This window comes from Python bivittatus, unplaced genomic scaffold (assembly GCF_059951505.1).
Source record: "Python bivittatus isolate LINGU-HERP-01145 unplaced genomic scaffold, Pbiv_v1 ctg000780_np1212, whole genome shotgun sequence".
In the NCBI taxonomy this organism is placed as follows: Eukaryota; Metazoa; Chordata; class Lepidosauria; order Squamata; family Pythonidae; genus Python; species Python bivittatus.
In genome coordinates, this window is record NW_028277108.1 from 4,250,269 (window position 1) to 4,394,447 (window position 144,179).

General features: G+C 38.8%; 5 protein-coding genes and 1 pseudogene across 6 annotated transcripts; 2 read left to right on the top strand and 4 right to left on the bottom strand.

Moving 5' to 3' along the window:
- The first annotated feature begins 1,381 nt into the window (after nt 1–1,381).
- On the top strand, nt 1,382–17,987 carry ANKRD22 (ankyrin repeat domain 22). The gene is made up of 6 exons (XM_088128985.1): nt 1,382–1,573; nt 8,062–8,253; nt 11,641–11,748; nt 14,176–14,253; nt 16,206–16,304; nt 17,453–17,987. The coding sequence occupies exons 1-6, from the start codon at nt 1,553–1,555 to the stop codon at nt 17,528–17,530; spliced, it is 576 nt and encodes a 191-aa protein (XP_087985111.1). The 5' UTR covers nt 1,382–1,552; the 3' UTR covers nt 17,531–17,987.
- Nucleotides 17,988–22,136: 4,149 nt separating this feature from the next.
- On the bottom strand, nt 22,137–32,885 carry LOC148214010 (lipase member M-like; annotated as a pseudogene). The gene is made up of 8 exons (XR_015793547.1): nt 32,766–32,885; nt 31,017–31,134; nt 29,385–29,583; nt 27,582–27,704; nt 26,944–27,166; nt 25,579–25,650; nt 23,319–23,390; nt 22,137–22,724 (listed from the first exon to the last, which is right to left on the bottom strand). The product of XR_015793547.1 is annotated as a lipase member M-like (transcript).
- A 14,190-nt stretch (nt 32,886–47,075) lies between these two features.
- LOC148214011 (ankyrin repeat domain-containing protein 22-like) lies at nt 47,076–57,485 on the top strand. The gene is made up of 4 exons (XM_088128964.1): nt 47,076–47,117; nt 53,528–53,635; nt 55,291–55,368; nt 57,345–57,485. Exons 1-4 carry the CDS (start codon nt 47,076–47,078, stop codon nt 57,483–57,485), a joined length of 369 nt encoding a protein of 122 aa, XP_087985090.1.
- Nucleotides 57,486–57,848: 363 nt separating this feature from the next.
- On the bottom strand, nt 57,849–70,308 carry LOC103064421 (lysosomal acid lipase/cholesteryl ester hydrolase-like). The gene is made up of 9 exons (XM_088128951.1): nt 70,189–70,308; nt 68,441–68,558; nt 65,747–65,945; nt 64,469–64,578; nt 63,741–63,874; nt 62,983–63,123; nt 60,946–61,017; nt 58,676–58,747; nt 57,849–58,082 (listed from the first exon to the last, which is right to left on the bottom strand). Exons 1-9 carry the CDS (start codon nt 70,306–70,308, stop codon nt 57,849–57,851), a joined length of 1,200 nt encoding a protein of 399 aa, XP_087985077.1.
- A 19,609-nt stretch (nt 70,309–89,917) lies between these two features.
- LOC148214012 (lysosomal acid lipase/cholesteryl ester hydrolase-like) lies at nt 89,918–101,339 on the bottom strand. The gene is made up of 9 exons (XM_088128976.1): nt 101,220–101,339; nt 99,483–99,600; nt 97,175–97,373; nt 95,905–96,014; nt 95,177–95,310; nt 94,398–94,538; nt 93,034–93,105; nt 90,834–90,905; nt 89,918–90,239 (listed from the first exon to the last, which is right to left on the bottom strand). Exons 1-9 carry the CDS (start codon nt 101,337–101,339, stop codon nt 90,006–90,008), a joined length of 1,200 nt encoding a protein of 399 aa, XP_087985102.1. The 3' UTR covers nt 89,918–90,005.
- Nucleotides 101,340–124,419: 23,080 nt separating this feature from the next.
- Nucleotides 124,420–138,960, bottom strand: LOC103060577 (lipase member M-like). Its single transcript, XM_007441226.3, has 9 exons — nt 138,853–138,960; nt 137,444–137,561; nt 135,430–135,628; nt 134,935–135,044; nt 132,731–132,867; nt 130,523–130,669; nt 128,954–129,025; nt 127,548–127,619; nt 124,420–124,689 (listed from the first exon to the last, which is right to left on the bottom strand). The coding sequence occupies exons 1-9, from the start codon at nt 138,955–138,957 to the stop codon at nt 124,456–124,458; spliced, it is 1,194 nt and encodes a 397-aa protein (XP_007441288.2). The 5' UTR covers nt 138,958–138,960; the 3' UTR covers nt 124,420–124,455.
- Nucleotides 138,961–144,179: the final 5,219 nt, after the last annotated feature.

Below are 144,179 nucleotides of genomic sequence, written 5' to 3' on the forward strand. Positions count from 1 at the left end.
GAGTGTAGGTCACTTGACTCATCAGAACTATTGCAGCTACTTTTGATTTAGTACTAATAGCTTATCCTAATTTTTCTTAAAGCAAACAGTGCCTAGCACTTTCTTATTTACTTATGCATTCAGTATTCATCACTGGCTATGTAGTATTATTCAGACCTTTTTGTGGCAGGAGTGGGGAGTCTGTGTCTGTTCCCACAGACATTGCTTAACTACATTCTCTCTCACCATTGGCCCTAGCTCTTAGCATCGGAAGTAAGGTCTTTGAGTTAAACCCAGTTCCCGATGACTGTGTTCCTTTTTAAAAAAGCAACTCTGTAGACATTGTTTGCCGTTGCCTTTCCCCAGTATGTTTCTTCAACTTCTCAGCTAGGCTTTTTGAGATCAGCCAAAGTTGATTAGATGCACTAAGAAAGTAAAAAATGTTTGCAAGCTTTTCCCAACTGGAATACAGCTTAATACAGTGGGGGTGGGTGGGGGGCTGTAATTCCAAGCATTTTGAAAAAAACATAGTCTTGGAAAATAAAATAATGCTTTAGAAGGACCTACATTTAGGATCTGTCATTGGGATATCTTAAAGTTGGAATGAATATTTAAATAATGTGTTGGCTTTAATGACTTGATTTTTTGGTACTGTTAATCTCTCTCTCTCTCTCTCTCTCTCTGTTCTTACGGTTCCTGTTTTATTGTATACCACCATGAATCCTTGTGGAGTGAGGTGATATAAACATATTGAAATAAATAAATCCATAAATCCATAAATAAGAGCTCAGGTTCAAGAGAGAACAATGCTACTACTCTTCTTTACAAAGAGATTTACTAAAGGCCCATGAGTTAGCACATGGATTAAGCTTGGGGCCAGAGTATTGAACTAGTGCTGCAAATTCTATCAGCCCCTTTGACCTGTTGCTAATATGTTATCACTTCATTTTCATCCCTCCATAAAACCAAGCAGATTTACCATGGGACTCACACAGAGAAGGGTTAGGTTGAGATTATTTACAATGTTTACTGAATATAAGCGGGCTAAGAACAAATCACTTCTGGTTAACAGAGGCACTGGCCCCTAGACACACTTCTGAGCAAGTCACAATCAAGTAGGAAGTGAGAGATTTTTAAAGTTCCCAACCCCCATATTCTTGTATACTGTTTCAGCATTTCTGAAGTTTAATTCCAAAAGCTTCTCCTTAAAGATAGATTTAAACAAACTGTATGGATATTAGTTTATCTTTGCTGTTGTTTCCAAACCTTCTTAACGTAACCACTCATTTATGTTGCTTCACGGACAAAGTGTGCCAATGCCTTCTCTGTTGTAACTTGTACAAAGTTGTGGGAGCTTGCAGGAAGTGGGCACACACCTCTGCTTCACTGGGTGGGGCCTCTTGTTCTCACTGTGCCTGATTAAGAAAGTACTTACAGCGAGCATAGGAAGAATGTAGGGAAAATGCAGTCTTTGGGCTAGCTTGCTTTTCGCTATGCTCAGCTAAAAGGCTTTGCAGATCACATTTTAAAGAAATTTAACAAAAGGATTCCAAGTGGAATAAAAAGGAAAAACATGGGGATACTATATTCACAGGTAAGTACTGTGTAGCTATTTACTACTATTTAAATGTCTTACAAGAGCAGCTGTAGCCAGTTTGATATGTTTCAAAGGGGTTGGTTTTGCTTTTACAAAATCCACGCAACTCTAACAAGTCTGAGAAATTGCATCTTTATGTGAAACCAGATGCTAGTGGAATAAGCAACAGTTTTCCACTAAGAGATGAATCGTACTGAAATTGTAAGAGAGAAATGTTTGAAACAGGGTCGTGTGGCGTATGGAAGTTGGAAAATGTGTCCTGTGCGACCTCTTGATCATAAAGTCTGCAGCTGGTGGTTAATGTACATTCTATCAAGTGTTTGCTACTATTGAACTATTGAAAGGAAAGGCAGCTTAATCTCTTCTGTATCTGCATAAATTAGTAAATGTTCTAACAACAAATCCAGCCCTTTTGAGTACAAGAACTGGAATTAAAATAGAGCTAGATATTTAAAGCATATGCTAGTCCCTAAAACAGTCCAGTAAGAGCAGAATGTGCTCAAAGCCCTCTACCAGGAACAGCAAGTTGAATATCAGTTGGCACAGAAAAATGTATGTGCATATACAGTACATAACTGTGTGTTAACATAATAATGAATTGCCCTGCTTCAGTCCACTCATTAAAACTTCCAGTTTTCATAAGGAAGTATGACTGGTATCTGGAACAGGAACTTTCAGTAGGGGTTGTGGATATACTGCAAAACCTCTAGGTTCCTATGTCTACATTTAATTCCAAACTTGATTATGTGCCATCAAGTAGATGTTCACTCTTATCAACCACAATGATTTATTCTCATCCTGGTCCTTCAAGTCTTCCAATGGTGCACCCATGATTGCTGTAGCTGAGTCTCTCCCCACCCCTTGTGGCTAGTTGTCCTCTTCTCTTTTCCCGAATTATACACTTATCCAGCTAGGTCTTTGCATAATGCATTCAAAATATGATAATTTGAACCTTGAGTCATTTATGTTTTATGTGAGACTCTGGGCAGATTTGTTTTAGGATTCAGTTTTTGTTTTCTTGGCTATCCATGGCATTCTCAGGAGTCTTCTCCAACAATAAAGTTCAAAAGCATCAATACCCTTTCTATCCTACCTCTTCAAAGTCCACTCTTCACTTCCATAGAACCTTTAATGACTACATCAAACTGGCTTACAATTCCAAGCTTAAAGAATAATTAATTGGTATTTGTATTTTGGAATTTTGCATTTGGGAATCACCTTGGGAGACAGGAAGAAGAGCCACAGCCTAGACAATAGTCTGATAAATGAAATTTGAGTTTGAAGGGGGAGGGGTGGCAAAAGCATCTCAGAAGGAACTCTCTGTCATTTTTGGGAGAATAAAAGTAAGGGACAGGGGAGGTACTTTCAGACTTGCAAGATTTTGTTAATGTAACCTTACAATAAAGATAGAGGTAGTACTCTTGGTTGTGCTTCCAGTTCTGTCTGGACTACCTCACAAGGCTAACAGGTATAATACTCTGGCATTGCTCAAGAAAAATCAACTTAACATTTAAAAGTTTCTTATCAACATTGTATAGCTAGGGGAAAAGGTCAATATTTGTTAAAAGCATATAGAGAGGAAGTGATTCAGATTCCACACCCACTTATCTATAAGCATACGGGCTTACCAAAATATCCAGTTGGACTGCATTCCATTCAGAAATGATTTGGATTTCTGAATCCTTCACCTGGGTTACCACGGCTTTTGTTCATCCGCTGTGTTGAAGTGCAACATGGAGAAATCTGGGGTGTATACTGGAAGCATGATAAGACTCCTGTATAGAAAATATTCTTGTTCTGAAGCAAAAGAGAAAGTCAGGGTAATATACATGACCAGCCAATCAGAGGTGACCACACCTCGCCATGAAGATGCCAGAATTATGAAACATGGGTTGTGTCATCATAGTGCAAGTTCCAGCATTTCAAATTAGCTTCGTGACAAGGCACACTAGTACACAAGGAGTGAAGTTTATGTTGCAGCATCAGGCACATGCTTTGTCCCTTTGACGCTTTGCCATTCCCTCCCACTGCTCCTGATGCCCACACCGCCAAAGTATCTTCATATTATGGCATAAGGATACACGTTCCCTCTCCCTTTTTCTTTCTGCAAGAGCACGCCATTGAAAAATGTTTCCCCTAAGCAGTGTCATCTATTCATTTAAAGTATTTGCAGTTAGATTTATATTTATATTTAGATGTATAGTTCAACAGGAGATAACTCTATACCAAGAGGATGGGGAAGGAAACAGGAAAACTGGGGCACAGGTTCTTAATACTTGGTTGGGTCTTATAATGGCCTACACTATGGCTGGGCTGGAAGTTCTTAATGGTCTTACGGCAATTGGCTTGAATCGAAATAACTGATAGAGTCAAGCTCTTCTGGTCTCTGCAGCTGCCATTACGTAGCTTCCTCTTCTCTTTTTTTTACACAGATGGATAGTCCATTTTAGACTGAAATTATGTAATTTCTGAAGCCTAAGTATTATAGGGTGAGGGGGAAGGAGGCATGGGCATTTACCTATTTCTGGTTATGATAAAACAACAGCTCTAACCTAGCCTACAGCCTTTTTTTACTAGCCTTTTGTTATATGTTTTACCTTCCATAGAGGGCTGCCAATTTTTAGTCACTAACGTTAGGAGTCAGTACTCTTATGCATCACACAGCCTGCTACACTTAGGTGTCCTTAAAGCAACCAATCTTGTTAGTTTATGTGTATGAATTGGGGAGTTCGCCAGCTTATGACTTGTGGGAATGGCAGCCATCTCCTAGCACTGAGAGTTCATATGCCGAGCTTGTTACATACAGGTAGTTGTCAAGTCTACAATGTCCAAATCTCAGTCCAGAAGAATTCTCATGAAACCAGACCTGGTTCAGATAAAATCTCCTTTATTGGATGGTACATGCAGCTCTAAGCAAAGTATTGCTAAAACTAAAGCCCACGTAATTTTTCCTCTACTTTTAACCCTCTGCTCCCCCTTCTTCTTTGGCACCAGATTTCTTTCTCACCGAGTCATGGCCTTATGAATTCCTCACCCTGATAACACCTCTTCTTCCTGGCCTTCGAGATGGCACCAGCTCTGTCTTCTTTCATCCCCCCCCACCCTTATTACAAATGGCAGAATCAAAGCAAGCAGACCCAGCATTTACTATCCCTAATAAATCAGTCCTCCTTTGGCTATTCATTCGATTCCTGCAGGTTCTGACAGTAGTCCTCAACTTCTGATCATTCGTTTAGCGACCAAAGTTACAATGGTGCTGAAAAAAGTGGCTTATGACCAGTTCTCACACTTATGACTGTCACAGCGTCCCTGCGGTCACATGATCAAAATTCGGGTGCTTGGCAACCAGCATATATTTATGATGATTATAGCATCCTGGGGTCATGTGATCACCATTTGCAACCTTTCTAGCCGGCTTCTGACAAGCAAAATCAATGGGAAACTGCATGATACACTTAACAGCTGCCGCAAAAAATGTAAAATTGGGTGTGGTCACGTGATGCCTCACGTAATGACTATACCGCTAATTGATGAATTTTCCGGTCCCTATTGTGGTCATAAGTCAAGGACTGCCTGTACTTTAAAAGAATAGTTATTCTTAAGTTAAGCTTGATTCCTGATGACTATGTGCCTGTGTTACAGAAATAGTTTGCCGTTGTCTTATTCCAGGGTATATCTTTGGCCTCCCAGTCCAGCCTATAGCCTGGGTGATTTCTTGATGGACTCCTGTCCAATTACTAACCAGGTCCAACCTTGCTTAGTTTTTTCTTCAAGGGCATCTAAGTGTTGCCATTTGCTGTGGCATTAGTTAACGATGAGGGACCTCATATCAGGATTTGCGGTACGGTTTGCAATAGCAATTGTGCACCGAATAAATCAAGAATTCTTGTTGGGACAAGGAATGCTAAAGCATGGGGATCTCACTGTATCTTGCATATTGGGCATTACAGCTGGAAAAAGAGTTCAGGGAAAAGCAAAAATGACTCATAACTCAGCAGCCATTGAATCTGTCACACCAGTGTAGTTTTGGATTAACATAATTACAGTCTACGAGCACCACTTTGTGGATTTAATCTGGAACTGCAGTCTTAAATGCAATACCTCTTGTTCTAGTTTTTCCTGAACTGCACACACTTTTTCCTGGTTTATCTCATTGTATTTAGACATGTATATGAATTGATTATTCACTGCAAATTTGTATTAATGCCTATATCTGTTAATTCTCCTGTGATGCTCCCAATAGTGCTTACCAAGCGCTGTGCTCCACCTGATTTAATTTAATTTTAGATTCTTTTAAATAAAACAAATAATGACATGGAAGATGGCACGTTGATAGCATATTATCTTTATTTCCAAGAGAGCTTTTGGATCCTGCAAAGACCCCAGAGGCATTCTTTGGAAATAAAAATGGTGGATGTTTGCAGCTTATTTAGTTTAAAAAAAGATTTGGTGCAAGGTGCAATCCTTTTCCCCCTCTCCTTAGTTTCTTTGTCTACCTCTAAAAGTTTAGGATGACCCTAGGTTCTGCTCCATGCTGTGCATAATTATGATGCCAGTAGTCTTAAAGTGAGACAGAGCATCTCGTAGGAACTTTTGGCTCAATACATCTGTTTTGCCCATCACCAGTACAAGTCACCTACTCCTCTTGAGTGCATGAACAGATGAAGCAGTCTTCCACCCATTCCCAGCTCATTGCAAATGTACCTGCCCTGCCCATATTCTAAACCTCTGCTCCAGAACTACTGTTTTCTGTCCTAAGCCATCTTTTTCTGAGCAGATATTCTGCAGTGCTTTGTTCTGATCTAGCTCCAATGGGTTACATTTCGTACTGGACTGCCAGACTCCTACAGTATGTTCTCTGCTGGACAGTAGCTGCCTTTTCTATTATCTTGTAGTTAAGCCAACAATGACCTGTTAAGTCAATAAACTTTTCTTGCCTTGTGCTTTCCCACCTCCTGTAGGAGTGCATCATTCCCTTGAACCCTTACATCTTCACTGGACACCCTGTTGGTTTCCGCCGAGGCTGGATGAAGCATGCTCCCCTTATGTTCCCACCCGCTCCCCACTGTACTGTGAAACTTCCTTTTGTTTGTGTGTTTTTTCCTAAAGTTTTTAATTTGCAACCTAGGCATGTTGGAGGGAAGCTACAAAGTTTCAGTGACTACTACTTTGTTTTTATGAAACTGAACGATCATTTTTCCAAACATCATATGGATATTCTGGATTTTAAAATGTTTTAACCCTTCCCCTTTTGGACTTTTTGTGTGAAACAGAAAAAAAATGAAACTATAATATATGGGTTTGATGATTAGAAAAAATAGTAGATGATAGAAAACATAAAAGTTATGTTGTAACCATAGAGTAAGAGTTCAATTTAATTTTGCACCTATAACTGTTGTAAAAGAAAAGCAGAAGTCGTTTCTTTATATTTCTTTTTCCTTTCTTTTTTTTTCTGTACTTTTGGCTTCTTTCCCTCCCTCCCTCCCTCCCTCCCTCCCTCCCTCCCTCCCTCCCTCCCTCCCTCCCTTCCTTCCTTCCTTCCTTCCTTCCTTCCTTCCTTCCTTCCTTCCTTTTCTTCATCTTAAATATTAGTTTCTTTTAGTTTTTATCTTTGTTGCTTAACAATTTAATAAGGTTATTACAAAAAAAAATGTTTTAACCCTTGCCTCCTTGGCCATGGAGGTTGCATGTCTCCGTCAAGGTCATCTTCCTTTATCTCTACATACCATGCAATCCTGAAGCCATTTTTAATTTATAGATAAATTATAGGTGATTGAAAAATATTTACAAATATCTTCATCACACTTATATATTAAAGAACAGGAAGATAAGACAATTTTCACAAACATGGTATATTCTGATAGCAAGAGAAAGCTTCTTATGTGTTCTTAAGTGAGTTTTCATTTGAATACCATCTAGATTTATGGCAGGACCAATAGTGAAGTGCTTGTGGTCCTGAAGATACTGCTGAACTATAGTTCCATTACCATTGGCCTTGATAACTGATGTTGTTAGGAGTTGTACTTCAGCAACATCTAGAGGGCCACAAGTTCTCCACATCTGCATTAGACATAGTGAGGAAATCATCCGAGACGGAAAATGTTGGTGGTAGGGTTTTGAAGGTGGAAAGCTCTTAGAAGACAGAACTGTATATGTACAACAGAGCCCCAAGTTTATTGTTGATTTATGTGTATGAACTGGAGACACCAGTTTGTTCTTTGTCTCATGTAAGAGACCTCAGGCTGCCTCCAACTTATAGTAATCATCTGGCAGTGAGAGTTCATATGCCTAGCCTGCTGTGTACCAGAAGTATATAAGTATGTACGTAGTTATCTTGAAAAAAGGTTGCACAGCTACATTCACAAGGTTGAATGAGTGTGATGAAGAAACAGCTCAAAATAAATCTCTCAGTTTGTGCCATAAATCAAAGGCTGTTGAAAAAACTTACTGAGGTTCTCTTGCCTTTCTCTCCTTCTCTCCCTCAGCCCATTTGCCAGGCAGCTTATAATAATGACTTCAATGAACTTCAGCTCCTATTGGAAGAAGACAGCAATAATCTGAATATCCAGGACCATTTTGGTGGAGACACACCATTAATCTGTGCATGTAAAAAGGGGCACAACAGAATTGTCAGTTACCTTCTGAAAATGAATGCTGATGTGAACATAAAAAATAAGGTGAGCAGCAGCAACTGCAACAGGACCTTTTCTTAGATTGCTAAAATCAGGATTGATGTACAAAGGGGATAGTGAAGGGATATGCTGGCTGGGGAATTCTGGGAGTTGAAGTCCACACATTTTACAGTTGCCAGGTTTGAAAAGCACTGCTTTAAAGTCAGCTCAAAGCTTTGGGGCATGTAGGTTTCTCTTCTGATTTCTGCAGGATGAGGCAGGAAATCCACACATTCAGGCAAAATGAAGGTGAGGACATCTGACAGACCCAAAACAGTATTTGCAGATTCCTAGATTAATTTTTTAAAATGGCCCCAAACTTGTGAGATAACTGATGAACAGCTGCAAAATGTAAGTTTTTGATGTTCTTAATGTGAGACCACTGAAATGTCATGAGATTTGGCAATTTGTTAAGGTTTCTGCTATGTTTTTAATTAGAAACTTGGTGAAGGGATCTACATCATCATACAGCACAATTGTTTGCTGACTGGAAATTTTTGGACTAATGAAATTTTGGGGCTAACGCATCAGAGTTGTCTAAATTCCAAGGGGGAAGGGGAAGGAGAGTATATTGAGTTCAATAATTGATAGACCTGACTTCATATCAGAGTTACTGTTTGGGATCAGCCAACTGCCAAAGCAAAGCAAAGATTAATGAATTAATCCCATGTGCTTCTGATTATCCCCCAACAATTCAGAAGAAGGGGCATTAGCATTCATTATTAACAACCTTTCCCTTTACATGTCCCTCAACTTACTTGCCTAAAATTTGCTGTAATTTGTCGTTTTCATATAAAGAAAAGTGCAACACCCATAAAAAATGGGTGAAGCTACAATTGTGACTTTTTTTTTACCATACCCTTCCCCTCCCTACCCACACTAAAATTAGAAGCCATTGAATATGCTGTGTATTTTGCCTACAGAACTTTTATGAAGCACTCACTTTTTATTTTAGTCCCCATGCTGTAGTTTCAGCAGTTTGATTTTTTATAGTTAGGGCCTATGTACATTTTGTGTTGAAAAATAGTGAAATGTGGTTAATGGGTGCCATGCACCAATAAGTTTTTTTCTCTACTGTGTGTTTCTGGAATGTCCCTGCATGTTTTTAGTTCTTGTATTGTGGCGGGAGAAGCATTATAAAAACAAATACAAGTTAATAAGCAAGCAAAAACTGTGCATTTCTACTTCATTTTTAACAGGTAGTGCTCTCTTTTCCCTCAGCCTGATGAAAGCAGGTTAACAGCAGATGGTGGGGGATCAAAAATGTCAAAATTGGACTCAGGATCCATAGGGATTTGAAATAAGGTTTTGGAATGAATTATAAGGATCCTTCCCATGGGAAAATGTTTTTGTTTTGAGTTCTTAAAAAAAGAAAACATGATAGGATGGGACTTTGAAGATTGGACAACAGAGGGAACTAGAAGGAACTAAAAATTACAATTAAAGAAGAAGAATACTTAAATCTGATTTACTCATACAGAATGGAGCAAATTATTTTAACATTGGACAGAGTGAAAGATATTTTTGAACAATGGATCCAGAAGTTCATTTTAAGAGTCTCTGCCTCTATAGATAGACTGTGTTTAAGAGATGTTACAGAAGAGAAAGAAGTTTTACCGGACAAGACTGAGACTAATCTAAAAGTGGGTTTAAAAATGACAGGCTACGAGAATGATATGGAAAAAGATGCTACACTGGACATACAAAAGAAAATGGCTGACGTCTTAATAATTAAAAGGGATATACAAATTAACAAACCAAGAGAGTGATCTGGATAATTTTCCTATATCGGATTTACAAAAGAGGCTTGTTAAAGCTTTGAAGAATTTTATGAGAAGAGACAAAGAAAAAATGAAAAGAATCAAGTTCTAGGACATTATTTGAAGGAATTCAAGATTGTTAAAAGTAAAGGGAAGGAAGATAAACTGGTTTATTTCATCAGAGTCAAAATAGTTATATTGTTATTTCTGGTAACCCTTAATAAGCTTTTGCTGATCAGGACTGAAATGACGAGGTGTTAAGGATTTGTTTATAGATAAGAGATGGGTTATAGGAAGAAGAGACCATTTGTTGTATTTTAAGAGAAGGTGATAAGTTACTAAAATTGTTCAGACTTGTTGTGATGAAAGGGGAAGTTATTTCTTTATATATTTCTTTTTCTTTACTATGTTCTTATTTTTCTTTCTTTTCCATTTTTTTCCATTTTCTTTTTCTTTTCTGCACCTTCTATTTTTTTTAGATTGTATTATTTTTTTATAATTGTAATTATATTTTTTAACACAATTACTATTAAAAAAATCAACATCTGTGCATATCACATATATGAATCTTGCAAAAAAGGGGTTGGACATCAATAATCCAATTGTGGCTGCCACCTTGATTAATTATTAAATAATGTATTACTAAATAATACTGTATGTCTGCCTGATGATGCTGGTACAGAGACATTGTTCTGAATGTCATCATAACACTCAGCTCAAATCTCTGATGATATCTCCTAGCAGTTTCACACGTCTATTTCAAAATATCAGGGAGAAATAGCCTCCTCCTCGCAAGTGACACCACGTGGATCCTTTTTGAAAGACTGGAGCAGAACCATTGGAGAGGAGTGCCCCAGTTCCAAAAAGTGCCAAGTGGATACCATGGTCAATGGTACTGAAAGCTGTTAGGAGAGCCAACATAGTCACATTCTCCCCAAATGAGGATCATACGTCAAGCTGACTAAGGCAGTCTGAACCCCATTGCCTGCCCTAAAGCCAGTTTGAAATATAATTTGTTTCATCAAACTGCCTGAAACTAAGGAGCTACCACCTTTGATTACTTTGCCAAGCATGGATAATTGACCTGTAATTACATTGTCTGCGCAATCAAGTGAGGACTTCTCGGAGAAGGTTTACTAAACGCCTTCTTTGAAAAGGGGTGAAACTTCCCCTCCCTCAGGGAGGTATTAATAATGTTTACCAGGTCAGCTCCCAGAGTTTCTTGGTCAGTAGATCCAAGCCACGTTGGGCAAGGATTGCAGTGCCCTAAACAGATTACCCATGTCCTCAGCTATGTGCAAATTATAATGTATACATTATTCATGTGCGAATTAGGAAAAAAGGAGAAGTCTGCAGGACGGTAACAATTCAGATAGGTACTAGTTTTTCCTAGATTCTTTGTCACTTGCTTATCCCAGGATGGTAGACTTTCTCAACAGCTAGACCTAGGTACTCCTTTCTTTTTAACTGAGTGAAACTCTACTGGAACCAAGAAAACCCCCAGGGCAATTTCTGTTATGGGAAGGCATTGAAAACCTTTTCAGACTAACACAGCATTTATGGTAGATTGAATGATGAACGGCATCAACCCCCCCCCCCCTAATTTTAATGATAACTCTTCCTTTTCTCTTAGAAAGAAAGAACCTGTCTGCACTATGCTGTCAAAAAACGGTTCGGTTTCCTTGATTATTTACTCATCATCCTTTTAATGCCTGTTATGCTGCTAGGATACCTCCTGATGGTAAGTTCCACGTCAAGCTAGTATCAAAATGGTGCTAACAATTATATTCCGACCCCCTGTTTTTTCTCTCGTCTGATCACCTTTGTGGTAGTTACATGTTTTATAAGGCTGGTGGGAGACATCATGGATTAATCTCAATGCAGAGCTTTGGGTTCTAGAGGGTCTCTTATCTCTCATTCTGTCACTGGCCAAAACCCAAAGAGGCTTCTTGCTGGAGCTGAATACTTTCAAAGGCTTCTTCCAGCTTAAGATTTAGAATTTCCTCAGAGCGTCTTCTTAGCATTATCTAGCTCTCTCTAAGAATAGAAGAGGCTCCTGGGCACGCACAGAAGTCTCTTCCAACTGGAGAGGATCCTGAGGAGGCAAAACAAAGAAAGTGAGGGGCCTTATTGCCATACAAAGCAGACTCACGAGGATGTTTTGCTCAGACCTTCTTTGAAGCAATACACACCCTCAGAGGTTTACACATATTTTCTGTATCCACTGATTACAGGAGCACTTTTTATTCTAATTTGTTCAGGAGCTCTTTTAATGTTATCTGTAAGGTCATGCTAGCTTTTCCTGGAAGAGGGTTTTCTGCATTAGTATTTAAATATATGATTCTCTACCATTGCCTTTCAGCCTGGTGTGTTCTAGATGTGCTGGTGGTTACAGCTTCTAGAATTTCTAGCTAGATAGGAAGTTACAACATCCAGAAGCTAGAAAAAGCTGTTTCGGGCAATATGACTGGGAGGTTGGCTCATCTGCATAATTCCTATGGCAGGAAATCTTTGGCCTTCTGGACAGAATTTAATTGAATCTTTGTTGTTGGAAGGTAAAGATTACACCTTTCAATTTATGCCAATGGAATGGAATCTTGCTCTTTTTTAAAATCTCTGTCAAAAAGGTGTACTCCTTTCTCTTCTCAAGATTCTAATTGGTATTTCTTTTAGTACAATTATATCTGTATTAGCAATTTTTAGTCTAGAATCACAATGAGTCTGTAATACTTGTTCTCTTGTTGACTGTCTCAAAAGTAAACCATTACATCTCTAGGGAGTTTTCTGACAGCTGCATAATGTGAATTTATACGATACGCCTTGTCGACTTCTTGATCCATCCTGACTTCCTCCCAACTTAATAAATTGGAGAGAGTAGTCACAACTAGATGTCTGACATTCTCTTGAGCACTTTCAGAAATTGTTCTTATCTGAAACAGAATCCGTTCTCTTTAAGTTCAAGTAGAACAGAATTATCCAATCCTTTTTCCATTTCAGTGTCTTTAGCATCCATTCTATTTTCCACTATTTGTACTGTCAGTAACTTGTTTTACAACAGTGTCCATCTTCTCTATTTTTTTATCCAATTTTTGTTCTCTCATTTCAAATCTAGCATCTATAGTCTGTATAACTTTAGCTGAAAAGTCATCAAACATCTGCCTCAAAAAGCCAAAATCTGCAGAGGCACTTCTATAGGGTCTTTCGGAAGCCATTTTAAAATTAATATAACCATAAAATTGCCAGTGAGAAAGAAATCCAGCAAAAGAAACTTTCAGGTAGTGGATTAGTTAGGCAATATCACACTCTAGCAGTACAAAATAAGATCGCTGGAAAGAGAAAAAAAAAAACTCTGGAGATTTTCCATTAGCTTGTTTATAGGAACTGCCCCAATCAGTGCAGAGTAGATTATAAAAGGACAACTTTCTCATGTTTTCTTCTCTATTGTGTGTTTCTGGACATACAAAAGAAAATGGCTGATCTCTTAATAATTAAAAGGGATATACAAATTAACAAACCAAGAGAGTGATCTGGATAATTTTCCTATATCGGATTTACAAAAGAGGCTTGTTAAAGCTTTGAAGAATTTTGTGAGAAGAGACAAAGAAAAAATGAGAGAGACTCCCTAAGACTAAAAGAGGCTCCTGGGCATGCAGAGAAGCCTCTTCCAACCGGAGACGATCCTGAGGGTTTTTGAGTTCCTAAAAAAAGATTAGCCAACACTCAAACGCTGCTTCTCAGCCACTGTTCAATTACCTAACTGTTAAAATGTATCCCTTGGCTAATTGGCACATATAACCACAATGGTTATGCACGCTCACCATGTACCCAACTGCAATTTCCTAGTATGTAGTCACAATGAGCTATCCCATGAAGACTATGATCCCGCAACACATTATGAAAGGGTGTAACACACTTAGCGCAACACACAATTTCTTGGGACCTAGAACTCGTGAGGCAGTTAATCAGATTTTCTCATTATAATTTTTTTTTTTTTGATAATGCTTAGTGTTGGGAAGCTTAAGAGTACACACACCTTCTCAGAAGGTTTTTATTTGGATAAATGTGTAAGAAAAGGTCTTCATTAGCGGACTGCTTCGTATGATGATGTTACCCATTTTTCCAATAATCTTCTGTTCTTCCTTTCTTACTCATAAAATCTGCGAAACAGATATCTAAAAGTAAGCAGAATGAAAACCTCATCAAGATGCTACTTAGAGCTGGTGCAGATGTTAATGCTACAGATGATGTAAGTGCATCTACTCCTATATTCTAGAACTATTTCACAGTTGGGGTGGTAGGTGGATGTGATACAGAAAATCTCTTCCTTTTCCTAAGGGCCCATGAAGGACGAGGCAGCACATGACCATTTTTATTCCTGTGGTTTTGAGAAATGCACTCTTTCCCTTATATGGAGAGAAGATGGTAGCAATTGGTTCTTTCCTCCTCCTGTGTGGGACTAAGCCAGCCAAAGTAGATGAGATCTATTGAGGTCAAATAGTTTTAGGCTGAAATATTACCTCTGGCTTGGGGCAGCATGCCTCCAGTCAAGCTCTGAGAGGCCCAAGAAATCTTATCTACAATGCTCCAATTCCTTCCTGTAATGGTTTTGCTTCCTCCTCCATGTCCCTGGACTATCACAGCGGAAGCTGATGGCAAAGCAGTATGTCTCCATCTTCTTAAAAGCACCCCAAAGGCTTCCAGCTGGCCATTGTCACAAACAAAATACTGGCTAAGATGGATCTTAGCCAGATCCATTATGACTGTTCTGATGTTCTTATACTCAAGGAGCAGGGATTAATGGAAGGAGGAAAGTCTTTCACAACCCAGGCTTCCCCCAGCCTACTGCAATCTGGCAGGATTTCCTCTGGAACTGTGAGATAGCTGATCTCCCACTAGTGAAAATGTCCACCCTGCCCCAGCTCCTGAGATTTTCCCAGGAGGGAAAAGGCAATAGAGCCTCTTGCCACCTTTCCCTGACTCTCCACAACTTCGCCATTCCCTATGCCCGTTGTTCAGCTGTTGTCTTTTGCTTCACCAAGCAAAGCAAAGCAGCAAGGGAAGAGTGAGGGTGAGATGGGATGTTAGCTGGCCGCCATTTATTGTGCTATTCTACTTATCAACTGAATGGCTCAGTGTCAGAAAGAAGAACATCAATCAGGGTGCTTATGCAGCAGTGCAAAATTCCTGCAGAAGGTTTGAGGTATGAGGCTGATAGCTGTGTGGAAGTGCTATTAGATTTATATTTTAACTGTTGCATATTTAAATTTAACATATATTGTCCAGAGCAATTAGGCAGGAAGAGGATGTCTTCCAAATGCACCAGGAAACCTATTACATGGCCATATAGTTGGGTTGCAGGTATTATTCTTGAAAAAAATGCAATAGCTTGTCCATCATTAAAACCGAAAAACAAAACAAACAGAAAAGGCCATGAAGAATTCAGCCCTTTATCAAATACTAGTGTCTCTGGCACAAATATCATTTATTTCCTCCAGAACTTTGGGGTTTCACCTGTCCCAACTCACTAATTAAGACCACACAATAGGCACAGAAAGGTTGTTCAAATCAGGATCAGACCTTATTTTTATTTCAGTGAGCTAATGTAAGTACGGAAAAATATAAGACTAGACCTATTAGTCTGTCTCTTCTGTCCTGAAGCAAGTAATCTTGTACTTGCTTCAGGACCATGATGGAATAAGATGAGTTTCCAAATCTCAAGGCAATCAGGAGAACTCCAGAGTATTTCTGAAAACTGTTGCAGAAAGTAATACAAAGTGAACTAACTCACTGACTCAAAAACAGTTCGCAGGCCATGTGAATTCATCCTTGGTTACAATTTACTGTATAATTCAAAGAAGATGCTTAATTCTATTTTCACTCTGGCGAGCCAAAGTAGACTGCATATATTCTGTAATATGTATTAATTGTCACTAATTTGTTCTGATATTTTTAACTTCAATTTTGTTGTACAGTGCTTGGAGCCATTTTGGAGTAGAATAGCATAGATATACCAGCAATAAATCAATAGTTAATCTAGAGGTGGATGAAACCATAGACCAAGGGTATAAATAGATGATAATTCAAGAGCTTGCATGAAAGAGTTTACAGTGTTCTTTTTAAATTTTGTGCTTAGTGAGAAGCATATTAGGGTAAGAATGCAACTTATTCCTGAAGGATATGTATTATGGTTTTCTCCAGTCAGGACGGACTGCCCTCCACTATGCTTGTGAAATGAAGAACCAGTCCATCATTCCATTACTAGCTGAAGCGGGTGCTGACCTTTCCATAAAGGACAAGGTATGGAAATTCAAACCTAGTCTTGTTATAATTTTGATTTCTGGCTCATCCTGTGATTTGGAGAATCCCTCTATTATGACAAGGAATCTAATCTCATTTTAGGAAAGAAATAAATGAGCGAGATTCTTTCCTGCCATTTTCCAAGATTTTTCTCTTCCGTTGCAAATAATCACATTTGGAGATTTTGATCCAGGTTAGGTTGCCCAGAAACTGCTGATGTTTAAAAGCATGTGGAAAAGGCAACATGCATAGTAACAAGAAAAAACAAGCAAAAAAGAGAAAAGAAATGATTAAAAAAGGGATTAAAACTAGCTATACATATTCAATATCCATTAATATTTTAAAATTTAAAGTTATCTCCTTACTGTAGATCAGGTGTAGGCAATGTAGCAATCCCACTGAAGCTTTTTGTCTAGAACACTCAGAATCTTTTGCCATAATGGCTAAAGTTAGCAACCCTAGCTATTTATGCCTGTCATAGGGAATTTTAAATTTCCCATAAGGAGAATAATATCGCTTAGCAGTGGCTTAGCAGAATTAACTAATATTTTACACACACACACAAATAAAATATCATAAAATAATATTCAGTTGTTTCCCCTGTGTGAAAGTCCATCATTATAAAAGAAGCTTTATTCGTCTGTGATAAGGCATGGTCATTTTTTATCATACCAGTAGAGACCATCACTCACTGTTTGGTCAAAATTCTTTTATTCTGACCTAGCACTGAAGAGATTAGCTTCAAGCAATGATCCTAAGTGAACTACCATTTGCCACTGATTTCAGACTATCTGGACTATTTCCAAGATTTTTCAAATAAAGGTTTCTGTGAGATTCTGAAATTTGCACTTGGAGAGATTCATCAGACCTTTGAAGCAAATTGAGGAAAGTTCCAGTGGTAGATTAACACAATTATGTACAGTAGATATAACTCTACTTCCTCCCAGAACTTGTAAAACTTGGTTCAAAAGCCATGACTGGGTACAGTCTAAAATGAAACCATCCTGCACAGGTTCCAGTGAAATATCTGTCTTCTTGACAATAGTATTCTTTCAAAAATCTAAAGTTGGCCAAGTTGGATTTTACATACGTTGGTCTTTCCCTCATTAGTTATTTTCACCTTTGTTTATTTTATCTCTTTATTTCAGGATGAAGAGACTCCATTGGACATAGCAAGAAGATTAAAGTTCCTCAACATAGAACACACATTAAAAAAGGACTCCTAGATCATTACACTGCAGACCTTGTTGGAAAAGCTCCAACCTGTGGGGTCAATACATTGTGGTAAATGTAACTCCATTTACAGTTCAGGTAACCTCATGATTACAGCATCTGGCAAGTTTATGCAAAGAATAGATTGCATTAAATCCTGTGGTTGAGGTTTGATGGTTGATGAAATGAGAACAGTCAATTCTGTGAGCATTAAATTGGTATTACTAATTTTCATTTTCATGATTGTTTTCTTGCAACGTTTCTAAGAGTATAAGCAAGTGTTTTTCAAACTTGGCAACGTTGGAAATGTGTGGACTTCAACTCCCAGAATTCCCCAGGTAGTTAAAGTCCACACATCTTAAAGTTGCCAAGTTTGAAAAACACTGGTATAAGCCATACTATTTATTTCATTGGTACTAAATGTGTGCTATTTATATGTGTTGTAATCCAAAAACAGATTTAGCAATAAAGACCTGTTTTGAATTTATTTTTAGTCTGTCTGTCTATTTTGTTTTGAATATATAGAATAATAATAGAACAAGAAGGAGATAAAGTACTTTCACTCCTGGGAATTGCCAACTTCACATGAGAATGGAGTCACAACAGCCGCACCACTCCTTTCCTTTTACCTTCAGTATTTATAATCTGAACAGAATGACATAATCTCTTTAAATGTTGCAGAATTCTGTTTTATTGTATGTCAAGGTTTGAATATTGTTGAGATTTGACTACTTTGTCTTAGTTCTATTCGTTTATTGTCAGTTTCTCTCCTGTTTCATTCCCACATTGTTAGCTTTTGATTTTCCAGTTGTAGAGACTGTTTTTCTGAGACTTTCTGGTTGTAGATCATAATAAAGAAATTCACTCATTACATTAGGATAGGGGAAGATCCCAAGAAGTACACCTGTTAGGCAGTGAGGCTATATGGCAACATTTTTTGCAGTTTATAATTCCTTTTTTTCATAAATAGTTCTTCATGGTGGATTGCATTAAAAATGAAAGCCTTAAGCATTAAACAAAACAGTTAAAATCATAATAAAACTCAGATTAAAACCATTCAAAACTAATAAATTAGTTTTATTAAAAACCAGGCTGAAAATATGGAGTTTTATGATTCTTTCAAAGGCCTCAAAAGAAGCTAGACCTTTATTTTCTGTTGTTTTCTATTTCTAATGTAAGTTGCCCAGAGCTATTTTGGAATTAGGGCCTTCTAAATCTCATCGGTCCATCAGGGAAATCTACAAGAAACCTCTTCCTGAATTTAGGGATAACAACATCAGAAGGCTTGTTCCCAAGTTGTTGTCAGATGTCTAGGTGACACCCAAAGATGAGACTCTTCTGACTATTTTAATGAACATAGAGGTAACACACAAAAAAGGGAATTGCCTCAGTATTTTACATTTCACCCAGAAGCATACAGGCCAACTGGGCAGCTGCTTAAGAACAAACATAATATAGTCTCTTTTAACAGCCTGAGAGACCAATCTAGCTGCTGCATCTTGAATTAACTGAAATGTCCAAGCTGTGGATGTCCAAATTAACAGTCATTCTAGCAGATTTTCTGAATTGGACTAGGCGGTTCACGTTGGGTCTGGACTGCTTTGGTTTGCAGTTCTTATACATCCCGAGTTGGCTTCAAATCACATGGTTGGAATGAGTTCTTTTAGTTTCAAGTCTAGTAGTTCATGCAGCCGTGCAAGCTTGTTTGTTTATTTAAAGCAATTGTACCAAACTCTGGGCAGCTCACAACCAAGAGATAAAATCACATCTAGGTACAATTAAATGTTAAACCAAAAGACGGGGAACCATAGCTAAACTTTCTCATGCAGCCCACAGCAGGTTCATCTCACAAAGCCAAATTCCTGCCAGAAGAAGACAGGACTACAGTGTTTTCTTTCTTCTTGCACAAGATGATCGGCATGCCTCCACAGAAGAATAGAATCCTGTAGTTTGCGGTTATTAGTTACAGGCAGTGGTGCATTAAAGTCTCTAGTTCTTTTTAAGTATGTGCCCAGCCTTTTTACTGCTGTCCAGTCTTGCGCTGGCTCACCGATCTTTCCACTTAGCAGCTCAACTGCATTAGTTGTGTCAGGTCAACTCACAGTTGGGATGTGCTATAGCTATCCCACAGCTGTCCAATACTGTTCATTACTTGCCAACTTGAATTGGTTTCCTTTGCCTCTTGACTCCTTTGCCTCCCTGAGAAACTTTTTTGCTCTATTATATTTTGGTTTTGAGTAGAAAAGAAGCCACTACGTTTGTCCTTTTTAAAATTTCATTTCCAAGATAGTGGCTAATATCTCCAAGATGCTTTACCTCTCTGTCTTCATTTAAGTTGCTCCCTCCCTCCCACCTGTCTCTTTTGTCCTCTGCAGGTACAATTAGGTCCTCAATAAAACCAAGAATGTATGTGCATCTTCCATTTTTAACTCTTGTCTATAAGTGTCAGCCTCGACAGGTGGTCCAGACAAGAAGCACACCCAGAAGTACTCCTTCTAACTTCATTATAAGGTTACATTCACAGAATCTTGCAATTCTGAAAGGATACCTCTTACCCCTCTCATTTACAGTCCAAGAAACTAGGAAGGGCCCCTTCTGAGACATTTGCCACACCTATAATTCCTTCTGCAGACTCAGCTGCTGTTTGTCTGACCGTTCTCTAGTCTGTGGCTCTTCCACCTGTCTCCCAAGGTCATTCCCACATACAATTCCCACATACAAACAGCATGAAGCAGCATTTTCATGTTCAGAGTCCATGTTTTATAATATTTGATTTAGTGTATCAGAGCATGCTTTGGCTGCTTGCTTTAACCCATACAGTTTATGGTGGGCTTTTTGTCTGTTTGTCTGTTTTTGTTTGCAATTGATAGACCAGTTTTTCTTTCCCTGGTTCTTCCAGGGACTGGTGGCAGTCCCATGTAAATCTCCTCTCTCAGATCACCATGAGGAAAGGCTGTCTTAATATCTACTGTAAATACTCCACCTGCAGTTTTCTGAATGGTGCTACACTATTCTGATGCTTGCATGCTTAACTGCAAGTGCAAAAACTGTCATAATCCTCTCCATGAATTTGGGAGTAGCATTTTATGGCCACCCATCTTTATGGCATTGCATATATCCATGAGCACCATGATGCAGCCTATGGCTTTCTTGCCCTTTGGTGGCTTTATGAGATCAGGCACATCCTTTGCTGTAGCGGTGCTGCACATTACCTCAGGTGGGCTTCCTTTATTAGATCTCAGGGATCTTTTAAATTTTAATTGTGGGTCTGGTTCTTACTGTATGACAGCAGCCCCTTTTGAGTCCTACATCCAGATGCCATTAGTAAAACTAAGCTGGTTTGGAGTAGCATTTAAATCCTGCATCTCATCTAGGGTTATCATTTCTTCATTAAAATGAACAACGCTGCCTATGTCTACTTCTCCAGTATTTGAATCCCAAAGCTAGTAGGCTTTTTTCCCCGACTTGACAGTCCAGCATTATTCCTAACTGGATTGTGCCTTGTAATTTATTCCTTTTTTTTTTAAGGGTTATATGCATAAGCTTTGCATCCAAATGCCTTTAATTGTGACAGAGTAGGCTGGCTCCCCTTCCATATGGGGTTTGGCCTTGTGTTGGTAAATGGTTTTGCAGGTAAATAGCTGTGTGAAGTCCTTCTCCCCAGAATCCATCCAGCAACCTTGGATCAAGCAGAAGGCATGCTATCATGTTTAGCGGGCTTTGATTCTTTTCTGCTGCAACCCTATTTTACTTAGGGTATAATTTAATGCTGCCCCTCCCACCTGCCCACCACCCACATTTTATGTCTTTATGGTTCAAATGAAGGCTTGGGGGGAAAACGCTCAGTCAGGATGTTTTAAGTTAGTATCCACAGTGGGTGCACTCTGAGTGCTGGTTCAGCTGTGTGCTTGATCAAGTGCCTGGAATTAGATCTGGGTGATTTTGTGACTGGGGTACTTTGGGGTGCTCAGAGTTCCCTTCTGGCTTGGTGTGTGTCCAAAACCTTTCTACTGGAAAACTGCTCTGGATAATTTCCAGTTTGTACCCAGGGCATTCCTGGTTCGTCTCTAAATCCAGATCAGAGAAAGGCCGTCCAGTTCCGCTAGCAAAAGCATAGCTTCATCTTTCTTATTAAACTGGCAAAAGAGGATAAAAGGTAGGCAAAAACAGGGAGAGACATGAGCAATAAGCAGGAATTTACATTACCTATATACAGTAGTTATATCGAAATGCATAGGACATTCCAGAGCCACTGGAAACTCTACTATGGGTAATTTGCATGAAGGGAGTAGCCTTTGGTTATTTGAGCAGTAATGCTTTCATGTACATTACAGTAGAAGAATAGAGATGGAAAGTAAGACACCAGGTGATCCCTCTTCTATTGTGCACCATGAATGAAGCAATATGATAGATAGGATGATGTATCAACAATTACAATGCTAGTAATGTTGCAGATTTGAAAGATAAAAATGCCTTTTTATTTGAAAAGTACAATGGAAAAATTGTTCTCTGTCTGGTGTGACAGGTCATATATTTCCTTGTAGAAATGAAAAAGAATTCAGCAGTTCTTGATTTGTTTGTGATCAGCATATGAACATAAAGCTAGAAAGAAATCCCAAGATTAGTGGTACGAGGTTTAAACTGATGGATTACTAAAACATAGCCATTCATCTAACTAAAAGCTTTGCCCAACTATCATATATTTTTATTAAATGCCAGCAAAGTTGAAGGCAGGACTATTGTCAAATGTGAAGCAAAAACATAGCAAGGGATGGATTAATTTTTTTAATCCCAAAGCAAAAGCACATTTCTTCAGAATCCCAATAACCTCCACCAAAGAAATAACACGAAGTGAGATTGCAAATGTTTCTTCATCATGTAATTCATCGGCTCATCTGCATTAAGACGTCAAAGCAGCCTCAGGGTGTGTTCTCAAATTGTCATCATGCAGCATACTTTCTGTCTGAGAAGGAATTATTGATATCTTTTCATTATCTTAATGATATCCATGTACATACATTCAGTTGCATCGAGTCCCCAAATGTAGTCTAGATGTTGCCATTCAGGAATATGTTGATGATAAATGAGGTTACTAATTCGCAGTTTTAATGCCTTGAAATCTCTTGGGCTCACAAATAAGTCTTCCCCACCAGTCCAGAGAGCAATGGGTATTTTTATATCTTCTATCTTGTATATAGGAGGAGTCACCTGGGAAGAAAAGCAGCAAAACTGAATAATCAGCCCAAAAGTGCTGAGGGAGACATAGAGCAATATATAAAACATTTCAAACTACCACTTTAAAAAAGTCAATGAGCAAGTAAAGTAATAGGACTTCCTATTCAGTGCAAACACTAAACCAGAGATTTGTGGTGGTTTTTAACTCAGCCAAGGAATTTCTGATGATTCCCATGGATGTTTGCCTCCAACGTATAGCTGATCAACTCAGATCCCCAGAAAGGGTAGGACATTCTGCCACTGGCCCAGAAGAGAACATATGGCTTAAATTAGTCACTGGAAGCAGTTGCTGATGTAAATGGCTTGGCTCGGAGGGAAAGGCAGTCAGACGTAGGGTCAGGTGTCAACTGTCTTCAGAGCAGGGAGGGCAAGAAAGATGTCTCTACATTTACTATCACTTTAATTAAGCTTTTCTTACTCTGCTCCACCTCAGCCTGCCAAATTTGGAACAAGAATACAGAAAAATCCAATATCTCTACACATCTGTCAGGGAAACCATTCTGATCTCAAAGTTACAAATGGGGAACAGTGTAAGTATTTTACAGGAAAACTGTTTTATTCTCATACCTGGTTGTACTTCTCCATATTCTTTTCCTTGGTGCCATAGTCATATGCTTGAAACCGGTTTTTATGATAGACCTATAATTAATAGTTGTCATTACAGAACTGAGCAAAAGTATTACCAGTCATATTGATATCAATGTGACACCACTGCTCTGCAAGCTGCATTGGCTTCCGGTGTGCTTCCGGGGTCAATTGAAGGTACTGGTTGTCACCTTTAAAGCCCTCCATAGCTCGGGACAGGATACTTATGGGACCATCTCTCCCCAGTTGTCTCTACCTGTCCTACCTGATCCAGCAGGAGGGGCATGCTCCAGGTACCATCAGCCAAGAAGCGTTGGCTGGAGGAGGCTGAAAAGGAGAACCTTTTCTGCCTTGGCGCCCGCCCTTTGGAACATCATCCCCCCAGAGGTAAGATCGGCCCATCCTGCTGGCCTTCTGTGAGACTTTGAAAACTTGGTTTGGTGTTCCAGCCTGTGGCCCTGGGTGTGAGACACAGCCCATCTCCTGGCTGTGTTGATAATTATTTGGATGATGCCTAGATGCTATGTGTTTTATTCTTTATATTTTGTTTATTTTACTGTAAGCCCCCTAGAGACACATATGTGAGATGGGCGGCTATATCAATCAATTAATCAATCAATCAAAGAAGCAAAGATGTATCAAAGCAACATTACCCATGCTTCAACCTCACCCACGCCCCCAAGGACAATTTATTCGAATGCAACTAAAGTATTCAAGAGCTTAGCTCAGAGATAAACCACAGTGTAATTCAGGTAGTTCCAGTACCTACTTCAGCAATTGTAACAGGCCTGTAACAGATCGCGTGATTATCTCAGTCTTTCCAATTTATTGCTACAATTATTTCAATAGAAATATTAGATTTAGTTTTTTATAACTTTCCAAAAGAAAATTTAGAAAGTTTTCTTTTAAAAAAACCTTTAGATACGCTTTTTGTAGAAAGCGCTGTATTTCAGTATAACCAACAAAGATCGCAGCATAGGCAGAAAAGCTGTACGCTAAAACCATACACTGCATGAGCTAAATGTAGTTCTAGATATTAGAAGTTGCAGATTATTATCCAAAACTTTGGAGGCAGTTTTGTGTAACTGTGGCTTAGGTATCTCCAAAGTCTAAGATTGCCTTCTCTGTGTCAGATTCAGCTGGTGCGGCATGGCTAGGGACTTGCCCAGCCACGCTTAGTCAGTTTCACCGCCCGAGCGCTAGCAGAGGAAAAGGGGAAGTGAGAAATCACGAACTGCTTAATGGGCCAGCTGGCGCCGCTTAACTAAACCACAAGCAGATATTTTGTGTCAACGGCAATTTGCCCTGGGTGCTGCAGACAAAGGGGAGCGCAGCAGCTCGGAGGCAAAGTAATCAGTGCGTGATTGAGAACTCCGGGCTTTGCGTGCAACAGAAAGACCCAGCGAAGACAACACCATGCCATCGATAAAAACCAGTCAAGAACACAAAAGAACTGGACTGAATCTGCCATTTGAGTGAGGGGGGGGATTACTGCGGGTAATCTGTAACCAAGCTACAGGGCTAAGCGCGGGAATGGGGGAACTATAAATTGTGCCGTAAGATGTGCCAAGCCAATCCTGGCTTTGTCTGTACTTACCATGTTACGCTTGAGTAAACGTCTTTGCTGAACACACATGTCACAAGAGTTTCTCTGAGACGAGCGGGGTAAACCTTACACTTTGATCCAGTGCCCTTGTTCTTAGCCAGATGTTTTGCTTTAAATGAGTCAGTAATATTTCTAACTGTTTTATCAGATTTTTTAAAACCTACAATCTTAAATGCCTCTGTGGATCGTATAGTTTCAGACATTCAATTTGTTTTCTCTTTCTGTCACTTGATGATCATGAATGGTTCACCTTGGGTATAATTTTAATATAATAAGGCAATTTATAAGTTATATACATACAGTAAATATATTTGTTTGGTGGGTTTTTTAAGTAAGTCTAACTGGTTCTATTTGTATATAGTACTGCTTGTATAATGGTGTGTGTGTGTGTGTGTGTGTGTGTGTGTACATGCATATATTTCATTAGGTTCTATTTTAATTATGATTATCAGCAACTAGTGGTAGAAATATTTAATAAATTCACACATAGCTCCTCTGGATCTAGAGTGAGTCATAATTAGAAGAAGCCCATATCCAGTAAATCACTGACTAACAGATCTCTTCGAAGTATGGTTAGATCTGGATCCAATCCATAATGACCAAATACAATAATCTTTTAAAAAAACAATAACATACCTGAGACCAATGAACAAGATTTTTTACAGATGTTCCAGCAGGAGAATGTGCTACATAAACGTCCATGCGGCTCTGAAATAAGACAATTATTCATCATAATTCCCTGATGAATTGCATCTGCTGTATAGCAAGATTTCAGAAAGGACTTATTGTATGAGCCCTCCTACGTGGACTGGACAGGAAGCGTGATTAGATGAGCTACTTCTACTTTATTGGACGACTACATTAACAGAATCTTGCAAGTCTCCCACCCTCCCTATTTATCCCCTGAGTAGTTAGGGTGGGTCCTTCCTAAGTTTCTTTTTCTGGCCATTACTCTGCTGCGGACTCCTTTCTCTTTTACCTGATCGTTCCCCAGGTGGCATCTCTTGCCCCGTCTTCCAAGGTCTCCTTCGCAGCCCATCACATATTGCAAATTGGTGGGTCTATCATGTTCCTGAATAGACCTAATACAACTGATAGACACCCCCAATCCAGCGTATTCTATGGTAACGTGCAGTGCCTGCCAGATGTAATTTTCATAATTCAGTTGGAATTACTATATTCATTTGTTATATAGTGTAACCTCTTATGTTGGAGCTGAGCGCACATACATGAATAGATAGTTGCTGACGTCTATAGCCCCTTAGTTATCCTAAAACTAGCCAGACAGACACAGGGGCAGCTCAGGGTGCAGCCTACGTGTTTGCAGTTTTAGTTTTCAAACTCTTCTTATTCCTGCTTGCTGATTTTTAGATACAAGCCATTACTTTTTGGAAGAACAATGATGTTTGACTCTTCAGTCCTCTTGGAATGACATTTGGTGAAAATGAATTGGACAGCGCTCAGTTGCGATGTAATAAGTGCAATTGTGCCTTCTATTTTAAAGCTTTTGCACAAACCAAGTTCTTTCTTCCAGGAAATCTTGAAATGCAAAGGTTAATAGTAAAGCTCAACTTTATCTTACCTAAAATTTGAGAGAGGCCTTAATCGAGGGGTTTTTTGTAAAGGGCCAGATTCCATCCCTTCCCCCCTGTCTCCGTGGGAGCGGCTGGCAGGTCTGCAGGCTAAGGAGTGCATCAGGCCTTGGACGATGCTGGCCCAGCAAGGACTCCACTGATTGGCCACTGCTGCTCAGGATTCCCAACCCCCATCCCTTGGCCCCACTCCTCACCCCAGAAGCTCAGCTGAGGCTGGCCCTGGCGATCTGCTGCCCATTCACCCATCCATTCTTAACTTGCAAGCCGTATAAAAACAGGTGGCAGGCCAGATTTGGCTGATGGGCCATAGTTTGCCTTAATCCAAGAAAAAGTGTTATTTTTCAACTGGCATTGCAAGCATACTTAGTGTAAACCCACATCTGACCCAGTTGTTCTTTATACATACCATGTTGAAACTCGGAGTGCTACAACCAACTATAAAAGACATAACACATTCACAGAATTCAGGTTGAAAATTGCATAACTCAACCTTTGCCTTTCTCAGAATACAACAAGGCTGGAAAACTCCTTTGTAGCCATATAACAGCTGAAATATATTAATTAATTTATTCATTAATTAATTGCAATTGATTGCAACTAAGCCAAATCACATATCATCCCAATCCCACCTCTGCTGTAAATGCCTATGGTGTTTCTTTACCATAAATGTAATAAATGTACTGCTTTTCCCCTCTTTTGGACCATCCGCTCCTTCTGAAGGAAAAACACCTTCCTTCGTCTGGCTGCTGTACTCTGTTTGCTGGTGGCTGCCCGGCTCCAAAACACCCATCTCCTCCCACACCTGTATCAAGGTGGTAGCTCTATTGGCAACTCTGCCGTGCTGATGCTGGGGGACAGGCTTAAATGGGAGGAAAGAAGGCATCACAGGTGCCTGAGTTTTGCCAAGCAGCCTGCTCTTCCACAGCTGCCTAAAGTATTTGCCAGGAGAGATGCCATCTGAGCGTGTACACCGCACGTTGCACAATTGCAATGTGCGGACTGTAGTTAATAGTTTCCCTCACTCATCGCTGCTCATGGTTTTGCTCATGAAACTTACCAATGCTCGTGCCTTGTGAATGGGCCACATAATATAGCTGCTGCTGTTTGGTCTTGTTCAAGATAAAGTATAAAACTGCTGGAATATCATAGTATCCCATCTCATGAAAACTAGGAAGAAACAAAACAAGCACGTTGCTTTATAAATGTCAACCTAGGCCATCTCCCTGAGAAATTAGCTCGGTTCATCACATGGAAAGGACGGCAGAGGGAAAAACATAAAGACATTGGTGTAAGTGTGAGAATGCTTCCAACAGGCTCTTAGAAGAGGGTAACTGAGGTAAGCTTGTTGGCAAATCTTAGGAGAAATTAAATATGATACAAGATTACGGACTTTGTTAAACTAGTCCTACCAGGTTGATACCCTCTGCGCAGCACCTAATGTAGACTAATCTTGGAACCACCCAGTTCACTGAATGTTGCTAGATTTAATATACCATATTTTTCCGACTATAAGATGATACTTTTTTCTAAAATCCTTACGCTAAAAATTGAAGGGCGTCTTATTCAAGGAAGTCAACCGAGGAGAGAACTGCACGGTGGCAAAACTGCCCATACTTTGTCTCTGCAGGCAGGCTTCCTCCTATTTCTAGCCTCCAATCACGAGTGAAATAGCTTAGTCTGTAAACAGACTTCCTCCAATCACAAGCCTTATGTAACTGAGGTCAGCTGATGCTGAACAAACCAATCGGAGGACGTTTGTTTACAGAGACAAGCTATCGGCAGTTTCACTCGTGATTGAATGTAATCAGTTATGCAAAAGAGCATGGAAATAGAGCTGCAGAGAGACAGTTTGGACCTCCTCCCACTGAGTGTATCATGTGAATGTTACCTAATTACTAAATAAAAATGTGTTCTGCACTATCTTTAAAATATTGATTTAATTTTGTTTGGAAAAGTGGGGGTCGTCTTGTACATGGGGGCGTCTTATTGAAGGAAAAATACGATAATTAAAGTGCTTGCTGGCGAGGTTGAAAAACCTACCCAAGACTTGCTGAATAGACATGGGCGTCCTGGCAGCTAGAGCAGGCTTAGCAAGTAAACTGCGATGTTTAAGAGTTCCTTTTAAAGCCAGAAAAAGCCAAACAACAGAAAATGTTCTTCCTGCCCAATGGAAAGTCATCAGCGTTGGTCCCATTGGAAATGACTTCCATCATGATATCTGCCACAGATAATGCTCCACAAAGAATGTAAAATATTGAAAAATTGTAAATGATCTGAATGTGCGCAAACATGCACAGATGAATTGTATAATTTAGCAAATACATTAACATTATTCAGGCCCCTCACCACTACATACTGCAGTATCAAAAGACCTTTCTCTACACGTCCTCTTCTGAACCTCTTCTTAGCCTTCTCTGCAAGCGAATGGTCAGCAACCACTCTCTGCATGATAAGGGGGTTTATATGTTGTTTTGAGGGAGGAATTGGGAAGAGCTTAGAAGAATGAAACCCCAGAGATCAGCTTTCACCCCTAGTTCTACCTTTTTTTCTTTTTTGGTGCCTTCAAGTCAGTGTTGACTCCTGGCGACTGCCTGGACCGGTTCCTGCAGTTTTCTTGGCAAGACTTCAGAAGTGGTTTGCCACTGCCTGTGATGTTTTGAGCCATCGCATGTGATTAAGGGTTAATGGCCAAGTTCACCCAGCTGGCTTCATGCCTAAGGCAGGACTAGAACTCATAGTCTCACGGTTTCTAGCCTGATGCCTTAACCACTACACCAAACTGGCTCCTGATTCTATCTTACCTAAGCTCATAATTACGTATCGGCTATCCCTCTTAGGTTTTCTTACCTAAATCTCCAGAATTCTTGCTGCCATGGCTTCAGTGTCTTATGATTTGAAGACCAGGTGTTTCCTCTGCTATTTCCAAGCCAAACATCATAACCATTATCTGCTAAAATGAAACCCAAACTGTTGTTGGGCAGGTTAGAGATCCAGTGGGAACCATCTCCAAGGGCACCATGTTGCAAAAGAACAACAGGCCGTGCCACTGTAAAATAAGAAGAGATGCTTTGTCAATGAGCCAGATCGCTGGAGACTGCAAAACAGTTGAAGCGTTAGTTACAAATCTATTTTGCAAAGAAACAAAATTTATGGCATAATGCCAATAAAATCTTATTACAAATATGTCAAGCTGGGTAGAATGAAAACATGATCATATGAGATTAAATCCATAGAACTCAGGAACTGAAGTTTTATTGATTCAATGGATCTACTCTAAACATGTCCAAATCTATTCCATTGTCCCCAACAACATTATGATAAATTCTCAACAGCACCATGATACATTCTCCAACTCTAGACCATTATATACAGAAATTGTAGAACTTTTTAAAAAAGATTGCCTAGACTGCTTATCCTATTGGGTTATCAATTCTCTTTTAAAAAATATCATGATCTACAATAATTCAAGATTTCTCGGGATACCTTCAAATTGAGGATATATTTCCCTTAATCTTTCAAGACTCAACCTATTTATATTTTGTATTGGATAACTAAGCAGGTCTAATAGCTAAGATTTTTTCCCAATGCTTCTTAAAGGGGATTCCTCTTTAAAAGTAAAAAAAGAAATTCTCACTGTTTATTTTGAAACATTTCATGAGAAGTCTCCACTAGATCCTAAAACATTCTTTTAACAGTACAATTCTACACATGTGTTCTTAGGAGACTCTTTTCCTGTATTCAGTGTAGCCTTTTTTCCATTGTAATTGATACAGGATTTCAGATAAAATCAAGGGTAAAAAAGACTTCAGCAATTAGAATTCAAATTAGAGAGATATTAATTTGGTTAAAAGCAGCACCTATACAATTAATAAGGATTTAATTATAAAAGTCTAGTACAGTTCAAGTATCAGTTAAAGTTCTCACTCTGCTTTGTATTTAGGGTTTTTGTTCTTGGTGGCCTTAGCTTCTTTCATACAATTTCTGTTCTGATGATTTCACAGTAATTTGCTATTTTATTATACCGTTCTTGTTTTTTATTTTTTTATTGAAGAAAGGAATGTAAGATTCTCAAAGTCTCAATCAATCAATCAATCAATCAATCAATCAATCAATCAATCATTTCTTAGCTTCTAGGTACTTCAAGACCTTTGGACTATCCCCTTTTCTAGGACATTGAAAGAAGGAGGAGGTTACAATACAGTTCCTTGTAACAAATGTCACTGTTGATTCTTAAATTATCACGTTTCAATCTGAAGAGATATATCATTCCACCTGGATTATTGAAAAGTATTCTCAGCCACGTTCTATACAGAATGTTGCACAAGGTCACCTAGGCTGGATAGGACTAGAATGATACAGCACTTCAGATCTGAAGGCAAAATGGTGCTTTAGCAGGTGTGGAGGGCAAAGGTAGCCCCTGTCTGCCCTTTCTTAAACCAGACTGCCACCGGATGTCATCTGACTTGCCGATGGTCTTACCTTTATTTGCATCATCATATCTTCCATGTGGTATTCTGTAGATGGTAAGTATATATCCATCTTTTGTCTCAACATGATATTCCTCACTGGGATAGTTATGAAAATTGATAATCCCACTCTGTAGGAGAAAAAAACAGAGAAGACTCATTGAGAGTTATGTTTTCTGAACATAAATTGGCAAACAAGAAGATGAATACTGAAGAAAGCTCAGGAATATTCCACTTTCATGGCCGCCAACATCAGTTTAGCTGCCAAAATATAGACCTTCAAAAGGTGGTGCAACATAAGCAAGATCAGATTTATTTGTTGAGGATCTATTCCCAAAGTCATTCGAATGAAAAGCTAGTGTTTTAAGGACACTGATAATCTTTTGAAGTAGTTTGATTTGATCTGACTTGGACAAAAATAATAATGCTAGCTATTTTTTTTTAATTGGGAGAATTGAGAATCCTAAATGTCTTCAATATATTTTGTATGGAATATCTGTCTACTACAAAAAGCAATATACAGTATGTATCATAACAACCTTTATTTTACTTTTTATTTTGCCAGTCCATAACCATTTAATGGATATGTGTGTTTTGACATCTACTGTATGTAGAGAGCAGGGTCTTGCATTTACCCTGTAGACAATTTTCAGATTTGTTTTTTCCTTCTGTGTAGATTGGTGCAGATGGAACAATTCTTTAACATTTGCAAAGCTCTTACTACATGCTTAATGAAAGGGCTATCAGAAATAAGTTTTTAAATATTTAAAATATGAAATAGAAGTAACATGGTTTGCCTATGATATGACTGGCCAGCAATTCAATTTCTAGGGCCCTTCATGAAGATCTAGAACTCCAAATCTGGATTACGGTGCTGCTGGAATTTACCAAATTAATTTTTTCCCCAGAAACAGAAAGAAGTACATTTAGACATCATCACTAACTCCTGCAGGTTTCTGCAAAAGCCATGGTATGTAGTGAAGCTTTCTGGAGAAGCTGTGTCTATTATTACATACCCTGCTCACTGTACATAGAATATTACACTGGTATCTCTAGTGCCAAGACTATGCTAAACCTAGATTGCATTTTTAATTAGATCTTGAGCATGGCAAAGTACCATTACATACCCTCCATACTTTCTACTATCCAAATTTCTCCTATGCCATAGAAAGATTTCCTTCTTTCTCCCTTGCATATTGAAACATCTGGAACTGCTTCTCAGACCATTTTCATGATAAAAGCTTTCTTAAAATCTCTCTTCCAAAGCTATCATTTTCATAAGGCCTTAGGATCATTTTTAGGCTTACTATAAATGAGCAAAACACATCTAAGGGGGGATGAAGAGAAGGAAGGTTGCTAATCTCCATCTGCATCCTAAATTCACGCCAGCTTCGATTGGACTTACAGGGTGGAAGACAGCCAGATCCTCCGTACCATGCTGATTCCACCCGGTTATAAACATCAAGGGGTAAAGATTGTGCAATGAACTTCAGATTGCATGTACTTGAAGCACTGCATGATGTTCCTCTTGACTTTATATTTCTTCTCTTATTATATGATCTGCCCTTTTTATATTGACCATTGACATTAAATAAATATTTCTACATCAGACTGGAGTACTGCAATGAACAATTCTTTGAAAGTTATGGACGAGAAAGTATCTGAAAGAGTCTGGATTGGGCAATGATGCCTCCTTTTGCATCTCCTTTATGTTCATGGCTCTACCTATCAAAATGACAATAGTCAAAATGAATTAACTTACAATATTCAGAAAGCACTCAGGGTCCACTGTATGTTTAGTGTTAAGACTTTGTGAAGTTTTCAGTTCATCCAAGCTGAGTATTCCTTGGCATAAACATGCCATTATTATTAAAATCCTCATCTTCAGTCTGTATGAAGCATTTCAGTCATTGATTAACATTTATAAACATGAGCTTCCTTCAGAATCAAAGCACCGTGAGCCCTGAAATATCTTCTGCTATCTGTTGCCTTAATGAGAAACAGGCAATTGATCAGCTGTAAAACTCTAAAGGGAATGGAAATGATCAGACACTGATTGAAAAGTAGCTTCAATCTGAATGTGTGTTGAAAAATAATTGAACTCACTTCAACAGTGGATCAAAGGAATAAGTAGCCATGGATCTGCATCAAGATTAAGCAACAGAGATACATACTGCCTAAGATATGTATCTCTCTCTCATGTTCCCATGTCATCTGATTTGATCCACCCATTGCACCTCCAATTTGAATTAAACGATATGAAAAAGGACCAAAGGACGACCTTTTCAACCAATCAAAGGTAATGAAGCCATCTGCTCAGCTTCCCTTTTTGATTCGCAACTGTTGAATTTTCACAATGGAAGATTTTGCTGAAGGATATTTGCATTTCCTAATCCTAACCATGGGCTGTGCTGAATGGTGCCTACGCATGTGGTATTTTAAAGCATTTGTAGGACACCAGACCATTATTATTTTAGTTAAGTTTTTTTTACCACTACATGAAGCTGGCTGTTAGCATATACTATTGACACAAAAGATATGGCAACATTTTGTCATGGCCCATTGAACACAAGATCACTTTCCTTAGATTCTATAATTCCATAATCACAGGGGAAAATTTATTTCACTGACATTTTTAATAAATTTCAAATTACAGCAGGATATGGTTCCCTTTAGAGGTTTTGCTGATACCAACCATTGGCCTTTAGTTACACATACGGCAACAGATAATTTATTAGATATATAACCTTACTCCTTTTTAATTCATTTTTTTCCTAAAATGATGTAGCTCTTTCTGTAGTTATATGTTGATGACATGATTATAATTTCACAAACCTTGCTGGGTTACCAAGACATTTATCTTCCCTAGGACGTTAATGTCAAAAGAATAACTTTGTAATCACATATGATAACTCAGTGGTACTGGTTTTGAGGCAACACAACTCCAATGTAAATTGTGTCTGGAATATATCATAGTAGAAGAAATTTCTTTGTTACTGGGGAAGAGCGAAGGGCAATTCCAAGTAGCTCCAGAAAGAGTGAAGCGGCTGGGCCAAAGCTAAAAGGACGTTCAGCTGTGGATGTATCTGGAAGCGAAAAGAAGGTCCGATGCTGTAAAGAACAATATTGTATAGGTACCTGGAATGTAAGATCTATGAACCAAGGCAAGCTGGATGTGGTCAAACATGAGATGACAAGATTGAGCGTTGACATCTTGGGAATCAGCGAACTGAAATGGATGGGAATGGGTGAATTTAATTCAGGTGACCATTATATCTACTACTGTGGGCAAGAAACCCTTAGAAGAAATGGAGTTGCACTCATAGTCAATAAGAGAGTGGGAAAGGCAGTAATGGGGTACAACCTCAAAAACGACAGAATGATCTCAGTGCATATCCAAGGCAAACCGTTCAACATCATAGTAATCCAAGTCTATGCCCCAACCACTGATGCCGAAGAAGCTGAAATTGACCGCTTCTATGAAGACCTACAACACCTTCTAGAACTAGCACCAAAAAAAGATGTCCTTTTCATCATAGGGGATTGGAATGCTAAAGTAGGAAGTCAAGGAGTAATCGGAATAACAGGCAAGTTTGGCCTTGGAGTACAAAATGAAGCAGGGCAAAGGCTAATAGAGTTCTGTCAAGAGAACAAGCTAGTCATAGCAAACACTCTTTTCCAACAACGCAAGAGACGACTCTACACATGGAGATCACCAGATGGACAATACTGAGACCAGATTGATTACATACTTTGCAGCCAAAGATGGAGAAGCTCTATACAGACAGCAGAAACAAGACCAGAAGCTGACTGTGGCTCAGATCATGAGCTTCTTACTGCAAAATTTAGGCTTAAATTGAAGAATGTAGGGAAAACCACTAGATCACTCAGGTATGACTTAGATCATATTCCTTGTGAGTACACAGTGAAGGTGATGAATAGATTTAGAGGATTAGATTTGGTAGACAGAGTGCCTGAAGAACTATGGACGGAGGTCCGTAACATTGTACAGGAGGCAGCAACTAAAACCATCCCAAAGAAAAAGAAATGCAAGAAAGCAAAATGGCTGTCTGATGAGGCTTTACAAATAGCTGTGGAAAGAAGGAATGTGAAAAGCAAAGGTGAAAGGGAAAGATATAGGCAACTGAATGCAGATTTCCAGAGAATAGCAAGGAAAGATAAGAAGGCCTTCTTAAATGAACAATGCAAAGAAATCGAGGAAAACAATAGAATGGGGAAGACTAGAGATCTCTTCAAGAAAATTGGAGATATGAAAGGAATGTTTCATGCAAAGATGGGCATGATAAAGGACAAAAAAGGCAGGGACCTAACAGAAGCAGAAGAGATTAAGAAGAGGTGGCAAGAATACACAGAAGAACTATACAAGAAAGATCTTAATGTCCCTGATGTCCATGCTGGTGTGGTCACTGACCTCGAGCCAGACATCCTAGAGAGTGAAGTCAAGTGGGCCTGAGGAAGCATTGCTAACCACAAAGCTAGTGGAGATGACAGTATTCCAGCTGAGTTATTTAAAATACTAAAAGACGATGCTGTTAAAGTGCTGCACTCAATATGCCAGCAAGTTTGGAAAACACAACAGTGGACACGGGATTGGAAAAGGTCAGTTTACGTTCCAATTCCAAAGAAGGGCAATGCCAAAGAATGTTCAAACTATCGCACAATTGCACTTATTTCACATGCTAGGTCATGCTCAAAATCCTATAAGCTAGGCTTCAGCAGTATGTGAATCAAGAACTACCGGATGTACAAGCTGGGTTTCAAAGAGGCAGAGGAACTAGAGATCAAATTGCCAACATTCGCTGGATCATGGAGAAAGCACGAGAGTTCCAGAAAAACATCTACTTCTGCTTCATTGACTATGCAAAAGCCTTTGATTGTGTGGATCACAACAAACTGTGGCAAATCCTTAAAGAGATGGGGGTACCAGACCATCTTACCTGTCTCTTGAGAAATCTGTATGCGGGCCAAGAAGCAACAGTTAGAACCGGTCATGGAACAACCGATTGGTTCAAAATAGGGAAAGGAGTACGACAAGGCTGTATACTGTCACCCTGCTTATTTAACCTATATGCAGAGTACATCATGAGAAATGCCAGGCTGGAAGAATCACAAGCCAGAATTAAGATTGCAGGGAGAATCATCAATAACCTCAGATATGAAGACAATACCACCCTAATGGCAGAAAGTGAAGATGAACTAAAGAGCCTCTTGATGAGGGTGAAAGAGGAGAGTGCGAAAGCTGGCTTGAAACTCAACATTAAAAAAACTAAGATCATGGCATCTGGACCCATCAATTCCTGGCAAATAGAAGGGGTAGAAATGGAAGCAGTAACAGACTTCATTTATTTGGGCTCCAAGATCACCGCAGACGGAGACTGCAGCCATGAAAGTAAAAGACGCTTGCTCCTTGGGAGGAAAGCTATGGCAAACCTAGATAGCATATTAAAAAGCAGAGACGTCACCTTGCCGGCAAAGATCCGCATAGTCAAAGCTATGGTTTTTCCAGTAGTAATGTATGGCTGTGAGAGCTGGACCATAAAGAAGGCTGAGCGCCGAAGAATTGATGCCTTTGAACTGTGGTGCTGGAGAAGACTCTTAAGAGTCCCCTGGACTGCTAGGAGGTCAAACCAGTCAATCTTAAAGGAAATCAACCCTGATTGCTCATTGAAAGGATTGATAATGAAGTTCAAGCTCAGATACTTTGGTCACCTAATGAGAAGAGAGGACTCTTTGGAAAAGACCCTGATGCTGGGAAAGATTGAAGGCAAAAGGAGAAGAGGACAGCAGAGGATCAAAGGCCCTGGCAGTGTCTTTTCCTCCTGCGTGATGTAGGTTCTGTTTGGCATCTTCTTCCAGAAGAGCCCTGTCTCGTCACAGTTGAACACTTGCTGAGCGACGTATCCTTCCGCCTTCGTGAAGTTCTCAAATTCTTTCTTGTAGGCTTCTGCAGCAGCCTTGTCAGAACTGGAAGCCTCACCATGTCTTGCCACACTGTGGATGCCACTTCTCTTGCGGAATTTCTCAAACCAGCCTCCGCTGGCTTTAAATTCCTCACTTGCTGCGCTGGTAGAGGGGTTTGTCTGCAGTAAATCACTGTGCAGTTTCCTGGCTTTTTCACAGATGATAGCTTCACTCACGCTATCACCTGCCAGCTATTTCTCATTCAGCCACACTAACAACAGCTTTTCCACCTCTTCCAGCACTTGTGTCCTCTGCCTCGTTAAGATCATTACTCCTTTTGCCACATCAGCTCCTCTGATGGCATTTTATTCTTCAAAATAGTTGAGACGGTCGACTTCACCATCTTGTACTCCGAGGCCAGATCAGTCACATGAATACCACAATCGTGCTTTTCTATAATGTCCTTCTTCAGTTCGATCGTCACTTTTTTTTCAAAGCCTTATTCTTGCCAAGCCTCCTCTGCATTTTCTTTGGAGCCATGCTGACAAGCACACCAAAAACCTTCCAAAACGCCACAAAACACACCACAAGCCTCACTGAACATCTCCTTGCTACCATGATCTCACCCACAGGAAGCCGTGACCGCGTGGCAGTAGGGCAAATGGCCGCGGATCGGGTTCGCAACCTGAGGTAAATTTTTGCGGCCAGAGCTGGTCGTAACTCGAAAAATTCATTAACAGAGGTGTTCGTAACCCGAGGTACCACTGTATCTTAGCATTCAGTTTTCCTATAATGAGGCCTGGATATCCCATAATCAATTATTGAGGCTAAAGCCAGACGACATAAGTACCAGCATTTGAGAAAACTGATGTCAAAAGGATGGTTTTCTGGTGCAGCAACACTTTGTTCACTGAAAGCAAAGCTTTTACCATCTCTCCTTCATGGAACCAAGATTTGAGGCTTGCAACTCTCTCCAGAGTTTCCAAACCTAGAAGCCCACCAGAATAAAATCCTGAAAACTATCCTAGGAATGCCTAGGTGAACTCCAACTTCTTTACTCTGGTCGGAGACCCGGAGACCCAGAGACCCTCCAGAAAAGCCTCCCCTGCAAGTTTTTGGAAGAAATGCAGGCTAATATCTCATTAGTACACGGCCTAGATCTGCCAATCAGCAACTGTTAGCTGAGGTCTTTGTCCATTTCTCCCCTTCTGCTGCAAAAAATTAATAAAGAAGTTTGTTTCTGATCATGCAATATGATTAGAGTGCCTTAGCAAATATTCAGGTGTCACTGATTATATTGTTTCCTTTAAAAGTTCCTATAACTATGAAAATATATATCAAATATCAATATCTTTCAAAAGTATGTATCAACAATATTTAGTAACATCAGAATGTTGCAATGAGGAAAGGTTCCCTAAAATATTCCCTATAATTCACATTATGAATTATATCATATTTGTCCATATACTGTACTAACGAATGTTGAGGATTTTCCTGCCTATTCACTTCACTGTCCTATTTCTGCAAAGCCCAGGGAAAAATGCTGTGAATTAATTTTATCTGTTTATTGGCTGGATTATTATACAATCATTTTCCTTCTATCCACTATGTTTGGGACTACAGCCAGATTTGTTTGCTTTGCAGGTATTTCTAGAGAAATTTGCTTCTGCTGATGCTTGCAGACGTGATCTCAAAGAAACATATGTTTATATTGTCTTATCATATTTTGTCCTATTTAATTGCATTATTTGATTCTATTTTGGTAACTTGGTTTGTGATGTACAATGCTATACAAAGGAATTTCCTCCTACTAAAACATAGGCAGCTGGTTGCCAATGTGGAAACCGAATGTTGGTTGAAGCTTTCTGGACCAGTGGGATATTTATGTTATCATCTAAAGTCAGTAGCACTGATATTATCATTGTCCATTGACTTGTGATACACCATTTAACTGTAAAAATAAAGTTTATGATAGTTCATTAAACTTTTTTCTGAACCAGAGATTTTCAGTTCGATTCATGTAAAGTTAGATTTATGATTATTAAATAGTTTCTCCCCTCCTATAATCAGATCTTCCCTCCATAAAATATAATTACATTTTGATATTACATCCTATTCTGCATTAATAAGGTGGATCTGTACATGAGCTGAATTTAGGACAATGTTATATATGTCTTATAGTTGATTAATCCCACTGAATTCAGAGGGCTTTATCCTAAATACAGGATTGCACTCTTAAGTTGTTCTCAGGCATCTAAGACAAAGATCCTCTCAAGCTGAGCTAAGCTCTCAGTAAGTGTCAAAAAAACTGAATAGGTTGGTTGAAGCTTTCTGGACCATATAGTCACTGGGCGTTTAGCTCAGCTCAAGAGTATCTTTATCTTAGATGCCTGAGAATAACTTAGAGTGCAATTTACCCTCTTCCAGAATATTTTTTGACTACTACTACTACTACTAATATTATTGACTAGTCTATAATCCTGGTGTTTCCCCATCCAATTATTAACCTGATCTGATTCTGTATAGCTTTCATGTCCAGATCTTGAAAGCTATACAGCAAGTACTGTCCTTGCTGTATAAACAAATTCATAGTGACTCTTTAAGAAATCAGAAGAAAAGGATGACCAGGTTCTGTTCTGTTTCCTGCGGTTTAGTATGTGCTGACCCAAACGCTTCCCTCTTCAGTAGTAAAACTACAATTTCTGTGTTTTTCCCACCCGTACCCACAAGAAAGAAATACAATATGAGAAAGACTACTCAATTAAAGGAAGGTCCTCAATCTCTGATATGGCTGGTTGTCCTTCTTGTGCTCCTGAAGCTCTTTCAGCCCAAGTTCCCAAAATGGCCAAAAGAATTCGTCAACAAGAGGAAGCTTTTATACAGCACAAGGGTGTTGCAAGTGAATAAATTAAAAGCACAGACCAAGTAGAGCTATAATTATTTGTGGGAAAATCAGGTGGCCAGGATCCAAAGAACTACATGGGCAATGGTCCAGCACATTTAGCAGGCACCAGGTTGGTAAGGCTGTCTAAGAGATATATGGATATATGTTCCTTAAACAGCTGCCTTGCCCTACTCCTATTCCCATAGGCAGATTCTTCCCTCTTAGATCTACACCTGTTCTGGATGGGATTGCATTTCCTCTTACAGATCAGAACCCTAGGCTGAGATTGCACTGATGCTTGATAGCCATATTGCAGCGGTGATGGTGATGGTGATGGTGATGGTGATGGTGATGGTGATGGTGATGGTGATGGTGATGGTGATGGTGATGGTGATGGTGATGGTGATGGTGGGGGTGATGGTGATGGTGATGGTGATGGTGATGGTGGGGGTGATGGTGATGGTGGGGGTGATGGTGGTGATGGTGATGGTGATGGTGGGGGTGATGGTGATGGTGATGGTGATGGTGATGGTGATGGTGATGGTGGGGGTGATGGTGATGGTGATGGTGATGGTGGGGGTGATGGTGATGGTGATGGTGATGGTGGGGGTGATGGTGATGGTGATGGTGATGGTGATGGTGGGGGTGATGGTGATGGTGATGGTGATGGTGATGGTGATGGTGATGGTGGGGGTGATGGTGATGGTGATGGTGATGGTGGGGGTGATGGTGATGGTGATGGTGATGGTGGGGGTGATGGTGATGGTGATGGTGATGGTGATGGTGATGGTGATGGTGGGGGTGATGGTGATGGTGATGGTGATGGTGATGGTGATGATGATGATGATGATGATGATGATGATGATGATGATGATGATGATGGTGATGGTGATGGTGATGGTGATGGTGATGGTGATGGTGATGGTGATGGTGATGGTGATGGTGATGGTGATGGTGATGGTGATGGTGATGGTGGGGGTGATGGTGATGGTGATGGTGATGGTGATGGTGATGGTGATGGTGATGGTGGGGGTGATGGTGATGGTGATGGTGATGGTGATGGTGATGGTGATGGTGATGGTGATGGTGATGGTGATGGTGATGGTGATGGTGATGGTGATGGTGATGGTGATGGTGATGGTGATGGTGATGGTGGGGGTGATGGTGATGGTGATGGTGATGGTGATGGTGATGGTGATGGTGATGGTGATGGTGATGGTGATGGTGATGGTGATGTGATGGTGGGGGTGATGGTGATGGTGATGGTGATGGTGATGGTGATGGTGATGGTGGGGGTGATGGTGATGGTGATGGTGATGGTGATGGTGATGGTGATGGTGGGGGTGATGGTGATGGTGATGGTGATGGTGATGGTGATGGTGATGGTGGGGGTGATGGTGATGGTGATGGTGATGGTGATGGTGATGGTGGGGGTGATGGTGATGGTGATGGTGATGGTGATGGTGATGGTGATGGTGGGGGTGATGGTGATGGTGATGGTGATGGTGATGGTGATGGTGATGGTGATGGTGATGGTGATGGTGGGGGTGATGGTGATGGTGATGGTGATGGTGATGGTGATGGTGATGGTGGGGGTGATGGTGATGGTGATGGTGATGGTGATGGTGGGGGTGATGGTGGGGGTGATGGTGATGGTGATGGTGATGGTGATGGTGATGGTGATGGTGGGGGTGATGGTGATGGTGATGGTGATGGTGATGGTGATGGTGGGGGTGATGGTGATGGTGATGGTGATGGTGATGGTGATGGTGATGGTGGGGGTGATGGTGATGGTGATGGTGATGGTGATGGTGATGGTGATGGTGATGGTGATGGTGGGGGTGATGGTGGGGGTGATGGTGATGGTGATGGTGATGGTGATGGTGATGGTGATGGTGGGGGTGATGGTGATGGTGATGGTGATGGTGATGGTGATGGTGGGGGTGATGGTGATGGTGATGGTGATGGTGATGGTGATGGTGATGGTGGGGGTGATGGTGATGGTGATGGTGATGGTGATGGTGATGGTGATGGTGATGGTGGGGGTGATGGTGATGGTGATGGTGATGGTGATGGTGGGGGTGATGGTGATGGTGATGGTGGGGGTGATGGTGATGGTGATGGTGATGGTGATGGTGATGGTGATGGTGGGGGTAGGGGTGATGGTGATGGTGATGGTGATGGTGATGGTGATGGTGATGGTGATGGTGGGGGTGATGGTGATGGTGATGGTGATGGTGATGGTGATGGTGATGGTGGGGGTGATGGTGATGGTGATGGTGATGGTGATGGTGATGGTGATGGTGGGGGTGTGCTTTTATTAGCTGACTCTATAGTATGAAAAAACATGTTACTGAACTTGAGGCTGCCCTATCACCTTTGTTGCAATTGAGATAGTGGGTTAATTTAGGAATACTATGTGAATATCTGCAATACTATCATGCATTGGATTGAGATGGCTCTGCTTGTTCTTAATTTGTAAGATTGTTTTATTGGTATTGCTGATTACACTGGAAGGCTGTTACTCTAAGGAGGGATAGAAAGATTGTTGGTATGCTGCTGAGAGCATCAAGTCTTCTCTTCATAGCTGGGATTTTCAAATTAAGGGCGTAGCAGGTGAATTATGAAATATACCTTTCCTCCTTTCTTACCTCAAGGAGAAAGAGGGAGGGTGTGGCAAATCCAAAGACAACAAAAAACCCATTATTATCTAAAGATAGAGACAGTCTGTGAATTATATGAAAAAAGTGGGTTAGGGGGAAACTCTAGGAAATCTTAGGTGTCTACCCTAGGAGTTAACATGATGAAATGTATTGTTTCTGAGAACTTCCAGAAAGAGAATTAAAATAAATTCAGAAACAGAACTTTATACCCCCACACATATATGTACATGATGTGATCTATCATCTATCTATTATCTATTATCTATTATCTACCTATTATCTACCTCTACCTATCTCTATTTCTCTATCTATATCATCTATCTCAAAATCTTGATATGCCAAAAACTGTTCCTTGGATACTGTCTAGAATTCAAACAGGCAGCTCATTACCCTTAGACTTGTTTAGAGGGATAATAAAGATCAAAACACATCTCATAGAGTTTTATCCTAAACAAGACACTTCACAGAAAAAGACCAAATGTTAAGAAAAAAAAGGACCAAAATTAACAACCATGCTTATTACCCTGCTTATTTCAAATCAAACTGCCCAATCATATCCCACCAAAGTTCTTAAGAGAGACAAAAGTGGCAGGGAACGGCTTTGAAGACAATTACTTAAGTTACAGGACATGTCCCCGCTTACAGATGTAGCAAGAAATACATCAGGATGTATAGGAGGATCCTGAAATATATCAGGAACTATATCAGCATCACCAGTCTTTGACAATCTGGAAGAAAACTCGAAATCCTGGGGATCAGGTATTATTCTCATCCATCCTTTCACTTTATGGAAGAGGACCAGAAAGGACAAGAAAGAACACTATCTCAAGTGAATGAGTGGCTATACCAATAGTGTCAGTGGGGGAGATTTTTGTTTCTGGGAATATAGTTTGAATTATCAAGATGATGGACCACCAGTACAAGATGGGTTGCAAATGTGTTTGGCCAAAGCTGGGTAAGATCAATGAGAAAGGCTTTAAACTGAATCCTGTAATGGGGGTAAAAGTGAACCTCCGAAAGCAGGGTTCGTCAACCTTGGCGACTAGGAAATGTGTGGACTTCAACCATGCTGGCTGGGGAATTCTGGGAGTTGTAGTCCACACATCTTCAAGTCGCCAAGGTTGAGGAACCCTGTCCTAAAGTAAGGATCTCAGATAATGGCTTGTGTACTGTAGAAAATAGGGAAAGTGTTGCTGAAATGGGGCCCCTTAAATCACTGACATTAAAATAAGCAAGTTCCTGGTGTTCTTTATCTATAGTATAATCTAATGTTAAGAGTAAGGGAAATAAAAACCATGACTTGAGCTCTTGGTGGAGAAAGGCATTTCTGATTGAAAAGGTATAAAAGATACCTGGTGGAATTGTCAGGATTTTCTTTCTCATGGGAAAGGATTCATCCCGTTATCTTTACAACAATAACAAATAATATTTTGGCTACAGAGATCATGTGAAAAACACCTGTTATTGTGTGTTGTGTATTGTGCTATTTACTGCTCCCTATTGGCGTGTGTATGCTAGTTACCCAGTGGGGGTCGCATAGAGCTATAATACAAGGAGAGGAAAATGTGCAGTCTCTCTGAGTAGTTGTTAGTTGTTTTAGTGTTAGCCACTATGTAGGTTTTATGGGCTACGTAGTTGTAACAAAGTACCAAGTAGTGTACCTCTTCTCTAAGAGTTTGTAGCTAGAGATTTTGTTAAGCTTGTGTTGCTAATAAGTCTTGGATGCTACAATTACATGAGAAGATGTGTTTTTCTTTATATTTTGTATGATATTTGCATTTTATGGAATTTTGCATTTTTATCAATAAACACCAGTTAGTATATATTTTCTGACTGGATTTCTTTGGGAAACAAGAAATGGCCATTGCATTGTGTTTGCTTTCATGGCTAATATTTTCCTGGAGTTTTTGCTGCGCTCTGCACAAACAGGAGTGTTTGTGATTATCACTCTGCCCGACAGGAATGTCTCCCGAGATTAGAATGAATGCCACTTGTTCTAAAGAAAAACACCAGTACAAAGTGAGGAGGGGTTTTGGTTGAAAGAATTTGGCAATGCTGCAGAAAGCCTCCAAATTAAAATAAGTGGAGGAACAATTAAAAGCAGTACTTTTATTAGTGTCTACTAATGCCCATCCAATCAAGTAGAAGATTCCTTGCAAAAGTAAACTGCGGATCTTTCAAAGAGGCATGAAATTACAGTGATGTGAAACTTTAATTAATCTGACATCTGTTAGCAGAAAAACTATGCCACATATAACCACTTCAGGAAATCCCTGATTTATTTTGCTGACACCGTTCTCCTTCAGAGGGCAGAGCATGAAAGGATCAGCTACTCTTGCTTGATATAAATCAGGAAGGAAGGCTTGGTTGAGAAGGTAGCAGCAAAAGTAGGAGCTCTTGGTTTTAAGAAGAATTAAATCTGAGCATAATCAAGCATGCACCTTAGATTTCAAAAAAGCTTATTTTAATGAACTCAGAGCAATGATAAATAGAATGTCATTGCAGACATACTTAACGAGAAAAATCGTACTCAAGATGGGTAGGAGTTCCTAAACATGGAGAAACTAAAAGCACAATTTCCAACAATTCCAGTGAAGAGGAAAAATGGAAGACAGTAGAAGGAACCAGTGTTGCTACACAAAAAACCTTAGTGAAGATCTGAAAACAAAGAAGGAGTCATACAGGAAATTGAAAGAGGGTTAGGTTATGAAAAATGAGCAGAATCTCCCTGTAACTTTCTGGCTTAATTCAAACAGGAGAGAGAGGGAAGGAAACCTGTGTAGTGTGGTGGGAAGCAGGGTGGGAAAGCAAGGGGATCACGCTTCACCCAGCGTGGGCAGCAACTGAAAGGGTGCCCACTGGAAGATATAGGGGCTGAGCAGAACTATGAATTTCTGGAAGGGGTGGGAAAACACAGGGCAAGGGAAGTTCCTTGAGGTAACTGGCCATTGTTAGATGAAGTGCCAGATAATAAGAAAACAATCCAGCTACCAATCCTGTGGAGAACATAGGAGCCCATCAGCCCAGGACAAAATGGCTGGACAGGGCAGCAAACAGCCATCGGAAGGGAGGGGACATGCCATGTGATATAGTCAGTCAGAGTCGGGCTGTGACTAGATCAGAAAGAAGGGCGTAAAATAGCAGAGGATCGAAAACAGCCGTTTTGAAGTGGAGCCAATACGGGGAGGGGTAGATAGCAGTTTAACTAGGTGAGAGAAGCCCACCAAGATCTCCTTTCATGCCTTATTTTGTTGAAAGAAGGCACCATTATTTTTTGCTTGGGAAATAAATTCTGTGTGCAGATTCATACAAATGAATTTAGCTAGTAGGGAATTATTTATTAATTTCCTAGCCCAAAGTTTCCTACTCCATTCTTCTTCTACCCCTTTTTTGGCATTACACAGTCAACTTAATCTGTTCTATACATAATCTGGGATAACCATAAGTGGTGCGTAAGATGTTTTTAAAAAAATAATTTTAGTTATTTTCATTTTTTTTGTAGTCACTGTTGCTAAAGATATTGTTTCAGTCACTGATCCAGCTGCTTCTCTTGATCCATCCTTCAATCATCTCTCTAGAAGACTCAGTTGATCAACTTTCAAACTGATTTTTTTTAAGGATCCAGGACATTTGGAAAGAGTCAACACTGCTCTGATGACATCACCCACTCTGAATATCCATCTGTTCAGTATTTCTACCTGCAGGGAGAAAACCTCGCTTATGCAGTTTTGCATATGCAATACCTACAGCTGTTTTCTTTCCGTAGACATTTGAATTGCCTGCATGAATGTTCTCAGAGGGTGAAGCTTTCAAGCAACATCAACAATGGAAGAATGCCTAATGGAATTGCTTGTTCAGCAGTGCTTCCCTTAAAATTAAATTCAGGAAGTGAGGGCTGATAGAAATGAAACCAAAATAAAGTTACTTATGAAGCTGTCCGAATGATCAGGGAAACCTTGAATTTTACAGGGATATGGATCAATGAGGATTGATTATGGATTAATGAGCATTGGTCATTAATTATAGAAAGTTGAACATAGTTGGAAAAAGAAAACTGGAAATTGGGATGACAAATCCATAGCGCTCCATTTCTAGAGTTCCTCACATCCTCCTCACATCCCTCACCAGTAGGAATATTGGCTTCACTTGTGTGGAGTTCTAATTCAGAAATATTTTGAGAACTGTTGCTTACGTTCCCTGGAAATTAGCAGGTTGTCTGACAACTCCTACAATATATTGCATTGTTTCCCAATAATGTCTTTATTATGTTTTCCAAAAAAGTTAAAATACAGAAAAATCAAAAAAGAGAAAAAAAAGGGGAAAGAAGAAAAGGGGGGAAGAAGAGGGGACATAAGAAAGAAAGAGTAGCTTCCAACTTTCCTTGGTACAGGTAGAGATAAAAAATATATTCACCTCTTACTCTAATATCTAAAAATATACATAATAAAAATAGTTTTTAATCTAATATTCGGAAAGATTCCTAAAAATTAATCTGTTTGAATAATACATATGATTTGTACAAGATATTTCTATCAGTATAACATCCCAAAATAAAAGTTGCATTTTTTTGAGTATCAAGCAGAAAGTCTAAGAGTGGTTTCCAATGAGAGAGAAAGTTAGACGGGCCCTGTCTTTGAGCAAAACGGTGAGTTTCATCATCTCTGCCCACTGCAGTAGTTTCAAGATCCATTCTTCAGCAATAGGTATTTGTATATCCTTCAGTTTTTGCGCATATAGGAGTCTTGCCACACTTGTCATATAAAGAAATAAATTTCCGTGTTGTCTTTCCATTTGTTTATCCATCATACGTAAAAGAAAAGTCTCTGGTTTCAACTGTACATGTGTTTTCAAAATCTTTTGAATCAAAGCTCATATCATATTCCAATATTGCTTAGCCTTTTCACAAGTCCATCATAAGTGATAGAATGTACCTTCACATGGATTACATTTCCAACAGACATTTGAGATTCTGTTATACATCTTTGACAATTTATCTGGTGTCAAATACCAACAGTATATCGTGTTATAGAAATTTTCTTTTCACATATAATTAAGAGTAAACTTTAACCCTTTATTCCACATATTTTCCCACTGATCTAACATTATATTTGTGAGGGGAAAAACTGATTTAGTAATACTTAAGGCCTTTGTTAATTGAAACATACTAATAAAACTATTTATAAAGCAATAAATGCTAACACTGAATAAAACAAGCTTATGGAGCAATAAATAAAATTGCTATGTGGACTAAAGTTTTCAGTCATGGACAGGAAGTCGGAAAATAGATGGACAAAGTAAAATGCTGATAAAAGGAGTGTGACACAAGGATGGAACAGGGAAGTGTGGTAAAATTAGCACCAAGGACAGTAGCTCATCCTGGGAGTCACAATTGTGGTTTGTGATTTTGAAGAATAAAAAGGATTGTTGGGAGGGGCTCGGCGCCACATGGCCATAAGCTGTCCAGGTTGACCGCTTGTACATGCTGTACCTCATTGCAATGGGATCTTAAGTAAGTAAGTTATGTTTTGTTGTTTGAACTAAGGTCTATGTATTGAACTATACTTGCTTATTGAATTAACATTTAGTAAATACTTTAGAACTTTGAAGTGGTCTATATTCTGGTGTGTCTGTCTCTTGGGTTTGATGGGGTTTTTCCCCTGACATATTATATCCAAAGTGTTTTGCCCATTTAACCATACAATCTTAATATATTCATTTTCCAAATTAATCTTTCAATTTCTTCATTAAATGTTCCATTTCATTTTGAGGTTCCTGTAAGATCATAACTAAATCATCCGCAAAGACTCTTAATTTAAAGACTTCTTTTTGATTTGTAAACCCTTCATATCCACATCTTGTCTAGTATCTCTATTTAACACTTCCAAGACTAAAATAAAGAGGAAAGGTGACAGGGGACGACCCTGTCTTGTCCCCTTTTGTATCTCACATGGTTTTGTACATTCATCATTAACAATAATACTTGCCTTTTGGAAAGTGTATATCAATTTAATCCTTTGCAGAAAATTCTCGCCGAAGTCCATTTCATTTATTTATTTATACACCGCCCATATCTTCTAAAACTTTAAGCAGGAAAAACCAGTTCAAATTATCAAAAGCTTTCTCTGCATCCAAAAAGATCAGAGCTGTTTGCTTTTCATTATGATGTTGTAAATATGATATCTAGAACAATTCTTACATTGTCTCTCAGTTGTCTTTTAGGTAAGACGCCTGTGATGGAATGGAATTATGAAGGCCAGGCTCAGGGAGAAAAACATTTTCTTTCATCTCCTGAGGGGCGTGGGAAATATAAGAGGATGAGACTGGCACCTCCCTGAGGATCTGTTGCCATGATTCAAATTCCTTCATCTGGAAGGTAGTAAAAGAGTCTTGGAAGATTGATGTCAGGCCTAGCCCAAGGAACTCCAAGAGACCATGTAAATTCAGTCCAGCAATTTTTATTAGCTACAACCTCTTGCAAGAATCTTCCCAGACTGAAACCCCAGCTCCCAAGTAATGCCAGCCACAACATTGTGAATTCCTCAGGGAGGTGCGAGTCTCATCCTCTTAGATTTCCCATGTGCCGCAGAGATGAAAGAAAATGTTTTTCTCCCTGAACCTGGCCTTCATAATTCCATTCCACCACAATGTCACACTGATCTTCATATATAAAGTCTGATAAGTTCTTTTTCAATCTCTCTGCTAATATTGATGTGAACAGCTTATAATCATTATTTAACAAAGAGATCGCTCTGTAGTTTTTAGTCATAGTTGGATCTTGACCCTCTTTTGGCAATAACATTATATTAGCTTCCTTCCAAGTCTCTGGTATTGCTGAGCCCCCTAGAATAGAGTTCATCACCCACTTAAATGGTAATAACAGTTCATCTTCAAAACATTTCTAATAAGAACTCATCAATCCATCTGGTTCAGGGGCTTTCCCTATTTTAGCCTTTTTGATAGCCTCTGATATTTCAAAGGTGGTCAAAGGATTGTTCATAATTTGTTTTTGAGATCGTGAGAGTTTTGGTAAATTTGGGGGGGGTTTTAGATGTGCGTCACTATCATTTAATGAAACTTCTGGTCTTTTGTACAGATTTGAAAAAAAGTTATGAAAAGACTTTTGGATCTTACATTATCTGTAGGTATTTTCTTCTTGTATTTTTATTATCATTTCCTTGTCTCTCTCCTTTCTCAGTTTATATGCAAGCCATCTCCCTGGTTTATTTGCAAATTGAAAGTATTTTTGTTTTGTCTATTTTAACTTTGTCTCTATTTCTTTTATAGTTAAAATATATAGTTGCTGATGTAGAAGCTTAATTTGGTGCAAGATATCAGTATCTGTTGGTATTTTTTGTAAGCTATCTTCTTTTCTCTTTATTTCATTTAGAATAGTTTGAATTTTTTCTTGATGTTTCCTTTTAAATTTCCGGTTATATTGAATGAAGTAGCCCCTCAACACTGCTTTACTGGCATCCCAAACAATTTTTAAATCTGATCCTTTATCCCAATTGTTAGTAAAGTATTCATTTAGCTTTTTTCCACATTCTTTTACTACTAATTCTTTTTGCAATGTCGAATCATTTAATCTCCACTTAAATGTTGTAGGTTTCTTCTTAAATATCAATGTAACTGGATTATGATTTGAAAAAGTTTTTGGTAAAATATCCATATTTTTTATCTTATTTGCCAAAGTCTTTGAAATCCATATCAACTCAATTCTAGAAAAAGATTTGTGTCTTTCTGAAAAAAAGGTGTATTCCTTGGCATTCCCATTTTTTTGTCTCCAAGAGTCTATCAGAGTCAAGTTTTCCATCAAGTCAAAAAAAGACTTAGGTAGCCTCCCTTGGTTAAGTAGTTCCCCTTCATCTGAGGTGAGGTTACTTCATTCCAATCTCCCATCAAGCACCAATTTTCCTATGTGAAAGGTGACAATTGATCCATCAGATGTTTACAAAAGTTACTTTCATCCTTGCAACTCAGTCTCAACTGCAACATATCTACCTCTTTCAGCAGATAATAAAATTGTGGTTTCAAATAGGGCTTAATATGTAAAACAACTCCATTAGATTTTTTAATATTTACTGATATAAATTCTTCACCTAAAGTTCTGTAAATCAAGTATTTTTCATCTTTTTTTCTGATGTGAATTTCCTGCTGACAAATTATATCCTGTTTTAATTTTGTCAAATAATGAAAGATTTTTCATCTTTTTTGGGAATGGTTTGTACCATTAATATTCCACGTTAAGTATTTATAATCCATAATTAAGAAAAGAGTTTATCAAAGTCTTTAACTGTAGCACCCGTCTCAACAACCTGGTCATCAAGCCCTTCCTCCAATTGTTGTTGACTCTGCAAGGCCTTCCCCTCTGTTTCTTGTTGTAATTCTGATCCATATCTTGCCAGGAAATCTTTGGCCTTCTGGCAGAATTTAATTGAATCTTTGTTGTTGGAAGGTAAAGATTACCCCTTTCAATTTATGCCAATGGAATGGAATCTTGCTCTTTTTTAAAATCTCTGTCAAAAAGGTGTACTCCTTTCTCTTCTCAAGATTCTAATTGGTATTTCTTTTAGTACGATTATATCTGTATTAGCAATCCTTACTGTAGAATCACAGTGAGTCTGTAATACTTGTTCTCTTGTTGACTGTCTCAAAAGTAAACCATAACATCTCTAGGAAGTTTTCTGACAGCTGCAAAACGTGAATTGATACGATACGCCTTGTCGACTTCTTGATCCATCCTGACTTCTTCCCAACTTAATAAATTGGAGAGAGTAGTCACAACTAGCTGTCTGATATTCTCTTGAGCACTTTCAGAAATTGTTCTTATCTGAAACAGAATCTGTTCTCTTTAAGTTCAAGTAGAACAAAATTATCCAATCCTTTTTCCATTTCAGCGTCTTTAGCATCCATTCTATTTTCCACTATTTGTACTTTGTCAGTAACTTGTTTTACAACAGTGTCCATCTTCTGTATTTTTTTATCCAATTTTTGTTCTCTCGTTTCAAATCTAGCATCTATAGTCTGTATAACTTTAGCTGAAAAGTCATCAAACATCTGCCTCAAAAAGCCAAAGTCTGCAGAAGCACTTCTATAGGGTCTTTTGGAAGCCATTTTAAAATTAATATAACCATAAAATTGCCAGTGAGAAAGAAATCCAGCAAAAGAAACTTTCAGGTAGTGGATTAGTTAGGCAATATCACACTCTAGCAGTACAAAATAAGATCGCTGGAAAGAGAAAAAAAAAAACTCTGGAGATTTTCCATTAGCTTGTTTACAGGAACTGCCCCAATCAGTGCAGAGTAGATTATAAAAGGACAACTTTCTCATGTTTTCTTCTCTATTGTGTGTTTCTGAACATACAAAAGAAAATGGCTGATCTCTTAATAATTAAAAGGGATATACAAATTAACAAACCAAGAGAGTGATCTGGATAATTTTCCTATATCGGATTTACAAAATAGGCTTGTTAAAGCTTTGAAGAATTTTGTGAGACGAGACAAAGAAAAAATGAAAGGAATCAAGTTCTAGGACATTATTTGAAGGAATTCAAGATTGTTAAAAGTAAAGGGAAGGAAGATAAAGTTGATTTATTTCATGAAAGTTAAAATAGCTATATTGTTATCTCTGGTAACCCTTAATGAGCTTTTGCTGATCAGGACTGAAATGACGAGGTTTTAAGGATTTGTTTATAGATAAGAGATGGGTTATGGGAAGAAGAGACCATTTGCTGTATTTTAAGAGTAGGTGATAAGTTACTAAAATTGTTTAGACTTGTTGTGATGAAAGGGGAAGTCATTTCTTTATATATTTCTTTTTCTTTTCTATGTTCTTATTTTTCTTTCTTTTCCATTTTTTCCCCATTTTCTTTTTCTTTTCTGCACCTTCTATTTTTTTTTACTTTGTATTAGTTTTTTATCATTGTAATTATATTTTTTAACAAATTTACTATTAAATCAAATTAAAATCTGTACATATCACGTATATGAATCTTGCAAAAAGAGGGTTGGACATCAATTATCCAATTGTGGCTGCCACCTTGATTTATTATTAAATAATATATTACTAAATAATACTATATTACTGCCTGATGATGCTGGTACAGAGACGTTGCTTTGAATGTCATCATAACACTCAGCTCAAATCTCTGATGATATCTCCTAGCAGTTTCATATGTATGTTTCAAAATATCAGGGAGAAAAAGCCTCCATCCTCCCAAGTGACACCACGTGGATCCTTTTTGAAAGAGTGGAGCAGAACCATTGCAGAGGAGTGCCCCAGTTCCAAAAAGTGCCAAGTGGATACCATGGTCAATGGTACTGAAAGCTGTTAGGAGAGCCAACATAGTCACATTCTCCCCAAATGAGGATCATACGTCAAGCTGACTAAGGCAGTCTGAACCCCATTGCCTGCCCTAAAAGCCAGTTTGAAATATAATTTGTTTCATCAAACTGCCTGAAACTAAGGAGCTACCACCTTTGACTACTTTGTCAAGCATGGATAATTGACCTGTAATTACACTGTCTGCGGGATCAAGTGAGGACTTCTTGGAGAAGGTTTACTAAACGCCTTCTTTGAAAAAGAGTGAAACTTCCCCTCCCTCAGGGAGGTATTAATAATCTTTACCAGGTCAGCTCCCAGAGTTTCTTGGTCAGTAGATACAAGCTGCGTTGGGCAAGGATTGCACTGCCCTAAACCGATTACCCATGTCCTCAGCTATGTGCAAATTATAATGTATACATTATTCATGTGCGAATTAGGAAAAAAGAAGAAGGCTGCGGGATGGTAACAATTCAGATAGGTACTAGTTTTTCCTAGATTCTTTGTCACTTGCTTATCCCAGGATGGTAGACTTTCTCAACAGCTAGACCTAGGTACTCCTTTCTTTTTAACTGAGTGAAACTCTACTGGAACCAAGAAAACCCCCAGGGCAATTTCTGTTATGGGAAGGCATTGAAAACCTTTTCAAACTAACACAGCATTTATGGTAGATTGAATGATGAACGGCATCAAAACCCCACCTAATTTTAATGATAACTCTTCCTTTTCTCTTAGAAAGAAAGAACCTGTCTGCACTATGCTGTCAAAAAACGGTTCGGTTTCCTTGATTATTTACTCATCATCCTTTTAATGCCTGTTATGCTGCGAGGATACCTCCTGATGGTAAGTTCCATGTCAAGCTAGTATCAAAATGGTGCTAACAATTATATTCCGACCCCCTGTTTTTTCTCTCGTCTGATCACCTTTGTGGTAGTTACATGTTTTTATAAGGCTGGTGGGAGACATCAGAGGTTAATCTCAATGCAGAGCTTTGGGTTCTAGAGGTACCATGGTTCTCTTCCCTGATGCAAAGAGGCAACTGTGATTTGTCTCAATGAAGAGCGTCACATCACCTCCGTGTGTGAGTTGGTCCTCACCCAATCACTGAAAAGGAATACGATAGCACCTCTGACCACTGAACAAACAAAGAAGGGATGGGAAGAAGCCGGTCCACTCAAAAGAAAGAACCAGGTAGTCTGATACGTAGGACTAGAGTGAGAAAGAGGTTCAAAGAAGTTGGGATTTTTCTCTCTCTCTCTCTAGCTTGCTTTTGAAACCCAGCAGTTGCAGGGATTCTTTGATAATGACTTCCTACCTTTTCTTATTGGGATTTCTCGGATTCTTGGGAGCTGGCCAGTTGGTTACAATCTTGTCTGCCGGGACCCCCCTGGGGTCTCTTATCTCTCATTCTGTCACTGGCCAAAACCCAAAGAGGCTTCTTGCTGGAGCTGAATACTTTCAAAGGCTTCTTCCAGCTTAAGATTTAGAATTTCCTCAGAGCGTCTTCTTAGCATTATCCAGCTCTCTCTAAGACTAGAAGAGGCTCCTGGGCACGCACAGAAGCCTCTTCCAACTGGAGAGGATCCTGAGGAGGCAAAACAAAGAAAGTGAGGGGCCGTATTGCCATGCAAAGCAGACTCACGAGGATGTTTTGCTCAGATCTTCTTGGAAGCAAAGCACACCCTCAGAGGTTTACACATATTTTCTGTATCCATTGATTACAGGAGCACTTTTTATTCTAATTTGTTCAGGAGCTCTTTTAATGTTATCTGTAAGGTGATGCTAGCTTTTCCTGGAAGAGGGTTTTCTGCATTAGTATTTAAATATATGATTCTCTACCATTGCCTTTCAGCCTGGTGTGTTCTAGATGTGCTGGTGGTTACAGCTTCTAGAATTTCTAGCTAGATAGGAAGTTACAACATCCAGAAGCTAGAAAAAGCTGTTTCAGGCAATATGACTGGGAGGTTGGCTCATCTGCATAATTCCTATGACGTTCTATTTCCCCCCCCCAATCATTTTTGAGTTCCTAAGAAAAGGATTAGCCAACACTCAAAAGCTGCTTCTCAGGCACTGTTCAATTGCCTAAGTATTAAAATGTATCCCTTGGCTAATTGGCACATATAACCACAATGGATATGCACGCTCACCATGTACCCAACTGCAATTTCCTAGTACGTAGTCACAATGAGCTATCCCATGAAGACTATGATCCCGCAACACATTATGAAAGGGTGTAACACACTTAGCGCAACACACAGGTTCTTGGGACCTAGAACTTGTGAGGCAGTAAATCAGATTTTCTCATTATAATTTTTTTTTTTTTTTATAATGCTTAGTGTTGGGAAGCTTAAGAGTACATATACCTTCTCAGCAGGTTTTTATTTGGATAAATGTGTAAGAAAAGGTCTTCATTAGCGGACTGCTTCGTATGATGATGTTACCCATTTTTCCAATAATCTTCTGTTCTTCCTTTCTTACTCATAAAATCTGCGAAACAGGTATCTAAAAGTAAGCAGAATGAAAACCTCATCAAGATGCTACTTAGAGCTGGTGCAGATGTTAATGCTACAGATGATGTAAGTGCATCTACTCCTATATTCTAGAACTATTTCACAGTTGGGGTGGTAGGTGGATGTGATACAGAAAATCTCTTCCTTTTCCTAAGGGCCCATGAAGGACGAAGCAGCACATGACCATTTTTATTCCTGTGGTTTTAAGAAATGCACTCTTTCCCTTATATGGAGAGAAGATGGGATCAATTGCTTCTTTGCTCCTCCTGTGTGGGACCAAGCCAGCCAAAGTAGATGAGATCTATCGAGGTCAAATAGTTTTAGGCTGAAATATTACCTCCGGGTTGGGGCAGCGTGGCTCCAGTCAAGCTCTGAGAGGCCCAAGGAACCTTATCTACAATGCTCCAATTCCTTCCTGTAGCGGTTTTGCTTCCTCCTCCATGTCCCTGGACATTCCCTCACATTTCCAAAGACTATCACAGCAGAAGCTGATGAGAAAGGGGTATGTCTCCATCTGCTTAAAAGCACCCCAAAGGCTTCTGACTGGCCATTGTCATGAACAAAATACTGGCTAAGATGGTCTTAGCCAGATCCATTATGGCTGTTCTGATGTTCTTATACTCAAGGAGCAGGGATTAATGGAAGGAGGAAAGCCTTTCACAACCCAGGCTTCCCCAGCCTACTGCAATCTGGCAGGATTTCCTCTGGAACTGTGAGATGGCTGACCTCCCACTAGTGAAAATGTCCACCCTGTCCCAGCTCCTGAGATTTTCCCAGGAGGGAAAAGGCAATAGAGCCTCTTGCCACCTTTCCCTGACTCTCCACAACTTTGCCATTCCCTATGCCCGTTGTTCAGCTGTTGTTTTTTGCTTGCTTTGCCTCACCAAGCAAAGCAAAGCAGCAAGGGAAGAGTGAGGGTGAGATGGGATGTTAGCTGGCCGCCATTTATTGTGCCATTCTGCTTATCAACTGAATGGCTCAGGGTTGGAAAGAAGAATATCAGTCAGGACACTTGTGCAGCGGTGCAAAATTCCTGCAGAAGGTTTGAGGTATGAGGCTGATAGCTGTGTGGAAGTGCTATTCGATTTATATTTTAACTGTTGCATATTTAAATTTAACACGTATTGTCCAGAGCAATTAGGCAGGAAGAGAATGTCTTCCAAATGCACCAGGAAGCCTATTACATGGCCATATAGTTGGGTTGCAGGTATTATTCTTGAAAAAAATGCAATAGCTTGTTCATCATTAAAACTGAAAAACAAAACCAACAGAAAAGGCCATGAAGAGTTCAGCCCTTTATCAAATACTAGCGTCTCTGGCACAAATATCATTTATTTCCTCCAGAACTTTGGGGTTTCACCTGTCCCAACTCACTAATTAAGACCACACAATAGGCACAGAAAGGTTGTTCAAATCAGGATCAGACCTTATTTTTATTTCAGTGAGCTAATGTATGTACGGAATAATATAGGACTAGACCTTTTAGTCTGTCTCTTCTGTCCTGAAGCAAGTAATCTTGTACTTGCTTCAGGACCATGATGGAATAAGATGAGTTTCCAAATCTCAAGGCAATCGAGGAACACAGGAGAACTCCAGAGTATTTCTGAAACTGTTGCAGAAAGTAATACAAAGTGAACTAACTCACTAACTCAAAAACAGTTCGCAGGCCATGTGAATTCAACCTTGGTTACAGTTTACTGTATAATTCAAAGAAGATGCTCAATTGTATTTCCACTGTGGACTGCATATATTCTGTAATATGTATTAATTGTCACTATTTTGTTTTGATATTTTTAACTTCTATTTTGTTGTACAGTGCTTGGAGCCATTTTGGAGTAGAATAGCATAGATATACCAGCAATAAATCAATAGTTAATCTAGAGGTGGATGAAACCATAGACCAAGGGTATAAATAGATGATAATTCAAGAGCTTGTATGAAAGAGTTTATAGTGGTCTTTTTAAATTTTGTGCTTAGCGAGAAGCATATTAGGGTAAGAATGCAACTCATTCCTGAAGGATATGTATTATGGTTTTCTCCAGTCAGGACGGACTGCCCTCCACTATGCTTGTGAAATGAAGAACCAGTCCATCATTCCATTACTAGCTGAAGCGGGTGCTGACCTTTCCCTAAGGACAAGGTATGGAAATTCAAACCTAGTCTTGGATAACTGCTCTGGATAATTTCCAGTTTGCACCCAGGGCACTCCTGGTTCATCTCTTTATCCAGATGAGAGAAAGGCCGTCCAGTTCAGCTAGCAAAAGCATTGCTTCATCTTTATTAAATGCCAGCAAAGTTGCAGGCAGGACTATTGTCAAATGTAAAGCAAAAACATAACAGGGGATGGATTAATTTTTTTAATCCCAAAGCAAAAGCACATTTCTTCAGAATCCCAATAACCTCCACCAAAGAAATAACACAAAGTGAGATTGCAAATGTTTCTTCATCATGTAATTCATCAGCTCAGCTGCATTAAGACGTCAAAGCAGCCTCAGGGTGTGTTCTCAAATTGTCATCACACAGCATGCTTTCTGTGTGAGAAGGAATTATTGATATCTTTTCATTATCTTAATGATATCCATGTACATGCGTTCAGTTGCATCGAGTCCCCAAATGTAGTCTAGATGTTGCCATTCAGGAATATGTTGATGATAAATGAGGTTACTAATTTGTAGTTTTAATGCCTTGAAATCTCTTGAGTTCACAAATAAGTCTTCCCCACCAGTCCAGAGAGCAATGGGTATTTTTATATCTTCTATCTTGTATATAGGAGGAGTCACCTGGGAAGAAAAGCAGCAAAACTGAATAATCAGCCCAAAAGTGCTGAGGGAGACATAGAACAATATATAAAACATTTCAAGTTACCACTTTAGAAAACTCAGTGAGCAAGTAAAGTAATAGGACTTCCTATTCAGTGCAAACACTAAACCAGAGATTTGTGGTGGTTTTAACTCGGCCAAGGAATTTCTGATGATTCCCATGGATGTTTGCCTCCAACATATAGCTGATCAACTCAGATCCCCAGAAAGGGTAGGACATTCTGCCACTGGCCCAGAAGAGAACATATGGCTTAAATTAGTCACTGGAAGCAGTTGCTGATGTAAATGGCTTGGCTGGGAGGGAAAGGCAGTCAGACGTAGGGTCAGGTGTCAACTGTCTTCAGAGCAGGGAGGGCAAGAAAGATGTCTCTACATTTACTATCACTTTAATTAAGCTTTTCGTACTCTGCTCCACCTCAGCCTGCAAAATTTGGAACAAGAATACAGAAAAATCCAATATCTCTACACATCTGTCAGGGAAACCATTCTGATCTCTAAGTTACAAATGGGGAATAGTGTAAGTATTTTACAGGAAAACTGTTTTATTCTCATACCTGGTTGTACTTCTCCATATTCTTTTCCTTGGTGCCATAGTCATATGCTTGAAACCGGTTTTTATGATAGACCTATAATTAATAGTGTGTCATTACAGAACTGAGCAAAAGTATTACTAGTCATATTGATATCAATGTGACACCACTGCTCTGCAAGCTGCATTGGCTTCCGGTGTGCTTCCAGGGTCAATTGAACATACTGGTTGTCACCTTTAAATCTCTCCATAGCTCAGGACAGGATACTTATGGGACCATCTCTCCCCAGTTGTCTCTACCTGTCCTACCTGCTCCAGCAGGAGGGGCATGCTCCAGGTACCATCAGCCAAGAAGCGTTGGCTGGAGGAGGCTGAGAAGGAGAAGCTTTTCTGCCTTGGCGCCCACCCTTTGGAACATCATCCCCCCAGAGGTAAGATTGGCCCATCCTGCTGACCTTCCGTGAGACTTTGAAAACTTGGTTTGGTGTTCCAGCCTGTGGCCCTGGGTGTGAGACACAGCCCATCTCCTGGCTGTGTTGATAATTATTTGGATGATGCCCAGATGCTATGTGTTTTATTCTTTATATTTTATTTATTTTACTGTAAGCCCCCTAGAGACACATATGTGAGATGGGCGGCTATATCAATCAATCAATCAATCAATCAATCAAACAAACAAACAAAGATGTATCAAAGCAACATTACTCATGCTTCAACCTCACCCACGCCCCCAAGGACAATTTATTCAAATGTAACTAAAGTATTCAAGAGCTTAGCCCAGAGATAAACCACAGTGTAATTGAAGTAGTGACAGTACCTCTTTCAGCAATTGTAACAGGCCTGTAACATAGATCGCGTGATTATCTCAGTCTTTCCAATTTATTGCTACAATTCGTTCAACAGAAATATTAGATTTAGTTTTTTATAAGTTTCCATTAAAAAATTTAGAAAGTTTTCTTTTAAAAAAACCTTTAGATACGCTTTTTGTAGAAAGTGCTGTATTTCAGTATAACCAACAAAGATCGCAGGATAGGCAGAAAAGCTATACGCTAAAACCATACACTGCATGAGCTAAATGTAGTTCTAGATATTAGAAGCTGCAGATTATTATCCAAAACTTTAGATGCAGTTTTGTGTAACCCTGGCTTAGGTATCTCCAATGTCTAAGATTGCCTTCTCTGTGTCAGATTCAGCCGGTGCGGCATGGCTAGGGACTTGCCCAGCCACGCTTAGTCAGTTTCACCGCCCGAGCGCTAGCAGAGGAAAAGGGGAAGTGAGAAATCACGAACTGCTTAATGGGACAGCTGGCGCCGCTTAACTAAACCCCAAGCGGATATTTTGTCTCAACGGCAATTTGCCCTGGGCGCTGCAGAGAAAGGGGAGCGCAGCAGCTCGGAGGCAAAGTAATCAGTGCGTGATTGAGAACTCCGGGCTTTGCGTGCAACAGAAAGACCCAACGAAGACAACACCACGCCATCGATAAAAACCAATCAAGAACACAAAAGAACTGGACTGAATCTGCCATTTGAGTGAGGGGGGGGATTACTGCGGGTAATCTGTAACCAAGCAACAGGGGCTAAGCGCGGGAATGGGGAAACTATAAATTGTGCCGTAAGATGTGCCAAGCCAATCCTGGCTTTGTCTGTACTTACCACGTTACGCTTGAGTAAACTTCTTTGCTGAACACACGTGTCACAAGAGTTTCTCTGAGACGAGCGGGGTAAACCTTACACTTTGATCCAGTGCCCTTGTTCTTAGCCAGATTTTTTGCTTTAAATGAGTCAGTAATATTTCTAACTGTTTTATCAGATTTTTTAAAACCTACAATCTTAAATGCTTCTGTGGATCGTATAGTTTCAGACATTCAATTTGTTTTCTCTTTCTGTCACTTGATGATCATGAATGGTTCACCTTGGGTATAATTTTAATATAATAAGGCAATTTATAAGTTATATACATACAGTAAATATATTTGTTTGGTGGGTTTTTTAAGTAAGTCTAACTGGTTCTATTTGTATATAGTACTGCTTGTATAATGGTGTGTGTGTGTGTGTGTGTGTGTGTGTACATGCATATATTTCATTAGGTTCTATTTTAGTTATGATTATCAGCCACTAGTGGTAGAAATATTTAATAAATTCACACATAGCTCCTCTGGATCTAGAGTGAGTCATAATTAGAAGAAGCCCATATCCAGTAAATCACTGACTAACAGATCTCTTCGAAGTATGGTTAAATCTGGATCCAATCCATAATGACCAAATATAATAATCTTTTAAAAAAACAATAACATACCTGAGACCAATGAACAAGATTTTTTACAGTTGTTCCAGCAGGGGAATGTGCTGCATACACGTCCATGCGGCTCTGAAATAAGACAATTATTCATCATAATTCCCTGATGAATTGCATCTGCTGTATAGCAAGATTTCAGAAAGGACTTATTGTATGAGCCCTCCTACGTGGACTGGACAGGAAGCGTGATTAGATGAGCTACTTCTACTTTATTGGACGACTACATTAACAGAATCTTGCAAGTCTCCCACCCTCCCTATTTATCCCCTGAGTAGTTAGGGTGGGTCCTTCCTAAGTTTCTTTTTCTGGCCATTACTCTGCTGCGGACTCCTTTCTCTTTTACCTGATCGCTCCCCAGGTGGCATCTCTTGCCCCGTCTTCCAAGGTCTCCTTCGCAGCCCATCACATATTGCAAATTGGTGGGTCTATCATGTTCCTGAATAGACCTAATACAACTGATAGATACCCCCAATCCAGCGTATTCTATGGTAACGTGCAGTGCCTGCCAGATGTAATTTTCATAATTCAGTTGGAATTAATATATTCATTTGTTATATAGTGTAACCTCTTATGTTGGAGCTGAGCGCACATACATGAATAGATAGTTGCTGACGTCTATAGCCCCTTAGTTATCCTAAAACTAGCCAGACAGACACAGGGGCAGCTCAGGATGCAGCCTACGTGTTTGCAGTTTTAGTTTTCAAACTCTTCTTCTTCCTGCTTGCTGATTTTTAGATACAAGCCATTACTTTTTGGAAGAACAATGATGTTTGACTCTTCAGTCCTCTTGGAATGATATTTGGTGAAAATGAATTGGACAGCGCTCAGTTGCGATGTAATAAGTGCAATTGTGCCTTCTATTCTAAAGCTTTTGCACAAACCAAGTTCTTTCTTCCAGGAAATCTTGAAATGCAAAGGTTAATAGTAAAGTGTGAGACTAGGCTGAAGCTGCCATAACCTCAAGATGAAGCAGGTATGTAAGCAGAGAGGACAAAAGCCAGGCATCTTGTCTATGAGATCCCTTCAGGGAGGTTGATAAGAAGGAAGCAAGTCATTAAGGAAAAAACAAAGGACCTGAACCAGAAAGAGGAAGTTGGGCCTGAGCACATGGAAGCCCTCACCCCAATCCCATCAACTTGTACTTTTGGGGATAAAAGGGGTCCCAAAACCCGCCCACTCTGAGTTGTCTTACTCATCTGAGTCCCCTTTGGATCCAGACTTGGCAGCTTCCCTCCCTCTAGCTAGTGCCTGGCAACCTAGTTGGGAAGGACGTGGGTAAGTGCGTGGGTGTGTATGAGGAAGAGCAAATGTACCTTGCAACCAGTAAAGTTTTGCTGTTACTTTAAATTCACTGGGTCTCCGTGTATTACAAAGAACCTCTTGTGCCTCAGTGTTCAGTTGGAAGTGATTTGTGTGTATCCCTAATTATTTCCCCGCTGTTGACCAGGCTGTGTGTCTGTCTGCTCCAGCCGCACCTATCTGGAAAACCCAGGTAGAAAGCAAGGGGGGCTGAAAAGATCCGCGTGCCTCAACAGGCTGTAAGTGTGAGTGAGTGACCATAAGGCGAACCTGGGAGCCACGTGTATAACAAAAGCTCAAGTTGATCTTACTTAAAATTTGAGAGAGGCCTTAATCGAGGGGTTGGCAAAGCTTTTCTGTAAAGGGCCATTCCTTCCCCTCCCCCCTGTCTCTGTGGGAGCGGCTGGCAGGTCTGCAGGCTAAGGAGCGCATCAGGCCTTGGACGATGCTGGCCCAGCAAGGACTCCACTGATTGGCCACTGCTGCTCAGGATTCCCAAGCCCCATCCCTTGGCCCCACTCCTCACCCCAGAAGCTCAGCTGAGGCTGGCCCTGGCGATCTGCTGCACATTCACCCATCCATTCTTAACTGGCAGGCCGTATAAAAACAGATGGCAGGCCAGATTTGGCTTGTGGGCCATAGTTTGCCTTAATCCAAGAAAAAGTGTTATTTTTCAACCAGCATTGCAAGCATACTTAATGTAAACCCACGTCTGACCCAGCTGTTCTTTATACATACCATGTTGAAATTGGGAGTGTTATAACCAGCTATAAAAGACATAACACGTTCACAGAATTCAGGTTGAAAATTACATAACTGAACCATTGGCTTTCTCAGAATAGTAGGATACTGGAAAATTCGTCTGTAGCCATATAACAGCTGAAATATATTAATTAATGTATTCATTAATTAATTGCAACTGATTGCAACTAAGCCAAATCACATATCATCCCAATCCCACCTCTGCTGTAAACGCCTATGGTGTTTCTTTACCATAAATGTAAGAAGAAACTCCTTAGATGAGGGATAGTTAAACTGGATCTTTGCATGGTGTATGTGGGTTGAAATTCCAAAAGGTGGACAAGAAAAAATAAGAATTGATTTACTTTGGGCTATTGAAATTTAAACTAGATTAATGAAACACAGGCAACATGATAATCTTCACATACTGTATAATGACTCTTAATGATCTTTTTTCCTTAAAAAAAAAACTCCTTTGGTCAATCCTGAAATTTTGGGAGGGAGGTGCCATTTGTGCTTAGAGATAAATATTTGTGCTTAGAGATAAATATCCCCAGAGAGGGTAGAGTTAACATCAACAGAGGTCTCAGACATAAATATCAAAGAGATAAATGTCTTGGAAGTAAATATCGAAAGAGGATAGGATCATTGCCCGCCCCTTCAAGCTATGCCCAGGTTTCATTACTCTCCCGTTACTTTCTTTGGGATAATGCACATGACTGGATTATGCATTAACAGAGCCTCAAGGGACTTACATGAAGTATTGGAGGAGAGGTGTTAATTGTCAATGGAGGAGGTGTAGCGTATGTTATTGTGGTTACAGGCCCCAATCCAAAAAAGACCTTGATTCTTTCAGCCAGTTCTGGCCAAGAAGAGAATGAGATGAAACCTGAAGAAATAAAAGATTTTGCAACTAAACGGGGCCTATTCAACTGTACAGGAGAGCCAAGCTTTACTCTAAAGAGCTTATTTTCCTCCTCCCTCCTGTGTTTCTGCAGGGTTGTGTGTCAGTAACTGCATATTCCATACACAATGCATGGAAGAAAATGCATCTTTGCTTTGCAATCAAACAGCTGGGTTGTCCTTTGTCTGGCTGTGCTGCTATACTGCTTTTCCCCTCTTTTGGACCATCCGCTCCTTCTGAAGGAAAAACACCTTCCTTCGTCTGGCTGCTGTACTCTGTTTGCTGGTGGCTGCCCGGCTCCAAAACACCCATCTCCTCCCACACCTGTATCAAGGTGGTAGCTCTATAGGCAACTCTGCCGTGCTGATGCTGGGGGACAGGCTTAAATGGGAGGAAAGAAGGCATCACAGGTGCCTGAGTTTTGCCAAGCAGCCTGCTCTTCCACAGCTGCCTAAAGTATTTGCCAGGAGAGATGCCATCTGAGCGTGTACACCGCACGTTGCACAATTGCAATGTGTGGACTGTAGTTAATAGTTTCCCTCATTCATCGCTGCTCATGGTTTTGCTCATGAAACTTACCAATGCTCGTGCCTTCTGAATGGGCCACATAATATAGCTGCTGCTGTTTGGTCTTGTTCAAGATAAAGTATAAAACTGCTGGAATATCATAGTATCCCATCTCATGAAAACTAGGAAGAAACAAAACAAGCACGTTGCTTTATAAATGTCAACCTAGGCCATCTCCCTGAGAAATTAGCTCGGTTCATCACATGGAAAGGACGGCAGAGTGAAAAACATAAAGACATTGGTGTAAGTGTGAGAATGCTTCCATCAGGCTCTTAGAAGAGGGTAACTGAGGTAAGCTTGTTGGCAAATCTTAGGAGAAATTAAATATGATACAAGTTTACGGACCTTGTTGAACTAGTCCTACCAGGTTGATACCCTCTGCGCAGCAGCTAATGTAGACTAATCTTGGAACCACCCAGTTCACTGAATGTTGCTAGATTTAATATAATTAAAGTGCTTGCTGGCAAGGTTGAAAAACCTACCCAAGACTTGGTGAACACACATGGGCGACCTTGCAGCTACAGCAGGCTTAGCAAGTAAACTGCGATGTTTAAGAGTTCCTTTTAAAGCCAGAAAAAACTAAACAACAGAAAACTGTTCTTCCTGCCCAATGGAAAGTCATCAGCGTTGGTCCCATTGGAAATGACTTCCATCATAGTATCTGCCACAGATAATGCTCCACAAAGAATGTAAAATATTGAAAAATTGTAAATGATTTGAATGTGCACAAACATGCACAGATGAATTGTATAATTCAGCAAATACATTAACATTATTCAGGCCCCTCACCACTACATACTGCAGTATCAAAAGACCTTTCTCTACACGTCCTCTTCTGAACCTCTTCTTAGCCTTCTCTGCAAGCGAATGGTCAGCAACCACTCTCTGCATGATAAGGGGGTTTATATGTTGTTTTGAGGGAGGAATTGGGAAGAGCTTAGAAGAATGAAACCCCAGAGATCAGCTTTCACCCCTAGTTCTACCTTTTTTTCTTTTTTGGTGCCTTCAAGTCAGTGTTGACTCCTGGCGACTGCCTGGACCGGTTCCTGCAGTTTTCTTGGCAAGACTTCCGAAGTGGTTTGCCACTGCCTGTGATGTTTTGGGCCATCGCATGTGATTAAGGGTTAATGGCCAAGTTCACCCAGCTGGCTTCATGCCTAAGGCAGGACTAGAACTCATAGTCTCACGGTTTCTAGCCTGATGCCTTAACCACTACACCAAACTGGCTCCTGATTCTATCTTACCTAAGCTCATAATTACGTATCGGCTATCCCTCTTAGGTTTTCTTACCTAAATCTCCAGAATTCTTGCTGCCATGGCTTCAGTGTCTTATGATTTGAAGACCAGGTGTTTCCTCTGCTATTTCCAAGCCAAACATCATAACCATTATCTGCTAAAATGAAACCCAAACTGTTGTTGGGCAGGTTAGAGATCCAGTGGGAACCATCTCCAAGGGCACCATGTTGGAAAAAAACAACAGGCCGTGCCACTGTAAAATAAGAAGAGATGCTTTGTCAATGAGCCAGATCGCTGGAGACTGCAAAACAGTTGAAGCGTTATGGCTGGTGTGGGTCTTCCGGGCTGTGTGGCCGTGGTCTTGAAGCTTTTTTTCCCTAACGTTTCGCCAGCACCTGTGACCAGCATCTTCAGAGTGCAGGAACACAGACAGGAGCAGTTCTCTATGTGCCCAGGGTGATGTGACCCTGTTGTGGGTATTTATAGAGATTTGAGGGGGGGGAAGGGGGGGAGGATTGGGGTGTGTGTGGGTGGGGTGGGGTTACTGAGTGGCTGCTTGTTTTGGTGTCAGCATCTGTGTGTATTTTCCTGGGGATTAGTCAGGGTTTTTTCTTCTACTGAATTGTTAACGAGGGGCTGCTGGGGGTGATTAGCAAGTTCATTGTGTGGACTGTTCACATGTCCTGGTGGTTGAGCTGAGTTCACTGACCTTTTGCAGGCTGTATTTTTTAGGATTGGTAGCCAGGTTTTGTTGATTTTTAGACTCTCCTCTTTTTTATTGAAGCTATGCTGGTGTTTGTGAATCTCAGTGGCTTCCCGGTATAGCAGTATCTGGGCAGAGATACTGGACAACACCAACAGCCACTATACCAGGCTATACCGGGAAGCCATTGAGATTCACAAACACCAGCACAGTTTCAATCCTGAAAAATACAGCCTGCAAAAGGTCAACGAACTCAGCTCAACCACCAGGACATGTGAACAGTTCATACAATGAACTTGCTAATCACCCCCAGCAGCCCCTCGTTAACAATTCAATAGAAGAAAAAACCTGCCTAATCCCCAGGAAGATACACACAGATTCTGACACCAAAACAAGCAGCCACTCAGTAACCCCACCCCACGCACACACACCCCAATCCTCCCCCCCTTCCCCCCCCCTCAAATCTCTATAAATACCCACAAAAGGGTCACATCACCCTGGGCACAGAGAGAACTGTTCCTGTCTGTGCTCCTGCACTCTGAAGATGCTGGTCACAGGTGCTGGCGAAATGTTAGGGAAAAAAAGCTTCAAGACCACGGCCACACAGCCGGAAGACCCACACCAGCCATCGTATGCCGGCCGTGAAAGCCTTTGACAATAAATTGAAGTATTAGTTACAAATCTATTTTGCAAAGAAACAAAATTTATGGCATAATGCCAATAAAATCTTATTACAAATATGTCAAGCTGGGTAGAATGAAAACATGATCATATGAGATTAAATCCATAGAACTCAGGAACTGAAGTTTTATTGATTCAATGGATCTACTCTAAACATGTCCAAGTCTATTCCATTGCCCCCAACAACATTATGATATATTCTCAACAGCAGCATGATACATTCTCCAACTCTAGACCATTATATACAGAAATTGTAGAACTTTTTTTAAAAGATGGCCTAGACTGCTTATCCTTTTGGGTTATCAATTTTCTTTTAAAAAATATCATGATCTACAATACCTCAAGATTTCTCGGGATACCCTCAAATTGAGGATATATTTCCCTTAATCTTTTGAGACTCAACCTATTTATATTTTGTATTGGACTACTAAGCAGGTCTAATAGCTAAGATTTTTTCCCAATGCTTCTTAAAGGGGATTCTTCTTTAAAAGTAAAAAAAGAAAATCTTGCTGTTTATTTTGAAACATTTCATGAGAAGTCTCCACTGGATCCTAAAACATTCTTTTAACAGTATAATTCTACACATGTGTTCTTAGGAGACTCTTTTCCTGTATTCAGTGTAGCCTTTTTTCCATTGTAAATGATATAGGATTTCAGATAAAATCAAGGGTAAAAAAGACTTCAGCAATTAGGATTCAAATTAGAGAGATATTAATTTACTTAGAAGCAGCACCTATACAATTAATAAGGATTTAATTATCAAAGTCTAGTACAGTTCTAGTATAAGTTAAAATTCTCATTCTGGTTTGTATTTAGGGTTTTTGTTCTTGGTGGTCTTAGCTTCTTTCGTACAATTTCTGTTCTGATTATTTCACAGTAATTTGCTTTTTTATTATACCATTCTTGTTTTTTGTTTTTTTATTGAAGAAAGGAATGTAAGATTCTCAAAGTCTCAATCAATCAATCAATCAATCAATCAATCAATCAATCAATCATCTCTTAGCTTCTAGGTCCTTCAAGACCTTTGGACTAACCCCTTTTCTAGGACATTGAAAGAAGGAGGAGGTTACAATACAGTTCCTTGTAACACCCAATAAAAACGTCACTGTTGATTCTTAAATTATCACGTTTCAATCTGAAGAGATATATAATTCCACTTGGATTATTGAAAAGTATTCTCAGCCACGTTCTATACAGAATGTTGCACAAGGTCATCTAGGCTGGATAGGACTAGAATGATACAGCACTTCAGATCTGAAGGGAAAAAGGTGCTTTAGCAGGTGTGGAGGGCAAAGGTAGCCCCTGTCTGCCCTTTTTTAAACCAGACTGCCACCGGATGTCATCTGACTTGCCGATGGTCTTACCTTTATTTGCATCATCATATCTTCCATGTGGTATTCTGTAGATGGTAAGTATATATCCATCTTTTGTCTCAACATGATATTCCTCACTGGGATAGTTATGAAAATTGATAATCCCACTCTGTAGGAGAAAAAAACAGAGAAGACTCGTTTGGAGTTATGTTTTCTGAACATAAGTTGGCAAACAAGAAGATGAATACTGAAGAAAGCTCAGGAATATTCCACTTTCATGGCCTCCAACATCAGGTTAGCTGCCAAAATATAGACCTTCAAAAGGTGGTGCAACCTAAGCAAGATCAGATTTATTTGTTGAGGATCTATTCCCAAAGCCAGTCGAATGAAAAGCTAGTGTTTTAAGGACACTGATATTCTTTTGAAGTAGTTTGATTTGATCTGACTTGGACAAAAATAATAATACTAGCTTTTTTTTTAATTGGGAGAATTGAGAATCCTAAATGTCTTCAATATATTTTGTATGGAAAATCTGTCTACTACAAAAAGCAATATACAGTATGTATCATAACAACCTTTATTTTATTTTTTATTTTGCCAGTCCATAACCATTTAATGGATATGTATGTTTTGGCATCTAATGTATGTAGAGAGCAGGGTCCTGCATTTACCCTGTAGACAATTTTCCGATTTGCTTTTTTGGTTTCTGTGTAGATTGGTGCAGATGGAACAATTCTTTAACATTTGCAAAGCTCTTACTACATGCTTAAAGAAAGGGCTATCAGAAATAAGTTTTTAAACATTTAAAATATGAAATAGAAGTAACATGGTTTGCCTATGATATGACTGGCCAGCAATTCAATTTCTAGGGCCCTTCATGAGGATCTAAAACTTCAGATCTGGATTACGGTGGTGCTGGAAGTTACCAAATTAATTTTTTTCCCAGAAACAGAAAGAAGTACATTTAGACATCATCACTAACTCCTGCAGGTTTCTGCAAAAGCCATGGTATGTAGTGAAGCTTTCTGGAGAAGCTGTGTCTATTATTACATACCCTGCTCACTGTACATAGAATATTACACTGGTATCTCTAGTGCCAAGACTATGCTAAACCTAGATTGCATTTTTAATTAGATCTTGAGCATGGCAAAGTACCATTACATACCCTCCATACTTTCTACCATCCAAATTTCTCCTATGCCATAGAAAGATTCCCTTCTTTCTCCCTTGCATATTGAAACATCTGGAACTGCTTCTCAGACCATTTTCATGATAAAAGCTTTCTTAAAATCTCTCTTCCAAAGCTATCATTTTCATAAGGCCTTAGGATCATTTTTAGGCTTACTATAAATGAGCAAAACACATCTAAGGGGGGATGAAGAGAAGGAAGGTTGCTAATCTCCATCTGCATCCTAAATTCACGCCAGCTTCGATTGGACTTACAGGGTGGAAGACAGCCAGATCCTCCGTACCATGCTGATTCCACCCGGTTATAAACATCAAGGGGTAAAGATTGTGCAATGAACTTCAGATTGCATATACTTGAAGCACTGCATGATGTTCCTCTTGACTTTATATTTCTCCCCTTATTATGTGATCTGACCTTTTTATATTGACCATTGACATTAAATAAATATTTCTACATCAGACTGGAGTACTACAATGAACAATTCTTTGAAAGTTATGGAAGAGAGAGTGTCTGAAAGAGTCTGGACTGGGCAATGATGCCTCCTTTTCATCTCCTTTATGTTCATGGCTCCACCTATCAAAATAACAATAGTCAAAATGAATTAACTTACAATATTCAGAAAGCACTCAGGGTCCACTGTATGTCTAGTGTTAAGACTTTGTGAAGTTTTCAGTTCTTCCAAGCTGAGTATTCCTTGGCATAAACATGCCATTATTATGAAAGTCCTCATCTTCAATCTGTATGAAGCATTTCAGTCATTGCTTAACACTGATAAACATGAGCTTCCTTCAGAATCAAAGCACCATGAGACCTGAAATATCTTCTGCTATCTGTTGCCTTAATGAGAAACAGGCAATTGATCAGCTGCAAAACTCTAAAGGGAATGGGAATGAGCAGACACTGATTGAAAAAGAGCTTCAATCTGAATGTGTGTTGAAAAATAATTGAACTCACTTCAACAGTGGATCAAAGGAATAAGTAGCCATGGATCTGCATCAAGATTAAGCAACAAAGATACATACTGCCTAAGATATGTATCTCTCTCTCATGTTCCCATGTCATCTGATTTGACCCACCCATTGCACCTCCAATTTGAATTAAACGATATGAAAAAGGACCAAAGGACGACCTTTTCAACCAATCAAAGGTAATGAAGCCATCTGCTCAGCTTTCCCTTTTGATTCCCAACTGTTGAATTTTCACAATGGGAGATTTTGTTGAAGGATGTTTGCATTTCCTAATCCTAACCATGGGCTATGCTGAATGGTGCCTATGCATGTGGTATTTCAAAGCATTTGTAGAACACCAGACCATTATTATTTTAGTTAAGTTTTTTTTACCACTACACGAAGCTGGCTGTTAGCATATACTATTGACACAAAAGATATGGCAACATTTTGTCATGGCCCATTGAACACAAGATCACTTTCCTTAGATTCTATAATTCCATAATCACAGGAGAAAATTTAATTCACTGACATTTTTAATAAAACTCAACTACAGCAGAATATGGTTCTCTTTAGTGGTTTTGCCGATACCAACCCATGGCTTTTAGTTTCTCTTATGGGAATAGATTATTTATTAGACATGAATCCTTGCTCCTTTTCAATTCTTTTTTTTCTCCTAAAGATGTAGCTCTTTCTGTAGTTATATGTTGATGACATGATCATAATTTCACAAACCTTGCTGGATTACAAAGACATTTATCCTCCCTAGAACATTATTGTCAGAAGAATAACTTTGTAATCACATATGATAACTCAGTGGTAATGGTTTTGGGGCAACACAACTCCAGTGTAAATTGTGTCTGGAGTATATCACAGTAGAACAAATTACTGTCTACTATTATCTTAGCATTCAGTTTTCCTATAATGAGGCCTGGATATCCCATAACCAACAATTGAGGCTAAAGCCAGGTGACATAAGTACCAGCATTTGAGAAAACTGATTTCAAAGGGATGGCTTTCTGGTGTAGTGACACTTTGTTCACTGAAAGCAAAGCTCTTACCATCTCTACTTCATGGAACCAAGATTTGAGGCTTGCAACTCTCTCCAGAGTTTCCAAACCTAGAAGCCCAACAGAATAGGTCTCCCCTGGAAGCTTTTGTGAAAAAATTTCTTCCTACTACAACATAGGCAGCTGGTTGCCAATGTGGGAACAGAATGTTGGTTGAAGCTTTCTGGGACCAGTGGGATATTTATGTTATCATCTAAACTCAGTAGTACTGATATTATCATTGTCCATTGACTTGTGATACACCATTTAACTGTAAAAATAAAGTTCATGGTAGTTCATTAAACTTTTTCTGAACCAGAGATTTTCAATTTGATTCATGTAAAGTTAGTTTTATGATGATTAAACAGGTTCTCCCATCCTCTAATCAGAATTTCCCTCCATAAAATTACATTTTGATATTCCATACCTATTCTGCATTAATTAGGTGGATCTATACATTATCTGAATTTAGCACAATACCATATATGTCCTATAGCTGACTAATCCCACTGAATTCAGAGGGCTTTATCGTTAGGTATGTAAATACAGGATTGCACTCTACGTTGTCCTCAGGCATCTAAGATAAAGATCCTCTCAAGCTGAGCTAAACTCTCAGTAACTATCAAGAAAACAGCATAGGTTGGTTGAAGCTTTCTGGACCATATAGTCACCGAGCGTTTAGTTCAGCTCAAGAGTATCTTTATCTTAGATGCCTGAGAATAACTTAGAGTGCAATTTACCCTCTTCCAGAATATTTTTTGACTACTCAGTCTAGTCTATAATCCTGGTGTTTCCCCATCCAATTATTAACCTGATCTGATTCTGTATAGCTTTCATGTCCAGATCTTGAAAGCTATACAGCAAGTACTGTCCTTGCTGTATAAACAAATTCATAGTGACTCTTTAAGAAATCAGAAGAAAAGGATGACCAGGTTCTGTTCTGTTTCCTGCGGTTTAGTATGTGCTGACCCAAACGCTTCCCTCTTCAGTAGTAAAACTACAATTTCTGTGTTTTTCCCACCCGTACCCACAAGAAAGAAATACAATATGAGAAAGACTACTCAACTAAAGGAAGGTCCTCAATCTCTGATATGGCTGGTTGTCCTTCTTGTGCTCCTGAAGCTCTTTCAGCCCAAGTTCCCAAAATGGCAAAAAGAATTCGTCAACAGGAGGAAACTTTTATACAGCACAAGGGTGTTGCAAGTGAATAAATTAAAAGCACAGACCAAGTAGAGCTATAATTATTTGTGGGAAAATCAGGTGGCCAGGATCCAAAGAACTACATGGGCAATGGTCCAGCACATTTAGCAGGCACCAGGTTGGTAAGGCTGTCTAAGAGATATATGGATATATGTTCCTTAAACAGCTGCCTTGCCCTACTCCTATTCCCATAGGCAGATTCTTCCCTCTTAGATCTACACCTGTTCTGGATGGGATTGCATTTCCTCTTACAGATCAGAACCCTAGGCTGAGATTGCACTGATGCTTGATAGCCATATTGCAGCGGTGATGGTGATGGTGATGGTGATGGTGATGGTGATGGTGGGGGTGATGGTGATGGTGATGGTGGGGGTGATGGTGATGGTGATGGTGGGGGTGATGGTGATGGTGATGGTGGGGGTGATGGTGATGGTGATGGTGATGGTGATGGTGGGGGTGATGGTGATGGTGATGGTGATGGTGATGGTGATGGTGGGGGTGGGGGTGATGGTGATGGTGATGGTGATGGTGGGGGTGATGGTGATGGTGATGGTGATGGTGATGGTGGGGGTGATGGTGATGGTGATGGTGATGGTTATGGTGATGGTGATGGTGATGGTGATGGTGGGGGTGATGGTGATGGTGATGGTGATGGTGATGGTGGGGGTGATGGTGATGGTGATGGTGATGGTGATGGTGATGGTGGGGGTGATGGTGATGGTGATGGTGATGGTGATGGTGATGGTGATGGTGGGGGTGATGTTGATGGTGATGGTGATGGTGATGGTGATGGTGGGGGTGATGGTGATGGTGATGGTGATGGTGATGGTGATGGTGGGGGTGATGGTGATGGTGATGGTGGGCGTGATGGTGATGGTGATGGTGATGGTGATGGTGATGGTGATGGTGATGGTGATGGTGGGGGTGATGGTGATGGTGATGGTGATGGTGATGGTGATGGTGATGGTGGGGGTGATGGTGATGGTGATGGTGATGGTGATGGTGATGGTGATGGTGATGGTGGGGGTGATGGTGATGGTGATGGTGATGGTGATGGTGGGGGTGATGGTGATGGTGATGGTGATGGTGATGGTGATGGTGATGGTGGGGGTGGGGGTGATGGTGATGGTGATGGTGATGGTGATGGTGATGGTGGGGGTGATGGTGATGGTGATGGTGATGGTGATGGTGATGGTGGGGGTGATGGTGATGGTGATGGTGATGGTGATGGTGGGGGTGATGGTGATGGTGATGGTGATGGTGATGGTGATGGTGGGGGTGATGGTGATGGTGATGGTGATGGTGGGGGTGTGCTTTTATTAGCTGACTCTATAGTATGAAAAAACATGTTACTGAACTTGAGGCTGCCCTATCACCTTTGTTGCAATTGAGATAGTGGGTTAATTTAGGAATACTATGTGAATATCTGCAATACTATCATGCATTGGATTGAGACAGCTCTGCTTGTTCTTAATTTGTAAGACTGTTTTACTGGTATTGCTGATTACACTGGAAGGCTGTTACTCTAAGGAGGGATAGAAAGATGGTTGGTGATGGTGCTGAGAGGTAATCCTTCTCTTCATAGCTGGAATATTCAAATTAAGGGTGTAGCACGTGAATTATGAAATACAGTATACCTTTCCTCCTTTCTTACCTCAAGGAGAAAGAGGGGTGGTGGTGTGGTAAATCCAAAGACAACAAAAAAACCATTATTACCTAAACATAGAGACAGTCTGTAAGTTACACAAAAAAAGTGGGTTGGGGAGAAACTGTACGAAATCCTAAGTGTTAAGATGAGGAAATGTATTGTTTCTGAGGACTTCCAGAAAGAGAATTAAAATAAATTCAGAAACAGTAGTTTATACCCACACACATATATGTATGTGATGTGATCTATCATCTATCTATTATCAATTATCTATCTATTATCTACCTCTATCTATCTCTATTTCTCTATCTATATCATCTATCTCAAAATCTTGATATGCCAAAAACTGTTCCTTGGATACTGTCTAGAATTCAAACAGGCAGCTCATTACCCTTAGACTTGTTTAGAGGGATAATAAAGATCAAAACACGACATCTCATAGAGTTTTATCCTAAACAAGACACTTCACAGAAAAAGACCAAATGTTAAGAAAAAAAAGGACCAAAATTAACAACCATGCTTATTACCCTGCTTATTTCAAAACAAACTGCCCAATCATATCCCACCAAAGTTCTTAAGAGAGACAAAAGTGGCAGGGAACGGCTTTGAAGACAATTACTTAAGTTACAGGACATGTCCCCGCTTACAGATGTAGCAAGAAATACATCAGGATGGATAGGAGGATCCTGTAATATATCAGGAACTATATCAGCATCACCAGTCTTTGACAATCTGGAAGAAAACTCGAAATCCTGGAGATCAGGTATTATTCTCATCCATCCTTTCACTTTATGGAAGAGGACCAGAAAGGACAAGAAAGAACACTATCTCAAGTGAATGAGTGGCTATACCAATAGTGTCAGTGGGGGAGATATTTGTTTCTGGGAATATAGTTTGAATTATCAAGATGATGGACCACCAGTACAAGATGGGTTGCAAATGTGTTTGGCCAAAGCTGGGTAAGAACAATGAGAAAGGCTTTAAACTGAATCCTGTAATGGGGGTAAAAATGAACCTCCGAAAGCAGGGTTTGTCAACCTTGGCGACTAGAAAATGTGTGGACTTCAACCATGCTGGCTGGGGAATTCTGGGAGTTGTAGTCCACACATCTTCAAGTCGCCAAGGTTGAGGAACCCTGTCCTAAAGTAAGGATCTCAGATAATGGCTTGTGTACTGTAGAAAATAGGGAAAGTGTTGCTGAAATGGGGCCCCTTAAATCACTGACATTAAAATAAGCAAGTTCCTAGTGTTCTTTATCTATAGTATAATCTAATGTTAAGAGTAAGGGAAATAAAAACCATGACTTGAGCTCTTGGTGGAGAAAGGCATTTCTGATTGAAAAGGTGTAAAAGATACCTGGTGGAATGTCTCCCGAGATTAGAATATAGTAACTGAATGCCACTTGTTCTAAAGAAAAACACCAGTACAAAGTGAGGAGGGGTTTTGGTTGAAAGAATTTGGCAATGCTGCAGAAAGTCTCCAAATAAAAATAAGTGGAGGAACAATTAAAAGCAGTATTTTTATTGGTGTCTACTAATGCCCATCCAATCAAGTAGAAGATTCCTTGCAAAAGTAAACTGCAGATCTTTCAAAGAGGCATGAAATTATAGTGATGTGAAACTTTAATTAATCTGACTTCTGTTAGCAGAAAAACTGTGCCACATATAATCACTTCAGAAAATCCCTGATTTATTTTGCTAACACCATTCTCCTTCAGAGGGCAGAGCATGAAAGGATCAGCTACTCTTGCTTGATATAAATCAGGAAGGAAGACTTGGTTGAGAAGGTAGCAGCAAAAGTAGGAGCTGTTGGTTTTAAGAAGAATTAAATCTGAGCATAATCAAACATGCACCTTAGATTTCAAAAAAAGCTTATTTTAATGAACTCAGAGCAATGATAAACATACTTAATGAGAAGAATCATACTCAAGATGGGTAGGGGTTCCTAAAGATGGAGAAACTAAAAGCACAAGTTCCAATAATTCCAATGAGGAAAAATGGAAGACAGTAGAAGGAACCAGTGTTGCTACACAAAAAACCTTAGTGAAGATCTGAAAACAAAGAAGGAGTCATACAGGAAATTGAAAGAGGGTTAGGTTATGAAAAATGAGCAGAATCTCCCTATAACTTTCTGGCTTAATTCAAACAGGTGAGAGAGGGAAGGAAACCTGTGTAGTATGGTGGGAAGCAGGGTGGGAAAGCAAGGGGATCATGCTTCACCCAGCGTGGGCAGCAACTGAAAGGGTGCCCACTGGAAGATATCCACATCTTGTCTAGTATCTCTATTTAACACGTCCAAGACTAAAATAAAAAGGAAAGGTGACAGGGGACAACTCTGTCTTGTCCCCTTTTGTATCTCACATGGTTTTGTACATTCATCATTAACAATAATACTTGCCTTTTGGAAAGTGTACATCAATTTAATCCTTTGCAGAAAATTCTTGCTGAAATCCATTTAATTTATTTATTTATACAACGCTTATATCTTCTAAAACTTTAAACAGGAAAAACCAGTTCAAATTATCAAAAGCTTTCTCTGCATCCAAAAAGATCAGTGCTGTTTGCTATTCATTATGATGTTGTAAATATGATATCTAGAACAATTCTTACATTGTCTCTCAGTTGTCTTTTAGGTAAGATGCCACACTGATCTTCATATATAAAGTCTGATAAGATCTTTTTCAATCTCTCTGCTAATATTGATGTGAACAGCTTATAATCATTATTTAACAAAGAGATTGGCCTGTAGTTTTTAGTCATAGTTGGATCTTGACCCTCTTTTGGCAATAACATTATATTAGCTTCCTTCCACGTCTCTGGTATTGCTGAGCCCCCTAGAATAGAGTTCATCACCCACTTAAATGGTAATAACAGTTCATCTTCAAAACATTTATAATAAGAACTCATTAATCCATCTGGTTCAGGGGCTTTCCCTATTTTAGCCTTTTTGATAGCCTCTGATATTTCAAAGGTGGTCAAAGGATTGTTCATAATTTGTTTTTGAGATCGTGAGGGTTTGGGTAAATTTTGGGTTTTTTTAGATGTGCGTCACTATCATTTAATGAAACTTCTGGTCTTTTGTACAGATTTGAAAAAAAGTTATGAAAAGACTTGGATCTTACATTATCAGTAGGTATTTTCTTCTTGTATTTTCATTATCATTTCCTTGTCTCTCTCCTTTCTTAGTTTATATGCAAGCCATCTCCCTGGTTTATTTGCAAATTGAAAGTATTTTTGTTTTGTCTATTTTAACTTTGTCTCTATTTCTTTTATAGTTAAAATATATAGTTGCTGATGTAGAAGCTTAATTTGGTGCAAGATATCAGTATCTGTTGGTATTTTTTGTAAGCTATCTTCTTTTCTCTTTATTTCATTTAGAATAGTTTGAATTTTTTCTTGATGTTTCCTTTTAAGTTTCCAGTTATATTGGATGAAGTGGCCCCTCAACACTGCTTTACTGGCATCCCAAACAATTTGTAAATCTGATCCTCTATCCAAATTGTTAGTAAAGTATTCATTTAGCTTTTTTCCACATTCTTTTACTACTAATTCTTTTTGCAATGTCGAATCATTTAATCTCCACTTAAATGTTGTAGCTTTCTTCTTAAATATCAGTGTAACTGGATTATGATCTGGAAAGGTTTTTGGTAAAATATCCATATTTCTAATCTTATTTGCCAAAGTCTTTGAAATCCATATCATATCAATTCTAGAAACAGATTTGTGTCTTTCTGAAAAAAAGGTGTATTCCTTGGCATTCCCATTTTTTTGTCTCCAAGAGTCTATCAGAGTCAAGTTTTCCATCAAGTCAAAAAAAGACTTAGGTAGCCTCCCTTGGTTAAGTAGTTCCCTTTCTGGAGGACCTGTTCATATGAGGCGAGGTTACTTCATTCCAATCTCCCATCAAACACCAATTTTCCTATGTGAAAGGTGACAATTGATCCATCAGATGTTTACAAAAGTTACTTTCATCCTTGCAACTCAGTCTCAACTGCAACATATCTACCTCTTTCAGCAGATAATAAAATTGTGGTTTCAAATAGGGCTTAATATGTAAAACAACTCCATTAGATTTTTTAAATATTTACTGATATAAATTCTTCACTTAAAGTTTTGTAAATCAAGTATTTTTACATCTTTTTTTCTGATGTGAATTTCCTGCTGACAAATTATATCCTGTCTTAATTTTCTCAAATAATGAAAGATTTTTCATCTTTTTTGGGAATGGTTTGCACCATTAATATTCCACGTTAAGTATTTATAATCCATAATTAAGAAAAGAGTTTATCAAAGTCTTTAACTGTAGCACCCGTCTCAACAACCTGGTCATCAAGCCCTTCCTCCAATTGTTGTTGACTCTGCAAGGCCTTCCCCTCTGTTTCTTGTTGTAATTCTGATCCATATCTTGCCAGGAAATCTTTGGCCTTCTGGCAGAATTTAATTGAATCTTTGTTGTTGGAAGGTAAAGATTACCCCTTTCAATTTATGCCAATGGAATGGAATCTTGCTCTTTTTTAAAATCTCTGTCAAAAAGGTGTACTCCTTTCTCTTCTCAAGATTCTAATTGGTATTTCTTTTAGTACGATTATATCTGTATTAGCAATCCTTACTGTAGAATCACAGTGAGTCTGTAATACTTGTTCTCTTGTTGACTGTCTCAAAAGTAAACCATAACATCTCTAGGAAGTTTTCTGACAGCTGCAAAACGTGAATTGATACGATACGCCTTGTCGACTTCTTGATCCATCCTGACTTCTTCCCAACTTAATAAATTGGAGAGAGTAGTCACAACTAGCTGTCTGATATTCTCTTGAGCACTTTCAGAAATTGTTCTTATCTGAAACAGAATCTGTTCTCTTTAAGTTCAAGTAGAACAAAATTATCCAATCCTTTTTCCATTTCAGCGTCTTTAGCATCCATTCTATTTTCCACTATTTGTACTTTGTCAGTAACTTGTTTTACAACAGTGTCCATCTTCTGTATTTTTTTATCCAATTTTTGTTCTCTCATTTCAAATCTAGCATCTATAGTCTGTATAACTTTAGCTGAAAAGTCATCAAACATCTGCCTCAAAAAGCCAAAGTCTGCAGAAGCACTTCTATAGGGTCTTTTGGAAGCCATTTTAAAATTAATATAACCATAAAATTGCCAGTGAGAAAGAAATCCAGCAAAAGAAACTTTCAGGTAGTGGATTAGTTAGGCAATATCACACTCTAGCAGTACAAAATAAGATCGCTGGAAAGAGAAAAAAAAAAAACTCTGGAGATTTTCCATTAGCTTGTTTATAGGAACTGCCCCAATCAGTGCAGAGTAGATTATAAAAGGACAACTTTCTCATGTTTTCTTCTCTATTGTGTGTTTCTGAACATACAAAAGAAAATGGCTGATCTCTTAATAATTAAAAGGGATATACAAATTAACAAACCAAGAGAGTGATCTGGATAATTTTCCTATATCGGATTTACAAAATAGGCTTGTTAAAGCTTTGAAGAATTTTGTGAGACGAGACAAAGAAAAAATGAAAGGAATCAAGTTCTAGGACATTATTTGAAGGAATTCAAGATTGTTAAAAGTAAAGGGAAGGAAGATAAAGTTGATTTATTTCATGAAAGTTAAAATAGCTATATTGTTATCTCTGGTAACCCTTAATGAGCTTTTGCTGATCAGGACTGAAATGACGAGGTTTTAAGGATTTGTTTATAGATAAGAGATGGGTTATGGGAAGAAGAGACCATTTGCTGTATTTTAAGAGTAGGTGATAAGTTACTAAAATTGTTTAGACTTGTTGTGATGAAAGGGGAAGTCATTTCTTTATATATTTCTTTTTCTTTTCTATGTTCTTATTTTTCTTTCTTTTCCATTTTTTCCCCATTTTCTTTTTCTTTTCTGCACCTTCTATTTTTTTTTACTTTGTATTAGTTTTTTATCATTGTAATTATATTTTTTAACAAATTTACTATTAAATCAAATTAAAATCTGTACATATCACGTATATGAATCTTGCAAAAAGAGGGTTGGACATCAATTATCCAATTGTGGCTGCCACCTTGATTTATTATTAAATAATATATTACTAAATAATACTATATTACTGCCTGATGATGCTGGTACAGAGACGTTGCTTTGAATGTCATCATAACACTCAGCTCAAATCTCTGATGATATCTCCTAGCAGTTTCATATGTATGTTTCAAAATATCAGGGAGAAAAAGCCTCCATCCTCCCAAGTGACACCACGTGGATCCTTTTTGAAAGAGTGGAGCAGAACCATTGCAGAGGAGTGCCCCAGTTCCAAAAAGTGCCAAGTGGATACCATGGTCAATGGTACTGAAAGCTGTTAGGAGAGCCAACATAGTCACATTCTCCCCAAATGAGGATCATACGTCAAGCTGACTAAGGCAGTCTGAACCCCATTGCCTGCCCTAAAAGCCAGTTTGAAATATAATTTGTTTCATCAAACTGCCTGAAACTAAGGAGCTACCACCTTTGACTACTTTGTCAAGCATGGATAATTGACCTGTAATTACACTGTCTGCGGGATCAAGTGAGGACTTCTTGGAGAAGGTTTACTAAACGCCTTCTTTGAAAAAGAGTGAAACTTCCCCTCCCTCAGGGAGGTATTAATAATCTTTACCAGGTCAGCTCCCAGAGTTTCTTGGTCAGTAGATACAAGCTGCGTTGGGCAAGGATTGCACTGCCCTAAACCGATTACCCATGTCCTCAGCTATGTGCAAATTATAATGTATACATTATTCATGTGCGAATTAGGAAAAAAGAAGAAGGCTGCGGGATGGTAACAATTCAGATAGGTACTAGTTTTTCCTAGATTCTTTGTCACTTGCTTATCCCAGGATGGTAGACTTTCTCAACAGCTAGACCTAGGTACTCCTTTCTTTTTAACTGAGTGAAACTCTACTGGAACCAAGAAAACCCCCAGGGCAATTTCTGTTATGGGAAGGCATTGAAAACCTTTTCAAACTAACACAGCATTTATGGTAGATTGAATGATGAACGGCATCAAAACCCCACCTAATTTTAATGATAACTCTTCCTTTTCTCTTAGAAAGAAAGAACCTGTCTGCACTATGCTGTCAAAAAACGGTTCGGTTTCCTTGATTATTTACTCATCATCCTTTTAATGCCTGTTATGCTGCGAGGATACCTCCTGATGGTAAGTTCCATGTCAAGCTAGTATCAAAATGGTGCTAACAATTATATTCCGACCCCCTGTTTTTTCTCTCGTCTGATCACCTTTGTGGTAGTTACATGTTTTTATAAGGCTGGTGGGAGACATCAGAGGTTAATCTCAATGCAGAGCTTTGGGTTCTAGAGGTACCATGGTTCTCTTCCCTGATGCAAAGAGGCAACTGTGATTTGTCTCAATGAAGAGCGTCACATCACCTCCGTGTGTGAGTTGGTCCTCACCCAATCACTGAAAAGGAATACGATAGCACCTCTGACCACTGAACAAACAAAGAAGGGATGGGAAGAAGCCGGTCCACTCAAAAGAAAGAACCAGGTAGTCTGATACGTAGGACTAGAGTGAGAAAGAGGTTCAAAGAAGTTGGGATTTTTCTCTCTCTCTCTCTCTAGCTTGCTTTTGAAACCCAGCAGTTGCAGGGATTCTTTGATAATGACTTCCTACCTTTTCTTATTGGGATTTCTCGGATTCTTGGGAGCTGGCCAGTTGGTTACAATCTTGTCTGCCGGGACCCCCCTGGGGTCTCTTATCTCTCATTCTGTCACTGGCCAAAACCCAAAGAGGCTTCTTGCTGGAGCTGAATACTTTCAAAGGCTTCTTCCAGCTTAAGATTTAGAATTTCCTCAGAGCGTCTTCTTAGCATTATCCAGCTCTCTCTAAGACTAGAAGAGGCTCCTGGGCACGCACAGAAGCCTCTTCCAACTGGAGAGGATCCTGAGGAGGCAAAACAAAGAAAGTGAGGGGCCGTATTGCCATGCAAAGCAGACTCACGAGGATGTTTTGCTCAGATCTTCTTGGAAGCAAAGCACACCCTCAGAGGTTTACACATATTTTCTGTATCCATTGATTACAGGAGCACTTTTTATTCTAATTTGTTCAGGAGCTCTTTTAATGTTATCTGTAAGGTGATGCTAGCTTTTCCTGGAAGAGGGTTTTCTGCATTAGTATTTAAATATATGATTCTCTACCATTGCCTTTCAGCCTGGTGTGTTCTAGATGTGCTGGTGGTTACAGCTTCTAGAATTTCTAGCTAGATAGGAAGTTACAACATCCAGAAGCTAGAAAAAGCTGTTTCAGGCAATATGACTGGGAGGTTGGCTCATCTGCATAATTCCTATGACGTTCTATTTTTCCCCCCCAATCATTTTTGAGTTCCTAAGAAAAGGATTAGCCAACACTCAAATGCTGCTTCTCAGGCACTGTTCAATTGCCTAAGTATTAAAATGTATCCCTTGGCTAATTGGCACATATAACCACAATGGATATGCACGCTCACCATGTACCCAACTGCAATTTCCTAGTACGTAGTCACAATGAGCTATCCCATGAAGACTATGATCCCGCAACACATTATGAAAGGGTGTAACACACTTAGCGCAACACACAGGTTCTTGGGACCTAGAACTTGTGAGGCAGTAAATCAGATTTTCTCATTATAATTTTTTTTTTTTTTTATAATGCTTAGTGTTGGGAAGCTTAAGAGTACATATACCTTCTCAGCAGGTTTTTATTTGGATAAATGTGTAAGAAAAGGTCTTCATTAGCGGACTGCTTCGTATGATGATGTTACCCATTTTTCCAATAATCTTCTGTTCTTCCTTTCTTACTCATAAAATCTGTGAAACAGGTATCTAAAAGTAAGCAGAATGAAAACCTCATCAAGATGCTACTTAGAGCTGGTGCAGATGTTAATGCTACAGATGATGTAAGTGCATCTACTCCTATATTCTAGAACTATTTCACAGTTGGGGTGGTAGGTGGATGTGATACAGAAAATCTCTTCCTTTTCCTAAGGGCCCATGAAGGACGAAGCAGCACATGACCATTTTTATTCCTGTGGTTTTAAGAAATGCACTCTTTCCCTTATATGGAGAGAAGATGGGATCAATTGCTTCTTTGCTCCTCCTGTGTGGGACCAAGCCAGCCAAAGTAGATGAGATCTATCGAGGTCAAATAGTTTTAGGCTGAAATATTACCTCCGGGTTGGGGCAGCGTGGCTCCAGTCAAGCTCTGAGAGGCCCAAGGAACCTTATCTACAATGCTCCAATTCCTTCCTGTAGCGGTTTTGCTTCCTCCTCCATGTCCCTGGACATTCCCTCACATTTCCAAAGACTATCACAGCAGAAGCTGATGAGAAAGGGGTATGTCTCCATCTGCTTAAAAGCACCCCAAAGGCTTCTGACTGGCCATTGTCACGAACAAAATACTGGCTAAGATGGTCTTAGCCAGATCCATTATGGCTGTTCTGATGTTCTTATACTCAAGGAGCAGGGATTAATGGAAGGAGGAAAGCCTTTCACAACCCAGGCTTCCCCCAGCCTACTGCAATCTGGCAGGATTTCCTCTGGAACTGTGAGATGGCTGACCTCCCACTAGTGAAAATGTCCACCCTGTCCCAGCTCCTGAGATTTTCCCAGGAGGGAAAAGGCAATAGAGCCTCTTGCCACCTTTCCCTGACTCTCCACAACTTTGCCATTCCCTATGCCCGTTGTTCAGCTGTTGTTTTTTGCTTGCTTTGCCTCACCAAGCAAAGCAAAGCAGCAAGGGAAGAGTGAGGGTGAGATGGGATGTTAGCTGGCCGCCATTTATTGTGCCATTCTGCTTATCAACTGAATGGCTCAGGGTTGGAAAGAAGAATATCAGTCAGGACACTTGTGCAGCGGTGCAAAATTCCTGCAGAAGGTTTGAGGTATGAGGCTGATAGCTGTGTGGAAGTGCTATTCGATTTATATTTTAACTGTTGCATATTTAAATTTAACACGTATTGTCCAGAGCAATTAGGCAGGAAGAGAATGTCTTCCAAATGCACCAGGAAGCCTATTACATGGCCATATAGTTGGGTTGCAGGTATTATTCTTGAAAAAAATGCAATAGCTTGTTCATCATTAAAACTGAAAAACAAAACCAACAGAAAAGGCCATGAAGAGTTCAGCCCTTTATCAAATACTAGCGTCTCTGGCACAAATATCATTTATTTCCTCCAGAACTTTGGGGTTTCACCTGTCCCAACTCACTAATTAAGACCACACAATAGGCACAGAAAGGTTGTTCAAATCAGGATCAGACCTTATTTTTATTTCAGTGAGCTAATGTATGTACGGAATAATATAGGACTAGACCTTTTAGTCTGTCTCTTCTGTCCTGAAGCAAGTAATCTTGTACTTGCTTCAGGACCATGATGGAATAAGATGAGTTTCCAAATCTCAAGGCAATCGAGGAACACAGGAGAACTCCAGAGTATTTCTGAAACTGTTGCAGAAAGTAATACAAAGTGAACTAACTCACTAACTCAAAAACAGTTCGCAGGCCATGTGAATTCAACCTTGGTTACAGTTTACTGTATAATTCAAAGAAGATGCTCAGTTGTATTTCCACTGTGGACTGCATATATTCTGTAATATGTATTAATTGTCACTATTTTGTTTTGATATTTTTAACTTCTATTTTGTTGTACAGTGCTTGGAGCCATTTTGGAGTAGAATAGCATAGATATACCAGCAATAAATCAATAGTTAATCTAGAGGTGGATGAAACCATAGACCAAGGGTATAAATAGATGATAATTCAAGAGCTTGTATGAAAGAGTTTATAGTGGTCTTTTTAAATTTTGTGCTTAGCGAGAAGCATATTAGGGTAAGAATGCAACTCATTCCTGAAGGATATGTATTATGGTTTTCTCCAGTCAGGACGGACTGCCCTCCACTATGCTTGTGAAATGAAGAACCAGTCCATCATTCCATGACTAGTTGAAGTGGGTGCTGACCTTTCCCTAAGGACAAGGTATGGAAATTCAAACCTAGTCTTGGATAACTGCTCTGGATAATTTCCAGTTTGCACCCAGGGCACTCCTGGTTCATCTCTATATCCAGATGAGAGAAAGGCCGTCCAGTTCAGCTAGCAAAAGCATTGCTTCATCTTTATTAAATGCCAGCAAAGTTGCAGGCAGGACTATTGTCAAATGTAAAGCAAAAACATAACAGGGGATGGATTAATTTTTTTAATCCCAAAGCAAAAGCACATTTCTTCAGAATCCCAATAACCTCCACCAAAGAAATAACACGAAGTGAGATTGCAAATGTTTCTTCATCATGTAATTCATCAGCTCAGCTGCATTAAGACGTCAAAGCAGCCTCAGGGTGTGTTCTCAAATTGTCATCACGCAGCATGCTTTCTGTGTGAGAAGGAATTATTGATATCCTTTCATTATCTTAATGATATCCATGTACATGCGTTCAGTTGCATCGAGTCCCCAAATGTAGTCTAGATGTTGCCATTCAGGAATATGTTGATGATAAATGAGGTTACTAATTTGTAGTTTTAATGCCTTGAAATCTCTTGAGTTCACAAATAAGTCTTCCCCACCAGTCCAGAGAGCAATGGGTATTTTTATATCTTCTATCTTGTATATAGGAGGAGTCACCTGGGAAGAAAAGCAGCAAAACTGAATAATCAGCCCAAAAGTGCTGAGGGAGACATAGAACAATATATAAAACATTTCAAATTACCACTTTAGAAAACTCAGTGAGCAAGTAAAGTAATAGGACTTCCTATTCAGTGCAAACACTAAACCAGAGATTTGTGGTGGTTTTAATTCGGCCAAGGAATTTCTGATGATTCCCATGGATGTTTGCCTCCAACATATAGCTGATCAACTCAGATCCCCAGAAAGGGTAGGACATTCTGCCACTGGCCCAGAAGAGAACATATGGCTTAAATTAGTCACTGGAAGCAGTTGCTGATGTAAATGGCTTGGCTGGGAGGGAAAGGCAGTCAGACGTAGGGTCAGGTGTCAACTGTCTTCAGAGCAGGGAGGGCAAGAAAGATGTCTCTACATTTACTATCTAAATACATTTACTAGTTGAAGCGGGTGCTGACCTTTCCATAAAGGACAAGGTATGGAAATTCAAACCTAGTCTTGTTATAATTTTGGTTTCTGGCTCATCCTGTGATTTGGAGAATCCCTCTATTATGACAAGGAATCTTATCTCATTTTAGGAAAGAAATAAATGAGCGAGATTCTTTTCTGCCATTTTCCAAGATTTTTCTCTTCCATTGCAAATAATCACATTTGGAGATTTTGATCCATTTTCGGCTGCTCAGAAGCTACTGATGTTTCAAGGCATGTGGAAAAGGCAACATGCATAGTAACAAAAAAAAACAAGCAAAAAAGGGAAAAGAAATGATTAAAAAAGGGATTAAAACTAGCTATACATATTCAATATCCATTAATATTTTAAAATTTAAAGTTATCTCCTTACTGTAGATCGGGTGTAGGCAATGTAGTAATCCCCCTGAAGCTTTTTGTCTAGAACACTCAAAATCTCTTGCAATGATGTCTAAAGTTAGCAACCCTAGCTATTTATGTCTATTAGAGATCATTTTAAATTTCCCATAAGGAGAATAATATTGCTTAGCAGTGGCTTAGCAGAATTAACTAATGTTTTGGACACACATACACAAATAAAATAATATCATAAAATAATATTCAGTTGTTTCCCCTGTGTGAAAGTCCATCATTATAAAAGAAGCTCTATTTCTCTCTGACAAGGCATGGTCATTTTTTATCATACCAGTAGAAACCATCTTGCATCTTGAATTAACTGAAATGTCCAAGCTGTGGATGTCCAAATTAACAGTCATTCTAGCAGATTTTCTGAATTGGACTACGCGGTTCACGTTGGGTCTGGACTGCTTTGGTTTGCAGTTCTTATACATCCCGAGTTGGCTTCAAATCACATGGTTGGAATGAGTTCTTTTAGTTTCAGGTCTAGTAGTTCATACAGCCGTGCAAGCTTGTTTGTTTATTTAAAGCAATTATCTAGCCACCCATCTTGTACCAAACTCTGGGCAGCTCACAAGCAAGAAATATAACCACATCTAGGTACAATTAAATATTAAACCAAAAGACGTGGCACCGTAGCTAAACTTTCCCATGCAGCGCAGAGCAGGTTCATCTCACAAAGCCAAATTCCTGCCAGAAGAAGACAGGACTACAGTGTTTTCTTTCTTCTTGCACAAGATGATCGGCATGCCTCCATAGAAGAATAGAACCCTGTAGTTTGCGGTTATTAGTTACAGGCAGTGGTGCATTAAAGTCTCTAGTTCTTTTTAAGTATGTGCCCAGCCTTTTTACTGCTGTCCAGTCTTGCGCTGGCTCACCAATCTTTCCACTTAGCAGATCAAGTGCATTAGTTGTGTCAGGTCAACTCACAGTTGGGAAGTGCTATAGCTATCCCACAGCTGTCCGATACTGTTCATTACTTGCCAACCTGAATTGGTTTCCTTTGCATCTTGACTCCTTTGCCTCCCTGAGAAACTTTTTTGCTCTATTATATTTTGGTTTTGAGTAGAAAAGAAGCCACTACATTTGTCCTTTTTAAATTTCATTTCCAAGATAGTGACTAATATCTCCAAGATGCTTTACCTCTCTATCTTCACTTAAGTTGCTCCCTCCCTCCCACCTGTCTCTTTTGTCCTCTGCAGGTACAATTAGGTCCTCAATAAAACCAAGAGTGTATGTGCCTCTTCCACTTTTAACTCTTGTCTATAAGTGTCAGCCTCGACAGGTGGTCCAGACAAGAAGCACACCCAGAAGTACTCCTTCTAACTTCATTATAAGGTTACATTCACAGCATCTTTCAATTCTGAAAGGACATCTCTCACCCCTCACATTTACAGTCCAAGAAACTAGGAAGGGCCCCTTCTGAGACATTTGCCACACCTATATTTCCTTCTGCAGACTCAGCTGCTGTTTGTCTGACCATTCTCTAGTCTGTAGCTCTTCCACCTGTCTCCCAAAGTCATTCCCACATACAAACAGCATGAAGCCGCATTTCCATGTTCGGAGTCCATGTTTTATAATATTTGATTTAGTGTATCAGAGCATGCTTTGGCTGCTTGCTTTAACCCATACAGTTTATGGTCGGCTTTTTGTCTGTCTGTTTGTTTTTGTTTGCAATTGATAGACCAGTTTTTCTTTCCCTGGTTCTTCCAAATCTGGTGGCGGTCCCATGTAAATCTCCTCTCTCGGATCACCATGAAGAAAAACTGTCTTAATATCTAAGTGCTCCACCTGCAGTTTTCTGAATGGTGCTACACTATTCTGATGCTTGCATGCTTAACTGCAAGTGCAAAAACTGTCATAATCCTCTCCATGAATTTGGGAGTAGCATTTTACGGCCACCCAGCTTTATAGCATTGCATATATCCATGAGCATCATGATGCAGCCTATGGCTTTCTTGCCCTTTGCTGGCTTTATGGGATCAGGCACATCCTTTGCTGTAGCGGTGCTGCACATTATCTCAGGTGGCCTTCCTTTATTAGATCTCAGGGATGTTTTAAATTTTAATTATGGGTCTGGTTTTTAATGTATGACAGCAGCCCCTTTTGAGTCCTAGATCCAGGTGCCACTAGTAAAACTAAGCTGGTTTGGAGTAGCATCTAAATCCTGCATCTCATCTAGGGATATCAATTCTTCATTAAAATGAACAACGCTCAATTTATTCCTTTTTTTTTTTTTAAGGGTTATATGCATAAACTTTGCATCCAAATGCCTTTAATTGTGACAGAGTAGGCTGGCTCCCCTTCCATATGGGGTTTGGCCTTGTGTTGGTAAATGGTTTTGCAGATAACTAGCTGTGTGAAGTGCTTCTCCCCAGAATCCATCCAGCAACCTTGGATCAAGCAGAAGGCATGTCCTCATGTTTAGCGGGCTTTGGTTCTTTTCTGCTGCAACCCTATTTTACTTAGGGTATAATTTAATGTTGGCCTCCCACCTGCCCACTGCCCACATTTTATGTCTTTATGGTTCAAATGAAGGCTTGGGGGGAAAGCAGTCAGGACGTTTTAAGTCAGTATCCACAATGGGTGTACTCTGAGTGCTGGTTCAGCTATGTGCTTGATCAAGTGCTTGGAAATAGATCTGGATGATTTTGTGACTGGGGTACTTTGGGGTGCTCAGAGTTCCCTTCTGGCTTGCTGTGGTCCAAAACCTTTCTATTGGAAAACTGCTCTGGATAATTTCCAGTTTGCACCCAGGGCACTCCTGGTTCATCTCTATATCCAGATGAGAGAAAGGCCGTCCAGTTCAGCTAGCAAAAGCATTGCTTCATCTTTATTAAATGCCAGCAAAGTTGCAGGCAGGACTATTGTCAAATGTAAAGCAAAAACATAACAGGGGATGGATTAATTTTTTTAATCCCAAAGCAAAAGCACATTTCTTCAGAATCCCAATAACCTCCACCAAAGAAATAACACAAAGTGAGATTGCAAATGTTTCTTCATCATGTAATTCATCAGCTCAGCTGCATTAAGACGTCAAAGCAGCCTCAGGGTGTGTTCTCAAATTGTCATCACACAGCATGCTTTCTGTGTGAGAAGGAATTATTGATATCTTTTCATTATCTTAATGATATCCATGTACATACGTTCAGTTGCATCGAGTCCCCAAATGTAGTCTAGATGTTGCCATTCAGGAATATGTTGATGATAAATGAGGTTACTAATTTGTAGTTTTAATGCCTTGAAATCTCTTGAGTTCACAAATAAGTCTTCCCCACCAGTCCAGAGAGCAATGGGTATTTTTATATCTTCTATCTTGTATATAGGAGGAGTCACCTGGGAAGAAAAGCAGCAAAACTGAATAATCAGCCCAAAAGTGCTGAGGGAGACATAGAACAATATATAAAACATTTCAAATTACCATTTTAAAAAACTCAGTGAGCAAGTAAAGTAATAGGACTTCCTACTCAGTGCAAACACTAAACCAGAGATTTGTGGTGGTTTTTAACTCAGCCAAGGAATTTCTGATGATTCCCATGGATGTTTGCCTCCAACGTATAGCTGATCAACTCAGATCCCCAGAAAGGGTAGGACATTCTGCCATTGGCCCAGAAGAAAACGTATGGCTTAAATTAGTCACTGGAAGCAGTTGCTGATGTAAATGGCTTGGCTAGGAGGGAAAGGCAGTGAGATGTAGGGTCAGGTGTCAACTGTCTTCAGAGCAGGGAGGGCAAGAAAGATGTCTCTACATTTACTATCACTTTAATCAAGCTTCTCTTACTCTGCTCCACCTGAACCTGCAAAATTTGGAACAAGAACACAGAAAAATCCAATATCTCTACACATCTGTCAGGGAAACCATTCTGATCTCAAAGTTACAAATGGGGAATAGTGTAAGTATTTTACAGGATAACTGTTTTATTCTCATACCTGGTTGTACTTCTCCATATTCTTTTCCTTGGTGCCATAGTCATACGCTTGAAACCGGTTTTTATGATAGACCTATAATTAATAGTGTGTCATTACAGAACTGAGCAAAAGTATTACCAGTCAGTTGAAGGTACTGGTTGTCACTTTTAAAGCCCTCCATAGCTCGGGACAGGATACTTATGGGACCATCTCTCCCCAGTTGTCTCTACCTGTCCTACCTGATCCAGCAGGAGGGGCATGGTCCAGGTACCATCAGCCAAGAAGCGTTGACTGGAGGAGGCTTAGAAGGAGAACCTTTTCTGCCTTGGCGCCCGCCCTTTGGAACATCATCCCCCCAGAGGTAAGATCGGCCCATCCTGCTGGCCTTCTGTGAGACTTTGAAAACTTGGTTTGGTGTTCCAGCCTGTGGCCCTGGGTGTGTGACACAGCCCATCTCCTGGCTGGGTTGATAATTATTTGGATGATTCCCAGATGCTATGTGTTTTATTCTTTATATTTTATTTATTTTCCTGGAAGCCGCCTAGAGTCACATATGTGAGATGGGCGGCTATATCAATCAATCAATCAATCAATCAATCAATCAATCAAACAAAGATGTATCAAAGCAACATTACTCATGCTTCAACCTCACCCACGCCCCAAAGGACAATTTATTCAAATGTAACTAAAGTATTCAAGAGCTTAGCCCAGAGATAAACCACAGTGTAATTCAAGTAGTTCCAGTACCTCTTTCAGCAATTGTAACAGGCCTGTAACATAGATCGCGTGATTATCTCAGTCTTTCCAATTTATTGCTACAATTCGTTCAATAGAAATATTAGATTTAGTTTTTTATAAGTTTCCATTAAAAAATTTAGAAAGTTTTCTTTTAAAAAAACCTTTAGATACGCTTTTTGTAGAAAGCGCTGTATTTCAGTATAACCAACAAAGATCGCAGCATAGGCAGAAAAGCTGTACGCTAAAACCATACACTGCATGAGCTAAATGTAGTTCTAGATATTAGAAGTTGCAGATTATTATCCAAAACTTTGGAGGCAGTTTTGTGTAACCCTGGCTTAGGTATCTCCAATGTCTAAGATTGCCTTCTCTGTGTCAGATTCAGCCGGTGCGGCATGGCTAGGGACTTGCCCAGCCACGCTTAGTCAGTTTCACCGCCCGAGCGCTAGCAGAGGAAAAGGGGAAGTGAGAAATCACGAACTGCTTAATGGGACAGCTGGCGCCGCTTAACTAAATCACAAGCGGATATTTTGTGTCAACGGCAATTTGCCCTGGGCGCTGCAGACAAAGGGGAGCGCAGCAGCTCGGAGGCAAAGTAATCAGTGCGTGATTGAGAACTCCGGGCTTTGCGTGCAACAGAAAGACCCAGCGAAGACAACACCATGCCATCGATAAAAACCAGTCAAGAACACAAAAGAACTGGACTGAATCTGCCATTTGAGTGAGTTGTGGATTACTGCGGGTAATCTGTAACCAAGCAACAGGGCGAAGCGCGGGAATGGGGGAACTATAAATTGTGCCGTAAGATGTGCCAAGCCAATCCTGGCTTTGTCTGTACTTACCACGTTACGCTTGAGTAAACGTCTTTGCTGAACACACGTGTCACAAGAGTTTCTCTGAGACGAGCGGGGTAAACCTTACACTTTGATCCAGTGCCCTTATTCTTAGCCAGATTTTTTGCTTTAAATGAGTCAGTAATATTTCTGTTTTATCAGATTTTTTAAAACCTACAATCTTAAATGCTTCTGTGGATGGTACAGTTTCAGACATTCAATTTGTTTTCTCTTTCTGTCACTTGATGATCATGAATGGTTCACCTTGGGTATAATTTTAATATAATAAGGCAATTTATAAGTTATATACATACAGTAAATATATTTGTTTGGTGGGTTTTTTAAGTCAGTCTAACTGGTTCTATTTGTATATAGTACTGCTTGTATAATGGTGTGTGTGTGTGTGTGTGTGTGTGTGTGTACATGCATATATTTCATTAGGTTCTATTTTAATTATGATTATCAGCAACTAGTGGTAGAAATATTTGATAAATTCACACATAGCTCCTCTGGATCTAGAGTGAGTCATAATTAGAAGAAACCCATATCCAGTAAATCACTGACTAACAGATCTCTTCTAAGTATGGTCAGATCTGGATCCAATCCATAATGACCAACTACAATAATCTTTAAAAAAAACAATAACATACCTGAGACCAATGAACAAGATTTTTTACAGATGTTCCAGCAGGAGAATGTGCTACATACACGTCCATGCGGCTCTAAAATAAGACAATTATTCATCATAATTCCCTGATGAATTGCATCTGCTGTATAGCAAGATTTCAGAAAGGACTTATTGTATGAGCCCTCCTACGTGGACTGGACAGGAAGCGTGATTAGATGAGCTACTTCTACTTTATTGGACGACTACATTAACAGAATCTTGCAAGTCTCCCACCCTCCCTATTTATCCCCTGAGTAGTTAGGGTGGGTCCTTCCTAAGTTTCTTTTTCTGGCCATTACTCTGCTGCGGACTCCTTTCTCTTTTACCTGATCGTTCCCCAGGTGGCATCTCTTGCCCCGTCTTCCAAGGTCTCCTTCGCAGCCCCACACATATTGCAAATTGGTGGGTCTATCATGTTCCTGAATAGACCTAATACAACTGATAGATACCCCCAATCCAGCGTATTCTATGGTAACGTGCAGTGCCTGCCAGATGTAATTTTCATAATTCAGTTGGAATTACTATATTCATTTGTTATATAGTGTAACCTCTTATGTTGGAGCTGAGCGCACATACATGAATAGATAGTTGCTGACGTCTATAGCCCCTTAGTTATCCTAAAACTAGCCAGACAGACACAGGGGCAGCTCAGGGTGCAGCCTACGTGTTTGCAGTTTTAGTTTTCAAACTCTTCTTATTCCTGCTTGCTGATTTTTGATACAAGCCATTACTTTTTGGAAGAACAATGATGTTTGACTCTTCAGTCCTCTTGGAATGACATTTGGTGAAAATGAATTGGACAGCGCTCAGTTGCAATGTAATAAGTGCAATTGTGCCTTCTATTCTAAAGCTTTTGCACAAACCAAGTTCTTTCTTCCAGGAAATCTTGAAATGCAAAGGTTAATAGTAAAGCTCAACTTTATCTTACCTAAAATTTGAGAGAGGCCTTAATCGAGGGGTTTTTTGTAAAGGGCCAGATTCCATCCCTTCCCCCCTGTCTCCGTGGGAGCGGCTGGCAGGTCTGCAGGCTAAGGAGCGCATCAGGCCTTGGACGATGCTGGCCCAGCAAGGACTCCACTGATTGGCCACTGCTGCTCAGGATTCCCAACCCCCATCCCTTGGCCCCACTCCTCACCCCAGAAGCTCAGCTGAGGCTGGCCCTGGCGATCTGCTGCACATTCACCCATCCATTTGTAACTGGCAGGCTGTATAAAAACAGGTGGCAGGCCAGATTTGGCTTATGGGCCATAGTTTGCCTTAATCCAAGAAAAAGTGTTATTTTTCAACCGGCATTGCAAGCATACTTAATGTAAACCCACGTCTGATCCAGTTGTTCTTTATACATACCATGTTGAAATTGGGAGAGTTATAACCAGCTATAAAAGACATAACACGTTCACAGAATTCAGGTTGAAAATTACATAACTGAACCATTGGCTTTCTCAGAATAGTAGGATACTGGAAAATTCGTCTGTAGCCATATAACAGCTGAAATATATTAATTAATGTATTCATTAATTAATTGCAACTGATTGCAACTAAGCCAAATCAAATATCATCCCAACCCCACCTCTGCTGTAAACGCCTATGGTGTTTCTTTACCATAAATGTAAGAAGAAACTCCTTAGATGAGGGATAGTTAAACTGGATCTTTGCATGGTGTATGTGGGTTGAAATTCCAAAAGGTGGACAAGAAAAAATAAGAATTTATTTACTTTGGGCTATTGTAATTTAAACTAGATTAATGAAACACAGGCAACATGATAATCTTCACATACTGTATAATGACTCCTAATGATCTTTTTTCCTTAAAAAAAAAAACTCCTTTGGTCAATCCTGAAATTTTGGGAGGGAGGTGCCATTTGTGCTTAGAGATAAATATTTGTGCTTAGAGATAAATATTTGTGCTTAGAGATAAATATCCCCAGAGAGGGTAGAGTTAACATCAACAGAGGTCTCAGACATAAATATCAAAGAGATAAATGTCTTGGAAGTAAATATCGAAAGAGGATAGGATCATTGCCCGCCCCTTCAAGCTATGCCCAGGTTTCATTACTCTCCCGTTACTTTCTTTGGGATAATGCACATGACTGGATTACGCATTAACAGAGCCTCAAGGGACTTACATGAATTATTGGAGGAGAGGGTTTAATTGTCAATGGAGGAAATGTAGCATATGTTATTGTGGTTACAGGCCCCAATCCAAAAAAGACCTTGATTCTTTCAGCCAGTTCTGGCCAAGAAGAGAATGAGATGAAACCTGAAGAAATAAAAGATTTTGCAACTAAACGGGGCCTCTTCAACTGTACAGGAGAGCCAAGCTTTACTCTAAAGAGCTTATTTTCCTCCTCCCTCCTGTGTTTCTGCAGGGTTGTGTGTCAGTAACTGCATATTCCATACACAATGCATGGAAGAAAATGCATTTTTGCTTTGCAATCAAACAGCTGGGTTGTCCTTTGTCTGGCTGTGCTGCTATACTGCTTTTCCCCTCTTTTGGACCATCCGCTCCTTCTGAAGGAAAAACACCTTCCTTCGTCTGGCTGCTGTACTCTGTTTGCTGGTGGCTGCCCGGCTCCAAAACACCCATCTCCTCCCACACCTGTATCAAGGTGGTAGCTCTATTGGCAACTCTGCCGTGCTGATGCTGGGGGACAGGCTTAAATGGGAGGAAAGAAGGCATCACAGGTGCCTGAGTTTTGCCAAGCAGCCTGCTCTTCCACAGCTGCCTAAAGTATTTGCCAGGAGAGATGCCATCTGAGCGTGTACACCGCACGTTGCACAATTGCAATGTGCGGACTGTAGTTAATAGTTTCCCTCACTCATCGCTGCTCATGGTTTTGCTCATGAAACTTACCAATGCTCGTGCCTTGTGAATGGGCCACATAATATAGCTGCTGCTGTTTGGTCTTGTTCAAGATAAAGTATAAAACTGCTGGAATATCATAGTATCCCATCTCATGAAAACTAGGAAGAAACAAAACAAGCACGTTGCTTTATAAATGTCAACCTGGGCCATCTCCCTGAGAAATTAGCTCGGTTCATCACATGGAAAGGACGGCAGAGGGAAAAACATAAAGACATTGGTGTAAGTGTGAGAATGCTTCCATCAGGCTCTTAGAAGAGGGTAACTGAGGTAAGCTTGTTGGCAAATCTTAGGAGAAATTAAATATGATACAAGATTACGGACCTTGTTAAACTAGTCCTACCAGGTTGATACCCTCTGCGGAGCACCTAATGTAGACTAATCTTGGAACCACCCAGTTCACTGAATGTTGCTAGATTTAATATAATTAAAGTGCTTGCTGGCAAGGTTGAAAAACCTACCCAAGACTTGCTGAACAGACATGGGCGTCCTGGCAGCTACAGCAGGCTTAGCAAGCAAACTGCGATGTTTAAGAGTTCCTTTTAAAGCCAGAAAAAGCCAAACAACAGAAAACTGTTTTTCCTGCCCAATGGAAAGTCATCAGCGTTGGTCCCATTGGAAATGACTTCCATCATGATTTCTGCCACAGATAATTCTCCACAAAGAATGTAAAATATTGAAAAATTGTAAATGATTTGAAGGTGCATAAACATGCACAGATGAATTGTATAACTTAGCAAATACATTAACATTATTCAGGCCCCTCACCACTACATACTGCAGTATCAAAAGACCTTTCTCTCTTCTGAACCTCTTCTGAGCCTTCTCTGCAAGCGAATGGTCAGCAACCACTCTCTGCATGATAAGGGGGTTTATATGTTGTTTTGAGGGAGGAATTGGGAAGAGCTTAGAAGAATGAAACCCCAGAGATCAGCTTTCACCCCTAGTTCTACCTTTTTTTCTTTTTTGGTGCCTTCAAGTCAGTGTTGACTCCTGGCGACTGCCTGGACCGGTTCCTCCAGTTTTCTTGGCAAGACTTCAGAAGTGGTTTGCCACTGCCTGTGATGTTTTGGGCCATCGCATGTGATTAAGGGTTAATGGCCCAGGTTCACCCAGCTGGCTTCATGCCTAAGGCAGGACTAGAACTCATAGTCTCACGGTTTCTAGCCTGGTGCCTTAACCACTACACCAAACTGGCTCCTGATTCTATCTTACCTAAGCTCATAATTACGTATCGGCTATCCCTCTTAGGTTTTCTTACCTAAATCTCCAGAATTCTTGCTGCCATGGCTTCAGTGTCTTATGATTTGAAGACCAGGTGTTTCCTCTGCTATTTCCAAGCCAAACATCATAACCATTATCTGCTAAAATGAAACCCAAACTGTTGTTGGGCAGGTTAGAGATCCAGTGGGAACCATCTCCAAGGACACCATGTTGCAAAAAAACAACAGGCCGTGCCGCTGTAAAATGAGAAGAGATGCTTTGTCAGTGAGCCAGATCGCTGGAGACTGCAAGACAGTTGAAGCGTTAGTTGCAAATCTATTAAATCTGTATTTTTCAGGATTGGTAGCCAGGTTTTGTTGATTTTTAGACTCTCTTCTTTTTTATTGAAGCTATGCTGATGTTTGTGAATCTCAATTGCTTCCCGGTATAGCAGTATCTGGGCAGAGATACTGGACAACACCAACAGCCACTATACCAGGCTATACCGGGAAGCCATTGAGATTCACAAACACCAGCATAGTTTCAATCCTGAAAAATACAGGCTGCAAAAGGTCAACAAACTCAGCTCAACCACCAGGACATGTGAACAGTTCACACAATGAACTTGCTAATCACCCCCAGCAGCCCCTCGTTAACAATTCAATAGAAGAAAAAACCTGCCTAATCCCCAGGAAGATACACACAGATTCTGACACCAAAACAAGCAGCCACTCAGTAACCCCACCCCACCCACACACACCCCAATCCTCCCCCCCTTCCCTCCCCCTCAGATCTCTATAAATACCCACAAAAGGGTCACATCACCCTGGGCACAGAGAGAACTGTTCCTATCTGTGCTCCTGCACTCTGAAGATGCCAGTCACAGGTGCTGGCGAAACGTTAGGGAAAAAAAACTTCAAGACCACAGCCACACAGCCGGAAGACCCACACCAGCCATCGTATGCCGGCCCTGAAAGCTTTCGACAATAAATTGAAGTATTAGTTACAAATCTATTTTGCAAAGAAACAAAATTTATGGCATAATGCCAATAATCTCTTATTACAAATATGTCAAACTGGGTAGAATGAAAATATGATCATATGTGATTAAATCCATAGAACTATGGAACTGAAGTTTTATTGATTCAATGGATCTACTCTAAATATGTCCAAGTCTATTCCATTGTCCCCAGCAACGTTATGATATATTCTCAAGAGCACCATGATACATTCTCCAACTCTAGATCATTATATACAGAAGTTGTAGAACTTTTTAAAAATATTGCCTAGACTGCTTATCCTATTGGGTTATCAATTCTCTTTTAAAAAGTATCATGATCTACAATACCTCAAGATTTCTCTGGATACCCTCAATTTGAGGATATATTTCCCTTAATCTTTCAATAGTCAACCTATTTATATTATGCATTGGACTACTACGCCAGTCTAATAGCTAAGATTTTTCTCCCAATGCTTCTTAAATGGGATTCTTCTTTAAAAGTAAAAAAAGAAATTCTTGCTGTTTATTTTGAAACATTTCATGAGAAGTCTCCACTGGATCCTAAAACATTCTTTTAACAGTATAATTCTACACATGTGTTCTTAGGAGACTCTTTTCCTGTATTCAGTGTAGCCTTTTTTCCATTGTAAATGATATAGGATTTCAGATAAAATCAAGGGTAAAAAAGACTTCAGCAATTAGGATTCAAATTAGAGAGATATTAATTTGGTTAGAAGCAGCATCTATACAATTAATATGGATTTAATTATCAAAGTCTAGTACAGTTCTAGTATAAGTTAAAATTCTCATTCTGGTTTGTATTTAGGGTTTTTGTTCTTGGTGGTCTTAGCTTCTTTCGTACAATTTCTGTTCTGATGATTTCACAGTAATTTGCTTTTTTATTATACCATTCTTGTTTTTTATTTTTTTATTGAAGAAAGGAATGTAAGATTCTCAAAGTCTCAATCAATCAATCAATCAATCAATCAATCAATCATCTCTTAGCTTCTAGGTCCTTCAAGACCTTTGGACTAACCCCTTTTCTAGGACATTGAAAGAAGGAGGAGGTTACAATACAGTTCCTTGTAACACCCAATAAAAACGTCACTGTTGATTCTTAAATTATCACGTTTCAATCTGAAGAGATATATAATTCCACTTGGATTATTGAAAAGTATTCTCAGCCACGTTCTATACAGAATGTTGCACAAGGTCATCTAGGCTGGATAGGACTAGAATGATACAGCACTTCAGATCTGAAGGCAAAAAGGTGCTTTAGCAGGTGTGGAGGGCAAAGGTAGCCCCTGTCTGCCCTTTCTTAAACCAGACTGCCACCGGATGTCATCTGACTTGCCGATGGTCTTACCTTTATTTGCATCATCATATCTTCCATGTGGTATTCTGTAGATGGTAAGTATATATCCATCTTTTGTCTCAACATGATATTCCTCACTGGGATAGTTATGAAAATTGATAATCCCACTCTGTAGGAGAAAAAAAAAAAAGAAGACTCGTTTGGAGTTATATTTTCTGAACATAAGTTGGCAAACAAGAAGATGAATACTGAAGAAAGCTCAGGAATATTCCACTTTCATGGCCTCCAACATCAGGTTAGCTGCCAAAATATAGACCTCCAAAAGGTGGTGCAACCTAAGCAAGATCAGATTTATTTGTTGAGGATCTATTCCCAAAGCCAGTCGAATGAAAAGCTAGTGTTTTAAGGACACTGATATTCTTTTGAAGTAGTTTGATTTGATCTGACTTGGACAAAAATAATAATACTAGCTATTTTTTTTTAATTGGGAGAATTGAGAATCCTAAATGCCTTCAATATATTTTGTATGGAAAATCTGTCTACTACAAAAAGCAATATACAGTATGTATCATAACAACCTTTATTTTATTTTTTTATTTTGCCAATCCATAACCATTTAATGGGTATGTGTGTTTTGACATCTATGTAGAGAGCATTTACCCTGTAGACAATTTTCCGATTTGTTTTTTGGTTTCTGTGTAGATTGGTGCAGATGGAACAATTCTTTAACATTTGCAAAGCTCTTACTACATGCTTAATGAAAGGGCTATCAGAAATAAGTTTTTAAACATTTAAAATATGAAATAGAAGTAACATGGTTTGCCTATGATATGACTGGCCAGCAGTTCAATTTCTAGGGCCCTTCATGAGGATCTAGAACTTCAGATCTGGATTACGGTGCTGCTGGAAGTTACCAAATTAATTTTTTCCCCAGAAACAGAATAAAGTACATTTAGACATCACCACTTATTCCTGCAGGTTTCTGCAAAAGCCATGGTATGTAGTGAAGCTTTCTGGAGAAGCTGTGTCTATTATTACATACCCTGCTCACTGTACATAGAATATTACACTGGTATCTCTAGTGCCAAGACTATGCTAAACCAAGATTGCATGTTTAATTAGATCTTGAGCATGACAAAGTACCATTATATAGCCTCCATACTTTCTACCATCCAAATTTCTCCTATGCCATAGAAAGATTCCCTTCTTTCTCCCTTGCATATTGAAACATCTGGAACTGCTTCTCAGACCATTTTCATGATAAAAGCTTTCTTAAAATCTCTCTTCCAAAGCTATCATTTTCATAAGGCCTTAGGATCATTTTTAGGCTTACTCTAAATGAAGAAAACACATCTAAGGGGGGATGAAGAGAAGCAAGGTTGCTAATCTCCATCTGCATCCTAAATTCATGCCAGCTTCGATTGGACTTATAGGGTGGAAGACAGCCAGATCCTCCGTACCATGCTGATTCCACCCAGTTATAAACATCAAGGGGTAAAGATTGTGCAATGAACTTCAGATTGTATATACTTGAAGCACTGCATGATGTTCCTCTTGACTTTATATTTCTCCCCTTATTATGTGATCTGACCTTTTTATATTGACCATTGACATTAAATAAATATTTCTACATCAGACTGGAGTACTACAATGAACAATTCTTTGAAAGTTATGGAAGAGAGAGTGTCTGAAAGAGTCTGGACTGGGCAATGATGCCTCCTTTGCATCTCCTTTATGTTCACGGCTCCACCTATCAAAATAACAATAGTCAAAATGAATTTAACTTACAATATTCAGAAAGCACTCAGGGTCCACTGTATGTCTAGTGTTAAGACTTTGTGAAGTTTTCAGTTCTTCCAAGCTGAGTATTCCTTGGCATAAACATGCCATTATTATGAAAGTCCTCATCTTCAGTCTGTATGAAGCATTTCAGTCATTGATTAACATTTATAAACATGAGCTTCCTTCAGAATCAGAGCACCATGAGCCCTGAAATATCTTCTGCTATCTGTTGCCTTAATGAGAAACTGGCAATTGATCAGCTGCAAAACTCTAAAGGGAATGGGAATGAGCAGACACTGATTGAAAAAGAGCTTCAATCTGAATGTGTGCTGGAAAATAATTGAACTCACTTCAACAGTGGATGAAAGGAATAAGTAGCCATGGATCTGCATCAAGATTAAGCAACAGAGATACATACTGCCTAAGATATGTATCTCTCTCTCATGTTCCCATGTCATCTGATTTGCCCCACCCATTGCACCTCCAATTTGATTTAGATGATATGAAAAAGGACCTAAGGATGACCTTTTCAACCAATCAATGGTAATGAAGCCATTTGCTCAGCTTCCTCTTTTGATTCCCAACTGTTGAATTTTCACAATGGGAGATTTTGCTGAAGGATATTTGCATTTCCTAATCTTAACTGTGGGCTATGCTGAATTGTGCCTGCACATGTGGTATTTCGAAGCATTTGTAGGACACCAGACCATTATTATTTTAGTTAAGTTTTTTTTACCACTACACAAAGCTGGCTATTAGTATATACTATTGACACAAAAGATATGGCAACATTTTGTCATGGCCCATTGAACACAAGATCACTTTCCTTAGATTCTATAATTCCATAATCACAGGAGAAAATTTAATTCACTGACATTTTTAATAAAACTCAACTACAGCAGAATATGGTTCCCTTTAATGGTTTTGCCGATACCAACCCATGGCCTTTAGTTACACATATGGGAATAGATCATTTATTAGATATGTATACTTGCTCCTTTTTAATTCATTTTTTGTTCTAAATGATGTAGCTCTTTCTGTAGTTATATGTTGATGACATGATTGTAATTTCACAAAGCATGCTGGGTTAGAAAGACTTTTATCCTCCCTGGGACATTACTGTCGAAAGAATAACCTTGTAATCACATATGATAACATCTTCAGCTGTAGAAGGCAATGGGGTTTGCTCTTTGTTGATATTTTGGGGCATGCCCTGCCAGTGTTGGTGGGGGTATGGGTTTTGTTTCCAAGCAGGAAACAAATACCTTAATCAAGCAGGAAACAATACCCTAATCAAGGAACTACCAGAGGAAAAAAAATAAAACAAAACAAAGCCCCCACCCCCACCAACACTGGCAGGGCATGCCACAATAGATAAACAGAGAGCAAACCCCACTCCATTCTAGCACTGAAGATGTTACCTAGCTGGGTAATGAAACGTTTGCAAGGAAACAGCCAAGCTCAGAAGTCTCCAGGGACTCCGCAGTTCAGCCCTCAGCTACATATATTCGCTTCTACTGGTACCACATACTGTATGATAAATGAAAGGTAATGGTTTTGGGGCAACACAACTCCAAATGTAAATTGTGTCTGGAATATATCACAGTAGAACAAATTACTGTCTACCATTATCTTAGCATTCAATTTTCCTATAATGAGGCCTGGATATCCCATAACCAACAACTGAGGGTAAAGCCAGGTGACATAAGTACCAGCATTTGAGAAAAATGTCAAAAGGATGGTTTTCTGGTGCAGCAACACTTTGTTCACTGAAAGCAAAGCTTTTACCATCTCTCCTTCATGGAACCAAGATTTGAGGCTTGCAACTCTCTCCAGAGTTTCCAAACCTAGAAGCCCACCAGAATAAAATCCTGAAAACTATCCTAGGAATGCCTAGGTGAACTCCAACTTCTTTACTCTGGTCGGAGACCCGGAGACCCAGAGACCCTCCAGAAAAGCCTCCCCTGCAAGTTTTTGGAAGAAATGCAGGCTAATATCTCATTAGTACACGGCCTAGATCTGCCAATCAGCAACTGTTAGCTGAGGTCTTTGTCCATTTCTCCCCTTCTGCTGCAAAAAATTAATAAAGAAGTTTGTTTCTGATCATGCAATATGATTAGAGTGCCTTAGCAAATATTCAGGTGTCACTGATTATATTGTTTCCTTTAAAAGTTCCTATAACTATGAAAATATATATCAAATATCAATATCTTTCAAAAGTATGTATCAACAATATTTAGTAACATCAGAATGTTGCAATGAGGAAAGGTTCCCTAAAATATTCCCTATAATTCACATTATGAATTATATCATATTTGTCCATATACTGTACTAACGAATGTTGAGGATTTTCCTGCCTATTCACTTCACTGTCCTATTTCTGCAAAGCCCAGGGAAAAATGCTGTGAATTAACTTTATCTGTTTATTGGCTGGATTATTATAAAATCATTTTCCTTCTATCCACTATGTTTGGGACTACAGCCAGATTTGTTTGCTTTGCAGGTATTTCTAGAGAAATTTGCTTCCGCTGATGCTTGCAGAGATGATCTCAAAGAAACATATGCTTATATTGTCTTATCATATTTTGTCCTATTTAATTGCATTATTTGATTCTATTTTGGTAACTTGGTTTGTGCTGTACAGTGCTATACAAAGGAATTTCCTCCTACTAAAACATAGGCAGCTGGTTGCCAATGTGGAAACCGAATGTTGGTTGAAGCTTTCTGGACCAGTGGGATATTTATGTTATCATCTGAACTCAGTAGCACTGATATTATCATTGTCCATTGACTTGTGATACACCATTTAACTATAAAAATAAAGTTCATGGTAGTTTATTAAACTTTTTCTGAACCAGAGATTTTCAATTTGATTCATGTAAAGTTAGTTTTATGATGATTAAATAGTTTTTCCCCTCCTATAATCAGATCTTCCCTCCATAAAATATAATTACATTTTGATATTACATCCTATTCTGCATTAATTAGGTGGATCTGTACATGATCTGAATTTAGCACAATACTATATATATCCTATAGCTGACTAATCCCACTGAATTCAGAGGGCTTTATCCTCAGGTACGTAAATACAGGATTGCACTCTAAGTTGTTCTCAGGCATCTAAGACAAAGATCCTCTCAAGCTGAGCTAAACTCTCAGTAACTGTCAAGAAAACTGCATAGGTTGGTTGAAGCTTTCTGGACCATATAGTCACTGGGCGTTTAGCTCAGCTCATGAGTATCTTTATCTTAGATGCTTGAGAATAACTTAGAGTGCAATTTACCCTCTTCCGGAATATTTTTTGACTACTCAGTCTAGTCTATAATCCTGGTGTTTCCCCATCCAATTATTAACCCGATCTGATTCTGTATAGCTTTCATGTCCAGATCTTGAAAGCTATACAGCAAGTACTGTCCTTGCTGTATAAACAAATTCATAGTGACTCTTTAAGAAATCAGAAGAAAAGGATGACCAGGTTCTGTTCTGTTTCCTGCGGTTTAGTGTGTGCTGACCCAAACGCTTCCCTCTTCAGTAGTAAAACTACAATTTCTGTGTTTTTCCCACCCGTACCCACAAGAAAGAAATACAATATGAGAAAGACTACTCAACTAAAGGAAGGTCCTCAATCTCTGATATGGCTGGTTGTCCTTCTTGTGCTCCTGAAGCTCTTTCAGCCCAAGTTCCCAAAATGGCAAAAAGAATTCGTCAACAAGAGGAAGCTTTTATACAGCACAAGGGTGTTGCAAGTGAATAAATTAAAAGCACAGACCAAGTAGAGCTATAATTATTTGTGGGAAAATCAGGTGGCCAGGATCCAAAGAACTACATGGGCAATGGTCCAGCACATTTAGCAGGCACCAGGTTGGTAAGGCTGTCTAAGAGATATATGGATATATGTTCCTTAAACAGCTGCCTTGCCCTACTCCTATTCCCATAGGCAGATTCTTCCCTCTTAGATCTACACCTGTTCTGGATGGGATTGCATTTCCTCTTACAGATCAGAACCCTAGGCTGAGATTGCACTGATGCTTGATAGCCATATTGCAGCGGTGATGGTGATGGTGATGGTGATGGTGATGGTGATGGTGGGGGTGATGGTGATGGTGATGGTGATGGTGGGGGTGATGGTGATGGTGATGGTGATGGTGGGGGTGGGGGTGATGGTGATGGTGATGGTGGGGGTGATGGTGATGGTGATGGTGATGGTGATGGTAATGGTGATGGTGGGGGTGATGGTGATGGTGATGGTGATGGTGATGGTGATGGTGATGGTGATGGTGGGGGTGATGGTGATGGTGATGGTGATGGTGATGGTGATGGTGATGGTGGGGGTGATGGTGATGGTGATGGTGGGGGTGATGGTGATGGTGATGGTGATGGTGATGGTGATGGTGATGGTGGGGGTGTGCTTTTATTAGCTGACTCTATAGTATGAAAAAACATGTTACTGAACTTGAGGCTGCCCTATCACCTTTGTTGCAATTGAGATAGTGGGTTAATTTAGGAATACTATGTGAATATCTGCAATACTATCATGCATTGGATTGAGACAGCTCTGCTTGTTCTTAATTTGTAAGACTGTTTTACTGGTATTGCTGATTACACTGGAAGGCTGTTACTCTAAGGAGGGATAGAAAGATGGTTGGTGATGGTGCTGAGAGGTAAGTCTTCTCTTCATAGCTGGAATATTCAAATTAAGGGTGTAGCACGTGAATTATGAAATATACCTTTCCTCCTTTCTTATCTCAAGGAGAAAGAGGGAGGGTGGTGTGGCAAATCCAAAGACTTCAAACAACAACAAAATATTATTATCTAAACATAGAGACAGTCTGTAAGTTACACAAAAAAAGTGGGTTGGGGAGAAACTGTACGAAATCCTAAGTGTTAAGATGAGGAAATGTATTGTTTCTGAGGACTTCCAGAAAGAGAATTAAAATAAATTCAGAAACAGAAGTTTATACCCACACACATATATGTATATGATGTGATCTATCATCTATCTATTATCTATTATCTACCTATTATCTACCTCTATCTATCTCTATTTCTCTATCTATATCATCTGTCTCAAAATCTTTTTTTTAATTTTTTTTTATTTTTTACAACAAACACAAACATACATAAACAAACAAGAGCATAAAAAACATAAAAACCATCTTCCATCTTAAACCGTGTGTCAGCCAGTTACCAATCATTTGTGCCATCCTTTCATAGTCTTCACTCACCATTTATATAGAGTCTCATATTATCTATCCAACATATATTTATATATTTATCAGTTATCAATTATTATTCATTTGTTACTAGTCTATCTATAACACCAGCTTTCATTATAAGATTTGTATCATTTTTATCCATTGATTATATATATATATATATATATATATATATATATATATATATATAGTAATTTATATCAATTTATCAAGTTTCTATTATATAATTTCCTAATCTATTACATTACTATAACTTTTCATCCAACCATTGATAAAACAAATCCCATATCATATAAAATTGTTTGTCTTCTTGCTCTCTAATTTCAAATGTCAATTTACTCATCTCAGCACATTCCATAATTTTCTTAATAACTTCTTCCTGCATAGGTATTTTTTCATTTTTCCAATTCTTAGCAAATACAATTCCAGCCGCTGTCAAAACATTTACAATCAGATATTTCAGTTCTTTACTATATGTTTCCGATATAATTCCCTTTTCATTCAATATCTCAGTATATCTAACTGTTTGTTCCTTTTTATATGTTATTGGATAAGAGAAGGCTTCGATAGTGGATATCCATCGTGGAACTTTTAAATAATATTGTCTTCTTGTCTTCTCCCAGTTTAAAAACAATGCCTCTCGAATATAGTGCCTTCTAAAATAGCCCTGTGTTTTCGTTCCCTTATACCACAGGAAAGCATGCCAGCCCAACAACAGGTCATGTCCTTCTAAGGTCAATAATCTATTATTTCTTAAAGTTATCCAATCCTTTACCCACATCAAATTTGTCGCCTGATAATATAATTCCCAGTTAGGCAAGGCAAACCCACCTCTTACTCTTGCGTCTTGTAGTAGTTTAAGCTTTATTCTTGCTTTTTTACCCTGCCAGATGTATTTCAATACAATTTTATTTAAGTCATCAAAGAACTCTTTCCCTAGACAAATTGGAATTGTCCGGAATAAATATAATATCCTAGGCAATATATTCATCTTAATAGTGGATATTCTCCCAATCATTGATAATTGTAAGTTCTCCCATTTTGTCAAATCTGTTGCAATCTGTCGTTTAAGTTTAACATAATTATCCTCCTTCAATGTACTACATCTTGGTGCAATATATATCCCTAGGTATTTAATCCTGTTTGTGACCTGTATTTCTAAAACTTCTTCCAATTCTTTCTTTCACCTTGCTAGCATATTCTTTGTTAATATCTTTGTTTTATCTTTATTTATTTTTAAACCTGCTACTTTTCCATATTCTTCTATCTTTTCAATTAATTTAGATGCTGTTTCCAATGGGTCCTCTAGTATAAATACTAGGTCATCTGCGAAGGCTTGCAATTTGTACTCTTCCTTTTTGATCTTCATTCCTTTTATTTCTTTCTCTTCTCTTATATTCCTATTCAACACTTCTAATGTTAAGACAAACAACAAGGGCAATAGTGGACAGCCTTGTCTCGTCCCTTTTGTTATGTCTATCTGTTCAGTTAAATCTCCGTTTATCATGATTTTTGCAGTCTGCTTATAATATATTGTTTCAATGGCTTGGGTAAATTTTTTACCAAAGCCCATTTGTTCCAATTGCAGTAACATAAATCGCCAATTCACGTTGTCAAAGGCTTTTTGTGCATCTAAAAATATCAAGGCCATTTGCTTTTCAGGATGTGCCTCATAGTATTCCAGAGTGTCCAGAATTACTCTCATGTTGTCTTTAATTTGTCTCTTTGGCAGAAATCCATTTTGATCAGCATGAATAAAATTATTTAAATATCTTTTCAGTCTCTCTGCCAAAATTGAAGCAAAAATTTTATAATCTGAATTTAATAGAGATATAGGTCTATAATTTTTAACCTGTTGTGGGTCAGTGTCCTCCTTTGGTATAAGTGTGATATATGCTTCAGTCCATGTTTTGGGTATCCTCTTCTTTGTCATAACCTCATTCATAACTTCCAATAGTTGGAGGCTCAATATGTCCTGGAAGGTTTTGTAGAATTCCACTGGCAGCCCATCTGGACCTGGAGCTTTCCCAACATTCTGCTTTTTTAAAGCTTCTGTTAGTTCCATCATAGTTATATTCCCCTCTAACATTATTTCAATGTCTTTAGGTATCTGAGGTAATTTCGCTTTCTGTAAATATTGTCTTACTTCTTCTTCTTGAACATTCTCTTGGTAATACAATTTTCCATAGTAATCTTGTATAATTTTTTTCTTGTCCTCATTACCAAAGCAGATCTGTCCTTCTTCATTTATCAATTGATTAATCCTTTTTGATTCTCTCTCCTTTCTCAGTTTATAAGCTAGCCATCTACCTGGTTTATTTGCATCTTCAAAGTAGTTCTGTTTAGCACTTCTGATTTTTTGTGCTAGTTCCTCCTTTTCCATTAATCCCATTTTATGTTTAATTAAATTCATTTTAACTTTAATGTCTTTTTTTTGCGGGGATTTCTGTAACTCTTCTTCCAGTTTTTTATGGTCATCCTCCAATAATTTAAAGGTCTTTTTCTGCATTATGTTTCTTTTCCTTGTATAATCTATTATTAAACCTCTTGTATAAGCCTTCATTGTGTCCCAAAGATTCTGTAATGATGTATCCTCTTTTTTATTTTCATTAAAAAAGAAGGTAAGTTCTTTCTCTATTTTCTGTTTAAAATCTTTTTCTTTTAATATCCTATTATTTAAAGTCCATCTAGATCTCTTCCGTTGTCCTTTCCAAATAACTACCATTGGGTTGTGGTCGGCCCAAGTACTTGTTTCTATTTCAATTTCTCGAATGTTGGCAAATAAGTCCGCTGACATCCATACCATATCAATTCTAGACCAAGATGCATGTCTGTTTGAATAAAAAGTGTATTGTTTATTTGCCGGATTTCTTTCTCTCCATGCATCTTTCAATCTTTCAATCTTTCATGCATATTTCTTCTATCATTCGAAGGAAAGATTTTGGCAGTGTCTTCCTAGTTCTCTTTGTCAATTTCTGTGTTTTGTAGTCCAATTGATCATTAATTATTCCATTGAAATCTCCCATCATACAAATATTAACATAGTCCAATTCAACTATTTTCATATGTAATTTCCTATAAAATTCTTCTTGGTTGTCATTGGGAGCATAAATTGCAATTAAAAGAGTTTTAACATTATTATCTATTTTTTCAACCATCAGAATCCTTCCATCATCATCTGCATAAATTTGTTCTGCCAGCATTGTATCTCTAATATATAAGACCACACCTCTTTTTTTACATTGTGTCAAAGAAGTAAATAATTTACCCAATTTTTTTTGCTGCAACAAATATTCATGTTGTTTTTTGATGTGTACTTCTTGCAGACAAATTATATCAAACTTTAACTTCTCTAATTTATGAAACACTTTCCTTTTAGTAGCTAAATTAAGTCCATTTATATTGATTGTAATCAATTTTCTTTCCTCCATGTTAGCCTTTGTACGAGGGTTTAATTGCTCTAGTAGATCTTACTTCTCGTTACTCTCTGGGAACACCATCTCCCCCACTTTTTTCTTTTTCTTTTTCAATTACTGCCACACATTCTTCTTGAAACTCAATTAACGATTCTTCCTTTTGTGTGTCTTCTTCTTTTCCTCTGAAAAATTCTGAATAAAATAGCTCTGCTTTTTGGACTGTATCAACTCTTTGTCTTTGTTCCTGCCAGGTAAACTGGAGACCTTCTGGAATCAGCCATCTGTAGTTTACTCCTCTTTTGAGTAGCTCTTTAGTCAGGAATGAATGTTGCCTTCTTATGTCTCTTACTCTTCTTGGCACCTGCTTCAGGACTACAATTTCTATGTCTTTGTACTTTAGTGTTTTCTCTCTTGCCACCTGAAGTATCTGTGCCTTAATAGTTTTTTTGGTAAATCTTATATGTACTTCTCTTGGTAGTTTATTTCTCATTGCATATCTTGTGTAAACATGAAAGATTTCATCCATCCCGTCCATCATCTTCTCTTTAGTTATCTCCAATGCTTCTGCCAATATTTCTGTCATTGTTTCCGCAAGATTTTCACCTTTTTCTTCCTCTATATTTTGAAATCTCAAATAGTATTCTGATTTATCGATTTCCCATCCTAGCAGTTCATTCCTGCCTTTTTCGACTTCACTCAGTCGGGTATCGATATCTCCAATTTTCTTATCTCTTTGTATGTCTTCATCTTCGATTTTTTTGAATCTCTCCTCATATTTTGTCATCATCTGTTGTATACTTTCATCTGTTTTTTCAATTCTATGCTCAATATTCTCCGTCCTCTTTCCAATCTTCTGAATTTCTTGCATAATTGCCTGCAATGTCACTTCCTTCTCTTTTTCATATTGTATCATTGTCTGGATTGAGCGTTGTCTCCCAGGTGGTGAGGAGGAAGCTACTGATGTTGATGGAGTTGGGGGTATTATTTTCCTGCTCATCTTGGTGCTTGAAACTGCAGGAAAGAGAAAAGTGGGAAAGAAAAAAGGCAAAAACCACAGCTACTACTCCAAAAGATGAAAATGAAAAACAATGAAAAGGGAGTAAGGAAACAGGAAAAAAAGGGAAAGGGGAGAAAATCTTCAAGCACTTGTCTACCTTAATCCAGTAATATACAAATAAAAAAAATAAAAAGGGAAGGAAAAAAAAAAGCTAAGTCTCTTTAAAAATCCAGCTAAAGAGAGGGTAGAAAAAAAAAAGAAAAAAACCCCCAAAGCTTCTAGCAAGAAGTAAGCTACTGCCACTAAGTGTCCAAGGCTCTTGTGACTAAATCAAGCTTTCCACCTTAAACATTTTCAAAATCCACTTTCAACTCTGCTTCCTTATTTATAGTTATTCGGGTGGCACCTGTATAAACAGTTTCTCATGCACGTCCCACTATCTTTTTAGAAAGCTCAAAGTCCTTGAATATGGATAAAACAAGTCACAGTAGAAAAAACAATATATCCAAGCCTCTAGATGGCAGTGCTACTTTCTTTCATTAACTTTCTCTTTGCTTTCCCTCTTTCCCAGCCGGAGAGAAAGGAGAAAAAAAAAGAAAAGAAAAGAAAAAGAAATATGTTTCTTAGAGCACTAAAAAAAATCTTAGTCCCAAAGGAGAAGCTTGAAATCAAAAATTATTAAATATCGAAAAGAAAAGCCAGTCCAGTTGAGTTTAAAAAAAAAAAAACCCACACTTTGCCAGATTCAAATCCATAAAAAGGGAAAGTTGAAAAACTAAAGGTTTTTTTAAGAGGCTCGATCTCGCCGCTTAATCCCACTTTTCTTCACTTTTAAAAATTCACTTTAAATTACTTAGGGTGTTCTCTAAGAAAAGTTAAATAGTAAAAGTCCATCTCACCTGGTTGACACACTTTCTTCTTCCGTTTTGGAGCTGTCCCGGCTTTTGCAGTCTTGATGGCTGGCGCTCCGTCGCTGGTTTTAGGGACTTCTCCTGGATCAACCAGGGACTTTGCGATGTCCCTGGGATCTACAGGACGTGCCCTATATAGTCGCCGTCTCTATGGGACAGCTTGGGTCCCTCGGGACTGTCCAGCACCGGAGATATCGGCTGCAATCTTGGGAGCTCAAGATCGCACACCGTACCGCCGCGACGCCAGCTCCGCCTCTCCATCTATCTCAAAATCTTGATCTGCCAAAAACTGTTCCTTGGATACTGTCTAGAATTCAATCAGGCAGCTCATTACCCTTAGACTTGTTTAGAGGGATAATAAAGATCAAAACACGACATCTCATAGAGTTTTATCCTACAAGACACTTCACAGAAAAAGACCAAATGTTAAGAAAAAAAAGGACCAAAATTAACAACCATGCTTATTACCCTGCTTATTTCAAAACAAACTGCAGGATCATATCCCACCAAAGTTCTTAAGAGAGATAAAAGTGGTGAGGAAAGGCTTTGAAGACAATTACTTAAGTTACAGGCCATGTCCCCACTTACAGATGTAGCAAGAAATACATCAGGATGTATAGGAGGATCTTGAAATATATCAGGAACTATATCAGCATCACCAGTCTTTGACAATCTGGAAGAAAACTCGAAATCCTGGGGATCAGGTATTATTCTCATCCATCCTTTCACTTTATGGAAGAGGACCAGAAAGGACAAGAAAGAACACTATCTCAAGTGAATGAGTGGCTATACCAATAGTGTCAGTGGGGGAGATTTTTGTTTCTGGGAATATAGTTTGAATTATCAAGATGATGGACCACCAGTACAAGATGGGTTGCAAATGTGTTTGGCCAAAGCTGAGTAAGATCAATGAGAAAGGCTTTAAACTGAATCCTGTAATGGGGTATAAATGAACCTCCTAAAGCAGGGTTTCTCAACCTTGGTGACTTGAAGATGTGTGGACTTCAACCATGCTTGCTGGGGAATTCTGGGAGTTGTAGTCCACACATCTTCAAGTTGCCAAGGTTAAGGAACCCTGTCCTAAAGTAAGGATCTCAGATAAAGGCTTGTGTACTGTAGAAAATAGGGAAAGTGTTGCTGAAATGGGGCCCCTTAAATCACTGACATTAAAATAAGCAAGTTCCTGGTGTTCTTTATCTACACTCTAATCTGATGTCAAGAGTAAGGTTAATAAAAACCATGACTTGAGCTCTTGGTGCAGAAAGGCATTTCTGATTGAAAAGGTGTAAAAGATACCTGGTGGAATGTCTCCTGAGATTAGAATATAGTAACTGAATGCAACTTATTCTAAAGAAAAACAGCAGTACAAAGTGAGGAGGGGTTTCGGTTGAAAGAATTTGGCAATGCTGCAGAAAGCCTCCAAATTAAAATAAGTGGAGGAACAATTAAAAGCAGTATTTTTATTGGTGTCTACTAGTGCCCATCCAATTAAGTAGAAGATTCCTTGCAAAAGTAAACTGTGGATCTTTCAAAGAGGCATGAAATTACAGTGATGTGAAACGTTAATTAATCTGACGTCTGTTAGCAGAAAAACTGTGCCACATATAATCACTTCAGGAAATCCCTGATTTATTTTGCTGACACCGTTCTCCTTCAGAGGGCAGAGCATGAAAGGATCAGCTACTCTTGCTTGATATAAATCAGGAAGGAAGACTTGGTTGAGAAGGTAGCAGCAAAAGTAGGAGCTCTTGATTTTAAGAAGAATTAAATCTGAGCATAATCAAACATGCACCTTAGATTTCAAAAAAGCTTATTTTAATGAACTCAGAGCAATGATAAATAGGATGTCATTGCAGACATACTTAATGAGAAAAATCATACTCAAGATGGGTAGGGGTTCCTAAACATGGAGAAACTAAAAGCACAAGTTCCAACAATTCCAATGAGGAAAAATGGAAGACAGTAGAAGGAACCAGTGTTGCTACACAAAAAACCTTAGTGAAGATCTGAAAACAAAGAAGGAGTCATACAGGAAATTGAAAGAGGGTTAGGTTATGAAAAATGAGCAGAATCTCCCTGTAACTTTCTGGCTTAATTCAAACAGGTGAGAGAGGGAAGGAAACCTGTGTAGTATGGTGGGAAGCAGGGTGGGAAAGCAAGGGGATCATGCTTCACCCAGCGTGGGCAGCAACTGAAAGGGTGCCCACTGGAAGATATAGGGGCTGAGCAGAACTATGAATTTCTGGAAGGGGTGGGAAAACACAGGGCAAGGGAAGTTCCTTGAGGTAACTGGCCATTGTTGGATGAAGTGCCAGATAATAGCAAAACAGTCCAGCTACCAATCCTGTGGAGAACATAGTCCATCAGCCCAGGACAAAACGGCTGGACAGGGCAGCAAACAGCCATCGGAAGGGAGGGGACATGCCATGTGATATAGTCAGTCAGAGTTGGGGCTGTGACTAGATCAGAACAAAGGGCGTAAAACAGCAGAGGATAGAAAACAGCAGTTTTGAAGTGGAGCCAATACGGGGAGGGGTAGATAGCAGTTTAACTAGGTGAGAGAAGCCCACCAAGATCTCCTTTCATGCCTTATTTTATTGAAAAAGGCACCATTATTTTTTGCTTGGGAAATAAATTCTGTGTGCAGATTCATACAAATGAATTTAGCTAGTAAGGAATTATTTATTAATTTCCTAGCCCAAAGTTTCCTACTGCAGTCTTCTTCTACCCCTTTTTTGGCATTACATGGTCAACCTAATCTGTTCTATAAATAATCCGGGATAAACATAAGTGGTGCGTAAGATGTTTTTAAAAAAATAATTTTAGTTATTTTCATTGGTTTTGTACTCACTCAAAGATATTGTTTCAGTCACTGATCCAGCTGCTTCTCTTGATCCATCCTTCAATCATCTCTCTAGAAGACTCAGTTGATCAACTTTCAAACTGATTTTTTTAAGAATCCAGAACATTTGGAAAGAGTCAACACTGCCCTGATGACATCACCCACTCTGAATATCCATCTGTTCAGTATTTCTACCTGCAGGGGGAAAATCTTGCTCATGCGGTTTTGCATGTGCAGTACTTACAGCTGTTTTCTTTCCATAGACATTTGAATTGCCTGCATGAATGTTCTCAGTGGGTGACGCTTTCAAGCAACATCAAGAAGGGAAGAATGCCTAATGGAATTGCTTGTTCAACAGTGCTTCCCTTAAAATTAAATTCAGGAAGTGAGGGCTGATAGAAATGAAACCAAAATAAAGTTACTTATGAAACTGTCCGAATGATCAGGGAAACCTTGAATTTTACAGGGATATGGATCAATGAGGATTGATTATGGATTAATGAGCATTGGTCATTAATTATAGAAAGTTGAACATAGTTGGAAAAAGAAAACTGGAAATTGGGATGACAAATCCATAGCGCTCCATTTCTAGAGTTCCTCACATCCTCCTCACATCCCTCACCAGTAGGAATATTGGCTTCGCTTGTGTGGAGTTCTAATTCAGAAATATTTTGAGAACTGTTGCTTACGTTCCCTGGAAATTAGCAGGTTGTCTGACAACTCCTACAATATATTGCATTGTTTCCCAATAATGTCTAATATTTGAGCAGATAAAACTTCATTGTGCCATAGCATAAGTAAATATATATTACTTATATATTTTGATGGGCAGAGCTTTTAGAAGGATAGATTTGGTACAACAAATACTGGGACTTATGCCAGATCAGTTGCATGTATAGATGATAAAGTAGTTGGCTACTTAGGAAGGAAGTTGAGGCTCCCTGGAATGGTGCAAGCAAAACCGGGGTCAGTTCATCTGAAGATTGTGAGCAATTTGGTGCTTTTACAAGTCATAAAAAGTCAACAATCCCAAACAGACTGATAAGCAAACCAGCAGAGAGATGTTAAGGAAGGAACAGATAGGTATTGAACTGTCTGTTGTCATTTAATTAGTTAGATGCCATCAAACTGATTTTGAATCCTGATGACTACATTGACCATAGCTACTGCCTTGTCTTTAGTAATACCTCGTAGTTCTTCCAAGGTCATCCCAATAATATATTTGACTCAATCCATCAACATTACCTATTTTTCTTCCTGTTCTTCTGTTTTCTTTAACTTTGCCAAGCACAAACATTTTCCATAGTTTCTGGTTTTGTTTTGTTTGATGTTTGGTGGTTTTGGTTTGGCTTTACATTTTTTAATCTGGCTCATTTATCATTAAAATAAAGTGTATATATACGTAATATTTTAGGCATTGCATTAAACAATTGAGATGCCAAAGAAATTGATGCACGTTTGGAAATACTTCAAGCAATTAGGTAAGACGTGGAAGGGTGTGTAAGAGGGCTGTGCAAAGCTTTTTTTGAAAAAACATAATTTTTATTATGTTTTCCAAAAAAGTTAAAATACAGAAAAAGAAAAAAGAAAAAAAGAAAAAAAGGGAAAAGAAATAAAGGGGGGAAGAAGAGGGGACAGAAGAAAGAAAGAGTAGCTTCCAACTTTCCTTGGTACAGGTATAGATAAAAAATATATTTGCCTCTTACTCTAATATCTAAAAATGTAAATAATAAAAATAGTTTTTAATCTAATATTTAGATTAAGTTATGTAAAGACTTTTGGATGTTACATTATCTGTAAGTGTAGCATTTCCTTCTTGTATTTTCATTATCATTTCCTTGTCTCTCTCCTTTCTCAGTTTATATGCAAGCCATCTCCCTGGTTTGCAAATTGAAAGTATTTTTGTTTTGTATATTTTAACTTTGTCTCTATTTCTTTTATAGTTAATGTATATAGTTGCTGATGTAGAAGCTTAATTTGGTGCAAGATATCAGTGCCTGTTGGTGTTTTTTGTAAACTATCTTCTTTTCTCTTTATTTCATTTAGAATAGTTTGAATTTTTTCTTGATGTTTCCTTTTAAGTTTCCAGTTACATTGAATGAAGATATTTTTAAATCTGTTCCTCTATCCAAATTGTTATTAAAGTATTCATTTAGCTTTTTTCCACATTCTTTTACTACTAATTCTTTTTGCAGTATTGAATCATTTAATCTCCACTTAAATGTTGTAGGTTTCTTCTTAAATATCAATGTAACTGGATTATGATTTGAAAAAGTTTTTGGTAAAATATCCATATTTTTTATCTTATTTGCCAAAGTCTTTGAAGTCCATATCATATCAATTCTAGAAAAAGATTTGTGTCTTTCTGAAAAAAAGGTGTATTCCTTGGCATTCCCATTTTTTTGTCTCCAAGAATCTATCAGAGTCAGGTTTTCCATAACATCAAAAAAAGACTTAGGTAGCCTCCCTTGGTTAAGTTTAATTCCCTTTCTGGAAGACCTGTTCATCTAATGTGAGGTTACTTATATAAATTTTTCACCTAAAGTTTTGTAAATCAAGTATTTTTCATCTTTTTTTCTGATGTGAATTTCCTGCCGACAAATTATATCCTGTTTTAATTTTCTCAAATAATGAAAGATTTTTCATCTTTTTGGGGGACAGTTTGCACCATTAATATTCCATGTTAAGTTTTTATAATCCATAATTAAGAAAAGAGTTTATCGAAGTACTTAACTGTAGCACCTCTCTCAACAACCTGGTCATCAAGCCCTTCCTCCAATTGTTGTTGACTCTGCAAGGCCTTCCCCTCTGATTCTTGTTGTAATTCCGATCCATATCTTGCCAGGAAATCTTTGGCCTTTTGGACAGAATTTAATTGAATCTTTGTTGTTGGAAGGTAAAGATTACACCTTCCAATTTATCCCAATGGAATGGAATCTTGCTCTTTTTTAAAATCTCTGTCAAAACATATACTCCTTTCTCTTTCTCAAGATTCTAATAGGTATTTCTTTTAGTACAATTATATCAATCACAATGAGTCTGTAATACTTATTTTCTTGTGGACTGTCTCAAAAAGTAAGCCATAACATCTCTAGGAAGTTTTCTGACAGCTGCAAAATGTGAATTGATACGATACGCCTTGTCGACTTCTTGATCCATCCTGACTTCCTCCCAACTTAATAAATTGGAGAGAGTAATCACAACTAGTTGTCTGACATTCTCTTGAGCACTTTCAGAAATTGTTCTTATCTGAAACAGAATCCGTTCTCTTTAAGTTCAAGTAGAACAGAATTATCCAATCCTTTTTCCATTTCAGTGTCTTTAGCATCCACTATTTTCCACTATTTGTACTTTGTCAGTAACTTGTTTTACAACAGTGTCCATCTTCTGTATTTTTTTATCCAATTTTTGTTCTCTCATTTCAAATCTAGCATCTATAGTCTGTATAACTTTAGCTGAAAAGTCATCAAACATCTGCCTCAAAAAGCCAAAGTCTGCAGAAGCACTTCTATAGGGTCTTTCGGAAGCCATTTTTAAATTAATATAACCATAAAATTGCCAGTGAGAAAGAAATCCAGCAAAAGAAACTTTCAGGTAGTGGATTAGTTAGGCAATATCACACTCTAGCAGTACAAAATAAGATCGCTGGAAAGAAAGAAAAAAAAACTCTGGAGATTTTCCATTAGCTTGTTTATAGGAACTGCCCCAATCAGTGCAGAGTAGATTATAAAAGGACAACTTTCTCATGTTTTCTTCTCTATTGTGTGTTTCTGGACATACAAAAGAAAATGGCTGATCTCTTAATAATTAAAAGGGATATACAAATTAACAAACCAAGAGAGTGATCTGGATAATTTTCCTATATCGGATTTACAAAATAGGTTTGTTAAAGCTTTGAAGAATTTTGTGAGATGAGACAAAGAAAAAATGAAAAGAATCAAATTCTAGGACATTATTTGAAGGAATTCAAGATTGTTAAAAGTAAAGGGAAGGAAGATAAAGTTGATTTATTCCATCAAAGTTAAAATAGCTATATTGTTATCTCTGGTAACCCTTAATGAGCTTTTGCTGATCAGGCAATATCACACTCTAGTAGTAAAAAATAATATAACTGGAAAGAAAAAAAAACTCTGGAGATTTTCCATTAGCTTGTTTATAGGAACTGCCCCAATTAGTGCAGAGTAGATTATAAAAGGACAACTTTCTCATGTAGATGTGTAAAATCCAGTGAAATAGGTCAAAGGCAGATTAACCAAAAAGAATCACTAATAAAAAATTACTAATAAAAAAGTAGGGGAAAAAAAGGTTTTTTCTTTGTTTCTTTAAGAGTCCACAATAGTCCAAACTCTGTTACTCCTTGCTTTTTTAGGTGAAACCAATAAGCAATAGTTAAAAAAATATATATTCCCTTGAAATACCTATAATTACCAAGAGGAAATAGCCCTCTGTGCTCAAGAAAAGTTTCTCTTTAACTATAAAAAAGGTGATCTATAAAAATTAAGAAATGAGATGGTTGGATCTAGAGGCCACTTGAATTTGGCTTCAGTGCAGCTTGGAACTGGATGGAAATCCCACCTCCCAGCTGCTCACTCACCAGGGAATTGCAAAAAGGTCTGCTTCATGATCTTGCCAGGAACAGCCGTCTGGACATGATCAATTTCAAGTGTTCTCCTTAACTCTGGAGAAATCTTCAGGCTCAAGGGGACCAGCTCAAGTTTTAAAAACCACACCAACAGTCCCTTTCAGGGGGGGACCTCTTGGAAGAGGTGCATTCAACCCGCCATTACCACCGGAAGCCAGGATTTTGTAGAGCTTTGAAGGGATCCTTTGCTTCAGTTATGCTTTGAGTAAAGCACCTTTTCAAAGTTGCTTCAAGATGGAATGCCATCTTTTGCTTAGAACTAACGGACGCACACATTTATGCAATTAATGATGAGAACAATTAAGAGGTTGGGCCACAAAATCACACTGCAATAATTTAACATAATAAAAACTGATTTAAAACCATATATAAAATTCTATTGACATAGCATGTAACTTAACTCAGCCTGAGCATCTATTCTTCATTACTGCAGATCTGAATCTACAATAATTTGTTTCTGTGCTTTGATACCTGGGACACAAAATTTAGCTACAGTAAACATATAGTTAGGCTTACTGTCTGATAAAAGAAAAGCAAGATAAAACTTATCTGATCATCATAGCATGTATTCCAACAAGGGAGAGATGAGAGATTTTCAACTACCTTGATAATATCAGCAGTACAACAAAACATGTTGAGTGGTTTTTATCAAATTTGAAGCACAGGGACAAGAAAGGAATTTTGATTAATCTACCACTGACAACTCCTGTAGGTGAGACATGATGTCTGGCTCTAAAAAAGGCTCACTACTGAGCAGGGGATATAAGTGTGGTTATATATTTATTTGGTTCCCATACAGGGTATTCTAAATGCTCCTTGATATAAGGTCAAATTAAACTAAGCTCAATCTGTTGTTCAACATCAGGTAATCTGGTCTTCATAATTTGAAAGGCTTGTTTATATTTTAAGGACAATAGCTGGTGAAGAAGGAGACCAAGAGAGGCAGTTTTCTGGAGTACTAGTAGATAACAGGAGCACTGAAATTGATCCCTCAAAACTAAAAATGGTCATTTGAGCCAATAATTAATGAAGAATGGCCACATCTTTGCCTCTGCTTTTAATGATGCTACATCCAGCCTTGATGATACATTTGATACACATTTGGGCAGATGGAAAATTGATTATAGGAACTTACTTTGGACTGTTTCTATGGGTTTATAATTAGGGAATAGATCTGTGGGCCATAAAGCATTGGGGCCATAGCCTCAAATAACTTCAATGCTGCGGGAATACATGAAAGAAACTCAGTAATGCTGCTGAGCTCCTCAATGTTAATTGTTTCATGCAATCTATATGAGTTTTCCAAGGGCCAGTAGCGTGTAGGATCATTCCCAGATGTTTGAAACTCTTCACTTGTTCTATTGCATTCCCTGCAATAGTCCACTTAAGTTTTGTAGACTTTTTAGCAAAAATCTCTTCTTTAATTTTCTGGTAATTAATTGCCAGCTGTTGTTCTTTGTGGTAGTGAGCCAATATTCTAAAAGGTTGTCTAAGGCCAAATGAGTTTGGCCTCTACATTATTGAATCTTTACCTAAAATACAACCCTGTTTGACTTCAGTTTGAATAGGTGTTGGATTGGTTGGCACAGATTATCCCTAATCTCCCTAACAGATTATCTGGCTCATTCTAATTTACACCTACCTCAGATTGTGGGTACTAGTGTACCTTTCTCCTATATGCCAATAACATGGCTTCTATCTCACAAGCCTCAGTTGGCCTTAGACAGCTACTCAGAATCTTGGCTGACTACCACAAAGAACCATGTGAGTTACATCTGACTCTATTAGAATTTTCATACAAATGTTGAATGAGAAATAGTAAATATCTGTCTATGCTGGCATTTTCCAATTTCCTGCATTACGTTTCTCTCAGAATGGGATCAAATGCTGTTTAGAACAGTGAAATTAAGCAGCCATGTTGTTTCACTTGACCTCACTTCTGAGGACTCCTCCAGCTACTGGACCATAATGGTGGCGGCAACCTGATGCAAAATGCCACATCAGGGCAAATTTTATCACTTCTTCACTTCAAATTGAAATGTTTCCCAAAGACTAGAAATATGATAAACTAAAGGTTCAGAAGGATGTTTTGTGTGGCAGAATATGATTGACAGGAGCAAATCCTGAGTAAGAGTACATCTGTTAGGAGGTAAGGATAACCTGAAACATTTTCTTGAAAGACTTATTTGCCTTAATAAAGTAGAATTGCAAAGCAACACAGAGAAGATAGCTTGGATGAGAGACAGTATGAGTGCAATATCAAGGCATTGCTTAGGAAATATGGAGGAAACAGGCTTAAGTAGCAGCTGAGGAACAATAGCATAGATCAGTGATGGCGAACCTTTTGGGCTCAGTGTGTCAAAAATTCGGAAAATGCCTAACTTGACTCTGTTGGCATGTCACCCCCCCCCCCGAACAAATGAGAAACAATTCTTTACATCTTCATTTATTTAAAAAAAAATACAGTCCAGTCATGTGTGGTACTACGTATTATATAAAGAAACATCAAATAATTACAAAAATGAAATACAAGTAAAACAAACTCAGTTTCTTTGGTAATTGAAACAGGAAGAATAGCTGTTGTCGGGTGTTTGTGAATGCTGGTGTGTCACCCAAAATGTTGTGGCATGTCACCTTTGACACATGAGTTATAGGTTCACTGTCACTGGCATAGATCTTTATATACTCTGTTCCCTTGATCACTGCTGATACCATGACTTGCGACGTTTCAGTGCAGTGTTGTGGAAGGAAGACAGAGGACTACTGAATTCTGTTTGGCAAATGCTAGTGCAAGCTGGTTTGATCTACATTTAAAAAGTCAATCAAATAGCTTCCGTTTTATTTTTTGAGATTTAAAAAAAGATGTCTGGATCTCTATTTTCAGAGAATACATGCAAACTTTTGTTTAAATGTGGATGTCCATGCCTTAAAAAAAAGCATTGTGGCAGCCTGCAGGAGTCCATGCCTCTCTGCAAGTCTGACAAATGAGTCCGACACTCATTGCTTGTTATGTGTTTAGCAGAACTTGAGTGTAGGAGAGGTAGAATAGTTTCTCATGATTTTCTTATAGGCAGTACTTTCATATAAGATGTCAGGCCCAGCCCAAGAACAATGGTGAAACAGTCCAGTTGAGTTAAGTTCCTTTTTTTGCTTACACCATATAGGGAGAATCTTGCCAGACTAATCTATACTACTACAACACGTGGATATACCCTGGGAGATTCTAGGGAGTGGCTATCCTGAACCTCTTTCACTTCCCACTCTCCTCCTGCAGACTGTATTGTCCTTTGTCTCTTTTCCCTTCGTGGAATGTGCCCCCTCCTTCCTGATAGCCTTGATCTCCCACATCACTCTCCTCTTTGCAGATACATTCCATCACATAAGGAAATGGAGGGACAAAGAAGTGGAGTCTTAAAAATGAGATTGAAGAAGAAGGAGCTTTGGGGAGGTTTGTTGGAGGTGTAATAGCTGACAGACCAGGATGGATCTAGACAGCCTTGGCTTTTGAAGCTTGTTGATATTAAGAAAGAGCAATGGTAGCTGGTGATCTGGAGATGGGCTCTAGGCGATTTTGCACTGCTGAAGGACTGCTGTTATCCCAGGAGAATCTGGGCAAGAGTCTCTGAAGTAGTGGTGAATGAGAGCTCAAAGACGTACTGAAGAAGAAGAGGAGTACTGTGAGGCATGATCTGTGTAATGCAGATAGCTTTCCTAGGAAGCTAAAGAAGAGAGGGCGAGAGCCAGCCAGCATAATAGACTGCTGGAGAGAGAGAATGCGGATCAACATAATTAACGCTTACTTATCTCTTAAGTAGGAAATAGGGGTGGAACATAGAAGTAGCTATATTTGCATTGAACTGGTACTCGGCCTACATGCATAACAAAGGAGACGTTGCCAGAAGCAGGTTTTACATATCTAGTAAAGAATCTTTTATTTTAGAACGGCTTCCCGGCTGGAAATCATTCAAGCCTCTGACTCATCAGCTCCCTGTCAATTTCTCCGGTGTTTATGCAGCAAGCAAGTGGAGAATACAGAAAAAAGAAGGCAGCTATATAGTTATAAATCACTTTTTCAAAGAAATACTGACTAAAGCTGAAAGCGGAGATTTGTTTTCCTTGCTTTGCTCCATGGATAAAATGGAAAACCGTTCACCAGTGTTGTCGGCTGTACTGTGTCCTCCTTCAAATCCCGAGAACCCACAAACGGATAAAGAGGTTGGGACAGTCAGCAATAGGGCAACACTCTTTTTTGATTCTTGATTCCATCCCACAATTCCAGGAAACAAATTAAGCATTATGGGGAATGTTCCATCTGTTCAGAGATGCAGTGCTAAATTCAGAAGAGTTCAAGATCATTGTCTGAATATACTCCTTCAGGTAGTTTTCTCACTGCAGATCCAGATCAGATCTTTGATATTGGAATAAGTTGGTATAACTAAGTTACAGTGTAGGCTGATACAACAGGTAGGGGCCAAATGATTATATGTTTATTTTTACAAAAGATTGTAATGCTTTACATACAGTTCCACATTGCTTGTGTGTCTTGTTTTGTAAACTTCCCTGGATACTGAAATGCAGTCTATGAATGTTTGATATAAATGAGTCAAGCTACTCAGTACTCTTTCAGAAGTTAATCAGAGAGTAATTGTCATGTTGAACAAGATACATCAGATATTTGCCCAACCAAAAGTCTTTTACTACTCTTTCTTCCCTTTTATAGCATTTTTAGATGATTTGCGTCCTCTTCACTACGTGCCTAAAAGGTTATGAGTTCAGTGTAATTTCATAGTTTAACACTTAACCCAGATAGTTCACTTATCATGCCTTGCCAGAAACATGGCTTTTATGGTTAGGATTAATTTTGAGCAACAGACAATCCCGAATCAAAGACAATTGGAAAATTCTCCCTTCTGTAAAGAGGAAGCATTTCAACTACCTTTTCTTATGGAGAAAAAGAAACCTTATAAATACCCATATTCATTAGTTCTGCCCCCAAATACCTTTCTATGAATTAGTTAATCTCTATCTGCTTGCCTTCAATCTCCAACAATTAATGCCACCTCACCCCATTCCATTATAATTATTCCATGCTGTCACCCCTGGTGGAGAATTACAGGGGAGAATTACACAAGTGGAGAATTACAAGAAGAATTACAGTGAAAATCATTGCGTTGCTGCTCAAGTTACCTATTTTATTTTATTTTATTTTGGTCAGAGATTATGTACGTTTCTTCATCAGAGCAATTATTTCATTATACATGCGCCGGGGTGCGTCCAGACCCCAGATGAAATCGAGATGTGCCCATTCTGGAATGGATTTATGGGAAACAAGATGTTTAATTTGAGGCAGTAAAATAGCAATATCTTTTGGGTCTGAAAGTAAATCTTTTCCACCGGTCCATACCGCAGTTGGAACTGTCATATCGCCCACTTTATATATCGGAGGAGTAAACTAAAAAATATACGCAACAATACAAGAAATTAGTTAAGGCACTGGCTGTTTTTTTAAAAAATTCAAAATACATAAATGGAAGCATATTTTTAAACGAATTCTTTATAGTTCTTGGAAGGCTTACAACCATTAAAAAATAAAGCATAACAATATAATTAACGCAATGAAAATCAAAACCATTAAAAATGATTATAATGAACATCATTAAAGTAAATAGTAATTAAATGCTTGATGGAACAGGTGCATTTTTGCCATTTTCTTAAATATTGGGAAGGCGGGGGGCAACCCCCCTCTCTAGGGAACACATTCCATAGCCCAGCAGCAGGGAAATTTTTTGAAAAGCCTCTCCTGCTGATCCAAATCAACTGTCAGATTCACAATGGGGGAATTGGTTCCTCAGATAGCAAGACCCTAAGCCCTTTTAGAATTATGATTATTCCTCCTTCCCCTTTTAAATTACTCCCTTCCCTCATAGGACTTTTAGTTTTTACTAATTCTTTACTAAATATTGGGAGTATGTGTAAAATGTCCTGACTTCAAAATGGGCTGTTCTCTCATGAAGATCTATTCTAACTCCGTTCCCATACATTCAAGAGTTTCAGATATGGTCAGATAGAATGTGTGTTTGTTTGCTTTATTAGGCATATGTGCCATTCTGTCAACTGAGAATTTTAAAATAACAAGAATAATCAAGAATAAGCAATATGGACAGTAGAATATTCTTATGCTGAGGAATCATGTTGGCATGTCACAACTAAATGTCCTGATTATAATTTTATCATGGCTTATTTTATCATACATACATGAAATGTACATCCATAGTGATATTTTCCTTTGGGTTCAGCCCCTAAAGTTCCTTTGCTGTGCAAATTATTCCCAAACTGGTATAACCCAGAAACTTGCAGTGAGGTTGAGGAAATGAGTGAAACTGGTGTAACTTTGTAGGGGTTGGCCATGAGAAACAAGGAATAGGAATCTGGTTGCCCAAGTTTTGTAATTAGCAAGATATGGGAAAGATGTAAAGGTAAACAAGGGTAAAATATGTAATGAAATAAGGATGGGATAAGCAGCTTCTTAGCAGACAAAGTGGAGCTTGCAAGGACAGAATTGGGGTCCTTCTCAGGACAGAAGAGTGGTCCCTCTGGAGGCATAGGTTTGGCAAGAAGTAACAGGTATGGAGACAATAAGGGGTACAAAGCAGTCCTAAGGACTCCATTCGGCAGACAAGTTTGACCCAGAGAGGAAACAAGTCTGGAAGAAATGGCTAAGACAAGGAAAAGGAAGTGGTTGGCTTAGGAAAAAAAAAATAAAGAGTGAAAGATTTAAAGTCAGATAAGAACATAACTTGAGAGGAGGTATTCCAGAAAAGATTGAAAAGATTGAACAACCATTAGTCCAGGATGGTATGAGAACTCCTGTCTTGAGCTTTGGGTTGGACTAGAAGACCTCCAAAGTCCCTTCCAACCCTATGATTCTATGAATGAAGAGAAAAAAGGTAAAGATTTCAAGAAAGAGTAAGGCAAAAGATGACAAAGAGTGGATGGACAAGCTTTCAGTTAGGACAGCAAGTAACAAAATTGCCCATTTGCTTGGGAGTAAGAGGTAAAGGGAGAATGCACAAAGCTTTTTCCAGTTTTCTGGAGTGCCTGCTTGCAGGTTGGGTTCAAGAGAGGTGAATCTGCCCTTGGAGGAATGCAACCCATGAGTTAGCTGGGGGGAAGACTGTGGGCAAGAGAGTGAGGGGTGCGCCTAGTAGGAGGAACATACCCCCTGTTGGACAGCTGCGGGAGCAAACTGTGACTGGAGAAAGGAATGAGCAACCTATGTGGGTTTCAACTGTGGCCATCCAGGACGAAGTACACGAGGAATCAACAAGAGCCAAGAATTCAGAGGAGAGGAGAACAAACTGCTCTGTTCTGCAAGACAACTAAGGTTGTTGAATTGCGTGAATATGTTTGAGATTTAAAATGATTGGGCTTTTTTTAAAAAAAAACAAAACATGCCTAGCTGTTGATGACAGACAGAGAAAAATGGGGGGAGAGAAAGAAATTGGATCTGATGGGATTCATTCCCATGGAGTTCAAGAATTACTGATGCATAGTACTATAGATTTGTGTAGTTCTTGTTCTAATGCAAGAAGCAAAGTAGAGCTGTTCACAGTGTTCTGGTTCTGAGCACTCAATATTCATAACTGTATATCTTGGGTGTTATTGGGTCAATGGGGAGATGGAATTGCCTCTCAGAGTCCCCTGCTGGATGGACATTTGGGTGGCAGATGTGATGGGAAGAAATTCCATAACAGCTGAAAGAAATTCTGCTTGGCATATCTCTGCAGGGATTCATCTTTCAATCCCATACGCATTTTCAATGTTTATATATGCTTTTGGGACCATCAGGACTCCATCTCCACCTTATCCTTACAGATAGGACTGTCTGAATATGTCCTGGGAAGTTAGATTCACAACAATGAACAAATAGACAATAAAATGTTCATGGTAAATAAAATTCCATTTAAAAAACATGTTTTTATTGATTCACCCCCAATTCCTCTGGAATAACTTGACTTCAACTAGCAATCAGAAGGCTTTTAATGATGGAGAACATCTTGCCTCCACGAGGATGCTATTTCAGAAGACCATGGCCATCAGGGAGAAATAACACTTTCCTCTTACTTCCTGGAAATGGGGTACTACTAATAGTTTCTCCAGGGAAGAAACTATTTCTCCTTGGATGCGTTGAATCAGGTTGGATGAGATAGTCAAAGGTACCAGCTGCCAAAGAATTATTTCTCCCCACATACATTTTCTTTGCTTCCCTCTTTTCAAAAATTGCCTGTAAATAAATGAAGATTGCCATACCTGATTATGCTTTTTCTTATTCTTCATCTCATCACCCCAGTCAAAACCCTTGAATAATCCACAGCGAAAATTCTAGCAATAAGGCAGGAATGAAATTAAATACTCTATTACTGGATTAGTAATGATTAATCACAATCATACAGATACCACTGAATGTAGTTTCCACTGAATGTAGTTCAAACTACAATGGAACTATAACTGGCAGTAGAAGATCTGAACACTCACAAACTTTATATTCATGAGACAGTTGCAACTCTACACACATTTACCTAGTAATAAATCTTACTGTACTATTTTTGGGTAGGCACGTACAATATTGTAGTGTAAAAATTTGAGTCAGATATTTGACCTAGAGCTACAGAGAACTTCATTTGCTCTTTTTAGTTGGACCTCTGCCAAAATGCAACTGTCTTGGTCAAACATACTTCTTCAACTTTCAAGTCAGAATTGTTTAGCTATTTTGGTTGAAGCTTGTTGTTTGACTAAAACTCTTCAAGTCATATTCAAGAGTGCTCAGCCCCAAACACTCCAGCTCCAGTTCTCCACTGATATCCAGCTGGTGAAAAAAAGATCACCTGAAAGCAAGAAGGTGACGGTGTCCAAAAAGTCAAGAGGGTGACCAAAACCACACAATCACAGCCTTGCTTTCTTTTTATTTGTGCTGCGTACGATGCATGTAAGGAGTGGGACTCAGATCACGTAGCTGCAGATTCAATCTTGATTTTTTTGACTTCTTTCTGAGGATGTTCCAGCCTGATGGCACTAATCCAGGACGCAGTGAGCCTGATATGAAGGACAGTTCATGACTTTTCCCCCATTCGGTCCCTTGACTGCTTGCCACTCAGCCTTAAAATAGTTTGGGATGCAAAGATTCTTTGCAAATCTGAAATAGTGCTACTATACTATACTACTATACTGCCTGTTGGAAGGCTTCCCCCCCCCTCACCTCTACTTATCTATTTATAAATATGCAACTCTTAGAGAGAAAACATAGGCTTTTGGTGTTCTTTCATACAAAGATAAGTAAGGTATATAATGCCTTGGCACATGACTGTTTGAGAAAGTGAAAAGTAAGGATTTCCCTCTTGATATAATTTTTATTGTTCTTACTTTGAACATATTTGCCCCCCAGAATCAGAGCTCGGAAACCAATAAAATAAATCTTTAAAATATTCAAAATACAAAATCATGTCTGTCATTTTACCTTTGTTACTACAGATCTGTGTTTTTCAAACTTGGTAAATTCCCTGCTGGCTAGGGAATTTTGGGAGTTGAAGTCCACAGATCTTAAAGTTGCCAAGTTTGAAAAACACTGCCGTAGATGATGCCATAATGGCACAAATAAGTAACGCTATTCTAAACTATTACTTCTTAACATGCAATAATATTAAAATAAGCAAATATACCTGTCTCCAATGTAATATATTCTGTACTGATGTTCCAGCTGGTGATCGGGCTGCATATATGTTTATTCGGCTCTAAAGGAAGGGAGGGAGGGATGAAGGAAATTTTAATCTCCTTGAAATGAACATTGACTTTCAGTCTAATGGAAAGATGAATAGATAGATAGATAGATAGATAGATAGATAGATAGATAGATAGATAGATAGATAGATAGATAGGCAGGCAGGCAGGCAGGCAGGCAGGCAGGCAGGCAGGCAGGCAGGCAGGCAGGCAGGCAGGCAGATGATAGACACACACACACTGGTGATAATGCAATCAAAGATCTTTTCTTTGCATAAGGATTCTAGATGACAACATCTTGTAGCCTTTTTCACTTCATCACAGGACTGCCCACAAGATGGTTGAAAAAATTCAAGAAGGTGGCCACGACCTTGCAATTGAACTCCTCCCCTTTTTTTAACTCTGACACACATATGCACACCCTTGCTTCTCAAAATGCCAATATATGAAATATGTAAATAAATAATGATGGGGATGAAGCTGAGCAAGCCTCCTCTGTAGGGAATTATATCAGTCCCTGACCCTTCCAAAGTTTAAAGATCAGAAACTCTCTCTTCCTCTCCTCCCTAGTTCTGTGTGAATATATGCTACAGAAATTTCTGTCTACTACTTTAGCACAGAATCAGAAGGAAACTTCACGAAATATTGATTTGCGCGGCTCCTTTTCTATCCTTCACTCTTTTTGCTACTGTTTTGGAAGAAACGACAGAGAGTAGGATTTCTGAAAGTTGCTGGAAATTTAGAAACAAAGTTAGTTATGGGCTGTTTCTTTAGACTGTATTGTTAGCTGCTAGTGTGATAAATTGGTACTTAAATGCCCTGGATCATTATGCAAATCAATAGTAAAGGGTGTTCTTCGTTTTCAGGAATCAACTACTGTTTCCAATCGGTACCAATTTCTTCTCCCTCCCTCCCTCCCTCCCTCCCTCCCTCCCTCCCTCCCTCCCTCTTTCTTTCTTTCTTTCTTTCTTTCTTTCTTTCTTTCTTTCTTTCTTTCTTTCTTTCTTTCTTTCTTTCTTTCTTTCTTTCTGCTAAATACAAAAAAAAAAAAAACCCTAAAGAAAAAGAATACACAAAATTATAAAAGAAGGGGAAAAAAACCCCAGTCCATATCAGATTTCTTCACTCCACAGCCCATGTTCCCTCAATCATATATCAAATGCTTTTTGCTCAAAACACATTTCTGAATATATGCTCTTCATAGGTTCAGCTGCAAACTACATGTGAATATTTTAGAAGTGAAAAAAGTAGTACATAACTAAGTTCCACTCAATGCATATTATATCCTTTAAAATGGTTTGAAATGTAGATGTATTATCCTTCCATAACTAATTATTCTTTCTATATCCTGTTTATCTCTACATTATTTCTGGTGGATGTGGTTAATGGTTACCCATAAAAACCAAAAATGAAGTTCAGCTGCTTCTATCTAAATAAAGGTATAATTTTAAAATGCCAAAATAACTATTTTGTGATGGCATGACCAAAGGCTGTAAGCAATCAACACTCACCATATTTATATTTCTCATATTATACCCGCTGAGATGGAAAAAGATGTTTCCACAAACACTAGCAAAGAGGTGGCGGCTGCAGAATGTAGCAAGGGTCTTTCTCACTAGCCACTTCTGGGGAAGGAATTCTCTTTTGCCAAACCATGCCTAGAAAATACCAAAGAACTTTGTCAGTTGAAGTAATATGTAGTTTTCCTCACGTCTGGATGTTCTTTACAACTTCTGCTACTGGTACGTGGCTATAGAAGATTAACAAAATATTTATCAGGGCTCTTTTAGTGGCAGGAGAATCTCAACCTTACAGGAAGGAATTGTATGGACAGAAGGAAGTGCAGAGAATGTAAATTGACAGTAGCTTTAATAGATGAGACTTGGCATTAGGAGAAGAAGGTTCCTCTGTATGTGGGGTGGTATAGGAAAAAAAAACAGGATATGAAATAGGTATATATTCTGTACCATCTTTCCCACTTGCTCAGAGGTTGTCTTCTGTCCAATATTGCTAATGGTTCAATCCATCGTGTGTTGGGGGGCTGGACATTATTCATATTTAATAAACTGGGTGGTATACAAATTATTAGCAACTCTTGGTACAGGCCTCATTTCCATTTTGATGGTATGACATCCCATCATTCCATGGATGGCATTCTTCTCCATATTTTGTATATCCTCCTTCTTTCATTTAATAAGAATGTTGGAAATAAGTACATGCATTCTGAAAGCAACTAGTGAAGAAGTCAACTACAGCTTGTACAATTTCAATTTATTCTGATTTCCATTTATTTTTCAAGAAGCTGGCAAATTAGCAAATAAATAAGTAAATAAGTTATGAAGATTTCACCAAGTCCTGTATGCTGTTGTGGATTTAGACATGCCCCTCCTATAGTATTTTAGGTCAAACCTGGCCTAGGGACGAATGTGTCCAGGCAGTAATTAAGGGGGTGCAGATACCCCAATCATTACTCCATCATACAGTGTCCAGAGTGAAACATGAACAAAACAGTAAGAGAATGTGATTTTGTTTGTTTAGATTGATAAGAATATGAGTAGATAAAACAGTCTGCTTATGAAAGATAATAAACTAGTCTTTAATGTGATGCCTGAAACAATAAATATAAACATTATGCAAATCTGCTTAGGAATTTTATTATGTTCAAAGGGATGTTCCTCCAGAAAGTATCCCATAACGGCACCCTTATTCATTATTTGCTTGTTTGTTTAATATAATCAATTTATATGGCCACCAGTGTGCTGGATTTGCTCTGGGAAGCTAACAGAACATTAAAAACAATAATCAACAAAAATAAAACAATGTTCCAGCCATTAGACACATTGTACAATCTCCTAAGATGGGCACATTTAACAACTTGCCCTAAATGCCGGGGGGGGGGGGGACAAAACAAAACAGGTTTTTAATACCTCCTGAAAGTCTAGCAGGTTCAGGGTCTATAGAATCTCTATGGGGAGAGGGGGGAGATCATTCCAAAGGGTGAGTTCTGCCGTAGAAAAGGCACACTTCCTAGATCTAGCCAATGACATTGGAGCAGGTCTAGCCTGGAAAAGTGTGTGGGATGGAGAAGTAGGTTCTGTAAATAACCTGCCTTTGTGCCATGTAGAGCTTTATCAGTGATAACCATCCCCTTGAATTGTACCTGGAAGCCTACTGTAACCAGCGCAGCTCACGAAGTAGCAGTGTTACACAAGCATACCATGGTACACTCATAATTGCCCATGCTGCTGAATTTTAGACCAATTGCAGCTTCCAGATGGTCTTCAAGGGCAGCTCCATGTGGAGCTCATTGCAGTAATCCAACTGGGAGGTGAGTAAGGCATGAGTAACTGTGAGCAGGTATGGGTACAGTTGGCACATCAGTTAAAATTGGGCAAAGGTCCTCCTAGCCAGACCTGCCATATAGACAGTGGTTATCTATTCAGGGGCATCTATTCTGACAGAGGGTAGTCAGAAAAGTCAAGATGGCAATCATGACTGTGAGATTGAAGCTCTGCTCTTTTGTGTTGGTGTGTCACATATAAAAAGGCATCCCTTTGATTATGCAGTTGTGACTGCCATCTTGACGTTGCTAACCATACCCTGTGATGCTTCTGCATACAGAGAGAAGGCTACTAAAACTCAGTGAAATTTTCAAATTAAGAAAATATCCTTTATGACTCTTTGGATGAATAGGAACTGGAATAAAAAGATGAACTTACCTGAAGGAACCTGTCTGGGAGATTAAGAAGTTTTACTATAGGACTTTTGGCATACTTAATTCTAGTCACAGGACCTAAGGCAAAAAACATTTTGATCTTCTGAGCCAACTCTGGCATGGTTGAAAATGCTACAAATGCTGAGAAAAATTCAAGAAGAGACAAAAAAAAAAATTGAGCAAAAAGGAATCAAACTCAACAGGAACTTTCTCCCCCACCCTCTTTAGTTTACACAGCAACATTTCAATATATTGGCCACATACATTTTAATTATTTAACAGGCTTTTTTTTTTTTTACAGAAGTACTTTTGTGTGACTACAGTGGTACCTCGGGATACGAACGCCTCTACTAACGAACATTTCGGGTTACGACCAGCTTCAGCAGGAAAATTTTACCTCGGGCTAAGAACTTGCCTCTACTTACGAACTGGATCCGTGGCCATTTTCCCTGCTGTCACGCAGTCGCGGCTTCCTGTGGGCGAGGTCGCGGTAGCAAGGAGATGTTCAGTGAGGCTCATGGTGTGTTTTGCGGTGTTTTGTGAAGGTTTTTGGTGTGCGTGTTAGCATGGCTCCAAAGAAAATGCAGAGCAGGCTTGGCGGGAGTCAGGCTCTGAAGAGGAAATTGCCTCAGGTTGCGACCAAATTCGGGCGGAGGGCGGAACGGATTAACCGGATTTACATTGAACCCTATGGGGAAATTCGCCTCAGGTTGCGACCAAATTCGGAGGGCGGAACGGATTAACCAGATTTACATTGAAGCCTATGGGAAACTTTACCTCGACTTGAGACCAACTCGAGTTGCAACCAGAGTCACGGAACGGATTAAGTTCGTATCCCGAGGTACCACTGTATACATTTTTCTTACATATACACATGTACACCCACACACAGAGTAACGGTGGCTTTCTGAACAATGAAGCTCTGTAACAATACAAACTTTCTTTTAACTTTTAAACTTCTTTTGAAACATCCTGGGTACAAATTCTCTTGTGGAATTCCCAATTTACACCACATGCCAGATAAACTCGTAGAATGAGACATGTGGCTGAACTGGTGTCAGAAGCATCCCCAGATGAGTGTTAAAGTAAATAAAGATGGTGTGTGCCACTGTGTGATTGTAACCACCATCTTGACCTTTTAGATCACTACCTCTCAGACACCCCTCTGTGTTCCTCCGTACTGTAGTGCCTCACATCAGCACCGTGCTCCCCTAAGAAACATGCACTTGATGTTTACCATGACAGTTGTCCTCATCCACAGATCTATGGGGAAATCTTGCCTGATCAGGCCCCTTTTCATATGGAGGAGTTGCCTCCACATATATCTGTACAAATGGACAATTAGTGGGGGAGGTAATGACCATTCATGGCAATGAACAGTGGACAAGGGTAAACCATTTCCACATTCATTCAATATTGCGAAAGGAATCATTTGAATTCTCCCTTGATACTGGAATAATTTATACTAAAAAAAGCCAAAACACTTTCATTATGGTAATGCTTTCAAATTAATGGCCTTTAAAATTGTCCTCTATGCCTAAAGCATATTTTTGACAGTCCATCACACCTTAAAGCTTTTTTGGGAGTGGGGGGAACTAACATAGAAATCTATTTTTCCTGGTGTAAAAGTTACTGGCAGTTATGTTTTCTATTCAGTGACATAAAAGTGGTGGAATTGAATAAACACGGAGCAATGGGGTAGGAAACAGAATCTCTGGAGGGCTAGAGATAACTTTTGAACCCTTTGGCCCTCCATGTTTGGCTTCATTGCCTCTGTTTTCACTAGGAAGTTGTTAGCACCAGTAGTACCAAGCTGTATTGTTCCCCATAGGCCTCTGCTATTTTGAAAATCTAGCCCAGGGAAACATTGACAAGGGGAGGGGGTGCAGTAGTGCAATACAGGCACAGAATGAAGTTAATACAATGAAAAGAAAGTATGACCACCCTGATTCAGTTCTTTTCATGGAAGCTCCAAAGGAGTACTGCTGGTGGAGGTGGCAATCTTATTTCTGACCTGAATGATTATCAAATGAAAGCTATCAAAACTTTCAGGCAAGGCTCAAATCCAATTTAATGCTACTCTAATAACATTCTTCTTCTTCTTCCTCTTCTGTCTTTCCTCATAATATGAAACACTTCCATAGTTGGACTGCTATTAGTATTACACAGATTAAAGCACTACCTATGTGTTTTTATTCATTAACATACCTATTGTAGCACCTTGTGAGTAGCCAACATAATATAACTGTTGTTGGCCAGTTTTCTGTAGAATAAAATTGAGGACAGCTGGAAGATCATGCTTTGCCATCTCATCAAAGCTAGAGAAAGATACAAGACACAAGAACTGAATTCAGGAATGAATTTAAAAATCTGATCTGGATTCTAAAAGAAACCAAAATAATTTGGGAATGGTACATGATTATCCTCTAGAGGGTGTACCAAAAATGCCTATTGTATATTACATATACATCCCACAATTCTGCAGAAACAATTTGTAGACAGATGCAAACATTGGAGTACTGAATATACAATATGGATTAGAAAGGATGCATTCATTCTTAGAACCAAACACCAGGTCTTGTTGAATTATTTTGGATCTTAAATTTTTTGGCATGGTACAGAATCTCTTTTCTCTCTTAGTTCTCTTAGTAGAGAATCCATATCCCTGTTGTAAAATATAAAAACTGCAATAATTAAATATACCTGAAGGCCCAAAATTCATCTTTGCTTACAGACAGATTTTGGTGACTTCTGGACCATGTATTTCCCCTGCTGTTTCCAATCCAAACATCATATCCAGCATCTGCGAGGATGAAGCCCAAACTGTTGTGGGCCAAGTTGGTCACCCAGTTGCTTCCATCTCCTAGTAAACCATGCTGGAGAAACACTACAGGTTTCAGACCTGGAGTAAAATATAATGTTTTCCTTAGATATTAAGTTCATTTTGTTTTACTAAGAATAAATGTGTCAAAAGGATGGAAAGAAGGAAAAATTATGATATACCCTTGTAGGATGCATTAGCTTGGATTTCAAAATGTTTCCGCAAATGGATGTATTTCAACTTTAAAGTTACAATAAGATGTGAGTTTCAGCTCCCAAATGTCATATTTCTTAAATAGCAAAAATATCCAGTGTCATTCTAAATCTTTGTAATGTGTCAGATTTCTTCCCTATAAAGAACTAAGTTTTTTTTGTGCTAATTTTTGATATAGGCTTATCATTATTATCATCAGAATTTCATTTACAGTTGAAATTCAGATAATAATTATTAGGCTTCCAAATTCAGTGGGAGATGTTTAAGTACACCGTTAACTCCGGTAATGAAATACATGAAATCCTAAACTCATTAAGTTGGAGTTATTCTGTGTGAAGATTTAAAAATGCTGTTTTTTAAGTAGATGATCATAGGATTGTACTATTTGGCACGTAACATTGGCTGGATTACAGTATGTTCTTCAGTTTTATATTTTCACTGCAGTTTGAAAGTTCAGATTTCTCTTATTTTCCCTTGCAAGTACTGCGCTAACCAGCTTGCTATCCTACTGGAAAAGTGATTCCTCTAGCAGTGTTCAGGCAGAGTCAAAATTGTAATTGTGTTAAGGTTTAATTTTATTAGAATTTAATTCTAATTTTATTACAATTATTTAATTGTAATCTGCTGCTGGTTTCTTAATTGAAATATTTAAATATGCCCGATTTCTAGATTCTTTTCAGAGGGTTTTAATTAATGGTTTAATATAATAGTGGTATGTTTTACTACTATAAAGCCATTACACATTATGTAGGTTTTCAGAACAGGCTAATCCAGAAGCAAACTATAGGATGATTTTCTGTCCTGCAAGTACCATATCAGTGTAGTCACAATTTTTCAGCTTGATGTCACATCTCAGTTGATGGACAAGCATATCAACCAAACTCTGAATGAACTCCATAATTTATTTCTCCACATCTGGAAAAGTTAATGCATCTTGCGGTTATTTGGTATCTTGTGCAACTTTCCTCAGCTATGAAGGAAGTGACAAGACAAGAAGGAATGGAGAAGATGAAAATGACAAGTGCCAAACTCAAGAGGGTCCTTAGTAATGGATCTTCCAGTGCTTCCTTCCTACTACACTCTGTTTACTTGGCAATGATGTAGGAAACAGAGGTAACCATGTAAATTCCTCACAAAATGATGCAGTAATATGAGGTCAATATTAAGTTTTTGGAAAGTTAAAATTGTGGCTTGTATTGATAGCAAAGCAAGTGCCAAATTTAGCAGGCTCTACCTGGAAGCTGGCACTCTGCCTCAAGATCTGCCAAAGTTGAATGTGAGCAATTGCAGGAAAACAGGGGCCGAGGTGTTAGAAGGTTTATCTAAGAAGAGCCAGCTCAGCTCAGAAGTGAGAGATTTGGGAAGAAACCATGTCAAAGAGAATGTGCCTTCATTAACTCACTATAACTGAAACTGGGAATTTACTCTTACAGTTTTCACAACACTGTATTTACTACAGTGCAGCATTAAAGGTACATCCCTGAATTCCATGCCATTCTTGCTTCTTGATCTTGTCACCTAGATGGGACTCATTGTTAAGAATTATCCATTTTAGCTAGCATTTGATTTGTCTGGACCTTTTTCCATCCATCCATTCATGAAGATAGTCTTGGAGATGTGCCTCATTTTTATTTTACTATGTTTTTACCTCACCCTATTGTATATCATATAAATTTATCTTACCGGAATCCAGCTGATTTTTTCTGCCAGATGGAATTCTGTTCAAGCTAAGAATATAGCCATCCACTGTCATCACTTTATACTCCTCGCTCAGGTAGCCTTTGTGGCTAATAAGTTCATTCTGCAACAGAGTAAAAACAAACCAACGAATCAGCAGATTTTCACAGAATTCCTATTGTGGCACTATCTAATCTCAGCTTCTGAAATGATGTATGATGTATCTACAGCTGAGAACTGAATAATTACTAGAGAAATATAGTTTTAGGAAGCTGATAGTAAGTTATTACCATAAATGCCTCCCTATCACAGCTCTTCTTCTCTCTCTTTTTAAGGCTGTTATGATGGTGCCTTATATTTTACCCCTCAATTTCTGGGTCAGTGGTTATTTTTTTCTAGGAGATATAAAAATAATGATTGAAATAGCACCACATTATGCATCTTTTTAAAATAAATATTAACTAGAAAGATCTGAGGGAAGACGTGTGATCAACTGATGGCGACATATCATTTTGCCCCAAATCATAAACTCATCTTGAATCTGGAGTAATTGGGCTTAGGTGAAAATGATTGGTATCTCTTTTTTCCATTGTGCACAGTAGAAGATCATTTGAATAAAGAAATATATATACTGTGATTTGATGTTTATAAAAATTTGATACAATTTATCCAGCTTTCATCAGGTCTATGGGAAGTGTTCAGTTGGCTTTCGATTTGCTTAGTGTATGGTTGCCTTGCTTTATATTCATAAAGCGGGAGGAAAAGGCATAAGAATCTTGAACATATGTGCACTTGAATACACTTCCAAGACTTCTGAACATGATTTCAACAGAGAATGAAAATGAGTGCCACATCTCTCTAACCTTTTGGATAACTAATTACAGTAGAACAGCTCAGGTAGCTTTTCTTGAGCCACAGGACCTGGCTGCTTTGATGGGCGAAATCTAGATTGAATCAACCAATCTGAATACAGCATACTTTGATATATTGTAACATACAACCTGGGGATGGCTGGCGCCCTGATGATGCTCCCTGAGCCAAATACTCACCCATTACCATTAATTCTTGGAATATATTTATTATTTGTTTAGGACTACTGTTATATTGTATTTTTAATTAATTTTATCTTCTCTGTAAGCTGCCCAGAGTTGCTTTTTAATGAGATGGGCAGTGAGAAATTTGATATACAAATAAAAATAAATAAATAAGATCAATTAATTACATCCATTAAAAATAGGGGAAGGAAACAATCATGTATAACTTGATAAAATGGATGGTGGGTATTTAACTTGGAGGTCCCAGGAAATAGAATGATTCTAGAAGTGGGTTTTAAAAGTATGAGAAGCACATTTAAAGTTGAGGAATTGTGCGAATGCATCACATTAATTTTCCATAAACAGCAAAAGGCAACTTACGATATTCATAAAGGCTTCTGAAACGGCAGCTCTCTTTGTTCTCATTAGCTGTTTTGAATGGGCAAATCCTTGGAACAGACATATCATAACAATGACCGCCTGCATCCTGTGCCTGTTTAACAAACCGTGTAATTTCTTAATGAGTGCTATATCTAGCATAAGGAAACAACTTTGCTTGTTAGAAAGCTGTACCAACACATCCATTCTAATAGTTACTGTTTAACATACCCCAAAAAAAAAAAAAAAGTCCTCTGGATCTGCTTGCTAAAATAATTAGTTTGCATACTCCAAGCAACTTTCTTCCTTATTTTTCATAGAAACCACAGAATGTGCTCAAAAGTAAGTATTTAAAAAAATCTTAAGTTTCTTTCATTTTTAAACATAGCAATTTTGTATCCTCCCCCAAGTTGTTTTAGACAGGTTGATTAGAAAATTCTAAAAGTGTCAGTGAGACACGGGCAAAATGTATTCAGTTCTGATCTATTTCTATTTCTATTATTTCTATTTCAATTATTTCTATTTTTATCTCCATCCTGGTCAGCTCTACCTTGTTAATTAACATTTTCAAGGGACCAGCCATATTTCTGTGATGTATACAGGTCTGAACCTAGACATCTGTACAAGAGAACACAACTTCTGATTCAGTCTAGTTTCATAAGCAGAAAAGCTGTACATGGAACAAGAAACATTTATGCTCCCCAAAGAAAAAGCAGGGAACAATAAAATTGCATAAAAAAACCAACAACTTCTCTTTGGAAATACTTTTTCTCTTGTCTAGAAATAGCTACAAATCAGAACCTATATCCATTCAGTTCATTCATATGAATGAACCTATAGGATGAACTTCTAATCACAAGAAAGGAACTGAAGCACTATTTGCAGATCAATCAACACACTGACATGTCAGAACAATTTCATACATATTCAAGTCATACTGCTCTAATAATTATTATTATAATAATAAACATCTGGCTGTGTGACCAACCATAACAATAGCAGTAAGGTATTAAGCTTGTGTCCACCCAATTCTCAACAACTCTGGCATTTAAACATTTTAAAAATGTGTCTATGTATTCTGCTAATCAAAGCTCCCTCTCCTTATTCTTTTCTCTCACTATCTTAAGAATAACTAAAGAAAAACAGTAAAACTATGTAACTCCCTTTATAGCTGGTGGCAGTCCTTTCGTCTTTAGAGTTTTAACAAAGACACAGATAGCTTCAGGGGGAAAAAAGAAATAAATTACCAAGCATATGCCTCTCTACAAACATACCTCTTTTAGTAGTCCAAAAGACGATAGTTAATACTTACTGAATTTAACATTCACCTGTTCCTCCAAGAGTTTTAAATGTTGAGATGGAGACTCCTGACACAATATTTATACCAGAATGTATGATAAAGGTCATAGATAAGTTACAACATTTAACTTTTCCCTTGAAATTATTTACTGCTGGCATCTCTTCCTCTTCTCCTTTTAGTTGCTACTTCAGTTTAGTAATATTGAAAGAAGCTCATTGAAAACCAGATCTGGCTTAGGCACTCCTTACATTTTTAGGACTGTTATAGGTTAGTGAGATGTTCAAGCTACTTCAGAGAGAAGTGGAACATTGAAGGGAAGGAATTTCAAATACAAAGGCTTTGTATCATTCCATGGACTTCTAATCAGAAGAATATGTTTGTTTCTACAGTTTTCCAGCACATTCCCTATGTGTGCACTGCTAAGAATATATTATCCATAAAACGTCAGGGATTCACCTTGCTGTTGTTTGATATCCAGACATCTGAGCTCATAGATCCTATGTGTTCCATCACTGGCAGGTTTGGAAAACATATTATCATCTGTTTCTGAAGCCAAACATAATTTGAACATTTGGATCCTATCCTATGATTAAGAGGTCAATCTGTCAAGTGCAAGCCAAAAGTGGCAAGATTCTAGGCACATTGCATCTTCAGGAGTGCAATCACATGGGTTGTTCCAAGGAAAAATACCTCTTTCCTTTGAAATGCTTTGTAGCACTGAACTACAAGACCTACAGAGGTCATGACCTCCAAAAGAATTAAGATTTGTTATCTATCCAGGGATAATATATGCCATTGTCATTAAATGAATGCATCACTAAGAGATATATAGGAATAAACCAAACAAATAAAGACTTTGTAATTTCAGAAAAACCCATGTTGTCCTTTGTCATTATATACCCTCAATGAAAAAACCCACTGGGTTTTTCCTTCATTTTTACATTTGCATACACATTCATAAATTACACAAAATAATGATACTGTGTTATAGTATGGATGACTATGATAGGCATTTAATATCATTCTTTTAAGCAGAGTGTTCAAACTGCTTTGCAGCCATTGTCTGACTAACATTATCTTTGCAACTTTGAGTCTCACTTAATAATTTGTAGAATACTCCATTCAAATAAATGAACTAAAGTTAGTCATGATTTATATGACATTCAACCCTTTGTGTTTTCTCTGATCCTTCAGAATATTTTTAGATAAAGAATAATGTATGGTATTTGAGACATTGGTTTTTAAATCAGTTTAAGGCTGGCTCTTGGCTTTGTAGATTGTATTTTTCCTCCCAGTGGAATGAATCAGACTCCTGCATTGTTCTGAAATTTTGCTGGGTCTTCTCTTTGGCCAGGTTGAATTCATTGCCCTCTGCTGCCTTGCTGGAACACTACAATAATATTCCCCATCTCTAATATATCCAGTATGTCCTTGTGGAGACAGCTCTGTGGAATCCCTGAAATCACATGTTCTTTTGCTCTTTCTACCTGGAAACCCAAAGAAGTTTTATTTCTCCTATCCTGAAGACATTTTCTGGAAGAAAGCTTGATTTTATTTACCTCTTCTCTGACCATTGTTCAGATACATCCTTCCAGGTTGCCCAGTTCTGCATGTCTCTATGTACTATTTGCCTTTCCTCAGATTTCGAAAATCTACCTGTCAATACATCTCTAGTTTCACTTGTTCTATTTTTCTCTGATTGTGAACTTATGAACATAATAAAGATTTGATTTGGAATACTTCTGATCAAATCAATGTATTGTAATAATGTGTTGTGATTGTCTGAACCGGTTGGTTGCCTCGGATTTTATTTTTGCCAAACATAGTATATGTACTATCTGCCTTTCTTCAAGTTTGAAAAATCTATTATCATTCTATTCTGATTGATTATGTGCCACCGAGTTGTTTTCAACTCTTAGAGACCACATAGATAGATTTTCTCCATGATGATCTATCCCTAACCTGTTCTTTCAAGTCTCCTGATGGTGCACTCATTGCCACTGTAACCAAGTCCATCCACCTTGCTGCTGGTCATCCTCTTCTTCTCTTTCCTTCCATCTTTCCCAGCATTAGAGCCTTCTCCAGAGAGCTAGGTCTTCGCATAAAGTGTCTGAAGTAGGATCATTTGAGCCTAGTCATTTGTGCCTCCAGTGGAAACTCTGGGTTGCTCAATGACCCATTTGTTTGTTTTCATGGCTGTCCACAGTATTCTCAGGAGTCTTCTCCAGCACCAAAGTTCAAAGGCATCAGTGCTCTTCCTATCCTGATTTGATTCGATTTGATTCTGTCCATAATTCTGTTCTGTTCTATTTTTGTCTGAGTGCTAGCCTTATGGCCATAATAAAGAATTGTTTTGATTTGGAACATTTTTGATTAAATTAATGTATCATATTCCTGTGCGGTCATTGTCAGAATTGGTGTCAGCCCTTCAAGGTAGACCAGACTAGGAAACCAAAGTCATGAATGCTAATACTACTTTTATTTTAAGGTTAGAGTAACAGAATCTTGCAAATCTGAATACACTTCCCCCTCCCACCCTTTATCTTCGTGAGAACTAGGAATGGTCTGAAACACTTTCTCAAATTACAATTCTGTCCCAGACTTCGATTTCCTTTATCTGACTATTGTCTTGGTTCCAGCTCTTCCTCAAAGTTCCTCAAAGTTATTCCTTCTTCTCATTACAATTGGTCGGTTGCCCCAGGTTTTACTTTTCACAGACATAGTATATATTTCTTAAAAGATGAAGAGGATGGAAAGCTCTCCAGGTTGCTATAAGAAGCAGAGGGAAGCCAGTAATGTTGGGAGGGAGATTTTGCTGCTATTGTTACTAAAGTGACCTTTGGTTGTATAGGTTTGTACATACCACAGTTCAAGGAAGAAAGAAGAAGCATTGTTGCCTCCTCCAACTTGATTCATTTAGGTCAAGTGAGAAGCAAACTATATTTGACTCTGAATTCAAAAAGAGGAAGCCATGATTCAGTTCACAGTGTGACCTATCCAATCAGGCCAACTGAGGAAAGAAAAAGGGAAGGAAATAGAAGCAGACTGGTAACCAATGCAGCTTGCAGAGCATAGGTGTGACATGTGCCGTTCTAGGGGCACAAATAACTGCCCACGCTGCTGCATTTTGCACCAACTGAAGCTTCCAGATACTCTTCAAGGGCAGCCCCATGTAAAGTGCTTTACAGTAGTCCATTTGGGAGGTTACTAGGGTGTGAGTGACCATGAGCAAATCCTCCCAGTGTAGGAATGGGCAGAACTGGCACACAACATGAAGCTGTGCAAAGACTCTCCTAGCTATGACTGCCACCTGCTCTTTGAGCAGGAGGTGCAAGTCTAGAAGGACCCCTAAGTTGTGCACTGTTTAGGGCAGTGCAACCCCACCTAGCACCACAGATGTTATAGTCCCAGATTCCAAAACCCGGGCTGATGCCACACCTAAAACCCCACTGGGCACATTTCTGAAAGGGCCCCACCCCCTTCCAGACCTAACCAGGACTAGGTAATACATGCTAGAACAATCTTCTTATCTGTGATTAAATCACGACAGGGCCGACCTGGCATGTATTACCAAGTATTATATGCGTATAATCGTATTATATGTTATACCATGTGTTACATGGGATTATAAAGAAAAATCTGATTATCAAACAATCACTATCATATAAAAGATGCTTCCTATGGCTGGGAATTGTGGGGATCTGGGCCTTTTTTGATAGCTTTTGCAATTTTCTGACTACACTTAGAATTTTAGAATTTCTCATTTTTAGAAGATAACCCTGTTAGTTCTTTTTTTCCATCTCAAATTCTATATGTAAATTTGATTGGATTTTCATGTTAATTTATCTTATTACATGTATTTTCATCAAACACTTTTCCTAATGGTCATCTTTTGCAAATTATTATTTTTGACTATAATGAATATGTCTCCACTTCCTTCTAACATATACAACTATTCTAATATTTGCACAACTGTGCAAATATTTGTATACTGTTTTGAGTTGCAATCTGAAGCATAAAATTTAGAAAA

Excerpts from the sequence above, each read along its gene's own strand:
- ANKRD22 (XM_088128985.1), top strand. The coding sequence starts at position 1,553 with ATGGGGATACTATATTCACAG. Across the intron at positions 1,574-8,061 it reads TGGGGATACTATATTCACAG|CCCATTTGCCAGGCAGCTTA; the intron begins GTAAGTACTGTG and ends TCTCTCCCTCAG. Across the intron at positions 16,305-17,452 it reads ACCTTTCCATAAAGGACAAG|GATGAAGAGACTCCATTGGA; the intron begins GTATGGAAATTC and ends TCTTTATTTCAG.
- LOC148214011 (XM_088128964.1), top strand. The coding sequence starts at position 47,076 with ATGAGAGAGAAAGTTAGACGGGCCCTGTCTTTGAGCAAAACG. Across the intron at positions 53,636-55,290 it reads TGCGAGGATACCTCCTGATG|GTATCTAAAAGTAAGCAGAA; the intron begins GTAAGTTCCATG and ends TCTGCGAAACAG. Across the intron at positions 55,369-57,344 it reads ATGTTAATGCTACAGATGAT|TCAGGACGGACTGCCCTCCA; the intron begins GTAAGTGCATCT and ends GGTTTTCTCCAG.
- LOC103064421 (XM_088128951.1), bottom strand. The coding sequence starts at position 70,308 with ATGAGGACTTTCATAATAATGGCATGTTTATGCCAAGGAATACTCAGC. Across the intron at positions 65,946-68,440 it reads ATATGATGATGCAAATAAAG|TGGCACGGCCTGTTGTTTTT; the intron begins GTAAGACCATCG and ends CTTATTTTACAG. Across the intron at positions 58,748-60,945 it reads ATCTTGTTCATTGGTCTCAG|GTCTATCATAAAAACCGGTT; the intron begins GTATGTTATTGT and ends TATTAATTATAG.
- LOC148214012 (XM_088128976.1), bottom strand. The coding sequence starts at position 101,339 with ATGAGGACTTTCATAATAATGGCATGTTTATGCCAAGGAATACTCAGC. Across the intron at positions 96,015-97,174 it reads CAAGAATTCTGGAGATTTAG|TTTTCATGAGATGGGATACT; the intron begins GTAAGAAAACCT and ends GTTTCTTCCTAG. Across the intron at positions 90,240-90,833 it reads ATATGGAGAAGTACAACCAG|GTGACTCCTCCTATATACAA; the intron begins GTATGAGAATAA and ends TTTTCTTCCCAG.
- LOC103060577 (XM_007441226.3), bottom strand. The coding sequence starts at position 138,957 with ATGCAGGCGGTCATTGTTATGATATGTCTGTTCCAAGGATTTGCCCAT. Across the intron at positions 137,562-138,852 it reads CAGAAGCCTTTATGAATATC|AATGAACTTATTAGCCACAA; the intron begins GTAAGTTGCCTT and ends ACTCTGTTGCAG. Across the intron at positions 129,026-130,522 it reads ATATGAGAAATATAAATATG|AGCCGAATAAACATATATGC; the intron begins GTGAGTGTTGAT and ends CCCTTCCTTTAG.